The sequence below is a fragment of the Papilio machaon genome, chromosome 22, assembly GCF_912999745.1.
Source record: "Papilio machaon chromosome 22, ilPapMach1.1, whole genome shotgun sequence".
Lineage (NCBI taxonomy): Eukaryota > Metazoa > Arthropoda > Insecta > Lepidoptera > Papilionidae > Papilio > Papilio machaon.
This window is the reverse complement of record NC_060007.1, coordinates 323820-467998: the sequence shown is the minus strand read 5'-3', so window position 1 is coordinate 467998 and position 144179 is coordinate 323820. Positions and strand designations below refer to the sequence as shown.

General features: G+C 36.0%; 7 protein-coding genes and 1 non-coding gene across 9 annotated transcripts in view; 2 read left to right on the top strand and 6 right to left on the bottom strand.

Annotated features, from left to right (window-relative positions):
* The window catches only part of LOC106715122, a 16535-nt gene extending 4940 nt beyond the window's left edge, over positions 1–11595 (bottom strand). Inside the window, exons 1-2 of the mRNA XM_014508346.2 lie at positions 10047–11595; positions 1706–1773 (exon numbers count right to left, since the gene is read on the bottom strand). Coding sequence (XP_014363832.2) covers positions 1706–1773; positions 10047–11541 — 1563 coding nt within the window. The 5' untranslated portion in view covers positions 11542–11595. The remainder of the gene's footprint in view (positions 1–1705; positions 1774–10046) is intronic.
* Positions 11596–32292: 20697 nt separating this feature from the next.
* Positions 32293–62744, top strand: LOC106715120 (helicostatins). Its single transcript, XM_014508343.2, has 4 exons — positions 32293–32352; positions 61753–61998; positions 62083–62210; positions 62379–62744. Exons 2-4 carry the CDS (start codon positions 61754–61756, stop codon positions 62675–62677), a joined length of 672 nt encoding a protein of 223 aa, XP_014363829.2. The 5' UTR covers positions 32293–32352; position 61753; the 3' UTR covers positions 62678–62744.
* A 10067-nt stretch (positions 62745–72811) lies between these two features.
* Positions 72812–72883, top strand: Trnac-gca. Its single transcript has one exon. It is a non-coding gene; the product is annotated as a tRNA-Cys (tRNA).
* A 2641-nt stretch (positions 72884–75524) lies between these two features.
* Positions 75525–103284, bottom strand: LOC106715115 (dynein axonemal heavy chain 1). Its single transcript, XM_045683513.1, has 86 exons — positions 103117–103284; positions 102697–102807; positions 102387–102509; positions 101995–102140; positions 101566–101704; positions 101324–101409; positions 100935–101039; positions 100590–100734; positions 100268–100394; positions 99986–100107; positions 99712–99801; positions 99551–99630; positions 99344–99431; positions 99012–99230; positions 98697–98814; positions 98456–98597; positions 98232–98373; positions 97883–98110; positions 97694–97792; positions 97442–97585; positions 97111–97291; positions 96856–97016; positions 96436–96535; positions 96051–96242; positions 95693–95870; positions 95298–95430; positions 94962–95189; positions 94739–94877; positions 94449–94627; positions 92762–92925; positions 92389–92565; positions 92020–92143; positions 91685–91782; positions 91535–91607; positions 91268–91385; positions 90994–91172; positions 90554–90716; positions 90302–90412; positions 90100–90191; positions 89807–89961; positions 89590–89707; positions 88786–88989; positions 88479–88692; positions 88168–88330; positions 87910–88028; positions 87594–87799; positions 87310–87472; positions 87054–87214; positions 86760–86975; positions 86555–86649; positions 86312–86450; positions 86057–86219; positions 85769–85938; positions 85429–85650; positions 85123–85284; positions 84791–84968; positions 84466–84596; positions 84084–84189; positions 83858–84012; positions 83589–83777; positions 83335–83464; positions 83099–83246; positions 82894–82997; positions 82709–82785; positions 82572–82639; positions 82213–82342; positions 81991–82134; positions 81735–81901; positions 81208–81433; positions 80880–81075; positions 80490–80683; positions 80209–80363; positions 80026–80125; positions 79647–79779; positions 79294–79427; positions 79070–79211; positions 78599–78723; positions 78344–78508; positions 78110–78262; positions 77784–77919; positions 77385–77520; positions 77215–77310; positions 77001–77131; positions 76553–76734; positions 76133–76262; positions 75525–75758 (listed from the first exon to the last, which is right to left on the bottom strand). The coding sequence occupies exons 1-86, from the start codon at positions 103282–103284 to the stop codon at positions 75544–75546; spliced, it is 12558 nt and encodes a 4185-aa protein (XP_045539469.1). The 3' UTR covers positions 75525–75543.
* Positions 103285–103664: 380 nt separating this feature from the next.
* On the bottom strand, positions 103665–111508 carry LOC106715117 (apoptosis-inducing factor 1, mitochondrial). The gene is made up of 16 exons (XM_014508340.2): positions 111217–111508; positions 110705–110904; positions 108465–108608; positions 108223–108283; positions 107850–107986; positions 107579–107706; positions 107183–107370; positions 106710–106895; positions 106427–106582; positions 106272–106354; positions 105878–106003; positions 105532–105708; positions 105175–105299; positions 104766–104889; positions 104337–104461; positions 103665–103699 (listed from the first exon to the last, which is right to left on the bottom strand). Exons 1-16 carry the CDS (start codon positions 111308–111310, stop codon positions 103684–103686), a joined length of 2070 nt encoding a protein of 689 aa, XP_014363826.1. The 5' UTR covers positions 111311–111508; the 3' UTR covers positions 103665–103683.
* A 3376-nt stretch (positions 111509–114884) lies between these two features.
* Positions 114885–120896, bottom strand: LOC106715116 (RING finger protein 121). 2 transcript variants are annotated; one of them, XM_014508338.2, is made up of 8 exons: positions 120708–120896; positions 120485–120519; positions 118397–118538; positions 117762–117943; positions 116737–116965; positions 116083–116185; positions 115599–115731; positions 114885–115426 (listed from the first exon to the last, which is right to left on the bottom strand). In XM_014508338.2, the coding sequence occupies exons 1-8, from the start codon at positions 120738–120740 to the stop codon at positions 115306–115308; spliced, it is 978 nt and encodes a 325-aa protein (XP_014363824.2). In that variant the 5' UTR covers positions 120741–120896; the 3' UTR covers positions 114885–115305. The 2 variants fall into 2 exon arrangements, with proteins under 2 accessions (XP_014363824.2, XP_014363825.2); XM_014508339.2 differs by having other exon boundaries at positions 117762–117916.
* Positions 120897–124005: 3109 nt separating this feature from the next.
* Positions 124006–126744, bottom strand: LOC123722247 (lipase 1-like). Its single transcript, XM_045683421.1, has 6 exons — positions 126678–126744; positions 125224–125428; positions 124950–125061; positions 124541–124781; positions 124251–124409; positions 124006–124131 (listed from the first exon to the last, which is right to left on the bottom strand). The coding sequence occupies exons 2-6, from the start codon at positions 125243–125245 to the stop codon at positions 124006–124008; spliced, it is 660 nt and encodes a 219-aa protein (XP_045539377.1). The 5' UTR covers positions 125246–125428; positions 126678–126744.
* Positions 126745–127639: 895 nt separating this feature from the next.
* Positions 127640–141627, bottom strand: LOC106715130 (lipase 3-like). Its single transcript, XM_014508353.2, has 8 exons — positions 141466–141627; positions 130086–130293; positions 129659–129770; positions 129221–129461; positions 128795–128953; positions 128373–128454; positions 128038–128156; positions 127640–127822 (listed from the first exon to the last, which is right to left on the bottom strand). Exons 1-8 carry the CDS (start codon positions 141556–141558, stop codon positions 127640–127642), a joined length of 1197 nt encoding a protein of 398 aa, XP_014363839.2. The 5' UTR covers positions 141559–141627.
* Between the last annotated feature and the right edge of the window lie 2552 nt (positions 141628–144179).

Genomic DNA, 144179 nt, shown 5'->3' with positions numbered 1-144179 from the left:
AATAATATAAGAAAGTTTTAACACATAAAGTTAACATGTTGTATAGAATAGCGTATATTTGAAGTTAATATTAGTTACGGACAGTCAAACCTTACCAATATTGTAATATAAATACCAGTGAAGCAGATGTGAGAAATTTCCTCTCCGCAAGCCTGCACACTCGTGCGGAGTAACCACCTTTTTGAATATCCTCAGTTAATGTAATCGTTATTATATTTTACTTATAAAAATAATAGTGTTAGCTATAAATAAAACCTAAAATACAGATCAATATATATAACCATATTAGCATTTGCCTGCGACTCCGTCCGCGCGGAATTAAAAAATAAACTTAATAAGTAGCCTTTGTGTTCTTATAGGCTATGTTGTACATCTGTGACAAATTTCATTAAGATCCGTTGAGCCGTTCCGGAGATACCTTCAAACAAACATCCATCCATCTAAATATTTGCATTTATAATATTAGTAAGATTATATATGAGCAATCTCGTAAAACTATTGCTTAGTAAACGGCCTAATTTTGGGCCGTTAATTTAATATAATTCGTATCAGTTCCTAACGTTCTTTATATTTCTTATTAAATTAAAAAATGCTACTCATTCGAGAACAATACCAAGATCCAGTGACGTCACAACGTTCGCCAAACTATATTTGAATATTCGATAGGTAATTTTCGTGGAACACATTCTAGATTTTAAAATTGACTTTCATAGTAGATATATAAAACTGTGGGGGTGCTAGAGGTGACGAAGGAACGCGGGCGGTCGCTCATTTTGATTAAAGTAAAATGAACGTGTTATGGAAAGCTTTGAATAACGAAATTAATAGAGGCGGCACTTTTCACTTGAATCACATTGACCTATGAAACTGTCTATATTAATATCGTATCTTTATTATATATGTAGTTTGTATATTATATTTATGAACAATTAATCAAAATGCTTGATGAATTGGACTTTATACTATTGCTTAGAGGTCAAATACAATTTTGTTTTAAGTCGCAAATTAACTTGATGATATTAGAATATAAATTAGCTTAAAAACATTATTGTGTTCGGATTTCTATAGTAAGTTTAAATATATGCTTTGAATTATGAATTTCTTCTTAAAATATTATCCCAAAACTTTTAATATATTTATGCGCATTATGCCTCGTCTATTATTTCGTAGATCTTAAGCAACAGGCTGACACGCGGGAGCTATAACGAAAGGGTTAATGTATGAATTACGGCTTCAATTATGCATTTTAATATTTGTCTCTCGAACCGCGAGTCCTGATAAAAAAATTAACCTTATTAAAACTTTATTACAATAACTTTTTGAATTATGTTAACTTTCTATTTTTCCTTTTTTATTTTTTTAATTAGATGGTGAACGAGGTATGGATAGAATAATTTATTTTTCAATCAAATATTTATTTAAAACTAGCATTTACCCGCGACTCCGTCCGCGCGCATTTAAAAAAACTTAATAGCGGTATGAAAAATAGATGTTAGCCGATTCTCAAACCTTACTCAATATGCTCACAAAATTTCATGAGAATCGGTCAAGCCGTTTCGGAGGAGTACGGGAATGAACATTGTGACACGAGAATTTTATATATAAGATTATGTTGATCGTGTTTCGTTAATCCCTGTCTCTATTTAATTATTTTTATTTGTTTCATATTAATTAGAAATTAAAATATTATATTAAAAAATCTTACCTCGTATGCCTTTTTCCCATTCTCACCGTGTTCCTCTTCATGTGAGGAGTGATGTTCCCTGCCGCTACCTGTACATGCACAAGTTAATTATTACTATTAGAGTGGGTTTCTGTGGTGATATTTAAGATAATGGACATGGATGAAAATATGTTTTAATTGAAGATTTTGGTTTCAAAAACCAATGGTTAATCTACTTTAGTACTTTATGCTATTAATTAATAATTAGTCTTATTAATTTATAATCAGTTTTAAAGAGATTATTAATTTCTTTTAACTAACAATAAATTACTGTAGAATCAAACAAATATTAGAAAAGAAAATTTCTAAATGTGTTTATATTGTTACTTATATTAAAATCTAGTTCAGAACTATTAAATAATAATCTAGTTTTATTTGTTCGGCGTCTTCAAGACTGATAGGGGTAAGTTGTATCAATCGGTTACGCAATCACAAATACTGCATCCATGATTTGTGTACATTTGTTAAAAACAAATCGTGTGATTTGTTTGTAATATAGGTCAAACTTTATTATTAACAAATAAAGATCATGACTGAAATAAGGTGAGATTTAGATGGTGAAAAACTGGTGCGCTTACCCTAAAGGAGTATCACTAAAGATGATTATTAATTTTTTCTTTTTTCCCTTTTTCCATAACTTTCTATTCTATTTCATAATACATGTTTCAAAGACCATATAGAACCTTTAATTTAATTATGAGCCTAATAGTTATTAGAGGTCGAACATGTTTACAAACGGAATAAATAAACACTCTTTACTTGTTCGCAAAAGCAAAAGCATGGCTTTTCCCATAGGATTATGTAAAGGTAAATCTTTGACATTTAACATTGAAAATACTTCCTTTTTATATTAAGTTGGGAGCATGTTTGTGTGAGAGTTTGGGTTAGATTTATTGTTAATTTTTAAATGCATTTAATGGACATTTTATTCCTACAAATAATATGTTACATGCGGACTCTAACTTCCGTCTGCTAATCTCTTTCTATTTGCTGAGTTGAAAGGCATTGCATTTGAATTTGTTCAAGAAAAGAAATGCGTCTGTGATTTTATCCCATACTTGTCAACTCGTTTGCACACAAGTGTTTAGAGAAAGGAAAATTTGCAATGTTCTCTATTTTCTAATATAACAATAAACTTGGTCAGTTTACATTCAGCCTAGGCGTAATATAAATCTTAAGTAAGTTGTAATAGGAACGAATCATACACAATTGGATGCTAAGTAAACTAGTAGATTGTTAAATAAAAATGAAAACAAAAAAACATCTCACCTATTTCATCAATTTCATAATCAAACAAAAACAACTGCCAATAGGTCCCAGAGTTCAGGAACTTAAATTAGTGTCTATTTCCAATAAGAAGCTAGTCGACGGTATCCGTTACTTATAGCGGGAATGCATCCCATTTCCACTGGTGGCGTTGTGACTGCCTTACAAAATCCGCATGCGGTCAAAGTCGTGCGGATACCATCTCAGTGGAAATAGACTATAACCGTAACCAATAATTTATTTCGGCGTCAATGATCCATGACTATGAAGTATTTGTTTATGACAGTTGAACGAAATTCGATCTGAGTTGTTTGACTTTAACTATTTTTGTGAGAAAAAAATCAACAGTCTAACGCAGTGGTTGAGTGGTTGTGAAATAGGGATGCGAGGTTCGATTCTCAACGCTTTTATCATAAAAAATATCAAATTAAAGTCCAAATTCACAGTTACGGTATGTTATAGACAATTTTAGTTAAAATATTAAAATTTATCATCTTATATACAATATTATATTAATTCATCAATATTACATAGCTTTTGACCGCGACTTCGTCTGCACGGAATTAAAAAAAAAACTTTATGAGTAGCCTTTTTGTACTTCCAGGCTATATATCTATTTCATCGATAAAAAGCCGACATCCGTTGAGCCGTTTTGAAGATACCCTCAAAACAAACATATGTACATCCATCCATCTAAATATTCGCATTTATAATATTAGTAAGATTATTATTTTAATTCATTGAACATCTCTCGCTGAAAGTGGTTCACACAAGTTCGTTAACCTCTTGACAAATTCAATTGCATTTAAACCGCAAATTCCTTTACTTAGACAGTTCTGAATAAATATTATTAATGAATAGTAATTCGTTTAAAATCACGTAAAATATTAAATTTAAAGATTGCAAAAATATTTTGTGATATTTATCAATTCATTATGGGACAGAAAGTCGTAAATAATTTGATAGGCGGAAATCCAAAATGTTCCATGTGTCCAGGCTTTCTTCCTCAACTAAAAAAATAATTCTTGATTCTGTCTACCTTATTTGTATAGAAGTTGTGAGAGTGTCTGTATCGCATTTAAATTGCACCATCACTTTTGTGAAACATCCAAATCTCAGTTCCGTATTATCCGTGAAGGTTACTTAAAGCAATATCAATTTCCAGTTCTCACAAAAATTTTGTAATATGCAAAAATCCGTAACAAATCTATTTCAGTAGTCATTGACTGTTGTTATGGCAAGTTCTAACGTTTTTACGGTGAAGGAAAACATCGTGATGCTGCACATATCTGAGAAGAAATTCAAAGATATGTGTGAAGTCAACCCGCACTTGACCAGCGTTGACTATGGCCTAGTTACCCCTAAGGTAGGGTAGGTTCTGAGCCCCTCGGTCGGCAGCTGATGATGATGGCAAGTTTTTGTTTATCTCTTGCGACGAACCTGGAGATATATATGGAGAACTGACTACCAACTTTCGCTAGTCGGAGAGGCACCTTAAGAAGAAGAATGCAAGATTCTCATGAATTGGAGTTTCTCTTCTTTATATGTTATTAAAAAGATATGCAATATTGTTTTGGCATTCAGTTCAAAACAACTCAAACCCCCAACTTGAGGGGTAGACAGAGAATACAGTCTTCCATTTGCTTTAAATTTAATCATTTTATTAATATGTAAAGCGAATTTTTGTACTCCTTTGAAGGAACTGACGAACTTGATATTTGACACATTTAATGTGTGGAAGAACTCTAGTTATTTAAATTAAAAAAATAATTATTAATAATTTACTTTGATTATGAATTATGGTGCAATTTCGATTATTGTGTGACCACTGGTGCTAATAGTTATACCGAAAATAAATGCACGCGAAGCCGCAACAGATTATAAATATGAAAATATTTTTATAATATCTTTATATGTAAACTGTGCCAATCTATTTAATCTAGCCATAGATAAGACGGATGTAGGTTCCCACCTTTGTTTAGATGGTTTACTTATACAATTTCTGAGAAAATCAAACCATAAACTTCTATATTCTTTTAGAATGTTTTTAAAATACAGACGTATAAATACAACAATGATTATTAATAACATAGAAATCTAAACATCCCATAATTATGTTCATAATACTTGTTACATAGTGCACAATTGTTCTACTGGGAGTAAAATTAGCCCAACTTATAACGAAGATATTTTACAGTTGTATCAAACTGTTCCAGACAAGATGACAAATAAGATGGGATCTGGAAGTGTATTTGACAAAGGAGAGATATATAAGAAAGGGAAATGGATCCTGTTCATCCTTCCTTCTGCCCATTAATGATAGGCAACGGATCTGCTATTTATGGTCTACGGCAGGCTCAAATGATTTTGGCGCTTGATTGTTTACCACCTTCTGATATGAAAAGACATACTGAATTTACTAAAAAACTAGCTGTCGCCCGCAAGTCCGTCACCGCGCGAAATTAAAAAAAAAACATAATAAGTAGCCTATGTGTTCTTCCAGATTATGATCTACGAGGGCTGATTGATAAGTATCCGGAATGAAGAGGAGAAAAAAGAGATATTTGAATAAATTTAATTTATTTTTCTACATATGTTCCTCCTAGCTCAATACACTTAGACCAACGCTTCTCCAGGGCTATTATTCCATTTTTATAAAAAAAACTGTCAAGTCCTTCAAAATAGCCATTAACGGCGTCAATCACTTCAGTGTTGGACGAAAATTTCTGTCCTCCTAGCCATTTTTTCAAATTTGGGAACAGATGGAAGTCGCTGGGGGCCAAATCTGGCGAACATGGTGGGTGGGGCAGTAATTCAAGGCGTAACTCTTTAATTTTTGCCATCGCAACTTTTGCAGTGTGGACCGGTGCATTATCGTGGTGGAACAATATTTTTTTCCTATTCAAGTGGGGTCTTTCTTGTTTCACTGCGTTACTCAACTTTTGCAACAAGTTTGCATAGTAAGGGCCATTTATTGTTTTTCCCTTTTCAAGGTAATCCACATAGATGACACCTCTAGCACCCCAAAATACGGTTGCCATAACCTTGCCTGCCGATAATGTCGTTTTCGCCTTCTTTGGTGCGGGTTCGCCGCTTTTAGTCCACTGTTTAGACTGCTCTTTGGTCTCCGGCGTGTAGTGGTGGATCCAGGACTCATCAACTGTTATAAATCGACGAAGAAATTCATTGGGATTCCGTCTAAAAAGTTCCAAACACTCCTTTGAAACATTCACTCTTTGTTTCTTTTGCTCGTCGTTCAAAAGCCGCGGCACCCATCTCGCACAAAGCTTTTTCATAGATAAATGCTCATATAATATGTTCAAAACGCGTTCAGATGAGATGTTCACAATTTGGGCTATCTCCCTGAGTTTTAATCGACTGTCTTCTAATACGATATTTTTTATTTTACTGACCATTTATGGGGTAGTTACCTCATTTAGTCTTCCGCTACGGGGAGCGTCATTGCAGCTCGTTCGTCCTCGTTTGAATTCTGCCACCCAAGAGTGGATAGTGCTAAATGAAGGTGAAGAATCCCCTAACACACTATTCAACTTAGTTTGAATCTGGGTCGCCGATTTCCCTTTTAAAACATAGAACTTTATGACGGCACGAACCTCCGTTTTCTCCACTTTCATGAAAATGAAAACTGTCTCACTATAAAGCTGAATATTTTTTAAACAAATAATTATTATTTCCCAAAATTACATGTATTGAGATCGTAAAAGACTGCAAATTACGTTTCTAGTAAAAAAAAATGTTATTTCTTTTTTTTTAATTGTCGTTTCAGATTCTTTTCAACCAGCCCTAGTACATCTATGCCAAATTTCATTGAGATACATTGAGGCGTTCTGGAGATACCTTCAAAAATCCATCCATCTAAACATTCGCACTTATAATATTAGTAAGAAGTAAGATGAACAAAATAACGTCAAGTGTCTATCTAAATAATAGTGAATTATTGTCATTGTCTAGGCAGCTATAAAAGAATCAGATTATTTTCAATAGTCTTATTTCAATTCCTATATGAAGCAATCACGCATAGAAATGGAGCCGATCTTACGTTATTTTAAATATCTCAAAAGAAACGCATTTGGTAAATTATCATCATCTTCCTGGCCTCACTCACGTGGGGTCGGCGCACAAGGTTTTAAAAGCCTTAAAGTTTTGGCTTAATTTTTTACAGCCGGCCGCCTGCCTGTCACCAACCTTACTTGGGGAGACATTGTTAAAATTAATTAATAATAAACAAAATATTTATAGGTAAACCATTCAAAATCACTAATAATAAACATGACTAATTCAACATTATAAATACAACAAAATTTTAGGCTCTTTAGGCCACGCAGGTGGTAAATCTATATATGTAAAAGAAAGTCGTGTTAGTTACACTATTTATAACTCAAGATCGGTCGAACTGATTTAGCTGAAAATTGACGGGGAGGTAACTTAGAACTAGAAGACGGACATGGGAACTTTTTTATCTCGTGTGCATTTTTTTTCCGCGCGGACGGAGTCGCGGGTAAAAGCTAGTATCAACATAATTTATAGATAAGTTTATTATGATAGGAAAATATTTATATGGTAATAAAAACATTAGAAAAATAACAATTTAGTAAAACAACTAGTAACATACAATATAATATACACAGAACATAGAAATATATCTATTGATCTCATCAATTTACACAAAAAGTCAATGTAGTAGAAAATGAAGGACAAAGCTACCAGATCATAGGGGGATCAGATTGATAAAAATCTTAAAGAAATTTCAAGTAGAATCTTTTTAGCTTTATGTTATAGTTGTTCAAGTTCGAAACAAAGAAAAGTTTAATTAAAAACCTGCCTTTTTTAATTAATGAAAGACTTAAATGATTGTGTATTATAATAATTACTTAGGCTTGACCTCTTGTTGTGCTAGGATGTGGTTAACGATAATAGTCGAATATCGGGAATCGAACACACCACATCATATGTCCATTGTACTCTTAACCATTAAGCTATTGGATTGGATCTAATGTTAAGTGAAAAACACAACCAGTTATATTTTGGGATTCACGACTTTTTGTGAAATACGTACAGTTTGTCTTTTTTATATTAAAAAGTGGCAAAGTGGCTCCTTGAATTCGCCGAAATAGCGAATGACCGCTGCCCACAGACATCCGACACTTTAATCAATAGAGAAGGGCAACGCACAGAATGTGGAAATTTCTCCTTCCTACGCATCCCCTTCTTCGCTAAATTCACTTCCCCTTCCCATTATTTCTTTATGAGAATAGGTTAGGAAGGGTAAGAGTACTAAATTTGGGCCTCCGGCACCACTCTCATCAGACTGTATGCGGAATTGCTTCCATTTGCGACCTGTCTTCTGTATGGTCGTTGCATTTCAGGGAACGAGCCGATCAATTCGTGCAACCGATGTTGCTGGCGTCTACCACTATGAACATATCTATCAAGGATAATATCAAAAGTTTCGTAGCAACACTCGACACATTCGATAACATCGATTACAATATAACTACGTGATTTGTTAATGCATATTGGATGTTATATGTCAAGCTATCAACACTCGTAATGAATGATTTGATATTTGTAATACAAATGTATTCGATTATTCAGCAAATTTTACATAGAACTGTTTATATTTAATAATATATGGCATATTTTAACCAATCAACTTGTGTTCAAGGAGATTTTACATATTTTTTGTGAAATGGCATTAAGAAAAAGGAAGAATTTAAAATATAGAAAAAAGAACACATTCTTAATGACATTGTATTTTTAGTTGTCTTTTCTATTCATGTTTTTAATATACGCTTCTACAAAAAGTTAATTTTATTTTAAATGTATGTGATAAATGATAAATACCTTTAAAATAAAATTAACTTTTTGTAGAAGCGTATATTGAAAAACGTGAATAGAAAAGACAACTAATAAATGATGTTTCTAAAGAAAACAATGGTTATTGTGAGAAAACTATAACAGATAGATATATGCTATCGCGGACTTTTATTTAGCACATTTAAAGAGATGCATTTCGTCATTTTTATGTAGGTCCTATAGTTTAGCCTACGTAAGCGCTGAAAGCAAAAATGCCCCTATTTTTCGCGACGAATTTTGAAGCAAAATTCAAAATCTAATAGTCTTCTAGTTTAAAAACAAATGTGGCAACATCAATAGGACCTAAGAAGAGATAGATGGACTGCGCGAAATGTGACTTAATTAAAAAGAGAATGACGACGTAAATGATCAAAGATTGATCAATTTGGTGGACAGAAACTGGCGTACCGACCCCACATAGAGCTAATAAGAACAGAGAGATGGTAAATATGCAATGTAGACACAAACGTGTACAAAAAAAAATTGTACTGTCGACCGTCTCTTTAGAGGACTGTTAATTGTTCAAAATGATTCACCCAAACGTTTATCTGAGTGGCAAAATTGAATGCATGTTTTGATTATATAATCCGCGACGCCTTGTTCATTATAAACATGACATAATCTGTATCGTAATCATTACGTAGTCAAGGAATCAGAGTTACAGAATATTCAACGACAAATGTACACAAAAAGATTAGCTTTGTTTTTTTTACGGGAACATAGCCTAACCACGATCCCGCCTGATGTGGTGATGTGGTCGAAAGAGATTGATTCCAGGAAATCTTTATTTTCAGAATATTCATAGTTATTTAGAGTTCATAAACATTTAAAATCCTTTATATATGTATAATGGTATGTAAAATCTAGTATCTTAGAGATGTTGAACAGATTACAAAGTACAATTCAATAAAGACCTAGGATAACCCTATTGTTTTTTAAGCTAACTATAGTACTTGTATTATTTCTATTTCTCATCAATAAATAAACAAATTCCTTGTCTTTTTACTAAAAGAAGTATCCCTTTATCTATATTCAAGACCAAAAACAGTACACAAAAGTTACTTTGATTACTTAATACGTTGGCGCAGCGATCCAAAGTTCTTCGTGGCTACCGCACGAGAGATTATCAAATAGTTGAATATATACTACAATTATATTTAATAAAATCATAAACAGTTACCTCTTTCGATTTCGTAGTTTTCAGGTTGTTTCTTTTCTTTCGCGTCTGTAGCTGAAGGGACGGGGTCAGTAACCGTAATAGTGCTCTCCGGCACCAGAGAGGCGCTGTGGGTGCTGTCTGCAGCCGATGGCACGGAGTCAGCTGCCGTAGTGTCAGTTTCAAAGGCAGTTGTTTCTGCATCTAAAGTCGTAATCGTCGTTGGAGTTGTCATCGTTATATGTGAAGTTGTCTGAGCCTCAGTCTGTGTTGTCTCTGGTGTTATGTCCTCCTGAAACCGACGACCCAACCTCTTTTTTGGAAAGAATAAAGTCGGTTCACCCTCCTTTGAATCTTTCTCCTCCGGCACTAATGATATTCTTACGCGACCCTTATCCTTCAGATTTGATGCAAGGTATCGCGAGGAGAACTTTTGTGATGACTCATCTTTCGCATTTTTATTCCGCTTGGGTTTACCTGTGGTCGGTTTCTCTTCGCTCTCCTCGTAATCTCTTATCAGGAACGCATTAGGATTTGAAAACAAGGAGAGCTTATTTATTCGTGGCGGTTGTTCCACTGGTTTGGGTTTTGGAGTCGTTACAACAGATTTCTTTGCGACTATTTTGTACTTATCTCTTACATCTAACATTTTTTCGTCGTATTCGTCATACTCGGAACTTCCTTTCCTCCATTCGGGTTCCTTTAGGGCGTATTTGTCATATTCCCGACGTGGAAATCGTTCCAAGTTTCTTTCCTGTTCGTCTTTAAATAATTCTTCTTCTTTGATTTTTTCAGATATTTGTCTTTGTTCTTCCGCGTGACGTTCCTTTAATTCATCGACGCTGTCTAAAATTTTGGCTTTCTTTGCCTCGGATTCACTTTGATCCAATTTTTCTTTGCTCGTTTTTTCTTTTTCTTCATAATCATAGTCATCGTCCTTTTTGGTATCTGTATTTAACACTTTGCTATCACTTGCGACCTCATGTTTTTCTTCCTTCACGTTGTCTAGTTCTTTCAACTCTTCGCTTTCTTTTTTGTTTTCACTACTTTTATCTTCTACACTTTCAAAGTTTATTTTATCTTCAGCTTGTACAGGATTCACTGTCTGTTTAGTTATTATATTTACTATTCCATCGATATCTGCCAGCTTCGCGGGATTAGGGTCAGAGGTCCCAGTAGCGGACCATTCTTTTTTATCAAAATAATCGTCACCACCTTCCTCTTTATCGTGATATTCATCTACGTCTTGATCGCCTTGGGATTTCAGCACAAAATTAGTTGGTAACGCCAATCTCTTTTTGGGCTTTTTCTTTACGACGTCAACGAACTCACCTAATTCGGCGCCGTGTTTATTCTTGAACGGGACCCAATCCGGAAACAAATCCCCACTGGCTTGACGCTTATTCACAATTCGTTTATCACTCGTAGAGCCAATGCTAAAGGAAGATGAATAAGTGAAAAGTAAAAATAGAAGATATGTAATGACCATTTCAGTGCTGAAAGAGTTCGAACTCCTCATGATGAGAACATTACTTATTGGTAAAGACACAGCGCAAGGTATTGCCGAGACGGGTTCGCGACGCGGACTGTAGCCATTCTTTAACCACTATTATTTATATTGTTTGTAAAACGAATCTCTCCGGTAGCCACGGACGAAAGAATAGAGTGGATCAATTTTAATTATTATGATTGAAAAACAACTTCACATTAAAAAACGCTTTTTACTGCTTTCTTTAGTTTGTATTTCGTATACTGTAAAGCTTGTATACTCAGTGAGTGATAATAAAATAATTAGAAAGATAAACCATTATAAAATTCTAAGAAAAACAGCATAACTTACGCTCGTAAACTAAAGGGGTAGTCAGAAATTCTAAGATATTTTTTATAAACAAGATTAATCAATTACCCTGTGATGTGTGTACTTACTTTTACTTGGATGTAAAATATCATTAACTTTTTGCTTTGTATTTAAATTTACTGTCGTATCCATATTAAGCTTTAAAATTTGAATCGCCTTAAAATGAGACAATTCAGGCGGTAACTTGAGGTTTTAAAATTGTTTTGGAGCAAACATTCCAAGTATATTTCAAAGTTTAATGTTTCAACTCATCTTAAAGTTACATAGGTATCGTTAGTTAGTATCTTTGATGTTGAAAACATCGTGGTCAAACAATTTTGCGTAACAGTACCATCAATTTCTTAAGTTTATTTCTGCTGAATTTAATATTGTAAAGTCAAAAGAAGTAAGCCTAATAAATTAGCCTGCAAGTCTGCAGATCGCATTGTATTATTTGGGACGATGGGAAACAAAAGAAAAGCACTGGCCTCTATCTTGCCCCCATTGTTATTGCGTTTAGAAGCCATGGAGTAAATGTTGTGGAACCATACTGCGGTTTTGATTAGCTAACATCGTGTTTCTAAAGCTAAGTTTCCACTGTCGTTACACTTGTATAATAATAACACTGCCATCCTTCTAATTTTAGTTGAAACAAACAGAGTTAATATTATGTTTTTATACATATGGCATGCAGTTAAAATTTGTTTATTACATTTTATAAAAGACATCTCTATCTGCCTCGAAGATGACCGTTACAAAATACCCCGACCGTTGAGACGTTCAAACGTTCGATTCAAATAAATAAAAGAATCAAACTAGTATAAATACTAAATGTAGAATGGCTTTCGTATAATTTTATCTCAGTGGTAGATCCCGCAACAACAATGTTTGTTGGGTGCACGAATGGGTCGGGTCGACCGGTGCAATACCACGACCACGCAGAAGACAGGCGTCAAGTGGTAGCAATTGTGTATAACATCTGATGTGTGTGTGGCCCTATTTTAATACACTTTCCCTTCCCACCCTATTATTACAAGGAAATGATGGGAAGGGAAGTGGATTTGTCAAAGGAGGGAACTTCCACTTTCTGTGCGTGCCTTCCTCCGTCGATTAGTAGGCTGTAATCGCGGTCGCTTCATTTTCGGCGAATTCAGGTGACCGCTTACTCATTTGCCACCTTACGATGAAAAAAAATATATATTTACCAATTTAAAAAAATGCTCGGTTAAATCAATATTTGCAATTACACTTCACATTTCAACAAACGAATAAATTAAGTAACGATCATTTCGTAATCTTCTATTGTATAGAGATCAATAAAAATCTGCTAAGGTCATTGACCTATGTTAGTAATGAAACAGATCATGTTTTAAACAGCACAATTTTGGGTTCAGTATATTTGTGACGATGATTTAGAATAATATTACAAGTAGTCATTTCTGGACTCGACTGTGATTTCATTAATCGTTTACTCCATTTTCGTCAATTTCTCTTTCTAAACTGCGCAAGCGTAAAAAACATCCTATAAAACAGTTTAGAAAAAACGAAATAAAAAGAATCTAATAACTACTATAAATATATAACTAGTAGATAGCAATATCGCATGAAATTACGTATGGTAATTTAGCCAATAGTTTGCTTTTTAAATTCCTAAATACCTGATTTTACTTATAACAAAGTAAATAGTATCTTAGAAAAGATTATTGTTACTTACTGAAACAGTAACCTACTGTCACTCGTCTGAGTTTTATATCGTGCAAGTGCCACTTTATTGTCATTGTTGTCAAACGCTGTTGCAACTAGTTGCAACGGATGTTGCCACTCGATGCAACTGATGCAGTTGTAATTGATTTCTTATACTTATTGAGATGTTCTATAGAAAATTGTGTATTAGTATTTTTAACAAGTCATTTTATCAATGGATTTTATTTCAATTATATTTTTACCCGTGACTCCGTCCGCGCGGAAAAAAAAATAGAAAACGGGGTAAAAATTATCCTATGTCCGTTTCCTTGTTCTAAGCTACCTGCCCACCAATTTTCAGTCAAATCGATTCAGCCGTTCTTGAGTTATAGTGTAACTAACACGACTTTCTTTTTTATATATAGATGTATGGATTCAAAGGATATTTCCCTTCCTTTTTCGTCTCATCCTCTGATAATTTCCTCCAAATTCGTTTTCTAGTTAAAAAATGGGGTGCGAATACGAGTAGGGCAGTTGGAATGTAATTCAATACATTTTCTGCTATTTATTATTAGTTTAAATTTGTTTTTAATGTTGTGAAAAGATATTTATTTTAACTGTCGTCTAAACTTGTCCCAAAGTATTCTACGTCTTACGTAACATTTGCGAAGTAACAAACATAGATCTAAGCAGGAAATAATGTGAAAACTTAAATTACTTTCTGACAATTTATTCAACAATGACATTGTTGCGGCAGAATATTTGTCGTGGGCGTTCTATAGAATCCATCTTTAATCGTAGAAATTAAAAATGGTGGCAAACGCAGCTAAGCGACCGCTGTCCAGAGACATCCGCAATTGCAGTTGCCTATCTTTAAACGGCAGAGGAGGGGACGCTCAGAAAGAGTAAATATCCACTTCCTATACATCCTCTCCTCAGTCAAACCACTTCCCGTTCCCACCCCTTCCTTTTAAGAAAAGGGTGTGAAGGGATAAGGGACTAAAATTAAGCCTCCGGCATGCACACTCATCAGACGAAACGCGGAATTGTTTCCACTTCACGTCTGGCTTTTGTGTGGTCGTATTATTTCGTCGGGCGAGTCGGCAATTCGTGCAACAGATGTTGTTATTACTGGCATCCACCACTGTTAATTTTCACTTTAGATGACATACAATAAAAAGAGAGAGAAGTTACATTTAAAGCAATATCTAATTTGATATTTTCATCAGTTTATATCCCAACTATAAAGAGATTAAAAAAAAAGCTAGTAACATCAAACGGTTTAAGAAAGATATTAAGAAACATCGCAGGTCAATTGTTAATCAACTATTACATTAGCATTGCGTTTTTAGATGAATAGTCGAAAAATACTTGTCATATTGTCAACAACACAACACGTAACTATCAGACGTTACGCTCTGATACACAACAAATGTACACTAAATTATATAGAGTAAAAAAACAACCATCTAATTATGTAGTAAGTACTACGTATCCAAGAAATTGTCTGTAACTTGTGTTTTTACTGCCGATACACTTTTCAACAATATATTGCTGTCTCTATATCTACAAAGATAGTGATAGAGATGACGACATGTTTTTGTACTGGTATTTTAGCAGTGGAGTTGTACGGTAATCGTCAATGATCGGTCAACCGTAGAGGTTACGGTTTCATTATCAAAATAGGTTGTATAGTCTGTGGTGTATACTACAATTTTGGCCAAAAGTTTTTATTGGGAAAAGAAATTTGTTTTTCAAAAATTTACGAACGATATTTTTATACGTAAGCACTCGATTGAATTTGGTTATTTCTGTTATTTATTTATATAGAAAACTAGCTGTCGCCCGCGACTCCGTCCGCGCGCAGTTAAAAAAAAACTAAATGGGAGGGGGTTATGAAAAATAGATGTTGGCCGATTCTCAAACCTACTGAATATGCTCACAAAATTTCATGAGAATCGGTCAAGCCGTTTCGGAGGAGTTCAAGTTCGAACCCCGTGACACGAGAATTTTATATATAAAATTTACAATTTTATTTGTCATATTAATAAGTGTTTTATTTAGATAAAAATAATATTATAATTCTAGTAAAGTCGAAATAAAAGTGTTCAGTTATAAAATAATAAGATAATAAAACGAGAACAATACAATAATTTTGAATGTTTATTTATAAAAAATTTGAGAAACAAAGATATTGTTTTGACAAGGTAATGAAACAATCAATTGACGATTTGTCTCGCAAGCGTCGGACGAGTTTCGTTTGAATCAATTTTATTGCAATCTCATTTCTCACCTTCCCCTCTGCAAACTTTCATTTTATTTGAAATTCCTCAACACGTAAACACGAGTTTCCATTGCCGTAACACCTGTTTAAAACACTGTTATTTGTTATAGTAGAAAGAAGCAATCTAGCAATTGGCTCATAAGATTGCAGATTGTTTACTTTAAATAAAAAGAGTAGGTACAAAAAGATTCCTATACGTCCTCTCCCTTGCCAAATGCATCTTTCCATCTAATTTTTCCTTATGAGATATGTTTATAAAAACGACTCATATACATATGGGCATATAAAAACATTTGTGTGGTCGTAGTATTGCACCAGTCAGGCCATTAATGTCGTAGCTGCTGCTGCGAGTTCTAACATATTTTTACTCTATTTTTTCAAAGAGAACGTAAGGAATATCAACATCTATATATATAAAAGAAAGTCGTGTTAGTTACACTATTTATAACTCAAGATCGGTCGAACTGATTTAGCTGAAAATTGATGGGGAGGTAGCTTAGCACTAGGAGACGGACATAGGAACTTTTTTTTCTTGTGTGCATTCTTTTTATTCCGCGCGGACGAAGTCACGGGTAAAAGCTAGTGTTTGATTTAGTCTTTATTAGGCTAAAGTTAATACTCTTAAAAACGAAAAGCAACACCGTCTATTGTTTTTTCACGCCTCATTTGTTAAACAAATGAGGCGTAATGTTCCGATACCTAATAGATTTTCCTTTAAAATTTGTTTCTTAAACTGCAATCTTATTTGCGACTTCACTAAACTAAAAATTAAACTCCATTCATGATAGGTTTTCGACTAGTCTTCTCCTTTTTTTATAAGAGAAGGGGGCAAACGGGCAGCGAGAACACCAAGGTGTTCGTCGACGCCCATGGACATCTGCAATACCAGAGGAATCGCAGATGCATTGCCAGCCTTTTTAACTTTTAACAGCTTAACGGAACTCGTTGAAATTTGGCACAGATCTTGAACATAGTCTGAAAGATCACGTAGGATACTTCCTAAGTTTTTTTTTTAATTCAAGACAAAGACAAAGTCTTGGGCAAAAGCTACTTACTTAATATATTTTAACAATAAATAGTAATAATTTTAAATTTGGAACGTCAATTATCGTCATCAACATCTTACTGTCCTTATTTCGTCCTCCACATTGATCTATCTTCCATCATCTCGGTGGTCACTCCCTTCTTGATCATGTCACTTTTGTCGTAATCCATCTATCTCTTCTTTGACTTATCTCAATAGGTAAATGTCAACCATATTAATATTTAAAGTTTATATATACGTGTATTTGGTGAAATACTTAACAGTATGAAATTAACTTGTTTTTTATTTGAAATAAATATGCCATGATTTTTTTTTTGTAATAAATCTATTATTAAATAAATCGTTGGTTTGTTTGTTACGATATTATTTCCACTTATTCCGTTTCAGATGGTTACAATCGAAGGCCGTGACTAAACAACGACCCAGTCGACGACACTCTTGTGACGAAACTAGATATTTTTTTTGTTTATTAATGTTACCGTGAAATTGTTTAAATCGCCAATTTATAACGTTACTAGTGTTTTTGTTGAAAACACTTCGACTGAATCTTATATTTACTTCTTCGTTTTGTGTTATATACCTATATTGTAACAATGCAACGATTTGAAGATTTTTTTTTATTGTAAACTATCAAGAAAAAATACTTTAATTAAAATTCTAGTTTATAGTTTGTGTATTAACAGTCCAAGTTTATGAAAGACTATTGCTAGAGAGATGTTAATATAACGATATTCACAAGGTAACTGTGACGTAATAAAAACGATGTTATGATAGTACTTGTGAGCAATAGATGGAACTAATGTTATTGACAATGTAACCAGAGTTTAAGAACGGTTGAGATATTTAAACAAGGAACATATGAAGACACTTTCCTTTCTATATTGTAAATAAAAGCACTTTTAGAATACTTTGTAACATTTACGTTCTGAGTGAAAATGATACATCGAAAATGCATAGGATTTTAGACTCTTGGTTCGTTTTCCTTTTCGCACATATTCTTATGCTAAACTAGCTGTCACCCGCGATTCTGTCCGCGCGGAATTGGAAAAAAAACGTAATAAATAGCCTATGTGTTCTTCCAGACAATGTTCTGCATCTGTATTAATTATCAATAAAATCATGTAATCACGCCAGTTTATATACTAAAAACTTGATTACAATACATATCATTATGTACTTTTTAATTATATAAATGCTTTAAGTCATCACATCCGTAATAAAAATAAGAGAACGTGTTTTTATACAAGTTGGCAGATAACGCATGGATTTAGTTGACTGACATCAAACAATAATGAACCACTTGATACGGATTTAAAATTGTGACACACGATCATACAGAACTACTTTCCTATTTATCCATCTATTTTATAAGAAATAATTGATTTTTATTTTTGATTCAAATAAAAAAATTAAAATTTCTTGAATTGACATACAATATATTACTTTTTAGCCAACACATTGTAGAAAGAGCTACTGCCAGGTCATCTATTGACTATTAATTACTAATAATTACTATTAATTACCATTAATTACTATTAATTACCATTAATTACTATTAATTACCATTAATTACTATTAATTACCATTAATTATCATTAATTTTGATTTCTAACAACTAAAACCAAATCTCTCAAACAGCTAAATTTCTATGACAGTGTTCAATTTGAAAATATACATTGAAATATATATATTGACGTAATATTGGGTGATTTGCTAAAAGTTTGTCAGCTTAAACATCCGTGTGTGAGACGAAGGCAACAATAAGCGGTGTTTGTCGGAGCGTACACAGAGCGCAGCAAGTTGCGACCATTATAAGTAGACCGAACAATGTAGACAGAACAAGAGGGCTTTTTTTCAATGTACCTAAATGTGTAGACATATGTACAAACTCTATAAAGCGTTTGACAATAGTTGATGATTTTATTTTTATTGAATACGAATCATTTTACCTCACTCAGAGACGTTAAGTGATAATTAAGGGAGAGTTTAAGTAGTCATTTAATAAAAATCAATACTGCTCTGTATCAATTAAAATATAGTAAAAATATTACATTCACAGATTTTTTATTAGTCTAGTCTCTTGTATTTAAGTAGCAGATTTTAGTCAGGTCAGGTATATGATAATATTTTTCATCAAACTATCAATTTTAAAACTACTAAGAAGTTATCAGCCACCGGTAAGTTTAAAACTATGTTGGTTGACTATAACTTAACGGCATAATTTTACATCACATTAATACTGCATTTTATGTAGAGAGAAAGAAGTGCCAAGATCGTGCTCATAGCCTAGGTAGCATTTAACTAACTAACTAGGGTGACGCAGTGACCCGAGGAGGGCCTTGGTCTCCGACAACAAAAGTCTCCAGGTCCAGACCTGCAGGTCCCGAAGATCCCTATCCACCTCATCCATCCATCGATACCTGGGACGGCCAACTGTACGCCGACCACTCGGTCGTCCCATGTATGCGCATTTGTCACCACGAACATCATCCATTCTGTTTAAACTTTCGTGAGACATCATAATTAATTAATTAAGAAACGGCTTAACTCACGTTTTGAGTTAAGCCGTTTCTTAATTAATTAATCATCCATTCTTTCTAAGTGGCCGAGACAGCGGAGTCGTTGCGCTTTTATATCGCCAATGATGTTGGTCTCGGCCACCAGTTTCTCGATCTCAGTATTTTTTCTGATGCGCCAGGTTCCATCCTCTTTTTGCACTGGCCCTAAAATTAGGTAGCCTTTGTCTAAAGAAATATAAATCTAATCTAATCAAAAACCGAAATAAACCTTAACAAACATGATGAGTAAATTTATACACTCTTAATATTCTTAAAGTAAATTGAATATCACCAAAGAATGTTCAAAGTCAGGTGTGAACATAAACAATTCACAACACAACAACTCAATTAGCGGTATTGTGAGTATATCAAATTATTTCTATCAAATTTTATTACTCTGTAACACATGCCAGATGACAAGCTCACAAAGTTGCGAGAACTATTAGCCAACTATGTTATTAGTTGGCTAATTGAAATTTCAAATCAATGTACAGGAATATTAAGTTTTATTTATTAAAACTCGTTAGAATAAAGCTCATAATCGTAGCAACATTTGGTAAAATTATTTAGACACTAGATTAATTTTCAATCAAACTAAAATAAAACAAGCGTTGTGGTCTTTGATTTAAAAACTAGGAACCTAATTGACCCAACTCACTGTCTTTTAAGCAATAAAAAAATAGATGTTTTGCAGCATGTTACATAACCTTGTGTCTGTTCAAAGAGTACTTTTAAAAGTGTAAATCATGGCCTTTTATTTTAAACTAGCTTTTACCCGCGACTCCGTCCGCGCGGAATAAAAAAAATAGAAAACGGGGTAAAAATTATCCAATGTCCGTTTGTTTCCTGGTTCTAAGCTATATCAACATCAATTTTCAGCTAAATCAGTTCGACCGATCTTGAGTTATAAATAGTGTAAACAGGCAAAAGATATATTTTCAATTGAACTATTCGGTTAAAACTGAATTTCTGTAGCGATCTTTAAAGTCCACTTTTGGAGGAATATGATGAAAACGTTTAATCTTAATGAGAGTGTATTTGACATATTAGGTATAATAAAGTCAAGAAACGATTCAAGTTAAACATGCAGTAACTCAAATAACGCAGTCACAGTCACGGCAAATATTAGTCTAACACCCACGCCGCAGTATTTACATGCGCTACTAAAACGACGCATAACTTGAATACAACTTAATAACTTGCAAGTTACTAATTTCGAAATATATAGAAAACAGTTTTGCTAAAAATTTCGACAGAAGTTGAAAAAGTTTAATAAGAAAGTTTAATGTCAAATAATGTTACCGAAGCAAACTGTTTTAAGACATTTTGCGCCTTACCACAATATACTTAGTGTTTCAAATTCATTTTAGCTTAAACATACGTTAACCATTTTATACCGTGACTATAGTGCCCGGGCAAGATTTTTGACAAATCATGGTTATTGAAACATTATACGTAGGTTTGCGAAACGCTCTCTTTCCCAATAAATAATAAAGTACTTATACCGAAAGTATTGTGGTGATACATATTTGTGGTGAAACATATAACCACGTTGACGTCAATAATTACAGGCGATCAAAGGGTTAAAACACGTATTTTTTGGAGTAATAGAGTTTATTTTTAGTGTACAGGTTAAATCAACACGAGGTACCAATGCGTATTTCGATTAAACAATGTTATATGTATTATACTACATCTATTCGACAGTGAAGAAAAACGTTCGTGATGAAACTTGCACATATCTGCAAAGAAATTTAAAGACGAGTATGGTCAACCAACCCGCAGTGAGCCAGCGTGGTTGAATAAGGTTAACACAAACTTGGCTGTATCCAAGTCTCTCGGTGCGGACATCCAAAATTTTATCGAAATCTGGATCAAAGAAGACAAACTTCAATACAACATACAGAAAGGAAATTTTACTTATGGAAAAAAAAAACAAAAGGACACCTGTTCATGTCTTTTTATGTACAGTTAGTGTAATTAATTACCTCTTTTGTAGGTTTAATATGAGACATCTACATTTACCACTAAACAACTTTGAGTACGGCTTCTGACTTTATTTTTAAATCTAATACGTTGTCTTGAATAGCCTAGAAACTTAGGTAATAATGTCGGATACCGCGCGATATTACCACAAGAACAACTTGTCGTGTTTGTTTGTTTGTGTCGAGTACTTGTTCGCTCTAAAGCTTTTTAAGCTTACACTACGATGGAATTCTATATTACAGAGTATTATCAATTTTTATAACAACGTTGACGAGTTTACAATTCAAGACTTATGTTTCTTAATTTTCTTGAATATATCATACTGTTAGGTGTTAGGACTGTTGAGGGTAGTCTCACAAATGTTAGGTGTTAGGACTGTTGAGGGTAGCCACACAAAAGGTTTTATAAGGAAGCGTGCGCTGCTGCTCGAGGCAGACTCTTTCCATCCGTCATTGCGGAACGTCTGACATTTTTGTTTATTTACGTTCGGTTTGAGTTTATACTATTGCGAGGAATATTTAGAAGTAGAGTTAAGTTCACTATTTCGCTGTTAATTTATTTCTTTTAAAATACTTTTGCATCAAATATCTAACAATACAGTCTTAACTCAAATATATAGCCTTAATATAATATAAAGCCTTTAATACGATTCATTACATATTAAATAAGTGCATTTATTCATAAATGTACTTTTCATATATCAGTACAAGCTTTATTTAAGAGCTAAAATATGTAAAGTCAACAAAAACAATTGTAAATGCATTAATAATTTTCCAGTAGTACATTCCAAGTCGGGAACGTTTATTTCCTACCCAGTGATATGTTATTTGTTGCTCTTAGATAGCTTGCTTCTCATGTGGGAAGCAAATAAAATTCTCTGTCTAGACGTAATATCTTGTAACTAAATAGTTTGTAATTTCTATTAATAAATTAGTATAACGAATCGGAAAAACGTCAAATCCATTTCCATAGTAGCAATCATTGTATAATTAATTTTGTTATATTAAAATTATTGATGTCGTCAAATTATTAAAGATTTTAATTGTAACTCAATAATAAAGTCAAGTTAAGCTTTGATAAATCGTTAAGCGTTAAGCACCTTGTCATAAGCAAGAACAATTCCAAATTTAATGGAATTTTACAGGTCACGTGATTAATTTGAATATCGAAATAGCACCGTGATGTACAAGTGAAATTAAAATTAACAACCAGAAGTAAAATATTTTCTGATATTGACTGATACAGCAAAAACGAAATTTCTAGTCACAAATATTACCAACTGAATTTTATAATTTTAGGTGGTTTATTAATGGCCCCAAAGAAAATCTAGGGAATATTTTGTTGAGTTAATAATGGGGAGAAAATCTGTAAGTTCTAAGTAGATGCAGCAGAACTTCTTTTGTCATTTGTCAAATTTCATAATAGTACTGTCATGAAATATATAAAACCTATTTGACACAAAAAACGATAAAAGAAAAAGATACAAGACGACTTCACTTTTTTGACAGGCTATAAGACATGGTATTTTGTGCTTATTTGATTTTCGCAATTTTGATGCTGACGGTAATGGTTTGTAGCGCTAATGAGGATTCGAACTTATAATAGACATAGAATTAGCTGTCAGTAAAATCAACAGATGCGTTTAAATCGGAACGATATAATTGTGACTTTTTTTCTAAAATTTTATGGCAAGCAAATGAAACTAGTTCCTCTTTTGATGATAAAAATTGAATATATTTCATTTGATTAAAAATGTCTAACTACTTCTAGTTCATGTTTACTTGAAATTTGTCAATCACCTTTATCTGTTTGGATAATTTTCTTTAAACAGGGGTTCAGTTTTTATTAATATAGTAGTAAATACTTTCTCTTACTCTAAATATCTTACATGTAAAATTCTCGTGTCACAATATTAGTTACTTACATTAAATTTTATATGTACATTCAGTAGGTCTGTGAATCGCCTACTATCTATTTTTCATACCCCTAAGTGATAAGGTTTGTTTTGGCATATGTATAGAACATAGTCTGGGAAAACACATTGGCTACTTAATAAGTTTTTTTATCTCCGCGCGATCGGAGTCGCGGGCAACAGTTAGTTTCCTTATTATCCGGTAAATTTTAACAAAAACATGTAATGTTATGGAATAAAATAAGTCCAAGTTATTTATTACGTGGGAAAATTATTGGCGTTATATCCGCTCATAATAAGGGCGTTGTTTTATTTTTCAAATACGAGTAGAAGCAATTGACGTAACTAAAAGTAAACTTATTTAATAACTATTATTGTTTCAATTCAATAGTATAGGTCCCACATGAGTTGAATGTTTTATTGTTTTATTATTGGATTCCGGTTCAACGGAGAAACAGGTTTAACGCTAACATTGTGCCGTAACTTTTTAAATTATGTTCTGTGATATTACTTTTCAGAGTATTTGTGGCCAGTATTTTGTTAGCTACTTCGCCATTAGCTTTGCAACAGATGCTTAGATCTAATCTGATTTTTGTTTTTTTTTTTTGTTTAGTTATATTTTAAGTGAGAATTAATTATAAATTGCACTAGATTGTCAATAATTTTAACACGTGATGAATAAGTGGTGATTTTAAAAATGCTTCTCTCAACTGTAACTGTGATATAAATCGTCGACTTTTAAATTTTGCATTAGTTATCTGTTTTTAAAAAAATTAACAAAATATACAATACTTATAGCGAATGAACTTAACAGAGTGTCTATAACACAGGTTTTAAACACTTGCAATCTACAGATCAAGGGTTCGAATCCCGTCATGTATCACTGTGGTTTTCGATTTATATATGTACATTTATCTGACGTTCTTACGGTGGAGGAAAACATCGTGATGCAAACTGCACATATTTGAGAAGAAATTCGAAAGTATGTGTAAAGTCAACCCGCACTGGGCCTGCGTGGTTGACTATGGCCTAGTTACCCCTAACTCAGGGTAGGCTCCGAGCCCCTCAGTGGGGACGTATAGTGAGCTGATGATAACACGAAATTGTTATAAGTAAAGTACTTAGTTAAACTTGTATCTATTTTTAGATGTGTATTTTTGTATTTATATAATTTAATTTAATAAAAAGATTTTTAATACATGTAAACTAAATGTGTCGTATAATTTATGCTTAAGTTCTAATTTTCGTAATAGAGCTGTTAGTTTCATTGTTACGTTTGACCTTTAGTTAATATCAGATATTATAGAATGGTTCGTATTTAAGCCCAGTAATATTGAATAACGTATCCTTTCTTAGAATATGATGATGTAATTTCAGGAATTTGACTTTATATAAGATTTCATTGTATCTCTCTGCCTTTTATCACCATTTAAACCGTTTATCATTATATGAGTTACTATAGTAAAGTTAAAAACTGTAGTTATCTTGATATGTTAAAACACGTAAAGAATTTTAAAGAAATATGACATTTATTAACGTGAGTTTTCACTGGAGTAAAATATATCCATTTTGTCGACGAATAAAACGACGACTATAAAATGTTTTAGGGGTGCAAGCTCTCGCTATTGGAGTGTCGGTAGCTCAGGGGTTAAGCATTTGACTTGTAATCTGTAGGTTCTTAGTTCGAATCCCGCCATGAACCAATGTGTTTTTCGATTTTTTGACACATGTAAGTAAGTAAGTAAACATCGTGATGCAACCTGCGAAGAAATTCGAAGATAAATGTAAAGTCAAACAACAAGCACTTTTTTTTTTTTTTTTTTTTTTTTGAGAGGGGAATGCGGTTACGCATACCACGAGCCTTGGGGAAAGGCGCGTGGGTATGTGGGACTCCTCCCCGTTCCTGGCCCCGAGTGGGACAGGAAGAAAGGGAGCATACCCACTAAACCCCTCTGGTTCCCTCTACCTCACCATGCACCGGGACGAGGGGACACTAATGTATTCTTCAACACGTCCCGGTGGTGATTGGCTCAGCCTTCTCTTACTGTAAGCCTCTTTTTGCGCGCGGGAACCCGTACGCGCCCTCTTCTACTCATTCTGAGTGGCGGACTTCCCCTAACCCGCCACTCGAGTCATGCTAGGGGGGAAGGTTTTGGGCGTACGCCCGTCTTCTTCTCCCCATGCGACTTCTGCGGATGGGATTGCGGGAGTTTGTTTCCCTTATCCTCTCCGCTTCCTCTTTACGAGACATGGTCACTTCAGAAAATTTTTGTACTGCCTCCCATGCTTGGTCAGCTTCGACCATTCTGCTGACAATAGCCGGTAAAGATAAATCATTGCCCACATTGGCTATAAGATCCTGGCGCTCTACTGCCCACGCAGGACACTCCTCCAGCGTGTGCTGGGCGGAGTCCACTAGACAGCCGTCACAGTGGTGACACTCCGCGGACGGCTCCCTCCCGATCCGGTGCAGGTATTTGCCGAAGCATCCATGATCCGAGAGCACCTGTGTTAACCGGAAGGTGAGCACCCCGTGTATCCTGTCCATCCACTGCCTAAGAACAGGACGAACTGCCTCGATGGTCCTGATGCCGGAATTCGGCTGTAGAAGTTGGCGTTGCCATTTGGCAACAGCTGATTCCCGCTTTGCTTCCCTCACCATTTCAACTTCTTTCTTTAGGGGTGGAGAACCGTTTTCCGCGTGCCAAGTGCTCCGCCAGACGAAGACCGCCGCAAGAATCTCTGCTTCTAGTAGCCATGGCAGGGATCCCGCCAGGACGCAGGCCGCCTCATAGGACACCGTGCGATATCCTCGGATAACCCTGATGGCCATCACTCTCTGCGGCCGCTTTAACAGGGCGACCGTACGCCCGTTCAGGGCGCCGCTCCACACCGGTGCCCCATATAAAGCCATTGAGCGCACAACGCCCAAGTACAGGCGTCGACAGGCTGACTTAGGGCCATTAACGTTTGAAAGTAAGCTGCTAAGAGCAGCCGCCGTCCGCAACAACTTGGGCACCAACTCCTGAAAATGTGCCTCAAAGGTCCATCGTCCGTCGAGCGTGAGTCCCAAATACTTCATTTGGCGTTTAATGCCAATGCATACTCCGCCGACTGTTATGTTTAGCCCAGGAGGTGGCCTCTTTCGAGGTCCATGGAACCATAAAGCCTCGGATTTACTAAGGGCCACCTCTAGACCCAGCCTACGGATTCGGTTTACTACCTGAGCCACTCCAGCAGTGGCCAAGATTGTGCACTCCCGATGAGTTTTCCCCCTCGCCGTTACCAAGGTGTCATCAGCATAGCAGGTGACGTTTATTCCATTAAGGAAATCCCCACGCAACACCCAATCATATCCAACGTTCCATAGTAACGGTCCGAGGACCGACCCCTGAGGAACACCACAAGTCACCGTGTAATTGCACCACTCGTTTCGACTTCTATACGAGATCGATCTTCCCGATAGATAGTCAGCCACTATGCGTTGGAGGTATCCTGGCACTCGATGATAGCGGAGTGCTTCCCTAATGCAACTCCAGGGCAAGGTATTGAAGGCATTGGCGATATCCAAGGATACCGCCAAGATGATCTCACCTTGGACAGCTGCTTCCTCCGCTATCTTTTTTACCCTCACTATAGCGTCCACAGTGGACCTCCCCGCTCTAAAGCCAAACTGACTGTCATCAAGGTCTGGACCGCTTCCCGTCATATGATTGGTTAGACGTTTGGCTACGATGTGTTCAAACATCTTCGCCACCTCATCAAGTAAAACAATCGGGCGGTATCCTGAAGGAGCGTTCTCGGGTCGGCCTTCCTTCCTAAGAAGGACAAGCGTTCCATTTTTCCACAATTGGGGGAATCGTCCTTGGGAAAGGCAGGCATTCATAAGCTCGAGAACTCTTTCCTCATATGCGTCCGCGGCTAATACCCATGCACGACCAGGTATGCCATCCGGGCCTGGAGCCGTCTTCTTGGCGTTTAGCCTACGGATCGCAGCGCCAAACTCGCCCGAGGTTATCGGCGGAATGTCCTCAACAACCCCAGTCGTCTCGCTCCTTGCGGAGGTGGACATGGTAGGTGGATTGTGATGTTCCTTTTGGGGGAAGAGACCTCTCACAACTTCTGTAACCACTTGAGGGTGGAGAGACTGCGTCAGGGGGGATGTCCGTGATCGCAGTTTTCCTCTCACCATTCGATATGGGCGGCCCCATGGGTCACGATTCAGAGACTCGATCATCTCTTCCCGCGCACTCTCTTTTGCTTCGCTTATAGCGAGGCACAGGGTGCGTCTTGTGGCCGTATAGGCATTCCTCAGAAGTAACTCCGTCGCTTCGTCACGTCGTCTCCTTCGTCGTACTCTTTGATATTGGCGCCTGGCGGTGACGCACGCAGTGCGTAGTTCCGCGATTTCGACTGACCACCAGTATACCTGCTTTTTCGGCGGTTGGGGACCTTGCCTCGGCATTGACGCGTTACAGACGCGGGTTATTGATTGGCGTAGCGCATAAGCCCCCTCATCAACGCTTACTACGCTATCCAGAGGCATCCAGTTTTCAACCTGACTGGCCTCGGTGTGGATGTCCTTATTGATGCGCTTTACCACCCACCGTGGGCTACTATCGTTCATCAACCGGGATCCCGGGCGAACTGGAACCACAGATGACTCCGATATGTGGAAACGGATGTAAAGGTGATCTGACATCGTCTCCACATTTTCCAAGACTTTCCATCCGTATACCCGGCGAGCTATCGCAGGACTGGCGAACGAAAGGTCCACGATGGAGCTACCCTGCGGCCGGACGCAGGTCGGGCGCGAGCCCTGATTTAGTAAGCAGAGTCCCTCCGTTAAGGCCCATTCTTCGAGTACTGCCCCTCGTGCATCCGTTGTTGGGCATCCCCAGGCTACGTTTTTGGCGTTGAAGTCGCCAGCTATTAACACGAACCGAGAATTGCCACCGACTAGGGTCCCGATCTGGCTAAGAAGGTCCTCGAAGTCAGAAAGACTTTTCCTGGGGGGACAATACACACCAACCATCAGAATTCCTCCTACGCTGGCCACAACACATCCGCGGCCTTTTTTGACATTTCCGAATGTCAAGGATCCGGAGGTCCTAGATAATACCAAGGCCACCAACTCTTCCTCGTCACCTGTCCAATTGTCTCTGTTGGGAATTAAATATGGTTCCGCCACCACGGCCACGTGTGACGACCACTCAGCCATGCTCTGTAGAAGCAGGTCTTGAGCCCGTGCACAGTGATTAATATTGGCTTGAAGTACCTGCAGAGCCATATTTGTTTGAAGCCTGATCCGTCTCCATGGCAACTTCTGCTGGTGCTTGGTGAGCTGACTGTACCGGAGGTACAGTCTTTCGTCTAATGATTTTGGGGGCTGGTGTAGAGCAGGCCTTGCCGCCCAGTTGATGATCTGCTGGTTTCTTGGCTGCAGCACAGATGGAGCAGTGCGGCTTAGCCGAGCACTCCCTGTACTTATGGCCAACTGTTCCGCAGCGGAAGCACTCCTGGCTTCTGTCGACGTCTGCACAGCATTGTGCTCTGACGTGCCCCTTTTGTAAGCATCTATAGCAGCGTAGAGGTCTAGGCTCCAGAAGCTTTATCGAGGCCGACACCCACGAGAAAGAGAGGCGTCCTGCTGCAGCCACTCGTTTTGCGGCTGCTATCGGGCATTCCACCCAAGAGTGTCCCACGCCGAAGGTATCCTTGACCACACCACTGCTTTTCAGGCTGTCTTTGGGGCAGCCCCCTGCCTCTGCGACCGCGTCGAGTACTTCATCAACGGAAATTGAGTCGTCCAGACCGGAGATTTTAACTTCCGTCATCTTAACTGGTCTGGATACGCGGACTGTATCGCGGTTGAAAATCTGGGCCAGTTTTTCAGCAAGTGCATCGGCTTGAGTACCGCTGTCTACTCCCATGATTTCGAAGCGCCGAGCACCCGTAGCACAGACGCGGAAGCGAACCCCATTTGTTATGCCTATGTCCTGCAATCTTATTTTGGCCTTAGCCTCCGCAATAACGGCATTGTAAGTGATGCCTTTGTCAATAGCCTCTGGCGTCAGTGTGACCACAACTGCCGCTGACTTCGGAGGGTTGAGTTTAGCTACTCTCTCTGCAGCAGTGGGGGTCCTTAATAACAAGCACTGGGCCAGCGTAGTTGACTATGGCCTAGTCACCCCCAACTTAGAGTAGGCTCCGAGCCCTTCAGTGGGGATGTATAGTGAGCTTATATACCTATATAAATACATTACATAACAAAAACACGGTAGAATTTTTACGAAATTATATACTGGAAAATAGAACAGAACATAGGATATACTATATGCATACCATTAATAAGAAAATACAAAGATAGCGATGTGGGTGTTCTCCACAATAACCTCCTACACAGTGGCCAATGGACGAGACGTTAGTGGAAGAGTAGCTTTGCACTTTGCACTTTTATTAAAAAAACTGTCTTTAACTTGCGGTTCTATCTACATTTTAAAACTGGAACACATAGTATACATCTAAACATATTACTATAATGCCACAAACTTATCTGACCTGAGAGCCTAGCACGAATACTTGCGACACACACATTCGTAACGTATATGAGATTTGTTGGTGTACTTTACGCTCGGTACGCTGCACTTTTAATGCAAATAACGTTACGATAACGATCTCACTTATATTCGTGATAGGCCGCTCTGTTATCGCAGTTAGTAATATCTAAAACCTACTTAGGCAAAGAAAACGAGACAAGACATCTACAGTCCGACAAGGATCTTGTGACACATTTTTCACATTTCCTGAGGAGCGTTATTGAGCAATTGACATTTAGTTTCAGTTATGCCTAGCGTTTCAAATAAGTATGTCGGTCTATACTTGACTTAATTTTAAATGATAAAAACATACAACCTTCTTAGGTTTTTGTGAACGGAGGATAAAAAGTAGGTTTTATAATTTTACTCGTCGAAAAATGAGAAATTAAAAAGTTATAAAGAAACATGTAGTCTCATAAGAATCTTAATATTAATGCTTGAAACGAAAACTGTTGAAATAAAGAATATTACGAGCATGGATTGTTGATATTGTAATTTTTGGCATTCTTTGGTGTCTCTAAAGAAGCGGTGAAAGGAATTTTTTAAGGTAATATGAGTTACAAATAAGCATAAATAAAATAAAGCACCATTCACTAAAATTTAATAAAAACCAGTAAAGCTTTTTCGTCCTTAAATTAATAAGATCTATGTTTAAATTAAAGCTTATCTATTCGAACCTTATCCATTTAAATTCTATGACACTGACATCAAAATAGCTGTTGACTTCAAATAATATTAACACCAAACTGTATTTCAAGTCATGTTTTGGAATAAAAATAATGACTTTACTGTGAACGAAATCAAAACTTAAATAAAAATGTAAATTTCATTGGATTATCTTTTTAAAAAAACAACTTTAATAAATGGAACTGCAAAGGTTTATTTTGTCTCTATACTAAACTTATAGAGTAAAAATATTAGACGATTTCTGTGCTACACAACTTTGGGACCGATAAAATCTTTGTCCAAGAAATCTTTCTTGAATTATGTATTGAATTTGTTCTTTTTTTTAATGTTGATAAATACAGTAGAATTGTCTTATGAATAAAAACGATTACTACGTATTCAAGCTTAATGCGAAGTAACTTCGTTCGATCGTAGAACATTCGTAGCGTACGTAGCGGCTACGAGTATAAAATCTACGAAGTCATTTTAGGTAACAAATAATGAATGAAGCAATATCCAGTTATATTTTAAACATTTTGTTAAATGTTCTGAATCCAAGTTTTAAAAGTTGCATTTAAGAAATAAAAATGACATCTATAAATACGTAAAAACACCTAATATGTATGATGTTTAAATAAATATTAAATATATTTATTGAATAGGCCAAATGACATACGACACATTACATTAAATTTAATGAAAATTATATGGTATGTTATCTTTTTCTTTTTCAAGTCGGATAATAATGATAAAAATAAAGTATCAAAAATAAGGTCATGAATTCAAACATTAAAAAATTACAAACTGCAAATTTCTAGTCTTCTCATCATTTGATATTATTGATTTTATTCTAGATATAGATATAGGTTAACGAAACGATAAGAGACCTATTCCAGTTATCGATAACAGGTACAATTTCAAGTAAATGCCAAATTTATTATACATTAAATAATAAATTACACCACATTCAGAGCCGTTTAAATGTCACTAGGTTCTTCTTAAATTGAGCGATTAGGGGGGAGGGCCTTGATTGCCTTACTAAATGGTCTCGGGAAGACGGTAACAAAGTGTGGTCCTGAGTCACCGTAATCAAGTGAGGGCACGAGAGAGGTCGCTTTACCCTAGGTCGTGCAGAAGTCCTGTGCAGAGAGTCCCGGTGCGTTCCTTTGGAGATCCCGGGGCTCTTACCAGTTGCACTTGAGGCCACCGAGGAGGTTTTAATGAGTCAAATCTCAGATAACCCAGCCTTTCCCCCAGAAGGCTGGGTATCTTTTGAAGATTTCCCCCTCGAAAAAAAAAGGTACTTCTTAAATAATCTTAAAACATCTGTGACTGTGGCAGTCAGTCATTAAGTTCCATCTTTCAGCAACATTACCACTTTATATAAGGTGGTCAAAGTTTGATTCACTGTGGAAAATATTAAGAACAGTACACACATTTTAATCTCTGTCTACTATAATTTAGTTATTCTGAGTATCACAATACAGTCACAACTCATAGTTATCAATCTAGAAATTCCTCCAATGTATTGTTACCACAAAAGTAATCAATGACAAAAAAATCATATCGTCTTTCAACTTCACCTTAACACTCTTCCGCCTACGCTCACTTGGGCGGTTGTTCAAGTCAGCCGCCCGCCCAACGCCTATGGGAGGTGCTTATATAAGTGACGGCGAAGCTTGCTGGCGCACAGTACGACCGCCGGCGTGCACCGCATGCCACGTTTATACTAAGTGTGCAGTGACTGGACTACGACTCAGGTATGTTTAGTGAAATAAGCCTGTAAAGTTTATCAAAGCTTAGAAAAAAAAAGTAACTATATTTACGGAAAAATATTTCGAGAAAATATAAACTTTTATAACTTTTTAATGTAGAAAATTAATAACTAATATGTCTTAAATATGTTAGATATAATAATGTAAAATAAACCGAAATAGAACAAACACTATTAATACATTAAACGAAGTTTTTTACTTAATAAATTAAATAAAATAAAAAAAACAAACGAAATTTAGTCATAAGAAACAGCAGTATTTTGAAAAAATATTTAACATCAGATGGGATCGTGGTCAATCGCTGGTTTATAAATTATAAAGAAATATACCACAGTAAGAATATTTTAAACCATCACTGTTTCTGCTATTATAAATTTAATACTATTTTTTTATCACAAAACATTGCGTGTAAGATTCAATTGACTGCTAGTTACATGAAATTATTACAATTGTTGAATTACGTAATTGATAATACGTAACATGTAATTAATTATTTCAATTATATGTCTTGTTAGTTATATTACTTTTGTAACAAAATATCTGTTAAAAACATATCCAAGTACAATATCAGTTTTATTACATTATCTCATAGGAATATATATCCTCTCTAGTCTCTATAAAAAAAAAAAAAAAACTAAACTGAGATTTGAACCCCGCACTATTGCGTAGTCATATGCAAAACTAATAGTATAAAATCTTTAGCATATCGTGTTTATCTTTGAAAAGAAAAGTATTTTTTTTACAATTAAATTAGCATAATAATTCTTGCTTTAACTATGTATTAAAAAAACATTTTAAAAAGTTATTTTCGGTTACTGATCAAAATTGGTTCAATATAACTACAGTAAATCCTAACAGTCGTAAGCTAAATATGAATTAGACAGTAAAAATAATTGGATTTATTAATAAGAGTAATTTGTTTGTCACAAACTGACTAATTTAATTACAAAGTTAACTGGTGAAAATACTTTTTAATGGATGATTTAATTGCAAGAAAAAAATTGTCTGTTCAAGAAAACACTTATCTACTGTACTAAGTTAGCAAGCATCATTAAAATTCTTTAACTTACATAAAGCTTTTTCAATAAGTAACCTAGGTTTTATTTCTTAAAACTTACACGAAATTAAATAAAATGGAATCAAAAGAATTAGCAAATCATATCAGCCCTTTTCTTACAATTTTCCTATAACTTCCCCCGTTTCCATTTTTTTATAGTGTAAGTTGGCAAACGAACAAACAAAAGCCTAAATTCGCCAAAATAGCGAAGTGACCGCTGCCTATGACATTCCACATTTGCAGATGCTTTGCCTAACTTTAATCGTCATAGAAGGACGACAGAAGGGAATCACAGAAAGAGGGTATTTTTACTTGACGCCTGTCTTCTGGTGGTCGTGGTATTTCACCGGTCGAGCTGGCCAATTGCTGCAACATTTTTTTCTGGCGTCTACAACTTTTGAAAAAATTAAATTGTACCGATTTTACTTGCTATTGAAGTTATTGTGTAGTCGTTCATATACATTTTCTTGCATTTAAAATTTCCACGTCGAAAAATTCACTTCAATTTGAAAGTTATTCGCAGGCATAAAAATAAAAAGGAGAAAATGTAAATGTTTGTTTTAACGTCAAGTAAAATTGCAATTAAATTTAATTGACATTTTCGATTTCATGCTTGTGTTGTGACGGCAGTGTTTTTAATTATTAATTTGTTTGTTAGTTTTTTTTAATGGTCGCAGTTGTAAAAACTTGCACGATCAAAATTCTGGTCTGGAAATGTTTAATCGCCAGCATTTTTTGTAACATAGAGGTAAAGGTAAAGGAATTGGTTCTTCTGATATTAATACGTGAAGCGAAAACTTTTTACCTCTTTTCAATCAAAATTGCACCAACAGATGAATTTGAAATTTGACACAGTTTAAGTTAATCTGGATTAGAAGTGCTTTAAGCTATTTTAAGCCAAGATTTTTTTTAATTCTTAAGTTATGGTCAAATTTTATCCAATTGGCGAACACTAGGTTAATTTATTAGACAATACAAAGTCTACTTTCTAATCTTTAGGGAACTACGAAATCATTATACTTATATATACAACTTTGTGTACTTCTCATTTATTATCAAGTGGACAGAAAATGTGAAAATATCACCACAAGAAATGCAGCAAGTTCTTCGTGTTCATATTGTTAACGTAAAAATTTTAATCTAAAATCTTACTAAATGCAATGAACGACCTTTAAAGCAAGTCGTTTTATATTCAACAAAAACGTTTTTTACGATATTTAATAAGCAATGAAAATTAAAACACTTTAAGATACAATTCGAATTGTAAAATACGTTTTAAAACTTTATAATCAATAACTTCGTAACTTGAGACAATTAAGTTAAAATATAAGCCTAACTGATATATTGGCGGGTTAATTGTCGTTTTAACTGCATTTTAAATTAGATATTATGTCTCATACAAAATTGTCTCATTCATAACGTGGAATAAGCACTTACACTTCGCAGCACCTCTTTATTGTAGAGGTCCCAATTTCCGGCATTCGATAACGTTCAATGGGGACACGAGATAATTTCGAATACTTAAAATTCTTTCTTAGAGTTGATAGACAGATTAAATTGTGGGATCTTAGTCGATTTAGAATTTGACTTCGTGTCACGATTATTATCTAAATGAGATTCAGAACTAGATTAACTTATTTTTATAATTAACAATCGATAGAATTTAAGGTTATTTTATTTATTTCTACCTTAATTCTTATTTATATTCATACAAAAAGTACGTCACCTCTGGATAGGGTTTTGGTATTTATTAAGGAATTGATATCCAATCGTAAAATACAAGCATGAATGTTTTGTATAAATACTTCGCTTTGTAAACTATAAGTGCTTTCATCATCAGCTCACTATACGTCCCCACTGAGGTGCTCGGAGCCTACTCCAAGTTAGGGGTGACTAGACCATATTCAACCACGCTGGCCAAGTGCGGGTTGGTTGACGTCACACATATCATTGAATTTCTTCTCAGATATGTACGATGTTTTTCTTCGCCGTAAGAACGTCGGATAAACGTACATATGTAAATCGAAAAACACATTGGTACATGGTGGGATTCGAACCCAGGACCTGCAGATTGCAAGTCAAGTGCTTAACCCCTGAGCCACACGCTCTATATAAGTGCTTTATCAAAGGTCATTTCATTCAGTAACTTTAAAATATAACAACTGAGAGTTGAATTGAATAGAACAAAAAGAAATCTTTGTTAAACTGCTGGTAAACCGGAGGCTGAACTGTCTCGTAAATTGTTCATAATTAGACGCTATTTAGCATTAAAGAAATTAAATCCCATTTTATTCTAGGAAAAGCTCACAACTTTTTATAGTTTTATGTGATCTCTATTATCCAGCAAATTCTCATACTCGTATACTTATTTTTTTGAATACTAAATTTTTTCTACTTTTTAATACTTTCGTTACAAATATGACTCTTTTAAGATGGCAATAAAAATTATTAAATAAAAGTAAAGCATAATGTAATTATTAATGCCGTTCAGGGGTTCAAAACTTTCTAGAGCATTACCTTGTACAGATGTTTAAACTTTTACATACTTACGACTTAATTAATATATGTATTTAAGAACTGTTGGATTTTTGATTGAGTACTAATTTAAATTTGTATTTAAATGAACTGTCATCTTTCACACGATCCTACTGAAGGGCTTGATCCCACCTTATATTACAGGTGACTTAGTGCGGATTGGTTGACATCACACACATATTTGAATTTCTTTCTGATGTCACGATATTTTTTTCTATGTCGTAGTAATCCATCTTTACTTTTATTAAATATAGCTTTTACCCGCGACTCCGTCCGCGCGGAATAAAAAAAATGCACACAAGATAAAAAAAAAGTTCCTATGTCCGTCTCCTAGTTCTAAACTACCTCCCCATCAATTTTCAGCTAAATCAGTTCGACCGATCTTGAGTTATAAATAATGTAACTAACACGACTTTCTTTCATATATATAGATTTTTACCGACATTTAATAAAAGTATAATAATAAATTGAGTGAATTAAGTTAAAGAGCTCTTCAATTATAGATTAACTCATTTACCAGAGCGCGGGTTATTTCAGAGAGATAAGGCACGTAGTATTTGAGTAAGGAATGATATCACGGCTGCCTCTGACTCCTAAATACTCTATTGTTCTCGAAGAAATGCGATTTAATACCATCTTTATATTTGATCCAATGACTTAACACTTCATAGTTTATTGCGGATCTTCTAATATCAATTGAGCGAAGAAATTTATGTCTACTATAAGTTGAACTGTGAACTAGTTACATGTGAAATTTCTTTACTGAATGACGTAATAACAATAATAATCCTTTAAGAACATTGCTAAACGAATCAAGGCTGGGCTTTCAGCTTCGTAGAGGAGGTGAAGTCATATCTTTGTCTTTACAAAACAATGTTTGATGTAATCCCGGCCGATATCGGCCACGGCGACTGTCTTCAACTCCGGTTTTGAGGTTGGTGTGCTCGCATGTGGCTTATGTAGCCAATTTCGTTTGCAAAAATCCTCGCACATTGCGGATATGTGAGCACACCGTTCACGTAATTATAGCTGATAGCCGCAGGTGAACAGGCTTTCAGTTCGTATGGCATCTAGCTCAAGGAGCCGCCGGTCAAAAATAATGTAACCAATATTATAAAGCGGAATGATTTGATTGTTTTACATTGGCTCCGAAACAACTGAAGCGATTTTAAAAATTCTTTCACTGTTGGAAAGCTAAAACTTCGCCGGATGAGGTTATATTTTTTGCTAAGTCGAAGTTAACTGCTACTATAAAATATTTGTATTCATAATTTTAAAATATATTTATAACAGTTCTTTCCAAATGTTTGCACCAACTGACATAATATTGGTTACTTACTATTGCACCCTAAGGTTCCATAAATAGATTCGAAAAGATAAGTAATATCATAAAAGAAAAGAGATATTGTCCTCGTTCAATTTCAATGCCTCGAATATATATTACATACGCCTATTTGATATTCGATACTCGAGTCTGAACATGTCACTGTGTTGTTATATACTAGATGTCTAGTGTAACACTAGAAGCTTATGTATTCTTCAAGACTATGTTCTACATCTATGTCAAATTTCAACGAGACCCGTTGAGGCGTTGTGTAGATACTTTCAAACAAACATCCATCTAATCTAAACATTGCTATTTATAATATTAGTATGATTAAAATATTTAACAATATTTATCTTAAGTTCCATAGATTGCAAACAATGCTTTTATTCCTATTATTATAGGAATTTCACAAGAGACGCTCTAAGCGGAGTCAAAGGAGCCTTTTCAATTCCTATCTGCTAAGCCTATTTGCTGGATATTCTAATACCGTTAGAATCCTTTGGGAACGCGCACCTCTATTATTCAACGTTCGTTTTGACCATTGCTTTATTATTTATAGACGCTCCACTTTAGTTCTGTCTGTGAAATATTATAGCTCTATAGTAAAGATTGTCGTTTATTTTTCAATTTATTTATGACCTGAATGTAGACGTAGTTGTATTGACACAAGCAAGAGAGGCGTCAGAACTCGACGAAATGAAAATCAATGGTCTCTACCTACCGTTGTGGAATACGGGCGTGAGTTGTGTTGTTGTAACTACAACTGCAATGAGATTTGTATTTTTGTCCGTTAAACTCTCTTTAAGAAAAACAGAAACAACATGACTTAATATAATACATTGTTGTTATCGATCACGGCACGGTTAACATGGCGTGTCACGTGACACCGACACGGGCGACAACCTTATTAAAATATTACCGGTTAATTTAAACTCCAAGTTAATCACACGTGTGGGTGTAACTTAAGTGAGATTTAACATTTATAGATTTGTTACATTTCAAACATATTACGATTTTAAACACAATCTATTGTAGCAACAAACAACAAGAGTTGCTTTATATTACATAGTATTTTCATGGTTACTCAATTGTACCCTTAGTATGAGAAATATATGCTATGGGACTTTAAAAATTGCGTTATGTACTACAAGACCCATTCATCATCTATAGCTCACTATACGTCTCCGCTGTGGGGCTCGCAGCCTACCCTAAGTTAGGGGTGACTGGGCCATAGTCAACTGGCCCAGTGCTAGTTGACTTTACACATATCTTTGAATTTCTTCTCATATATGTGCAGGTTTCATCACGATATTTTTCTATACCGTAAGAAAGCCATATAAACGTACATATTTAATATTTAAAATCAAAAAACACATTGGTACATGGCGGTTTTCAAAGCCAGGTCCTGCAGATTACAAGTCAAGTGCTTAACCCCTGAGCCACCGAAGCTCTCCATTCCATACCCATTCACTGTAATTATACTAGAACTTTTAATTGTAAAAATAAAGTATAAAATAAGCATTATATAATTAATAGTAACGTACAGACATACAGTGTCGACAGACATATATGGTAAAAGGAAAATCTTAATGCAGTTCATAGTACGTCTCTTACGTACAGCTGTGACGTTTGTTGGTTGTCCAAATAGAATTCATTACATCCCTCTACATGTCATAAAGATGCAATGAAGTGGAGCATACTTATTATAGTGGATGGGAATAAACTATCATTTATTACCTTTTATTTTATAAACTTAAGGTCACAGCTATAAAGGTTAATATTGTTTATATTGAGTGCTCCGGAAGCTTTAAAAGTGAATATTTTTACAAACTTACTTTCTAACTTTCAGTACTTTTCATGTTTTAAATGTACAAGCGAGCTTTTGATTTGTGTGTAATGTCTTTGAACGGATTAAATGTCTTAGTATTTTTATTTTTATAATGATTTAAATCATGTTAACCTAAGACTCTACATTTTAAAGAAGCTTTTTTTTCTTTTGTTAGTTGTCTTCTTAATAAGTTACCAACAAATGATGTTCTTACCGCAATAGTCACAAAACCACTTTATCTAAGGCCCTTTATCCTCCTTTTTTTAAGTGAATTAATTTCAATATAGAAGAAAAAATATTTTCTTAAGCCATTCATTTTCCAAATAAATTAATAATTAAAATAATTGGAAACTGTGTTTCAAAAAAATGTGCGGTACTTTTACGAATAAAATCGTTAATATTCAAACAATTGTACATTAATTCCATTTTAATTGACATATCCATTATATATGTTAATTTGAGGCTAAAATTTTAATTATTTTTCAACAACTGTGACCATTTTTCGGTTGACCATATTCCAAACGTGCGGTGCGTTAAAATGCCGCTCTTGTTAAATTGCTTACATACGTATTTTTATTTTAACCATATTCAAAAATCGAATAAAAACAAAAGAAAACTAATTGGTAATTTTACAGTAATTAAATCTACCTTTAAACTAAATAGAGTGACTTAGATATAATAAATTCGGGTTATAGAAAGAAAACTACATAAGCGAGAGATATCGCAGTCCCTGGGATTCTCTGTTATACAGGTTCGACTGTATACTGATTCGATTTTGAAAACAATTAATTTGTTGTAACATTTAATTTAACTTAATTTAATATAAAGTTCAAAGAGAAGCAAAGATACAAAGTTAAATAAGAAAGTTCAAGATCCAAAATATTGTTAAGATAAAGAAATATTTTAATACAGTTATTTTATATTAAATAGAATAATAAAAATAATATTGCTATAGACTTACAATTTTTTTCACATAAAAAAAAACTACTGGCTCTAGTCCTATGACACTCCGAGAAGAATCGAATAACGCCGTGGTATAATGGGTTCAGTAGTTTAAAATCTAGGCAGTCACAAAGTTTACTTACATACAAAGCTACAAACATACGCTTGTGATACTCAAGTCTCACTTATCCTATTATTAGTCAGGTAAAAACATAATAACACACTATAATGTGTACACAGAGTACTTTGTCCAGTTAATAACATAATTTCAAGTATAACTTCTTTTATATAAAATTCTCGTGTCACGGGGTACGAACTTGAACTCCTCCGAAACGGCTCGACCGATTCTCATGAAATTTTGTGAGCATATTCAGTAGGTCTGAGAATCGGCCAACATCTATTTTTCATAACCTCCCCCATTTAGTTTTTTTTTTAACTGCGCTCGTACGGAGTCGCGGGCGACAGCTAGTAATTTTATAGAAATAAGGATACCCATATTTAAGTTGCTTTATTTAATAAAAATGCAAAATAAAATGAAACATTAAAAACACAATGAAAAATAAAATAATGAAATGAAAACGTCGAAACAAAAGCAAACGTATCTAATGATAACAGAAGAGAGGCGCGTTCGATCTGTCAGTGAAGCAATTAACAATTCAAATAATCGCGTATCGTATTTATTTGATCAATCAGTCAAATTGAACATTGACTTGTTATTACTTTGATGTAATTAAAACATGGTGTAGATGACTCATTAGTCGAGTCGTTGGCATCTCTGATTTCTGTTCCTATGCAAAGAGTAGTAACTCAGGATTGTTTAAAGAACTATGAAATTTTAACCTTAGGTATTAAAACGACGACATACGAATATTTATAGAGCGTCGGTGGCTCAGGGGTTAAGCACTTGACTTGCAATCTGCAGGTCTTGGGTTCGAATCCCGCAATGTACCAATGTGCTTTTCGACTCTCGATTTACATATGTACATTTATCCGACGTTCTTACGGTGAAGAAAAACATTGTGATGCAACCTGCACATATCTGAGAAGAAATTCAAAGATATGTGTGAAGTCAACCTGCACTGGGCCAGCGTAGTTGACTATGACCTAGTCACCCCTAACTTGGGGTAGGCTCCGAGCCCCTCATTGGAGACATATAGTTTGAAATACTCAACCTCTCAAATAATAATAACTGTCGCTAATAAATAACACAATATACCATATGCTTATGGATTAAATTTACCTTTGATTTTGTATTCAATGTAAAATCGAAGCGAGTTATATTGGAAGTTGAATACAAAGCGGCCGTTGCGGCTGACATGTCCGGGTGCGTTGCTACTGTACGCCGCAACCTTTACACATGCTACGTATCGAGCCTTTGAATATAACAAAGAGTTTATTTAAAATTACATTTGTATGGAACTTAGCCATATAAATGTATTTTAAAAATTTGTGTGACGTCAGTAGTTACTACAATATAGTTATGTTCAATTACCGCTAAAAGCAAACTGCAAAATTAATTGGCGATAACAATGTCGTACGTACGAAGATTACTTGAACCAGTCCTTGGTTGACGGCTTTTATTCTTTTTTTTTTCTGTCATTAAATAATGAAACATATGTACATACATTAGTGGGGACGTGTGAATATTTTTCGAATTAAATCGAATCGAATTTAAATACTCGATTCGAAATTCGATCGAGTAATTCAAATTTTTGTATTATTCTAAATTCAAAAAAATAACCGAATAATCGTGAAGTTTTTAATAATCCGAATAATTTGCGATTGCTGTAAACTTTCTCGAAACATTTATGACATTCGATTTACATATTCGATTCGAAACGAATAATTCGTAAGTTTAAATTATTCGCACACACCGATTTATAACCATTATTAAACAGTCTATCGGCGTCATACAAAATGGGAAACATAGTAAGTTTTCATTCCCCGGCGAGTGACTGGTCCACATGTATAATTGTAATTTGTTAATGGTTTTCAATTTTCCATTATATGTTATGTGGTTGCATGCAACGTTAACACATGTTTCGGCTATTATTATAATTGCATAAGTATTTTATAATTATTAAAATACGACGATCTTTATCTCCTATGAATTCCCGGTTGATAGGATTATAAAATATTTATGTAAATAATTGGATATTTGTTTTTTATTACATAAAAAGTTATAAGTTGTTAGTTTATAATCTGACTAGATATATCATAAGCGGTTTTAAACTATAAATAATATTAATAACTGTAAATAATTGAATATGGAATATTTTTACGTAAGTAACTAATATTGAGTATTATTTGAACTGAATATAGGGAAATTAGCAAGTTTTTCCTCTACAGTTACTACTAGTAACTTACTCGTATAACTATGATCTTAAGTGTTGCCAGCTTTTGTAAGAATGAGGAGAGGACATCCATAAAGATTTTGATGTTTATAATATATACATTTTATGTGCATATTCAGTAGGTCTGAGAATAGGCTACGGCCTATTTTTCATACCCACGTCCCACGTCCACCCCTAACGTTTTATTTTTATTATAAGATACAAATGTTAAATACAGATTCAGAAATACACCTAAAATATGCTATAAATCATCAGCTAAACACGTAGCGATAAAGCTACGACGTGATTTCATAGTGCAAATGGTTTCCCCGAACGTTTGTTTATTTAGGACTTTTACGATCTTTCAGCCGGTAAGTTACTGCAAGTTTAACTTCTTAACATAGTTTAAGGCGGTCCTGTATCAAGGAAGTTTCTCTTTCAATTTTAATATTTTTCCCTTTGACGTAACTGGTCATATTTATTAATATACTGTTGGTAAGAAACGGGAGTCTTATCATAATTAAGCTGTTTTGATTAAGTTAGTGAAGTTATAAACTGGTCATATTTATTAGTGTATTGAACAAAATGTTTTTAAAAATTAAATAAACTTATCTAAAGAACAAGTTTTAAACATTAGCTATAAGATAAGAGATTTGTTTTTAAAAAAGTTAGTAAAAAAAATAGTTTCGGTAATTTAAAAAAGTAATATTTAGAAAATGTAGAACGGATGAGCCTAACATCATAGTAGAGTAGAAGCGTAGCAGTGTAGAGTCGTAGAGGCGTAGAACAGTAAACGCGTAGTCGAAGCAATAAATGTATGCCAGGATTAAATTAAAAAAAATCTCATCTTTGACCATACTTCTTACAATAAAATAATTAAATTAAAAATAAGGTAGTTTAAAATTAATAAAAAATTAAAATAGTAAAAACCATTCGTTACTTTGCCGAATTGTGTTAAGTCACAGTTTACAAGCCTCCGCTATGAAAAAAGGGACCAAAATATTACAAAGTATTAAAAAAAGAAAATACTATAAAATTCCCAGACAATACAAAATAAAAACAAGAATTTATATTCTTCGAAATATCAGTGGCACAAAGAATGCGTTTTGTGTAGCCAGCCTACGTATAATGAAATAAGAAGACAGCGACGGCTTGGATACCGACAAACATATTTTTTAACATATCAGGTTTAATATCAGAAAATGTAGGATTAAAAGCATTATTCAAGCTATTACTTGTATGTCTGGTGTGCAAATGTGCATAATTAGGTAATTTGATAATATCTTAAAAGTCATAAAGAACCATAAATAACAAACAGTAAAACTCTTTATTTGTTCTGATATGAATTATCAATGTTTCATACAATTTTGTCATTTTTTATCTACAAAATGTTAAGCTATAATTCTTGTTATAATAAAGCACATTAAAATGACAGCTACGAACTCACAAATCCAGTTAATTGCTTCATTATAAATCATACTAATATTATAAATGCTAATGTTTAGATGGATGTTTTTTTAAATATATCTCCGGAACGACTGAACGGATCTTGATGAAACTTGGCACAGATGTAGAACATAGTCTGGAAAACACATAGTCTACTTATTAGATTTGTTTATAATTCCGCACGAACGGAGTCGCGGGCAAAAGCTAGTGCTTGATATGAGTTTGAGAAATGACCGTCATTTGTTCATGTTAAACCAGCGACCGTATGTGACTGATCTCGGCGAGCTCACACGTAGAAATGTGTAATTATATTAAGTAACCATTCATGTTATCTCGTATTTTCACAGTCCACTTTATGTTTAAATTCAAATTTTATTTTACGAATGGAATTTGAAGCGTTGTTAAGTTTATTGCGAGGAAAACCGTATCATGGAAATTCAAACAAGTGTATTGCGGATACTTTTTTAACCAATATAAAATCACTAGCTTTCGCCCGCGACTCCGTCCGCACTAAATTAAAAATAAACGTAATAAGTAGCATATGTCTTCTTCCAGACTGTTCTACATTTGTGTCAAATTTCACCAAGATCCGTTGAGCCGTTCTGGAGACACGTTCAAACAAATATCCATCCATCTATACATTCGCATTTATAATATTAGTAAGATTTCTAATATAGTTTTAAATTTTAATTCAAAATAGGTAGAACTATGTTTAGCAAATGATTAATTTAGGATGATTATGAAGATGAATAACCATATTTGATTTTACCATTCCTTTATTACAATATTATGCATAGAAATAACTAAGCAGCCAAGCGTTAGATTATTTTTAAAAAGCAAAAAGCAACGGAGGTGAGCGGAACTTTCACAAAGCGTACGTTATACAAGTTTTACGCTCAAAGCGAGTGAAAGAAAATAATAAATGTAGTCTTATATGAACTGTTATAAAAATGCTTTGAAATTCCTATATTTAAGACAAAATTATAATTGTTCGATATTAATATTAAAGTGAATATTTAAACACTTGACCACACAGTAAACAGGTGTGAAATGGAAACAATTCCACGTTTTATCTGAGGCATGTGGTGCCAGAAGACTAATTTTAGTTCTCTTTCCCTTTCCACGTTTTTTTTATAAGGAAAGGATGGGAAGGGGAAGTTATTTGACGGAAGATAGGATAGAAAGGGGAAATTTTTCTTTCTGTGCGTCATCTCCGTCGATTAAAAGTAAGCAATGCATCTGCAATTGCAGATGTACATGGGCAGCAGTTGCTTCGCTATTTCGGCAAATTCAGATGGCCACTTGTTCATTTGCCGCCTTATAATATAAAAATGTATACTAAAATCTTAATAAATAGAAAAATTAACTTTGTCCTAGATATTTCTGTATTAAATAATTATTTAGTAATTTTAAGTTTTTAAATTCTACTGTTTTGAATTGATATAAATAAAAGAATTGTTGACATTTCGTTGCCACGCTGGTCATATTTCATGTTACAACGCTAGTTTTATCTAAAGCCTTTTACACAACTGAATTTTATCAGGGGCACATTTTTCAACAAAAATCGCCATAAATTTGTTTTGTACCTTTTAAAATCAGACAGCGCACGTGCTCTATCTTGTTATTTTTGACAAAACATTACATATTGTGTTTTGTAAAACTTGTGTTTAGATATTTTTTTAAACTTCAAAAGTAACAAAGTAAACTTTGACCATATCTTGGAGGTTGTTGAAAAGAACATTTAATGCCTTGAACAGTCAAGAGCCAAATAAGATATTAAAGCTTCAATAATTCTATAATCTATATATTACCTTTGTAATCTCTCAGAAACGGTGTCCTGTGGGGAAAAAAATATGCAGATGTTTTTTCAATACCTTTATTGAACCGGAGTATTACTGAGATATCACCTGTAGCGGCGTGTGTATGTGTATACATATGGTTTGCAAAAAAACTAAAAGTGTTGAGGCGTTTGAGGATTTGGAACTTTGAAATCAAACCAACGTATAGTCTACCGTATTTTAAAATATATTCTGGTTTTTGATACAAAGATCTAGGATAGCGGGGTGGGGATAATTAGCCAATAGGCGACACGTACGTATATTGGTTTCACACTTTGATTGGATATGCACGATGTCACGGGAAACTAGCACTTAAGTCCTAAACACATCTTTATAATACTCGTCTCAAATTACTACTCGTTCACAAAAACATGACAACTAACTCTGGTGACGTAACCACAGAGTTTTTCATTTGTTCATTTCTAACATAGACGAGTTGAAGTTATCTAATAGAAGTAGATATGATAAATGTTCCAGCAATGCAAGATTTGTTCAAGATTTTTCTGAGACTAAAGTTATTTTTCAACTACACAAACAAAAAGGTGATAGGGATGTCCAATCCTAATTAAAAATTCAACAGAACTCGTAGAAAAAATATAATTATCTTTCAGTTTTAATAGACGCGTCGGATAACGAGCGTTTTGTTCAAGTATTAATTAAAATCACTTCAGCATTGCTCTTTTAACTCGAAACCCATTAAGATCGTAAAACATCTCGTAAACCAAACCACCTTTTAAAATAATTTAAGTGAAAGGCAGCTGTTTTATACATTAAACTATGAAATTGTATATTTTTACTATCGCCTTTCACAAGAAATCACTATGATTTTTTAATATAAAATCAGTTTTATATTTAAACTTGTTAAGAAAAAAATTAAATGATCAATCTTCTGTAGTAAGAGGTTCCCTTATCAACTAACATTACGTCTATCACAGGAAACACGTTTAATATTTTTTGAGTTTTATATTGACTACGATTGTTACAAGTTCACTGTAAGTAAATAAAAAGAACGAAAGTAAATAAAATTAAAATTAAAAACACACCCTTAATTAGCATATATGTATATATTACGAAGGACAATGACACCTTCGTAGATTGTTATACTTAAAAAACTTGGATAAATCTCTATGTACGAGTAAGAGCATTATGGTTGGAACGAGATTAGTGAACCGCCGTTAAGGTGTGTGGTTAGGCTTTTAACCTTAATTAATTGTTAGCAAGTCTTAAGTTAATTTATATATATGAGGAAACATAAAGGTTATATACATTATATGGTTATTAGGTTACATACATTTTATTTAAATTTTTATAGCTTAGGGTTTATCGAATATGTTATAAGCCAGTGTTAACTAAATTTTATAGCTTTTTATAATCTGTTTTAATACTTGTTTAGTGCAAAAACTAAACCCAAACTCGATGAGGTTGTGTCGTTTTATTGCGAAGTTCCTATGACCACCTTCTGACTCCAACATCAGATCAGTACCATATAATTATAAAAACTTGAGAGGTGTCAAGGGACACCCGGATGGAACGAAGTTCCTTTCGATTAATTAGTGAAGGAACTAATTTTTATTCTATGAATAAAAAACTTAAATCTTCACAAGAAGTACATTTTATTTCTATGAATTTTCGTTATATATTGTCACGTCGTTGCCATGGTCATATAGCAAAAAGTGTCATGACAACTTTTCGTAAGAAATTTTTCCATCTAGCCCCCTTTCACAACGCGCGATAAGGAACTTCGTTCCAAAAATAATCTTAGAATCTCAGTGTCTAAGATTATTTATAGGATCGTAAAATACAAATAACACAAAATTAATAAATGAAAAGTCTAGAAATGTTAAGTTTAATTCTGTTTTCCTGTCACGTTCAGTCGTATTAAAACAATAGTGACAAACGACGTCAAAATTGTAGAGGTCGCCACTTGGTTTCTGGTTCATAGCGCCCTCTACTGTAAATACAATGCTACCAATTGAAATTCAGCAGGCTTGTGTGCTAGTTTAACAACAAAAAAATCAACTATGGAAAATTAGTGCTCGATGTTTCTTTCAGTAAAACTTCGCTTTGTACAAGTCTTCGTACAAATCACGTCCGATACTTGTAGAAATATTTTTTACTGTTTTTTTTTTAATTTTTAAATCATCAAATATGAAGATTAATTCTCGTTAAGTAAGCGAAAAAGTTTTATAAAAAAGGGTTCGTCGTATAAATTTTGATTTCCCTTGTGCAATGGACAACTTCTTTTTTTGATGTAACTTAATTTTTTTCGTTTAGTTTAAACACGAAACTTTTATGGTAACGACGTGAAGTTTAATTAATTACATTTGTAATTACGCTAAACAAACCAATCAACACAACTAGTTCTATTAAAATTCCGGTCAAAATTCGGTAAAGCTGTTTTGGAGTTTACTTTTCCTGCTGCCGAGTTCTATCATCGGACGACCCGACAGACCGCCAAGTTCCATCCACACCATCTCGATGGCTGGCAGTCCACAACCGTGCGGTTTTCGCGTAGCTTTCTAACGCGTACCGCCGCGTTGTGGAATGGTCTGTTTTCGGCGGTATTTCCAAACTGCTACGACTTAGGGCCCTTCAAGAAGCGAGCGTAGCACCATCTCAAAGGCCGGCAACGCATTTGCGATTCCACTGGTATTGCAGGTGTCCATGGACGTCGATGAACACCTTGGTGTTCCCGCTGCTCGTTTGCCCCCTACTCTTATAAAAAAAAAAAACTTAGAACAAACGCCGATTTGCAGACAGACAGTCAAAATATGTGCTCGTAATATTACTGTTTTAATTTAAATAATAATTATCTTTCAAGCAAAAAAGGCCTACTTTGAATTTAATATATACAAGGAACATATTATAACATTAAAAAAAAGTAAGTTAATTCTTCACCAATTCGCTTCCATAAAAGTCAAATCTTTTCTTATTTATTTCTCACATATTCAGTTAAACGTTCTTTTTACTTAAAGTATATGTCCCCAGTTGAACTCAATTTCTAGTGAGTGAGGAGTGTCCACTTAGACATCGCTATTTGTATGCTAATGTATTTGCTTACGTCACCAGCTACGATTGGGTTAATCGATTCGCTTTGATGAATTAATATCGTTAGGTTAACCAGAGATTTGCTACGAAAACGATAACTTCACCTAAATACGGATAGTACAGTAATATGTAAGAAGGTCTGTCTGTCAGTTACACGTACATGAATTTCCCGATATTATTTAGTACGACCTATTACCACTTACTACGATCCAATACAGCTTTTTTATCACCCTATTTCTAATCCCATCATCTATATATTACTAATATTATATATATAAATACGAAAGTTTATATGGATGGATGTTTGTTTGAAGGTATCTCCGGTACTGTTCAAAAGATCTTGATGAAATTTGGTACAGATGTACATAAACATAATCTAGAAGAACACATAGGTTACTTATTAAGTTTTTTTTTAATTTCGTGCCGACGAAATCTCGGGCAAAAGCTAGTTATTCCATATTTTACTAGAAAAAACCATTCTCTTTGTGAAAACTGAAATAGGAGTAAAATGACAGCATTTTATATTTCAAATGTCATTACATGAACTTCTTTATTATTTCTTCCAAAAATGATGTACAATTTTCTTGGAAACATTTAAGAGGTCGAAAAAGTCAAAGCACCATTCATTAGAAGCGAATGAATGGACAAACTGACGGTCTCTTTTATTGTAATAGTATTTTCCTTACTTAATATTGTATTTGATTGATTGCTACTGAAGAGGGCTTAAGTAAGAATCTTACGAAACTTAAGGGCGTATTAAGTGACAAGATATTTTCTTTTATTTTTCTACTAGCTTTTACCCGTGACTTCGTCCGCGCGGAATACAAAAATAGAAAACGGGGTAAAAATTATCCTATGTCCGTTTCCTGGTTCTAAGCTACCTGTCCACCAATTTTCAGTCAAATCGATTCAGCCGTTCTTGAGTTATAAATAGTGTAACTAACACGACTTTCTTTTATATATATCAGATATAGATGTCAATATTTCGTACTTAAATTAAGGTAGTTTTTAATAATTTGGGCGTGTGAAATTTTTATTGAAAAATTTTAAGGATTTTGTTTTTTCAAGATTACATTATGTACAATCCATGCAATGACTTTAAAACTTCGAATGCTAAATTGCATTTCATTCCATATTCAAAATAGTTTTTTAAGAGTTTTTTTTTTTTTAATTTCCAAAATCAAGTCACTGACTGCAGTAATAAATATGAACAAAATGTAGAAAACAGACAAAAAGCGTAATGTTTTATTTTTTTCCGGACGTTCTTTGTAGCACGTTCCCTGTTAAATGTTATACAACCTTTTGTGTTGCAATGTTTGACTCGTTTAATGCCTTTTTTTCTACATTTTCTCGTAACTTAACGATTTTCGTATGCAAACTCTTCATATTGTTAATGCAGGGGAACTCGTTACTGCAAGATATTTTGCGTTTAAAAAATAAATAAGCATTAATAAATGTTTTAATTACTTTTCTATTTAGAAATTATTTTCTATTTATTTTATTTAAACGTCCATGATTGTACATTATCGAAGTCTTTATCGCACTCAGAGTTAAGTAGTCACTAAGGGAGACTCATAATATGGATTTAAACCATATATATTTAGTATCTTAAAATATAAGCGACATTTTATATATCCATTACTGAACTATGCGTGCGACATTACGTGTTAAAAGATAGACATAAAGGTGAGTACACATAAAACGGTCAAGAGTTCACAATGAGTTGAGTTTGATCGCTTTGCTTTACTGCTAATAGATACTTATTACTTTACGATGCGACTGTACTCGTTTACGGGACAGTCGGGAACAAATTAGATGAGTTACTGTTAACTTTTAGGAATATTTTCCCCCCCACTTTCGACGTGTCAATATGATCGATTGCGATTAAAATTGACAATGATGGAAGGTAACATATATTAAATGTCAACCGCAGTTTCCCACGCACTTAATTTGAAGTATAGCTTCCTATTGTCTTTGAGATTAGGTTATATTTTGGTTAAATATCTATCATGTCGAATGTACTAAATAAAACGAGATTCTCTCTTATCTATACAAAAGCTGGATATTACTAGATTTAAAAGCTATTTCGCGTTCACTTTAACGTGTCAGTGACATATCTGATAATCGGCCAACACTAAACATGATTTAGCACTTATGTTCCGAAATATAAGTTTAATCAAGTACTAAAATTGTTTGGTTACTGTATTTTTCCTAATCTGATCTTTGCATAAAAGTTCAAATATAGAATGAAAACAGCCAGTCTTTAGACATTTTAACCGATTTCAAAAAGGAGGAGGTTCTCAATTCGTCTATATGTTATTTACAACTATCGTAGATTCGTGTTACTTCTTTGATTTCATTTAGATTTGTACTTTGAATTATTAACGCTTAACATGCACAAACTTCTAAACTAACTTGTTAGACATTGGCGGTTGAAATATTCTGTTTATTAAGAGTCCTGTTGAACCACGTTCTTTTTATACATCTTTTATTTATTTTCCTGTTAACAAAACACCAAATGAATATTATCTGCATACAAACTTCTTATGACTTTAAATAATTCCTCAATTTGCTTGTACTTTTCCTCCATACAAAATATAATGGAATTTTAAATTAACTCTTGCACAATGTTTGTTCTAGTTTGTAAGAAAATGAGCATTTACTTTATTATATACATTGCATTTATAATAAAGAAACATGCGGTTTTAAAACCCGTGGGCAATAACAAACGACTGCATGAATGAAATAAAATGTCATTTGACAGAGATATAACAAAGTTTTATTTTACATATTCCACGCAATTATTGTGACATAATTGTTGTCTCTGGTTTTTTTAGTTTTAAAGTGTATGAGAATGATCCCAATCGACTCACAGTGAACGTGAAGTTTTTTATAGTAACAAAAACGTGGCATTTAAAAGTGTTACCTTTTAAACAGGGTTATTTTTTAATTTCCTGGAAAAAAAAGTATTAATTAACAATAGAAAAATGAGAAATAAAACAAAAGAGAAAATGCGCAAAAGAGCGTACGGACCAAAAATCTACAGAAGTCATTTATTCTAATAAAAAAAAGTTGATGTGGATAAGAAGTGCAGTCAGCTATTTGTATTAAAAAATCTTTGTTCATTAATTACTTAGTAGCCTCTGTGTTCTTTCAGACCATGTTCTATAACTGTGCCAAGTTTCAGCAAGATATGTTGAGCCGATCTGGAGATACCTTCAAATAAACATCCATCCATCTAAACTTTCGCATTTATAATATTAGTAAGATGTTCGAATTTAAACTTAGCTACTTGTATCCTTAAAAACAAAATCATTTATCAAGTTAACGTTGTGCCAAAGTTAATTTGCTCGTAACCTTTGACTTTGAGGTAGATATTTCGCCGGCAGAAAGCAGATAGTTTGTTTTGCGACCGAGGTGAACTTCCCCTCGATTAGTCAAAGGGGTCGTTTAATTTTATTAACCCTGTACGATACCTTATCGAAGATTACATGTTGCTAAATTGTTTTTGATTGACGATCACAGAACTTTATGTTAACTTACGAACTTCAAGATTTTGCATAAAATCGAGATATAGTCATGTTTATTGTTATTGCTTTTAGAAGTATTTTGAAGGAATTATTTTTTGATTTTTACTTAATTTAATTACCTGAATATTACATTTTAATTTATTTTTCTTAAGTAGGATTGGCGAAAAAATTAAGCCAAAACATTAAAGTTTAAAAAACCTTGTGGTCTGACCCCACGTGAGTGGGATAAAACCAACTAGATGATGATGATTAATTTGTTACTGTAACTAATAAACAACACTATTCTTTAAAATTTTAATTAATAACACATAAATGAAGACAGATAATTTAATAAAGACTTTTAAATAATTAAAACTTTTAATAAATAAAAGAAATTTAAATAATTATTGTATTCCATCTGACACACAAAGTTCATGAAAACTCAACAACGAAGTAATCCAGAGATCGGGTCCAATTACTTGGACAACAAAAGACACGGCGACGAACAACTTTCTAACTACATGTTAATTAACTTGAGTATAATTTAATTACTCAACAGTCAAGAGGAAGTTTTCAAATAGAATTTATACCAGGTTTATAAAGAATTTTTATATATTTTTCAATTGAATCTATTTTATAGAAATAAAAGTATCGATATAGTTAATATGTTGCTTGAATAATATTGTTAAATGTAGTCAAAAATATGAGATTCGTCGGAAAAATAAGTAAGCAGTTAATAGTTAAGTCTAATATTGATTTAAATCTAAACAGAAACCTTTATAACTTGGCAACATGCCTTTTAAATCTGAAATTTCTGACTTTAATTCCGAAAATTCGGTTTCGAAGATATTTTTAAAGTCATTTGTAATAACTTATCTTTGATACAGTTATAAATTGAATAGAAAACTTAGATCTAGATATTTTATTTTAATCTATATATATAAAAGAAGGTCGTGTTAGTTACACTATTTATAACTCAAGAACGGCTGAATCGATTTGACTGAAAATTGGTGGGCAGGTAGCTTAGAACCAGGAAACGGACATAGGATAATTTTTACCCCGTTTTCTATTTTTTTTTATTCCACGCGGACGGAGTCGCGGTAAAAGCTAGTTAAAAATATAAATAAACTGGAACGAATTTAACTTGAATGTACTATATTGATTTCCGAACATATTGTTTAGTACTAAGGGAGTTTTTCGTGTTTTCTGAAAAGAAGTTCACTTTCCAACTCTGCATTCGGTAGTATGTTATTTTTGTTTTTTCATAATGTTGCAAATGTTATTTAAGCTAAAATTTATAAAAACATCAAGTAATTTCCATTCAAATAATTCCAAAGAAAAGAGTAATCTTCTCTTGTCTCGCTTTCCAGTGCTACGATCTTTTACAAAGATTGATATTTCAATGTAGAATGAGATGCCACCTCATCGGAACTACAAAATACGAAATACAAAGATTTTGTTCTAGAATTTTCTATGAAAGTTAACAGAATACAGGTGACGTCACTCCGTAGTATTATTTATTACTTTTATCTAAAATATCCATCTCTATACAATTATTTCTTATAGATAGAACATTTTGTTGTCATTTTGAAAATTATAAATGTAATAGTAAATTTAATTTAAATCTTATTAATATTATAAATGCGAATGTTTAGATGGATGGATGTTTGAAGGTATCTCCGGAACGACTCAACGAATATTGATGAAATTTGGCACAGATGTAGAGGATAGTCTGAAAGAACACATAGGCTACTAATGAAGTTTATTTTTAATTCCGTGCAGATTGAGTCGCGGGTGACAGCTAGTTTAATACAAGCTTCGTAGAAAAATGCCCAGTACAAAAATTACAAAATGTGTCCGACGGTTTTCCTCATCTAACAATATTTTCTTATTTTGCAACTTCACTAAGCGTTATAATGTAATATTAAACATCATTTAATCTTAATTTGCATTTGCGATTCCCCTGGTATTGTAGATGTCTATGGTCGTCGATGAACACCTTGGTGTTCCCGCTGCTCGTTTGCCCCCTTCTCTTATAAAAATAAAAATAAAAAATTAACTGTCAAATACAAGAAAAAACTGAATTTTCTAGACAATAAAAAAAAATCGACATATTATATAACTGGCAGTATACATATTCCAATACAAATTAAAAATATAATCCATTTACTAAACTCGTAACGGTCAGTTTTGTACATTATAAAGATCAGATTAAAATAGTCCATTTTATTCCATGTAGTAAGAAAAGGGATTTATCTTTCCGCTCAAAGAGCAAAGGAAAATGTTTCAAAAGGTCAACTAATGGTTAGATAAACGTATTAAAATGTCCATTATAAAAGGCTCTATATCTTAATTTTTCCTTTTCATACTTACATGTATTAATAAAAAATATTTGCCTTCATTTACTATTGTTTTATCGTAATCTTCAATCTTTTAGATCCAATTACAAATAAAACAGACAAACATGTTCCAAATTAAACTGAACTTGTTGTTCGTAGAATCTTTTACGTAATAAAATTAGGAAGAAAACTTCGAACAAATTGGTTAATTCTTGCTTCTTGTAATGACAACTCTCTATAAGAGAGTATACAGAACGTGTACACACGTGACCGGACTTTATACCTTCATCTGCTTTAATAAGAACTAATGAAAACTTAATTAACTTTCCGCTCATTTTATTTATATTAAGCTTTTGTAATCTGCGTTAACTTTTTTAATCTTAGTACTTTGACCTTTGAGAATACTTTTTATACCATAGACTGTTCGTTTTAGTTTTTTGTTTATGTTTTAAAAACATGCTTTGACATTTCTGTTAGCTCAAATATGTAGGTGATGTTAAAGAGTGAGGTGTTAATAAAACACTGTAATTTTCCACCACTGTTACTTAAGAAAGATGTTGTTATCTTTGTTGTATTCGAGGAGAATAATAGAGACGTTATGTTTTTGTGTGACTGACTGACTGTCGTGGATGCACAGTAAAATGATTACAACCATATCTTTAAACTCAATGGCAGCTACAGTTTATTTATTGTTGATAGTTCTGAAATCTAATCACCTTGTTTTCCCTCTTGTATGAATATTAACGCGTGTTAGTTGTTTAAATAGAGGTAGGTAATTACGTTGTAATACCAAAGTTTCCTGCGCTGTAGAGTTGACACATTTTGTGACAATTTCACACAAACAAATAAATAATCATGTATGCAACACCTAGGCTTTTGTTGATGTTCGCCTTCGATAGACTATTATGTATTTTTATATGTATTAAAGAAATATAAATGCTTTTTGTTACAAGACTGATGTTTTTTTTTTTTTTTGTTTTCAATTTGAACGATACGCGATGATTAAATTTTCACTATGAACTGATACAAAAAGACAGGAATAAGATAAAGTTATATAAAATGTACAAGATGAAAATGCGAACAAGATGTATAAAGCAAAACGTCAAAAACGAAATATGTCAAATAAAAGAAAAATATTTCATAAAAATGTCCAAAAAGGCTGTATACAACCCCGAGGCCGTAATATATACTAATGTTATAAATGCGAATGTTTATATGGTTTGATGTTTATTTGAAGGAGGATGTTTGTTCTCGATGAAATGGCATGGCATTGGCATGATGATGATGAACACATAGGCTACTAATTAAGTTTTTTTTAAGCCGCGCGGACGAAGTCGCATATGACAGCTAGTGAATTCATAAAGGTATAGTCAGACGAGATTTCTAACGAATGAAAATTAACTTTTGTTACATTATATACTGTTGTTCATAGAAATGCTTAATACTCTTGTTTTTAACCATACGGGGATGGGTGGTAGGATAATCCCAAACATCTTAACCATTGGAAAAATTTCGTTTGCCTGCGACGAAGTCTCGTCAATATCTGTCCAGCCGTTTCGGTCAGTAACCGGAAGAAATTTTTGTCTTTTGTGTCAGACAAAAATTTCAAAAATTAGTTTTCCGTAAAATGCAATAAAAAACATCATGTCGTCGATTTTTTTTTTAAATATAACTTACGACACTTGTATAGATTATTGTATTAATTGTATAGATATATTGAAAATAAAATAGTATCTCGGCATCTTCCTTGTAAATTATTCAGAATAACATAACTATTATAATCGTTAGGATTGTAATAGTTTAATTTCTTTGATAGTCTGAGAGCCATGCTAAAATATACGCAGATAAGAATTCCTTGAAAAGAACAGGAACTAGTACAAATGGCTCTTAGACTATAATTACATCATTATACGGTAGGAGACCATTCCGCGCAAGGTTCGTAAATCAAGTGACGCCATTTGCTGACAGATTTACTGCAGGTTAGAGAACGATTTATTGCATTCGATAATTTGATATTAATTTACGTATTGACAGAGCGTCGGTGGCTCAGGGGTTAAGCACTTGCAATCTGCAGGTCCTGGGTTCGAATCCCGTCATGTACCAATGAGATTTTCGATTTACATATGTACATTTATCCGACGTTCTTAAGGTGAAGGAAAACATCGCATTGCTGCACATATCTGAGAAGTAATTCAATGATATGTGTGAACTCAATCCGCACTTGGCCAGCGTGGTTGACTATGGCCTAGTCACCCCTAACTTGAGGTAGGCTCCGAGCACCTCGACTCGGTGGGGACGTATAGTGAGCTGATGATGAACGTATTAACGTCAATTGTTAGATAGTTTAATTCAACGAAATATACAATATATTTCATAGTAAAATAAAATATAATTAAGTAGTATTTAGCACTAGTTTTTGACATAAGAATAAATATATATAAAAGGAATAGTACTAATGGGAATAAAAGAAATATACATAGGAAAATTCTACGTATTTTGAAAATTTAATTCGTGTATATAAAGATTTAATTTAACTCAGTAAAACACACCTATATTATATGCCCATAGTTTACGATGTGTTGACGCGTGCTCTATGCACGGGAAACTTTTTTCAATTTTACACAGCCGCAAATTCCAACAACCCACCGCTTATCACCATTTTAATACATCATACTAGCTTTTAATCTTATTCCAATCTTGTTAAAGTCTATTTTCGCTTGTAAGCCGGATCGACATTTTCCCCGTATGAATGGCAAGTAAAAAGAATGACAGCCTAGTTTAAAATTCAATCACGAAGTTTTGAAAACGGTTTCGCGTTGTACGAATCATGTACAAAATAGAATGAAAAGACTTTGTTCTTGCGTTATTCGAGATTATTACCCTTCATTTCACAGGATATAGCGTAAAAAAATCACAGTGGTCTTAGCATAAACATTTGCGATCATCGTCAATTATGTCAAATTTGGTTGACATTGTTAGTGTACTTTCCGCCCTGTAGGGGGCGCTGCACAAATTTTAATACAAATTTTGTTGATGTCGTTACGATGGCGACTGTAACAAATATTCAAGCTAATTCTTAAGCTTTAAATACACTGTGCAATTAACATAAGTCTTTTAAGTTTAGTGGATAAGAATGGAAGTTTAACTTGAGGCTAAAAATATAATTTCCGACAACATTTGTAACCAAAATTTGGTGTAACCTTTGTTAATAACAAAGTAAAATCATCATCATCATCATCAACAGCCTTTATATGCCCACTGCTGGGCATAGGCCTTTCCATATGCCTTCCACAATACGCGGTCCTCCGCCTTCCGTATCCAACAACTTCCTGCCGTGCGAACTATGTCGTCGGTCCACCTGGAAGGAGGACACCCCACGCTCCTGGTCCCCTGCCGTGGCCTCCATTCTAAGACCTTCCTTCCCCAACAAGTAAAATTACATAATTTAAATCAACACATTATGTGTATAAATACATCATAAGTATAAATAAATTACGGATTTAATTTACTGTGAAAAGATCTCGCTAAAGTTCTTATTTCACATGTCGTAAGAGGATTAGCTTCTTTCAATCTGAATAAAATGACGCCTCATTAAAATCAATGAATGTAACCTCATATGATATTAGAAATTCCTTATTGATACAAATCACTGACTTTAATGTCTATTTCAGAAGAAAAACTACCACTGTTTAAAAAACATAAGAAATATCAGCACATTCAGTGCACATAGACTAACTGTTGCCCGCGATTCCGCCCGCGCGGCGTTAAAAAGAACTTTCATTATTAGCCTATGTGTTTTTCCAGACTACGTTCTATATCTATGCCAAATCAGTGAGATCTGTTTAGCAGTACCATAGATGCAGTGTGTCATCAATCCTTCTGTGGGAGCAGAAAGCTGCCAGACGGCCGGAGTGAAGAGCGCTAGTTAAACATAGCGTCAAACAATTTGAAAACCGGCGGCTCCTTGAACTAGATGCCAGACGCGACGAGCTGACAGCTTGTTCACCTGCGGCTATCAGCTATAATTACGTGAAAGGTGTGCTCTCATATCCGCAATGTGCGAGGATTTTTCAAACAAAATTGGCTACATAAGTCACATGCGAGCACACCAACGTCAAAACCGGAGCTGAAGACAGTCGCCGTGGCCGATACCGGCCGGGATAACATAAGGATTAGATTAGATACCTTCTAACCATTCCACAACGGTGCGATTCTCGCGCAACTTCCTGACTCGTACACCCGCGTTGTGGAACAGTCTGTCTATACATTATCTGTCTACCTATATCTAATACGACTTAGGGACCTTCAAGAAGTTAGCATACCATTTCCTTAAAGGTCGGCAACGTATCTGCAGTTCCTCTGATGTTGCGGATGTCCATGGATTTCGGTGATCACCTCAGTGTTCCCGCCGCACGTTTGCTCCCTTCTCTTATAAATAAAAAAAACTTGAGAGGTGTCAAGGGACACCCGGATGGAACGAAGTTCCTTTCTATTAATTAGTGAAGGAACCAATGTTTATTCTATGAATAAAAAACTTAAGTCTTCACAAGAAGTACATTTTATTTCTATGAATTTTCGTTACATATTGTCACGTCGTTGCCATGGTGAAGTAGCGCTCATTCGGCAAAAAGTGTCGTGACAACTTTTCGTAAGAATTTTTTCCATCTAGCCCCCTTTCACAACGCGCGATAAGGAACTTCGTTCCAAAAAAACAATCAATCCATCTAAACATTGAGTTAACTAACGATTTTGAGTGTAACAAACTGTTTCAACTAGGATAATCAAATTAGGAAGAATGCTTAGGTATTTATATACGAGTACAATCATTTTATTTTCAGTATGCATAAACTGTGCATGGATATGCTGATAAAAGTTATTGTACAATGAAATTTTACGAAGTGCAAATACTTAAATCTCACGGTCAAGTGTTCCGTTTCATTAATTTGTCATTGAATTTTATCTCTACCTTTACTGCTAATAGGTTCTTCAGGTTTACGATCTCGCCCACAAACTTCCTATTTAGAATGCTTTACTTAAAATTATGATTGGAGATACGACATTTCGAAATACTTGAAAGTGTAATTTAAATTAAAGATTTTTAAAATCAGGTAAAACTATACTTAATTAACTAAATTGATCACATTTAATATTATTACATTACTCCTATCTTTTTTTTTCGTTTTGTGAATAAAAAATCCATTTGTATTTATGACCTTAGTGTGATTTAAATTACCAAAAGCTTATGTCAATATGATCATCCATATGACATTAAAATCAACATCATATGCTCACTATACGTTCCCACTAAGGGACTCGGAGTCTACCCCAAGTTAGGTGTGACTAGGCCATAATCAACCACGCTGGAGCAGTGCAGTTTGATTGACTTCACACATATAATTGAATTACTTTTCAGATATGTGCGTTTGCGTCAGATAAATATAGATTTATGTAAAATGGAAAAACACATTTGTACATGGCGACATTTGAACCCTGGACCTGCAGATAAAAAAATCGGGGTAGGAAAAGTCGAAATTATACAATAACATTATTACGATTCACGTATTTCTTTATTTATTCAATGAAAAAACTAATAAATTTAGTAGTATAGCAAATTACACATTATTTATTCAACACCTTCGCGGGCCTCTCCTTTCCGGAATAGTGGCGTTTTAATTAATTGTTCGAATACACACAAGAACATGGCTAGACCCTTTTAACCCTATAGTGTAATAGTATATCTATCTATATATATAAAAGAAAGTTGTGTTAGTTACACTATTTATAACTCAAGATCGGTCGAACTGATTTAGCTGAAAATTGATGGGAGGTAGCTTAGAACTAGAACTAGGAGACGGACATAGGATTTTTTTTACTTTGTGTGCATTTTTTTTATTCCGCGCGGACGGAGTAGCGGGTAAAAGCTAGCATATAAATAAAAGAAAGTCGTTTTAATTACACTACTTATAACTCAAGTTCGGTCGAACTGATTTAGCTGAAAATTGATGGGAGGTAGCTTAGAACTAGAACTAGGAGACGGACATAGGATTTTTTTTACTTTGTGTGCATTTTTTTTATTCCGCGGACGGAGTCGCGTGTAAAAGCTAGTTTAATATGAACATTTATCTATATTAAAACAAAAGCAAAAATTCTATTTTTATCTTCTTGTACTTTGGAAGGCAGCTGCAAAAAAATGTGCAATACACGATATTGTAACCTTTTCATTTAATACCAATACACAAGTTCCTCGAATAACTCGTGTCTCTGAGATTGAATTTAAAACTACCACTTACATTCCAACTGACAATTTGTTACCATATACAGAAGACCTCTTCCACAAATAGAAATAAAAAATACTAGAGGTCTTCGTACAATGGATATTACCACACGAGTGTCAATAAAGTTAGTACAATAAACCGATTGTTAATATACAAACTATTTTCCAACAAATAAAGTATGTTCTGGAAAATTCCACAGTTTTAAAAAGCATACATTGGCAGTATTTACAGTTTGTAAGTTTTATTGATATTAACATGGAAAATGTTGCATTGGATTTTATTAGAAACTAGCTTTTACCCGCGACTCCGTCCGCGCGGAATAAAAAATAGAAAACGGGGTAAAAATTACCCTATGTCCGTTTCCTGGTTCTAAGCTACCTGCCTACCAATTTTCAGTCAAATCGATTCAGCCGTTCTTGAGTTATAAATGGTGTAACTAACACGACTTTCTTTTATATATATAGATTACATGGAAACTGGCATAATTAAGTGTCCTTTTACACCATTTCATTTTGTTATATTTTAAAGAAAAGTTACTGCTTTAGTAACTGTATTAATATCAGTATTAGAAAACATAAATCTTTATATCAATACATAGTATAAAACAAAGTCGCTTTCGCTGTATGTCCGTATGTATGCTTAGATCTTTAAAACTACGCAACGGATTTTGACGCGGTTTTTTTTAATAGATAGAGTGATTCTTAAGGAAGGTTTGTATGTATAATAAATGCATAATATAGTAGAGAAACACTGATAAATTTAAAGGTTTCTAATGTGAACGCTGTGAACGTTGTGTATAAGGACATTCTGTAGTAGGTGTATTTTGCATTGCACCCGTGCAAAGCCGGGGCGGGTCGCTAGTCATCTATAAAGGAGAAGTCCTAAATTCTTTTCTCATTTTGTTACAGAATGATGTACAACACCATTATTCTTATCATTTGCTTGGGAGCAGTATTCTGCACCCCGGAAAGCGTACGTAACGACGAGACCCATGGGACGCAGGACTCGCAAGACATGCAGATTGCCCACACCGACCACTCCGCCCCGCTAGAGAAGAGATCTCCGCGGTATGACTTCGGCTTGGGTAAACGGGCTTACAGTTACGTGTCCGAATACAAGAGATTGCCTGTTTACAACTTCGGATTGGGGAAAAGGTAGGATATAGGAAATGTTATAATCCTGTTTTCAAAAGTCATCTGTAGTTCTCCGTGGTTTAAAAAAAATAATTTGATCTTTAGGTCACGACTCTACTCATTCGGTCTCGGCAAGCGCTCCGTGGACGAGGATCAGAGCAGCGAGGAATTTGTATCAGATATGGACCAGGCTCAAGTTCCAGAAATCTTTGAACAATACGATGACCCTGCAGGTAAATATTTTCTATCTTAACCATAACAACATGTACCAACATTAATATATAACAAATGTCTTCAAAAAAAAAATTCTTCGAATTGATTCCTATAAACTTCTTGTTGTTTCAATTATTTTACTTGAATTTATACAGCGCCAGTATTTAAAGTCACAATTACATTTACAGTTTACGAGATCAAGCGCGCAAGACCATACAGTTTCGGTCTCGGAAAACGGCTGGCTGAAGATGAGGAAAATGAAGAGAAACGCGCTCGCATGTACGACTTCGGTTTGGGGAAAAGACCACAGCTCTACAGCTTCGGTCTCGGGAAGCGGGCCAGGAACTACAACTTCGGTCTGGGGAAACGACTCAGCAAGTACAACTTCGGTCTGGGGAAGAGAGAGCGTGACATTCACCGGTTCAGCTTCGGTCTCGGTAAACGATCTGACGTCATTGATGACAGCGATAACTATATGGAAGTGTAAATTTTAACATCGTTTTACTTTTAGATGAAATTCACGTGAAATGCTGTTCGTAAATTAAAAAAAAATAGTCATATCAATATTTTTTTCTTCGCTTTCCAGTTTAATTTCAATATTTTAGAACATTTTCAGAAATTATGTAATCTTAATGTTTCTTTGAGCACTAATTCGACAAAAATATTAGTCTTTCTTACACAATTTAGTTTTAACTGTAACGGATTTTGTTGTGTACTTACCAGCCAAGGTTCACAATAAAATCTTTTACAAAAATACAGCTTAAAATTATTGTTTTTTTTTTCGTAATTCATAAAAATAATTTTATAATAATTGGTTTACTTTTTCTCTTTTGGTTTTAAAATGTTCATTAAATTCAAAAATTGTACATACATTTCAACATATAAGGGAAGTCATTGGCTCCTTTAATACAGGGAAACCTAGTAAAGGAGTCAAGGTTATAATGAAATAGATATGTAAAATGTACAATAAAGATTTATTATTATTATTCCACATATTTAATTTTAATAAAGTTCACGTGAATGTTCATCTTTATTGATAGAATTAAATGTTTCTATTTAAGCTCTCAATTGACTGGATTCCATAGAGTATGCCAAATGTTATACCTTGCATATATTGTATAGGTGGAAGTTAAATATTTTAATATCTTCAACTCTACGATGTTCTCAAAGTTAAGAGCCTCGATGTTTCTCCAACTCTTTGTAATTTGGAATTGGACATCATTTTGTATATTATTGTTGATGTGATGTAGATTTTTGTATAGTTTGTTAACATTGTTACTTGTTTCATCTTAAAAATTGTGTATCACGGAGCTATATTTTATGGATAACTTATTTGTAGTCTTACTTTCTTTGGTGTCTTTACAGAAGTCTATGTCAGAAAATATAGTAGTAACTTAATTGTTTATCTTGTCTTAGGATTGTTTTTATGTTTCATTGCTAGTCATTTATGATCTTATAATAGCTCTGTGAATTTAATTTAAGATTCTATAAGTATCTTAAAGATTTATGATGTGTTGTTTATAATCATTATTATACAAAAATGCAATTAAAGTATACAAATCATAGAATGTGGCATCATTATTTGTATTTATTTCAACATCTCCTTCCTTATTATTTGTATATTTCTACGCAAAGTCGACTTAAAACTATAGTAGATTCACTTGTAAAAGAAACTCTGAACACATATAAATAACTGTTTAAACGCGATTTAATGTAAATCTTCGAAATAAAACAATATCATAGAGGTTCGTACGCAAGTCGTCAAAGCCAGTTACTCGCGAACTGTTTATTTAGACTCTAGACTCTAGACAGGGATCCCCAAACTATTTTGAACAAGTGACCCCCTTTTCCAAAATGAACCGTTTCCACAGACTCCCATGGCCAAATTATCTACTTTTAAGATCAATTATTGTTATTATTATTATTTTTCATTCTGACTTAGGTCAATAGAAGAAGACAGAGTGAGAATTAGCAATGCTATAAGTTCAATATCGATATCGACCCCTTTGGGAATCCCTGGTCTAGACTTTACACTATCCATCGTTAGAAAAGTCGCTGCGATTAGCAAGATGGCGGAGCAAATCTGTACAGTTGCCATAAAGTTGCTATGCTAGTACTGACCGAATAGACGAATTGCGACGACAATTCAACGTTGTACGGAGCGCGCGCTACGTCATACTCTCGATGCAAGGATACAATTATAGTTGCGAAGGTTTATATTGCCTTGTGTACTAGGGCCTAAGAAGTAAGACAAGGTGCCAAGACACTATTTACCTTGTTGACACGAATTTAGTCAGTACTAAATATTAATTAATAATGCTAAATGCCAAACTAGAAAAACAATGAGGGATTTCAAATATGTAATTTGTTAATTCTAAGAGACGATATTCTTTCAAATATATCTTATATCTTTTGAAACTTAAGTAAACACTTCTTATTCATTGCATTTATAGAACTAGGTTAGAACAAAATAAAAAATTAAATTATTGCTATTACTATGCCAAATTTAATCAAGATCCATTGAGCCATTCTGGAGATACATTTAAACAAATATCTATCTAAACTTTCGCCTTTATTATATTAGTAAGGTAGTCATACGGAGCGTCGGTGGCTCAGGGGTTTTATTGAATTGCAATCTGCAAGTCCTGGGTTCGAATCCCGCCATGTACCAACGTGTTTTTCGATTTTCGCTTTACATATGTACATTTATCTGACGTTCTTACAATGAAGGAAAACATCGTGATACAACCTACACATATATGAGAAGAAATTCAATGATATGTGTGAAGTCAACCCGCACTTGGCCAGCGTGGTTGACTATGGCCTAGTCACCCCTAACTTGGGGTAGACTCCGAGCACCTCAGTGGGGACGTACAGTGAGCTGATTATGAGTGATCATACAAATCAGTAAGTAGATTCTCTATGATTTGACATCTACGAAATATTTCCATCCAGACGGAATAAGGTGAAATGTAATAAGAAGAGGGGGGGGGGATGTGATTAGAATACGATAGTAAAAAATATTTTGAAACACACGACTGCGTATAATATTTACTATGTTATGAATCCTAAAATAAGTTTACAACTCACGACTGAAGATGACAACCTAAACAAAAAGTTATTGCCCCATTCACATAAAAGTTCAAACATGTCATTTTATTCTTTATTTATTCCCTACGACAAATATTTTATATTCCTTTATACAGGAATATCAAAGACATTTATTGACATGGAAAAAGATCATAAATTGAGTTGTTCTTGGTTTTCCAAATGCTCTTACTTACCTAAATGATAACTTTTTTTTTATATCATAAGGTGGCAAGCGATCACCTGTATCCGCCTAAAAATCGAAGCGACCGCTGCCCATAGACATCCGCAATAGCAGATGCATTGCCTACTTTTAATCGACAGAGAAGGGAATGCACAAGAAGAGGATATATCCTCTTCCTATGCGTCCGCTTCGTCAAATCCACTTCCCCTTCCCATCTTTTCCTTGTAAGAAGAGGGTGGGAAGGGATCGTGGACTAAAATTAGGCCTCCGGTACCACACTCATCAGAAGAAACGCGGAATTGCTTCCACTTCGCACCTATTTTCTGTGTGGTCGTGGTATTTCACCGGTCGATCCGGCCCATTCGTGCACCCAACAAATATTGTTGTTGCGGAATCTACCACTGTTAAAAGCTATGGAGCTTCGAAAGCTACGGAGTTTACAAATGAGTTATCAACTCTTGATTTTTATAAAATCCAACCAACATAGACTTATACAGGTATTAAAACTTAGAAAGGACTAGAAAATTATATTTTCAATTTCATCCTCAGGTTCATAGACCTTCACAAAATATAGCATTAACTTGATAATCATTTAAACATCAAAATTCCAGAGTATTAAAGTTATTGTTTATAAATTAATATGTACACATAAGCTGACAACTATGCCCTAAACTTAAGACGTAGTTGCGACTGTTACAATACCCTTTAGCTTAACAAACTTTACTTAAGTACATCTAAGCTCCAATTCTAAGACAGGTTTAACAAAATGTTTATGCTCATATGAATTTGGCGATAATCTATAGGGTAAATTAATATTAATAAATAAGTAATAAGTAATAATTAATAACATATAATAATTAAATAATATTAATTATTGAAACAGCAAAAAGGTTAGTCGACATCACAGGAGACCGAAGAGCTGGCAGCTACCTCGGACAAAGAATTAGTCTAGCCATTCAAAGGGGAAACGCTGCCAGTATCTTCGGAACCTTGCCTAAAGGGACACCTTTTAATGATATATTTTAGTTTTTATGTATTATATTTAATCTAATATTTTAATTTATTGTATATAAATCTTGTTAATTAAATATTACCGACCATATTAATAAATTGATATACATATGGACATTTCAAAAAATAGCTGTCGCCCGTTAGTCTATGTGTTCTTCCAGACTATGTTCTTCGGCCATGCCAAATTTGATCCAAATCCGTTGAGCCGTTCTGGAGATACCTTGTTACATCCATCCATATAAACATTCGCATTTATAATATTAGTAAGATTATAAATTCTACAATGTGGAGTTCGCACATATACTTTTTACTACATATGAGTGAATCCGGGTAGAGTAACTAGTGTCAAAATATTCATCAGCATGATGTCCAGTTGGTCGGTCACACGACTGCGCTTAATTTGACTAATCTAGTTGTCGGCGTCGCGTGACGCGCGCTCCGGTGATTTTGTCACTATTTTAGGGAGTATTGACTGAAATGACGACGTAACTTAATGGCTGGTATGTAAATATTTTGTATATTCAGAGCAACTACGCAGCTAGTTTAGTAATAATTAAGTTAATATCGAAGTACATATTATTTCTGTGACATTTTCTATATATTACTAATATTATAAATGCGAATGTTTATATGGAAGTTTAATTGAGGTTATCTCCAAAACGGCTAAATGGATCTCGACCAAATTTGGTATAGAGGTAAAGTATAGTCTGGAAGAACACATAGGCTACATAATTAATTTTCTTAATTCCGCGCACGGATTCGCGGGCGTCAGCTAGTCAACAATAAAGTAAAAGTTTTCAAGGTTATAAACAGCTTCTGAAATTTTGATATATATATTTGTTTTTTTATTTTTGTTTGGTCGTGTGTGTATTGTGTAAATGTAAGGTTGAAGCTTGTGCTAGAATATGGTTGATGATAATAATCGGATTCGATCTTACGACGGTTTGGTTGGTAGTCTGTACTTACATTTAATTCAACCATTATGCAGTTAGCGCTTCAAAAATATTTTTATTAAGAATATTATTTGTAAACTTAGAAAATTATCAATCACATTGAGCTGCTCATAACTTTCTTAGTATTAGTGTAAAACAATTGAAATACATTTTCATAGTTTCCTCTATGAGCATTGAAAACTATAAAACAGTTTCAAAGTTAAAACAATCGTAGTGTTTGAAGCGAGGTCGCGAGGGACACACGTCGCTTTAATGTTTAGAATTAACTAGCTGTCCCCCGCGACTCCGTCCGCGCGGAATTAAAAAAATAAACTTAATTAATAATATATGTATTTTTCCAGACTATGCTGTACATCTATGTCAAATATGACCAGTTAAACGATTAAAAGTACTATTTCAATATAGTTAAACTATTAAAAGTCAATGAAAAATAAAGACATAAAATGTATAGTTGATGTCTTCACAGTATCGAGCGTGGCGCAAGGGATTTCCCGCTGTGTAATTTACATAATGACCAACAAATTGCTCGTTAGCGACTATTTAATTGGATTAAAGTTACGTGTATACGATTGTCTAGACCCATTTTAAAATGAATAACAGTGTTGATAGTGGTGAAAATATTCCATACTTAAAAGTCGTAATCAATTCGATCCTTGTATAATCTTACTAATATTATAAATGCGAATGTTTAGATGTATGGATGGATGGATGTTTAAAGGTATTTCAAGAACGGCTCAACAGATCTTGATGAAATTTGGCATAGATGTAAAACATAGTCCGGAAGAACACATACATAGGAACATATAAAGTTTTTTATAACCGCGGGCAAAAGCTAGTAATAAAATAAAAATAAAAATTTCTGTAAACAAGAGCTGTAAAATTATTGATATCAACAAGTTTGCAGCGAAGCGTTAAAAACTGCATTTTCCTTGGCCAGGTGCAAGATTAATATTTGTAAAAGGTTATCCTCAATGCATACGAAGCTGTTACGTTGTCGACATAAATTTTAATGTATTGAAATAGAAAAAAAATTGTGTTTTTGATATATTATAAGCTTTTGCCCTATCACTTCAGTATATATAGCTTAGTAAAAACTTAATAAAAAATTTACATCATAAAAATTTCTGGCCTTTCTCATTTCTATAAAATATATTTACAACTATCTGTCGTCTGCGACTCCGTCTACGAGCAATAAAAAAAAATAGTAGCCTATGTATTCTTCCAGACTATGTTCTACTTCTATGCCTTTCATCAAGATCCATTCAACCATTCCAGAGATACCTTTAAACATCCATCCATCTAAACTTTTGCATTTATAATATTAGTAAGATAAAGGACAGGACTTTTTTTAAACATCTATATATATAAAAGAAAGTCGTGTTAGTTACACTATTTATAACTCAAGAACGGCTGAATCGATTTGACTGAAAATTGGTGGGCAGGTAGCTTAGAACCAGGAAACGGACATAGGATAATTTTTATCCCGTTTTTTATTTTTATTCCGCGCGGACGGAGTCGCGGGTAAAAGCTAGTCTTTAAATAAAACTTTGCAGATGTATGATGCTAAACACAAATTCGTACAAAATAACAAATGACGCACTCTACTTTTAGCAACGTTCTGCCATCTAGCGGAGACAGTTTTGCTTTTATGTTAATGCAAGTAATGCCCACTTTATATGTATTCCATAATATAAATTGTTACCAAGAATACATAACATAGGTTTACACTGCTGAAAAACATGTAAGATAACATATTTCTTTATAACTTTTTTTTAAAGCAAATGAGAAATATACACTGTTATTTTCTTATTAGAAGAAAAATACGTTACTTATTGCCAATACTGAACATATTTTAAATATAAAAAAATCTTTATTGTGTCTCATTTCTCTGCAATTATTGATAATTTTGTTCACTGCAATAGAACCTTAGAGATGTGTCAATCTTTTACTGGACTATAAATTGAGAATAAGATTTTTGTAATCTATCTATATATCTATATATATAAAAGAAAGTCGTGTTAGTTACACCATTTATAACTCAAGAACGGCTGAATCGATTTGACTGAAAATTGGTGGGCAGCTTAGAACCAGGAAACGGACATAGGATAATTTTTACCCCGTTTTCTATTTTTTATTCCGCGCGAACGGAGTCGCGGGTAAAAACAAGTTATTAATAAAAATCAGTTCATCTTAATAAGATTCAGTCAAATAAACAACATTTTTAATTTGAAATTATAATGTAAATAATATTATTAAACTAAAATATTTTCATCAAAGTTGCTGTAAAATGTTAAATTTCTTGATAAAATTAAAGCATTTAGAGTTAAGTTGGAGTTTAATTTATGAGCCAACTCCGTGCACTGCTCAGTCAGTTTACTATCAAAGTTGACACCAAAAGAGAAAAGTTTTAGCCAAAGAAGTTTTAAGACGAGCAAAGGAATCTATTCTCTAGTGAGAACTTGAATAACAAGATTCAATTAACTTGGAAAAAGTACACAATGAAAATTAACACTGCATAATATTTTACAGCTACAAGTTTAACAGCGCTAAAGTACGCATGGGCCGGCTCGTCCGATGCAATACCACGACCATACAGAAGACAACCGTCAAGTGGAAGACATTTCGCACTTTGTCTGATGAGTGTGAATAGCAAAGGCCTAATTTTATTCGTCTTTCCCTTTCCACCCTTTTCATACGTTCATGGATTTGACGGAGGAGAGGGCACATAGGAATGGGTAATATCCTCTTTCTGTCCGCTACTCTGTTAAAGCGGCCAGCGGTCGCTTCATTTTAAAGAATTCAGGTGGTTACTCATTTCCTGCCTTATACTAAAAAAAAGAAAAAAAAAATTATACACAAACTGTCTCTTACCTTGGTATTCAAATACCGTAACACATATCTAAATCATATCCTAGTTTTTTTTTAATATAAAGGGTGAAATGACAGAGTGGTTTAATAAAAGCAGCATTTTATTAGCAACTGCAAACTGCGGTCCGTTTACAGCAAACTTTAACTTGATACTCCGTCTTTTAAACCCTTAGTTTTCATGTAACTGTAAGCAAGATCACTTGGGAATACTTATTTTCACTAAAATCAACTTACAAGACAAGGTAAGTTCAGTCGCTTTGTCAACGCAAATGGAAGTTGGTATGCACTTGACGTAACATAAATCTTCACATAATTTAAGATACCGCAGAGGTCTTATAACAATGGATATGTACTGCCAGAATTAATTATTGTTAAATTTATCACCAATTTGGTGAAGCTGTTATCAAAACAAAAGAATGGTCTTAATAATGGTTTGATCTTACTTCTTACTAATATTATAAATGGGAATGTTTATATGGATGGATGGATGTTTGATTGAAGGTATCTCCAGAAAGTCTGAACAGATCTTGATGAAATTTGGCATAGATGTAGATCATAGTCTGGAAGAATACATAGGCTCCTTTTATTTTTAATTCCGCTCGGACAGAGTCGTGGGCGACAGCTAGTATTTAGATATATAAAACAATAGAATATAGCAATGCTGTAACTTTTAATACGATTTTCCAATTTCGTAAAACAGATTTTTCATCTACACTTCATGGTACTATTTCTTTCAAAACACTTTTAAATAAAAGTTTAACATATAATATTATAACTAAGTTCAGTTTAGGCCTCCCACGAGATGGACTGATAATCTGGTCAAGGCTGCGGGAGTATCCTGGATGCAGATAGCACAGGACCGATCATCGTTGCAATTGGGGGAGATCTATGCCAATAATTCGGGTTATGTGACAGAAAAGAAGAAGTACTTGTTATGTTTATTATTTTAAAAAAAAGTCTCAACTAGTAGAAGAAGGAAAAAGTAAAAATCATATAATAATCTTTCTTAATAAATAAAAAAAGAAATTTATAATATTGTTGACTTACTTACATAGTAATTTATCTTACTTCTAGTTTAAGGGCGTTTTATCTTTTACTAGTTTTAGTCATTGAATAGCAAATCGGATAGAGGGAAAACATTAGCGTCTGTCTATTTGTGTATAGGTAACAATAACCATTAGGCGTGACAACAACTGTGGCAAAACAGACGATGCTCCCTGAGGAGATCTTAAAGGAAGATGAATTGAACTGCACCATTATGGTGACGTCGTGTGACGTCATTGTCCTCTCAGAAGAGAGCAAATTCCATAGAAATGGAATTTGCTTTTCCTGTTTCTTAGAGCACAGTTTTTTTTTTCTTAGTAACATTAGTAAATACAGTAGTCATTTATTGCATTAGTTACATAAATATTTTCTTAAGTTGGAAAATATAGTTATTAATCTGATGTAATAACTATTGGCTGTCGCCCGTGACTCCATTCGCGCGGAATTTAAAAAAAACTTAATTAGTAGTATACCTGTTCTTCCAAATTATGTTCTACATCCATGCCAAATTTCATCAAGATTCGTTGAACTGTTCCAGAGATACCTTTTAGCAAACATCCATTCAAACTTTCGCATTTATAATATAAGTTAGATGATTAGTTACTAGAGTTATAACAAATAGAAATTATTAAATTTCTATCATTTAGTTCCTTAAACCTTATACTACTAAAGAGATTTATATTTTTGAGTTAACCAACGAGATAATTTTAACATATAATTTTTTTAAACAATCCCTCTTTTCCTGTGTGTCCCAAACAGACTATCATAAATAACTTCATAGTATAAATTCATAGTCGTGTTTCACGTAAGCAATCGATAGCTGTCTGTTTCGATAAATTACACATAACATTAACAAGAGAACATGATAGTTCTTCATTCATTAATTAACATGATATTGATTGAACTGTAAAATTGAGTAGCGAAATTAAATTTTCCTTCATATATAAAAAATTGCATCTTTTCGACAAAATAGAGATCCCTTTTTTCCTAACGTTTTCACAAAGTGAATTGCTATATTAAGTCGACATTTTATAAAGTAAAATAAATATCATTAAGACAGTTAAAATAAGGCAATTAGAGTCTGATGAAGACGTACTTTAGTATCGGAATAAATGCAAAGGGCATTTTAATCAGAAGGACATTTCAAGCTTTTAAAACTAAGTAACGATAAACTCGACGGCCATTGAAAAAATATAAAAATATAAAAAAAAGTTATACAAAAAGGGTCTTTCTTTTACGCAATTTGGTAAAGACGTGATGAAAATGTTAACATTTTATTGATGTTTAATAAATACATTAAGGCGTTAACTACGACTTCGAAATACAGTCTGCAATAATCGAATGTCATATAGAAGTTTACAGTTTCAACTATTTAGAGGTCACATTTATCTTAAGGTTCTTCCACTATTTTTAATAACATTTTTACATCCATTTTTATTTCTTACTAAGCTAGTTATAACATACAAAAGTAACTGGGGATATAGCTCAGTGGTAGAGCATTCGACTGCAGATCGAGAGGTCCCCGGTTCAAACCCGGGTGTCCCCTAATAACTTTTTGTTATTATTTTTCATCTATAAATAAAATTTACGTCCTACCTCAATTAGAAATATTTCGACAGCTGTGGAAATGAATTCAAATATTAGTTAATTCAACGTAACTTTTATAACAGTACTAGCTTTTACCCGCGACTCCGTCTGCGCGGAATAAAAAAAATGCAGACAAGATAAAAAAGTTCCTATGTCCGTCTCCTAGTTCTAAGCTACCTCCCGACCCAGTTCGACCGATCTTGAGTTATAAATAGTGTAACTAACACGACTTTCTTTTATAATATAGATGTCAAAGTATAAAAATAGCTACAAAATTAAATTGCGAAATAGTAAATACAATAGAATTTCAAAGTTAAATAACAACTCCTTTAAATTCCTCGTTTACTTGCACTTCGAGCATTCAAGTTAGAGATTTTATTTGTTTTCTAAGATTTCACAATCAAGTATTACATGTTATGCTTACGATCTTTTCTAACAATCCGTGAGATAAAATGCATTTGTTGATTATAAAGAGGAAAAGGGATTAAAAGTAAGTTGAGTTATATTTAACGCGACTTTTATATATATAGATTCGAATATTGTAATTACTGTAGTAATATACAGTATATACTTACACAATTAATTAATTAAGAAACGGCTTAACTCACGTTTGATCGTCCGGTGACGGCACCGACTAGTTTCGGACCCATCGGGGGTCCATCTTCAACTTCTTCTACCGCGAAGTCTTCGGATTAAACACTCGCCCTGAAGATGGACCCCCGATGGGTCCGAAACTAGTCGGTGCCGTCACCGGACGATCAAACGTGAGTTAAGCCGTTTCTTAATTAATTAATTATGATGTCTCACGAAAGTTTAAATAATTTAATACTTACACAAGTTAAGAATTGTTACATTAACAATCTCCATTACTTACGTAGATTACAAAACATATTACTTCCAGTCTCTAGTGTATTACGGCGACTTGATACATACATATATGTATGCATATAAGTATCGTTAGAGATGTGATTAAAAGATCATCATCATCTCCTTGATCTTGTCTAAGTATTCGTCTTCTAAATCAATCTTTGTGCCGTCATCTTCATTGTCACTCCTTCTTGATCATGTCACCTATCATGCAATCCATCCATCTCTTCCTAGGCATACCTATACCGTTGAGACATACATCTAATATATAAAATTCTCGTGTCACAGTTTTCGTTCCTGTACTTCTCCGAAACGGCTTGACCGATTCTCATGAAATTTTGTGAGCATATTCAGTAGGTCTGAGAATCGGCCAACATCTATTTATCATAACCCATTTAACCCCCATTTATTTACTTTTTTAACTGCGCGCGGACGGAGTCCCGGGCGACAGCTAGTGTAAGTATGTGTATCATCTTTCGTCCTTACTTGGGATCGATCCGAAAGAAAATTTAATTATACTTTGAAAATGGAATACAAAAATTTTATCGCCCTCTGGATTAGATCATGTTTTTCTATTGGTCCTGCAATCTTAAGATCACTAACGTTTGAACCAAACAGATGATAAAATGTTAAATTTGAAAAAAACACCGCGGATAGTAAAAACAGTTCAAGATCGAATATTGACTTTAGGCGTTAGCCTGGTATCAGTTTGTTCTCTGTTACAAAAAAATCTACACTTGTATTCATCAACAGTTTCTTCAAATATAACAGTTAATATTGTGTCTAAAAATAGCTAACTAATATTTAGCCAAGATGGAATAAAACAGCATGGCTGGCTATTAGTTAATATGGCCAGTAGCACTGGTCATATTAACAGCGGGAGGTAAACAGAATTTAATACTTTTTCTTTATTATTAATATATGCCCTGTATGTATCTAAATGTCGAAAAGTTATACTAGCTGTCGCCCTCCACTCCGTCTGCGCGGAATTAAAAAAAAACTTAATTAGTAGTCTTGTGTTCTTCCAGGTTATTTTCTATATTTATATATATGCCAAATTTGAAAGATTCATGTGCAGCAGAAAGCATTCTGGAGATACTTTCTAACATCATTCGCATTTATAATATTAGTAAGATAGATGGTTAATTAATAAAGTTTTTGGACAACAATTACGTATATTTTATATTTTTAAACCATGGAAAGAACGTTTAATTAATTTCATAATAGAAATTAATTAGCGACCCAAACAAATGTACACAAAAGGCAGAAGAAGTGACCACTCAATTTGAATGTGGTCCCATTAACATTATTACTATAAATGTGACGTGTAATTTGCATCATGAATTAAATTTCGTATTGCTTTTGACATTTTATATAATAAACAATGAAACAAGCCTAAAACAACCTCTGTTTTTTCATTGAACTATAAGTAATTAACTAATTTATAACTTTGATAAAAAAAAAACTCATTTATAGAAAACTACCTTTATTAATAACTATTACAATCGACTTATTAAAATCTTGGTAAATATTTTAAAATGACAAAGTAATATAACATGTCATCATATACTCGAACGATGCACCAAAATGAACTATGTCTATGTCTACTATATATATACATATATATCTAAATGAGAGAGAGATATCTCATTATCTTATTTGACTTCAGACAAAAGTAAGACGCGCTAAATTGAGTTGAACTATCTATGCCTATCTCTTGCTTTCATGTCATTACTTTCGTCGTCTGCTGTCCTAATAGTCGAGAGCGCAGAATAGCGCAACTCCCCGCTTGATCCAGTGAGCCTGGGGCTTGTGTGTCGCCAGTTCGATGGTCATCACGTAGTTGGTGGAATGGCCCGTGGTGGACAGCGTGCCGGCTCGCAGCAGCGTCTTGTACGTGGGGCACTCGTACAGTCCCTGCTGAAGCTTGTGACCCTGCTCCGGCTTCATGTAGATTATTGCCATCTCTACAACAGAAGTTGAATAAATATATAAGACGACATCCTAGATGGAGTGAATAGATGAAGTCAGTTTTTGATGTTCTCTTACTTATTGTGCATCGAGATATTATATAAATAAAGTATGAGACTCAATCGTACCAGAGCGGTTGATACCAGATTATTCAATGTCTGTATTAATGTCGATAAAACATTTTAACATTTTGCATCCTTTTCCTTTGTAATGCTTTCAAGAGTAGAATGAATATGCTAGGAATAGGAATAGCTAGCGCGTACCATCTTTCGACCACATCACCACTTATAATCAGGTGACATCGTGGTCAACAGCTGGCTTTATCATCGTAAAAAAATCGCAATAATAATACAGCAAAAGAAATCATTACCAGTATACAATTCTTTGGCCCTGCTCTCTTCCAGTGACATGTCGCCCATATTCCAGCGCGCACCTTCCAGGTACAAGCCACGTACACAGCATCCGTCCTCCGGTTTCTTCGGTGGTGGCCCCGCTAATGGCTACGAAACATGAAAATATACCAGCTTTAGGCATTTCCTTAACAGCAAATTTGTAGATTATTGCCTAAGAATACTCTTGGTTGTTCTTGGAAATTAAATCTTCACACCATCCTGCGCTGTACCTTACTATCACACTCACATTCGTTAAGTGGTCACTAATGTGGACTACTTGGTATGGATTTAGTATCAGAAAATTACAGTAAGGGACTGCCAACCTTATAAAATTTCCTTTAGGCTTTAGTTTTCGTCCTGATAGTGTATAAATTATCATAAAGAGAAACAAAACCAACCTCAAAAGCATATGATACAGTGTCGATGGCGATGACGTGCTTCCTAGCGTAATTTTGCAGCGCGCCGGTGAGGAATGCCTGTGGAAAGTAGAAGCCCGAGATCCAGAACACCTTAGGGATGCCGCCGTCCGCCCATTGCTGCATGAATTGCACGCGCTGGCATAGATCCTTTACCCAAGCACCTGCATGATAGTTTCAAGTTAACAGATTTAACCACAAGGTATTGGAATCTGCTAATAAATGTGTCAATATCAGACAACCTAAGGTTGTCTACTGGTTGATAAAGGCATTTCCCAAAGGTCCTCCCTCACAATGGATTCTTTCAATTCCTTTACCATCCTTATCTATTAAATTTCCGCAACCGTAATAACCTCGTTAGTTATCTTATAAGGACCTACTTATGCTCAAACGGTACAACTAAAATGTGATAAAAACTAATAATCTATACCCAAAGGTTTAAGCGAGGGGTAAGCCTTGGAACTCCACATGGTGGGCACAACTTGCCGCGTCAGGCTACCAGCCATGCTTTCCAGGGCCTCCGACATTACCACAAGCCCTTTTAGGGCTTTTAACAGATCCCTACGAAGGAAATTGATTCGTTTAATATCATTGACGGGCGCTATAAATTATGTTAACATCCAAAATTGTCAATGTAAACTTACTTCAAAGAGTTACCAATGACAACCAACAATTTGTTATATCGAATAGCCTCTTGTATCAGCACAGTGTTCAAGGATTCCTTGTACGACACAGGATAGCTAAAAAAATAAACATATATAAATATCTCAACTCTTCTCTGTTTCGTTCTTTTCCTAAACATTAAATCAATTACTTTGTCGCAATATACTGCTGATCGAGCAATTGTGGCAGCACTTCTAAAATATCTTTGGCCGCTCGCTCCGTCATCTCTTCAGCTGACATTCCTTCACCGCTGCTCACCTCCTTTGGTTGTAAATCGCGTAAAGTATCTGGGGCAAATAAATACATTAAAACCTCTACAGGTGAGTACAGTACAGAGTTACAAAATAAAAGTAAAGAAGTTTGAATTTCCTCCAAATTCAAAATTTTTCTTTTTTTAATTCAGCCACAACAACTCTACTATTATTGATGCAGATGAACATTGCGTTATAAAATGTTATTAATTAGGGAATATACATTGTTGTTTACTAAATGGTAGACCATACTAAGACTACCTTCTGTAACATCAAATTGTAATTTATTATGCACTAACTGAGGTTCTGATTGGTTTCAGAGACAGCGTAACTGATGTTAGCGTTGCTGTGCAGACCGAAGAGCGCGGGATCGTCGTTCAGCGGCAGCGTCCGGATGTACTTCGTGTAGTCATCAATGCTCGCCGCTGGCGATTGCTATATACCATTGTAATTAATAATTGGTGTACCAATAAACTTGAGATGAATTCAAATGCATGTTAAAGTAAAAGTTTTGCAATCATTATATAGATGCCACACTGATTTCGACGCTTAGCGCACATCGTTCATTTGAGATGTAGGAAGACCGAATGCTATTGTTCCTAACTATTATTTTCATATTTGTAACCTGTTTGTAAGCGCCACTCTCGTCGAAGTAGTACCGGTCGCTGAGCACGGCGATGTTGTAATAGTCAGCCAGCAGGTACAGCAAGCAGCGCCTATCCCAGTCGTCCGTCACGCGCCCGCCGTAATTGATGTGCCCCGCAGTGTACGTCAGCATCTAGATTACACGGTAATTAAATATTATCAGAGAATTACAGCGAACTATGCGTTCGAAGACCAATAATCCTTAAGCGATTACCCTAAGTGGCACTTCGGTGTACTCGGTAAGGAACATATGCAGCTGCGAGATGCAGATGCGGAGGTCACCGTCTGTAAACTCATAGGGAATGTTGAAACCGAGTGGGCCAAACTTGCGCCGCTCCAACACCACGCCGTGGAACAAACATAGAGAGAACAGCAGCCACTGTAACACAAGTTCCAACACATTCATTTAATACACCATTCAAGGAAATATAACTAAAGTAATATATAGAAGTAAATACGGAGATGGAACCTTGAAATTTGTGACTTTGCTGTCACCAGAATTGATGTAATCATTGAAATCTGGAACTTGATTCATATAAGCCTTCAGTAAGTTTGCTTTGATCCCGCGAGGGGGCTCCACCGTCATTTTATAACCTGAAACAGAAAACGAGAACTTTAAAAAAAATATCTTTTATAGCGACGAATTACAAAATCACCATGCAAATATACAACAAAACCAATTAAGAAACGGCTTAACTCACGTTTTGATCGTCCGGTGGCGGCACCGACTAGTTTCGGACCCATCGGGGGTCCATCGGGGGCGAGTGTTTAATCCGAGGACTTCGCGGTCGCGTCGCGTCTCGCACGCTCAGTGGGGGTCATCGGGGGTCCGAAACTAGTCGGTGCCGCCACCGGACGATCAAAACGTGAGTTAAGCCGTTTCTTAATTAGTTAATTATGTCTCACGAAAGTTTAAACAATTTAACAACAAAACCAATACCATTTTGCAGTAAAGCTACAGGGAAGAAAGGCGACGGTGTAGAGGTAAGCCACAATCGGAAATCCTTATGCACGGCCTCTGGCTGAATGTTCTCTACGTTCACTTCCAGAACTGGCATCCAAGATGGTGATAAATGACAATTCTGTAAAGTGCAATAATAATTAATTCAAATCAAACTTGACTTAGTATATGCTTAATGTGTTTCGTGTAACACGTGACGATACCTGAAAGAAGACCCAGTTGCCAAAATCACATCCGTTCCGCATCATGCTCTCAGCGAGCGGACCCTGGCCCTGCCCCAGCGATATGCTCTCGAAACGTTTGCCCATCTTCATTTTGTCGGCAAATTTCAACAAATCTAGGAACCAAAAAACAAATAAATGCTCAATATCAATTTTACGAGGTCATCATCTTTGCGCCATCAACATTTGGTCAGCTTATTTACTTTAATTTTTTTTATGCACAAAATTTTATAAGATTGTGAAGGTGATTTTGGAAGTGAAAACACTAGAAACTTCTATATTTTGGTTGCTGCTATAGTTGATATAAATTGGTACAAGTCGTTGTATATAGGTACCGGCAGCGGGGTCTGTGCCGGTGGAGAGGACGAATATGATGGGCGCGAGGGGGTCAGACTCGCCGTACAGCGCGGCCAGGTCTGCCGGCTGCGGCTCCACAAACCGCGCTCCCAGGCTCACCACCACGTAATCCTGCACATCATAACATACCACGATGAGCTACAAAACCTTGACAATTTATTCAATAAAAGATCATTAGTCAAATCTCATTATCGTTTGACGAAGGACTTTTCTTAAAGCCAACTTAGGTGAAATCTACAATAACAGTAAAGATCAAGGTGCGGCAACAGATCTTTGATTCAAACATAAATCTTTCACACATTACAAAAAATATTGAATAACTATCCGCCGTATATCTGGAAGTCATTAATTAAGTACCTGGAAGCCGGGTATGACCTTGTCGGGACGCAGGCACTTTAGCACCAGCAACTTCTGGAACGAATCTAACTGACTGTCTAGCGGCTTCGGGTATGGCATTCTGCAAACAACGAACATTGTATCGTTTTCTCTATTTGTAACCATACGTTTCTATAAAATCAAATATAAGCTTATTGTGTTTACTTATGTGGGTTCCAAGCCTCATAGTAAGTGCGGAAGAACTTGGTGTGCTCAGGGAAGTCTTTTACGAATTGGTTCATGCTGGGCACCGACGCCAGCTGCTGCATGTCCAGCCACATGCGCTCCGATATCCACTTCGGCTCCGGATTTTCCATTTCCTAAAGAGAATGATACTTTAACCACCAAATTAATACTTCATAGTAAAAAGTAAATATTACATTATCAATAACAGAGTGAAAGAAGTAAATTGGAGAAAAATTTAAATAGAAAAATCCCGTAGTTACTTCTTCAATCTTGCCTCCGATGAGCAGGAAGTTGTACTCGTTCATCTTGATAATGCCTTTGTCGAGATTGATGCGCGCGGCAAGCAGGAAGGCAAAAAGCAGCTTGTGTCGCTCAAACAGGCTGCGGCACACGTTCTGGTACAGCAGGAACGTGAAGTGCTCGATTATTATATCCACGCGCTCCATTATGTCCTCTGAGCAAAAACGAGAGGTGGAGTATTAGTCACAGCGAATTGCCAACGTTTACTTATATCTACTACTAATGGAGTCAATTTCAGAAGATCTGCATCGTACAATACGGTAATTCGTAAAGGGCCAACCGCCCAGCCAACGTAAGTATTAAGTTCAACGGTCTGTTCGAGTTTACACTATTATATATGAAGTACTTACCAACAATTTCAGTCTCAGCCATGCTTCTTATAAAGAGCTTGACGAACCACTCGAGCGAGTACTGGTACATGGGGTCCACGTTAGCCATGCCCGACAGGCAGAAGAACAGGATCTGTCCCCTATTGGCAACTGGCACGTAATCGAGACGGGCCTCGTCGATCTCTTTTGAAGTCCGCTCGATGTCTTCTACTTTAATCTGATAAAAGTATGGGTCAAGATCACAAATTAATAGACGAAACACAGTTAGGTACCCGCACTAACTCTTTGACGGCCTAGAAGTGTAATGAAGAAACTTTCATCTATTACTAGCGAGTGTAAAATCACTAACAATAATCTCAGCGCTTTTTATCTTGATCGCCTCCAGAGTCAGAATGAGCGGTAGGTCGTCGACCGGCGAACCCTCGCTGTTGGACAACCCGTACAGGATGTCTGACTGCATGTCGGCCAGCTGTACCGCCATCTGCGCTCGCGTCACAATCAACTGCCCACGTAGCTCTTCTAAATCTGGTCTCTCCTGTGCTACCACTATAGACAGTAGCTGTTCAGCTAGACCACTGTGAATCAATAGACGCTAACATTGCATCGGTGATTACAAAAATCGTATTTAAAGAAATAACAGCTGTGTATTTCTTGTTTCACTTCTGTTGTTTACATTTTATGCTCAACTTATGCTATAGTAAGCCTGGCACGAATATTTGTGACAATCGCCATTATATCGTCAATGTCAAAATTTGTCGGGCGTAAATTACACTAAAATCTCATACTAATTTTGACATAATTGATAATGACGATACGAAGGTGATTGACAAAAATATTCCTGCTAAGTTCACGCTATACATAATAAAAATATCGTACCTTGGCACAAGCGCAAAATTAACAATCTGTACTTTTACTGAGGTTTCTGGCGTGTACTTAGGGTTGGGCAGCTTGGTCGTAATGTACAGACGAAAACCAGCCGCAAACGGAATCAGAGAGTCCCCCAGCTTCAGTACCAGTTGTCCCGCTTGACGAAAGTATTGACGCTAAAATATAGTAAATAGTAAAAAGAGTCAACAGTTATCTAAAAAAAGACGTGAATATTAACACGACTCGGAATATTTAAAGCATTCACCTTCAACACGGGGTCTAGCGCTGGGTCGAGCTCCTGTGCGACGTTCTCCAGCAGTAGCGGCTTACCGAACCTAAGAGCGGACTCAAAGCTCCTCAGCAAGTCCCTATCGTTAGGCTTGCACACAATCAGCCCTTCTATTTTACCCTGAATACGGCAATAAGAAAATAGAGATGAAATGACCACCTAGGAGTAAAATCGAATGATAAGTAAAATTCGACGTACCATAGATCTGATCCACTTGTTGGCCTGTGTCTGGGGGTCAATGATGAGCGGCCACCGGCGCGAGTTGGACATCAGCACCGCAGACTCCACTGACAATGGGTCGCGCGGTAGACCATACATCTGCCACGTCCTGCCTCATGTCAGATAAATCTTAACTTCCCATAAACCTTCATATTACTAGGTCTGAATACTAAGTCACTTGTGACCCCGTATCCTAAGCATACATATAATTTTAACGCTACGCAAAAATCAAGTAAGCGTAGTCTATATTTTTGGTGTATATGTCCACTGATGATGCACCCTTTTTCAGTAAATTAATTTATATTAATTACATTTCTCTAGTGGTATAATTTGCTTGCCTTATCTGTACAGCATCGCCCAAAACTGAAAGTGGCGTAGCGCCATCTGTATGTGGTACCGCTACTTCCTAAATAAAAGAAAGTGTTAGTTTTATGTTAGTTCCTTACTTATTAATCAAACTCTAGTAATATCTTACTATCATATGTTCGATCCATTCAATCATCAGTTCTTTACGAAACTCCTCGGTGAATGGTGTAATGTAACCAACAGCGCCTGCAAACCCAAAAAAGCAAGCATTGAATAAATTGACTAAATTTTGTATATCTAGAATTTCTAGGTATTTCATACCTAGATTATGGGTACTATAGTAACTATACTTACATGCGCTAAGTAGAATATCTCCTATCAAGTTGACGATAGCGACATCCAAGTCCTTGATAGTTTGTATCCAACGAACTCGTTCGCTGGACAAGCCGTTGAGTAACCTACGAGTAGAAACCATAGTATTGATATAGTCCACATTAAAAAAATAAGACACGTATAGAGGCTAACCCAAATAATAACACTGGTATAATTTCATCCTGACCTGTTCGCTCGATCCATCCTCGCCAGACACTGGTTGATGTCTTCTTCCATTCTCTTTTTCTCTTCCTCTTTTTCTTGTAAATAAGCGTTGAGTTTGGCTATACCCATAAGCAGAGCTTGCATTTTAGCCTTGGCGTTTGCAAGTACGGCTGAAATACGATTAGATTTCTTTGCAAATTTCATTCACTATTATAGCCAAGTATACCAACACCTATACTTCTTCGTAGATAGGTTTACCTTCGACCGCCGCAAGTTCTTGCGTAGCTCTAGCAAGAGCTTCTTTCTTGGGCGCGACAGCTTTGTTCACGTGGTAGTACTTATACATGGCGTGCACCCACATGCAGAGCGACATGCAAGCTTTGGATACCTGACACCAAGAGAATAAAGAAATAAATCTCTTTATTCATAGCAAAGCAAGCATTCCAAGCAGTATTGTGTTTGGAATAGCATTGTCAGACAACATAGCTCTAGCATAATTTTCGACATATTACCTTTTGAATTTTAACCGGTTGGTAGTCTGGGTTGTTGACGTAGCGAGTCAACTTTTTAATCATATCCTCAGTGATACTCTCCTTGTCATACTTCATCAGCGAGTCCAGGAAGCCACCAGGGTCTGCCAGCATCTGGGACCCTGGCTTCCAGTAATTTAGAACCTTTTCACCAAATTTAGCTCCAGGCTCCTAAATCAATAAATAAAAGTTTTAGTTAGAGCAAACTTCAACACATATTTTACACAATAGTTTTACTTCATCCTACTCACTTTTATAGGCTTAATATCAAAGACTACGCAGAGTGTTTCAACAACAAGCATGACTCCTGCCGGTGGCTTCTTTAACGCCTTGACTTCAACAATGTCGTTCTTATTTAGTTCTTTCAAAGCTTTCTCTGCGGCTAGTAAAGCCGGCATTGCCTCATCTGTGTACAAATAAACATTTTATTCAGGAAATGTCATTAAGAAATTAATTTACAAATGAACACAATCTAACCTAAGTCTTTTTGCGCCTCCTCAGCCATCGCAGAAGTTTCGGCCGCCATTTTCTCCGCAACAGCTTGTTCTTTTTCTACTTTGATTCTGGCTTCCTCAGCTATAGCCTATATAGTACCAGTTTGATTAAGAAATTCAGAAAACTAATACTCTAGTTGCATGTGTGTAATGAGTTCATAAAAGTTATCATTTGATTAATTTTATGTTCTTTAACTAATCACATTTTCTATAGATTTTAGTAGGCCTATTTCTTCAACTATCCATTTGTTTGTTCTAAATCCGCGCTAAAATGTTGTACACCGTTGGACGGAAAAGTAGAATTATATAACTGTTCTAGGTAAAATGTGATATGCTGTGTAAAAATGCAAAAAATAAATATTAACAGTGTCTGTTGCGATCTGTTCGATGACTTTTTTGGTTTCCTCTGCCGCTCGCTCCATCATCGGCTTAAGCTCCGCCAACTCGATCTGCAGCTGCTTCACCTCCACTTCTGTTTGGTTAAGTTTGTTTAACCCTGTAAAATTGTACTTAGTCATCATCTTAAAGCCAAGTATGTAAGTCTACCAATGTGATCCTATGAAAATATTTGTTTGTTAACATAACAATAACTTTTAAGCTCAGAAAAAGTGCAAAATAGAATATCGGTTCTTCAAAATCTTCTACGAATGTTTTTTCTTCACGATAAAGACGGAAGAAGGAATACTTTACCAGTCTTCAAAGCATTAGATTCCTTTAGAATAGCAGCTTGCTTCTTCTTGAACATCTCAGCATATGCAGCGAGCATCTCCATGTAGGACATGGGCGTGACGTAGTTGAGCCGGTTGAGTTGCGCCAAGAAGCGCGTGCTAGCATCCACCACGCTCTGGTGCGCGAAGCAGCATACCGACTGATACAAACATTTAACTGCTAAATTTCATACACTACTTTATACTGGTTACTTTAACAAGGCATTTAGAAGTACTTTGAGTAAGAACCAAAAAACAGTCTACTGTTTACGCTTCGGACTTTTGAGGAAAAACTGTATTTTACGTTATACTCACAACCATGGAAAGGATAACGGTTTCATTTGTCTGCAGTTCGGGCATATTTTCAAAAAAGTGTTTGGCGACGGACTCGAGTGCCGTCTTGGGCCATTCACTAAACCAGTCGATGGTGCAGCAATTCACCAGTGAGGGAAACTGGCGCAATCGAGCTCGGAATATCTAACAAAGAAAATAAATAAGAAAATTTAAACAGAAACTTCAGGTTTCTATACTGATTAATTTCAAGTGAAAGTAATGGATTAAAATTTCCTTGAATTTTTAGAAAGATCTATTATCTACCAACAGATCTAAGCAGATATTGACCTCTCCAACGGGGCTCATGACGATGACGATATGCAGGTTTGTGCGCACGCGACGCTGGTAGCAGCCGAACAGGTTAGTTTTAGTGGGCGCGAGGTTCTGTTCCATAGCCGCCTGCCGCACCAGCACGAAAACGCGGTCCAGATCCTCCGGCTCGTAGATGTTCGGCACGTCGCCAGAGCTCAGCACGTTGTTCAAGTCTTCGAGGAACGATTCCATTTTTATCTAAAACATTTAAAAACTAAACGGTATAGATTTTTTCAGTTTCATTTTGTTGTAAATTAAAACAGAGATACTGAAATTCTTTAACTATGATGAAGAGTAACCCTAGTAGAGCTCAGACCTGTGCGTCGGAGAAAAGGAAGACAATGCCCCTATTCTCGCCTCCTGCCTTGATCATTGTCTGCTTAATGTCGTCACGCCACTCCGTCATCCCGTACGATTTGGTGATCTCGATCTGGATGCATATCAGCTCTGCCATATGCGCCGCCAGACGCGATAAGCTCTGACGACCTGGATATAAAGGGACCTGTGTTATTTTCCACTTGAAGTACAAAATTCTTAAATACGCTATTATGCTAGCTATGGCCTCATGAGCCGTCATAAAGCCAGGATATTCTTGTTGACGTACCCGAGCCGCCCATTCCAAGGAGTAGCGCGTTGGCCATGGGCTGGCGTACGATGCGCGCGATGCGACATAGGTGCGACACTGCGTCTTCGAACAACACCAGATCGATAGGTACGGTCGACGACAAGTTGTAGTCCTCCATGTAGTGCTGCAGAATCTCGTGCATCTATATCAATTGACAGATATCTTACAGTAAACGAAATCAGGTGGCCTTTCAATTTTTTTATTTTGTTTTAAAAATTACTCAGCATCCTTTACCTCTTCCCAGTCAAGAATCTCCACGTACTTGCGATCGTCGGCACCGATGTCCATGAAGTCTCCGAACAGCATGAGCCTCCCTCCGATGATGTCATTCGGCTTCTTCCCGAAACGTGTCTCAATTTTCTTATTCATCAATCTACAAAATATAAGAAATAATAACCAATTCACTGGAACCACTAAATTGATTTTTGGATGAATCCCTCGTAAACCAAATGTTAGTTTAACAAAAGTATAACGTACTTCGTAAACCATTGCCTGTCTTCATTGTTCACTAGACGATCCTGATACACGCGAAGATGCTCATGATACCACAGCCTTATCACCTGGTCTTCGTCCTAAATCAAAACAAATGTATCATCATCATTGTCATCAGGTCATCAACCAGTATTAGTACTCTGTTAAGCAGGTTAGCACCCATGTAAATTGGTTAAAACGTATGTTTTACCTGTATGGAGGCTGGATCCATCATCAGGATGCCCTGGAAAACCTTGCTTAAATCCCGCAAGTTGAAGGTGTAGTGAGATTTGGTTGGTGTCGGCAGCAGCTCCTCCACCAGCGATGTGAACACTTCAATGGAACTCTTCAGGAAAGGCTCCTCTCGAATCTTTACGTTGTCGAAATTCTTCGTCCAGGAATTGAGAATTACGCTAAATATTGCATACTGTAATAGAAATCAAATGAAGTAAATCCCCGGCATAGTTCACTACATTTATCTACTCTTCCAACAAGGACTACCGACCTTACTGCTATACTCCATCTCAGTAAAGGAGATGTAGTGGAAGTGCCGCATGAGGCGCATGGTGACGGGATTGCGGCCGCCGCCGGGCGGGCCCATCGCCGCCACGATACCCACGTCCACCAGCGTCTTGAAGTCCCCAATACTGGTGCGATCGTACCAACCTGGAATAAAAGAAAATGTCAGCCTCATATATGCACTTTTTTGTACGGTGGCTGTGGCCTCTAATAGTGAGCATAATGGGAAGGTCTTATAATACCAGAAAAGTCCATAAACTGTCTGAGCAGTTCAATGGGCGGTTGCGCGCCGTAAACCTCTAGCGCAGGCATGTTGAGATCGTCGATGAAAAACACCTGCCGCTTTGTGGGGGGCGGTCCGAACACGCCGCGTCGGCGTCGCTCCAGCTTGCTGTCGATTACGTCCTGTCACAACATTAAATAGGCACTTAAAGTAACAGTAAAACAAAATACTAAGGTGAAAATATCATGTCAGGGATGAAAAATTGTTTATTGGTAACATTGTTGTACATATGTTGCGCCTGACCTGTGTCTGATTAGCGGATGTCCTCGCAGAGAAAACGATGAACTCGCAGATGAACTTTTTGTGCAGGCCGCGTGACAGCTTGGAGGAGACGGTGACCGTCTTGCCGGTGCCGGTGGGGCCAGCACACAGCGCGTGGTTGTAGTTCGTCACCTTATAACCCAGCAGTGCTGCGCTGCGCACGTTGTCCATCGTCGGCACCTCGATATCTGTCAAAATAAAACTTCTTTGCTTGAATCTGTTAATGTAGTCTGCCAATGACTGCACACAAAATAAGTTACACTATGTATTGATTTTCTGGTGCCTTCACTACTCATACCTGAGTAAGGTCGCTCTGGATCCACTTCATACTCTTCAATATTGGCCATCCAACTATACCAGTAAGGATTGGCAGGCTCACCATCTTCCGTTAGGTCTGTGAAGCCGCCATCATGTAGTCTGTAACGTGCAATAAATTCTATTGCATATTACATATTGCAATACTGCTCTATTGGTCTTCAAGGCCGTACACATTACATTATACAATTCTCCTTCCCAAGGATAATAGCATGCCAAAAAAATTAATTTCAACACTTACGTGTAGTCGTAGACTCTGCCTTCCTTTGGAAACTGAGGCTTCATTTCGGCTTCCCTCATCAAATCGCGCATGAAGTCAGAGAATATTGCGCGGCTAGTGTGGTCGCAAGTAGCGCCCACCGACCAGATTACAGACCACACCACCCAGCACGGCGCCAACTTAGCTAACAACAGTCACAGTTAAACCATAAAAACGTAAGCAATAAAAATGTACGATGGTAAAGCCAGTGTAAGTACCAAGTCTATCTTAATTCTGATTGCTTTGGTTATTTTATAACACCAAAAAAATCGTTAAGTATGTGTATGTCTCACGCATTAGTGCGAGGAAGGGGGGCGAGGGTGGCGGGCGGTCGTCTTTCCCGGTGAGGGGCCGCAGCCGAAAGTCTAGCAGCTCGAGGAACTTGAGCATGAGCGCGCTGTCGATAGAGGGCACGATCTCTGTGAGCCGCGCGCGCAGAAGCTGCAGCGAAGGGTACACATACGTCTCGATCAGTCCCGGCAACAGCTTGCGGATACTGTCACCAATCTGAAAATAGAAAAAAAACAGAATAAACAGAAATAAAGAGAAAAAGAGACTTAAGGAAACTTTAAGGATAATAGAAGATAATAAAAATCTTACAGGTGGCAAATTACTCTTCAGCCAGGCATTGACCAGCGGCGGCAGGCCAACCACCTTCGTGTCCAGGTAGACCATGCCGCAGCGCGACACGGTTGCAGGGGAAGCCACCGCCAGATCCGCCACCTCGAAAATCATACGCTGGCGGTCCGTCATCTTCATGATCTCACCGCTGGAGAGGCACAGCTTCTTATTGTCGTCCAGTACCTGATACAGGTTTTTTTTTGAATTTATGCTTCCTTCCCCCTGACATTTTATCAGAGACTTTGTTGTTCAGTTTGATATTTACTTAATTTCTACTTTGTTTTTACATTTATAGTTTAATATGTTTTTTATTTCTACTATATTGGTGCCAGCGATATGCAAGCTGCTAGGTGGCGCTTCTCCCCATGTATGCAATCATACATATAGGGAAGCGCCAAAGTTTCTATTTGCTTTACTAAATACCCATCATTTCTTCCCTATCGCTAACACCAATTATGTTTTATTTAGTTTTGCTACTTGTTTTACAATTTTTTCGCAATATTCTAAGAAAATTAGTCTTGTTATTTTATTTTTTACTATTTCTCCTAATGTCTCTTTCCTAATATCTTTATCTATTTTATTTTCTGTATCTATTTTTTCCTTCATGAACATGTGGCAATTTGTTATTAAATGCAATACTGTCTGGTTTTCGTTTGCCCCACAGTGGCACCTGATACAGGTTTATATCATGGCACATTTAAAAATATGCTACATTGTAATAGAGTTAGTAACCGGTTTAAATAATTAAAGTGTTAGACTCTGGTACAAAGCATTTTCCACAACCGTATTCATATTCTCGATCCACACAGCGTCAACGGGCCCATCGAAGATGTACCAGCGTTTATCCATGTCCTCAACTGCGATCCCGGCGCGCACCAGACTCGACAGAATACCGTCTGTCCTGATGACCAAATAATCAAATCAGTTTATGTCATAAAAATAATGTGACTGAAACGAAATCTTTTTTTGAATCGGAATAAACAGTTGGAGTATAGATTACCACTCGTGAGTCTGCAGATCAAACTCGCCGTAGAGCTGTCCCATGGTAATAGACTTAGGGTTAACGACGTACGTATGCACCGGGGTGAAGGGAAACCCGTCTGGTGCTAGTTTTCCCTTGATCGCCGTCAACGCGTCGCGGAGCACCTCGTAACACTGCGAACCACAAACGTAGTTGTGGCAAAAACATATGGCCTACACGCTCGAAACACGAAAATTATTAATAGTCCTGGCTCGTATAGATACATCAATTTTGAAATAAAAAACCTTACGGTACTGATTGTATGAACTAACCTTAGTCTTTCCAGAGCCCGCCGGCCCCACCAGCATGAGACCATGTCGGACTACCGTGGTCTCGTACAACTGAATAATCTTGAAGATAAACGCTAAAATAAAGAAAAGAATAAAATAAATTAATAGACAAAGCGAAAGTTATCTGTATAAATGAGTTAAAATAACTTATTTGAAAATGTGACAGACTGTTGTTGCTACTTACTGTACAATTCGTCGTAACCTCTCTTAACTAGTATGTTCCTGATAGACTGCTCCATAATACCGTAATCAACCACAGGAATTTCAACACGAGGGAACAGATCAGATATTATACCTAAGAAACAATAGAAATCTCAAGTACATAAATAAGTAAAAGTATTTTTTTAACAAAACGTAAAATTTGGTGAATATTAATTTACTCGAGGATTCTTAAATTTTTTTCCGGTGATTATAATAAAATTGCAAACAACGTTACCATTAAACAGCAGCAAATCATCAGCGAGAAACTTGGGCACGTTGACATCTCTCAACGCGCGCAGCACGATCTGACGCTCGTCGCCATCCGGCATCTGACGAATGAGGTTGCCCGCTACCAGGATCACAGTTTTCACCGCGCGCATGCCAAAGTCGTAATGGTCCTAATAGAAATCAATGAGAATGAGAGTCAATATCTAGCAATCTTACTATCTTAATAATACTATAAATGCGAATGTTAAGATGGATGTTTGTTTGAAGGTTACTCCGTAACGGCTCAACGGATCTTGATGAAACTTGGCACAGATGTAGAACATAGTCTGGAAAAACTTGTCTGAAAAAAGACTACTTGTAATTTTTTTAATGCCGCGCGGACAGTGTCACAGGTAACAGCTAGTGTACAAATATATCTGATCATTATCATCAAAAAAAATTTTTGACCTGTGACGACAGTTGTTCAGAGCTAAGTCTGAATGTGGTGGTGATCTTTCCCGCCAAGACCTTGGCCTCGTAGAAGCCGTACGAGAACAGCGAGATCTCCGCGATGAGGGCGTAGTCAGGTACCATCATAGCGATCGGTCGGAACAGAGCTTTTAAATTATCCGGCAGTTCTGTTCGACCTGATGAAAGGAGAAACAAAGGATGGTATTTGAAAAAACTCAAATTTTGTAAAAACAAGTTGTGTAAGGGTAGTACAATATTGTTTTTTCCTCACCAGCATATCCCGGATTCATGGTGATGAAGACGGAGCAGGACATCTTCAGCGGCAACTCGCAACCCTCAAAGATAAACCTTTCCTGTCTCGCGATTTGAGCTTTTTGGATTGTAACCACCTTGGAAATTAAGATACATATGAAGATGAAATAATGACAATAACTGTGATTTAAATAACTTTTTAATTGCTACACCCTTTTGTATCGGATAAAACATTTGTTTAGAATTTAAGAGCTCGCAAGACATTTTGGATACATAATATTATTACCTGCTGAGCAACCACCGACAGAACTTCAATATCGATACGATTGAACTCGTCAAAGCAAGCCCACGCGCCGGACCTGACCGAAAATAAAAGAAATGAAAACATCTCCGACTTCATATTAGTAAGTTATATACATAAGTTAATATCACTCACGCCGCCAGACCCTTGAAGAACTTCCCCATGGCCATGAAGTCGAGCTGGTCAGAGCAATTGAATACCACGCATTGTACCGCCAACGCTTTTGCCAAGTCCTAACAATAAATAATAACTATAACATTATAGAATATAGAAACAGTTTCTGGTGTGCCACGGCCTTTTTTATGCCATCATTCCTCTGCATTAATGCTATTGATTTCCTCTAGTAAAGTTTTCACTAGATACAGCTGATATACGACCAAATCTTTAGTCTATTTTGCGGAAACTTAGATATACTATTAAGATATACAAATATGTACACTTAATTAGCTATCCTGCATACTGCGTAGTACCTTGGTAGTCTCAGTCTTGCCGGTGCCGGCTGGGCCAGCAGGTGCACCGCCGAAGCGCAGGTGCATGGCGCACATAAGCGTCAGGTAGCAGCGATCCGTCAGCGGCGTGATCACCAGTCGTCCGCTGACAAATATAATACCAGAATAATTAATAACAATCACTTTAAACATACTAATATACTTACTAGCATGAGGGCAACACAGACATTGTACGTAAAATAACAATTTATCAGAATTCGAAATTTTAACTATAACGGAACACATCATTTTTTCAACAGATTTTCCAAAGTCGCAATTTTCTACAATCTAAACTTAAGCGGCAAGAGAACTATTATAAGACTGGTGAATCTGAAAAAGACTGAGTGCTACCTGTTACCCAAGTATTCGTTCTGGTATGTAAATACGGAGTTGAGAGCGCGCACGTCACACGTGTTCTGGCTGAACTGGCGGTAGTAGGCGGACGTATCCAAGTGGTCCTCGTCCTGGTAGATCTCCGTCGACTCCCCCTCCTCTAACGGGATCATCTCGCGGACCATTTGGTAATACCTTCATATTTACAAAGTTTTTATTATTTCATACTATCTGCTGCACAAATCATCATTTTCATCGAATAACACGTCCGATAAGTTGAAATCTTTAGTCTAGGGTGCTACGAACAGCTTATGAATTTAGCTACATATAACAATATGTCAATTTAGTAACTTTATTCTGTTTGTTGCCCAAAGAAGTCATGTGTTCATACCTCAGTTGACAGGTCCATTGGAAGTCGTTAACGTTCCTGACATTCTCGTCGACGAGCGTGTTGGTGACGTCACGCGCGTGCACTTCTATCACAATGAGCGCGCACAGCACCTCGCGCTGGAAGAACGTCAGCTCGCCCTTCACTAACGCGCGCAGGCTGTCCAACTGGGAGAGATTGTCACAATTTTACTACGGTAAAAGATAACCAGAAGATCCTTAAATTACGAAATTTGTTGATAATCTGTATTAAAATCCACATATAATAATAGGTCCTTACATATGAAATTGGCGTTTTTCGTACTGGCCACTTTAATCACGAATTTCTCCTCTTTGGTAAGGAATTCCAAATTCAAATTTGTACAGCTATAGACTCATGTATTTGTGGTTCGATGACCGTCATTCATTTGTTTTTTTTCTTCTGTTTTTTTCTGTTTGCGTCACTCATTTTACAAAATGGAAAACTTAAAATATCGCATTATTTACGAGTACGAGTTCCGCCGTGGCACTAGTGCTGAGGAAACGACTCGAAGGGTGAATGATGTGTATGGCGGTCGTATTGCAAAAGAAAACACAGTTCGTTTTTGGTTCCAACGTTTTCGTTCTGGAAATTTCGATCTGCAGAACAAGCCCCGTGGACGGCCTGAGACTCAAGTTGATAATGAAGAGTTGAAGGCTATTGTGGAAGCGGATCCATCGCAAACCACGTCCGAGTTAGCTGCAGGCTGCGATGTTAGTGATAAAACTGTTTTAATTCACTTGAAGCAAATTGGGAAGATTAAAAAGCTTGAAAGGTGGGTACCTCACGAATTGACTGAAGCAAACCGGCAAACGCGCGTCGACTGTTGCGTTACATTACTAAACCGGCACAATAATGAAGGTATTTTAAACCGAATCATTACCTGTGATGAAAAATGGGTTCTTTACGATAATCGAAAGCGCTCAGCGCAATGGTTGGATCCTGGCCAGCCAGCCAAATCCTGCCCCAAGCGAAAATTAACCCCAAAAAAGTTACTTGTAAGCGTTTGGTGGACTAGTGCCGGTATTGTTCATTACAGTTTTCTCAAATCTGACCAGACTATTACGGCTGATGTCTATTGTCAGCAATTGCAAACCATGATGGAAAAGCTAGCGGCTAAACAACCTAGGCTGGTCAATAGCTCCACGCCACTGCTGCTTCACGACAACGCTAGACCACACACTGCGCAACAGACGGCTACTAAATTAGAAGAGCTTCAATTGAAAAGTCTAAGACATCCTCCGTACTCCCCGGACCTTGCTCCAACAGATTACCATTTTTTTCGAAATTTGGATAACTTCTTGCAAGGGAAAAAATTCAACTCCGATGGGGCAGTCCAAATCGCCTTCAAAGATTTTATTGATTCCCGTCCGACTGGTTTTTTTAGTTAAGGGATCAATGAACTACCTATGAGATGGCAAAAGTACATAGAAAATAATGGTTCATACTTTGATTAATTAAATATATTATATTAAAAAATATTCGACTTTTTGTTCCTCCCATACAAAACGCCAATTTCATATGTAAGGACCTAATATAAACACAGTTGTCTAGTTTAACCGCTAGATGAATGATTTAAAAAACCAGATAACCGACGTTTTTTTTGTTGCATAATGTCTTTATCGCTTATAAGGGCTTAACAGCCTTTCTAGAGTCTAATCATCAGATGTACCTGTTGCAACATCTGTTCAAAGAACTCATCCATGCGATATTCTGTGATGGCTTCCTCGACGCCAGCCGTCCAGGCGAGCTGCGAGCCCGCTATCACCACTTGACCCGGCCACCGCAGCACCCACTGGTTGCGCGGCAGCTGGTACAGCTCTTCAAGACCCGCCACCAAAGTAAGACGGACTGCAATATGCAAATACTTCAGTATACGCTACTCTCTACTATACAATATTTACCTTCATGCTATATAAATGTGTTAAAGCAATATCTTGTATTGTCAATTCTAAAGCTTACTTGTATGCCTCATAGTATCTTCCAGCAATAAAAGCCATTGTTCCACGTTTGCTGTTGGATAGAATTTGTATTTCAATTCTACGATTTCGCCTTCACTCGAATGCATTTCCGTTATCTTCAAATCGGGTTCGAAAGTAACCTGCATTTAAAATATAACTTATTACAGTCTTGGCACTTAAAATATTATTCTTATCACATAGCAAAAGATAAACGTTAAAGCAACCTTAGCGATGTTCTCAAAGCACTTCCTGAGATGTGGCTGCACGGCGCGCGGGTTGCGCGACTGAGAGAGGATCTCAAGCAGCTCGTCGTCGCTAAGAAAGAAGAGACGCGGGAACCGAATCCTCTTCACCTCCATGTACTCACTAAGACCTCGAGCCACGATCTCCAGCAGGTGTATCGCTTCCACCAGACTGTCGAGTAAGCGACTGTCGGGACACGTCACCATTATCTGAAATAGTATAATGATTACAAAATCTCAAAGATTTCTTGTTTATTAGGAAGTTGTATTTGATATGAATGTGACGTTATAATCTTCATAAATGAACCGATACGATACCTTGGGGCAAGCAGCAGCAGTGCCCATGATCCTGCGCCATATCCTTTCCATGGTGCCGTACTTTTTGGCTTCGAAGGGCAGCTGACGCGAGATATCTTCAGAGTTGAAAATCGGCTCCAAGTACATCCATTGCCTAACATAATGTATACTTCAATATAAAAAAAACTTAGACAATAAAAAGCTATAAATAAATACTAAGTAAATATGTAGTTTTAATCAGAATTTATGGAAAACCTTTTCTCATTTTGGGTTGCATGCCAAAAGACAGATAGATCTGAAGATATATTTGTCTATTGGCATGCAATTGTTCATACTAGCAGTTCTTAATGTTAAGACAGCGACAACAATCTTCGACTTCCAAATTAGATTTCCAGCAACAAGAGGTGTTCACATACTTTTGGCATTCGATCCATTCGTCGACGACGCGCTGCGTGAGGCGCAACTTGTCGTCCCACTCCTGAATGCGCAGCTCGAAAGCAGCTTTGAAGGGGCTAAAGCCGAGCTGCTGCGTGTTCAGAAGGTGCTCGTCAAGCAACTGCAGCGTTTCATCCGCTATCTTCATTATGTACGTGCCTAACCAATTATTATATAATTAGCAAAAGAAAAGCGACAAAGCTTGATTAATACAGGAGATGGATTGAGCAAATTCTTAATTTATTTTTTACACACGGTCAAACTATCAACATAGATTCATCGTTCACAATAGTTTTAATCAGAAAAGAGGAAAGGAATTAATCAAAGTCATGGACTTGCCTGTGGTCTTGTAAGGCGACACCTCCATGACCTTGTTAGCCCACTCATTGAGCATCTTGTCGAGCGACTGCTCGATGACGTACTCTTTGGAGGCGAGTTCGCCGATCTCTGCGATGAGCGAGCCGTGCGCCGCCACGCCCTGTTTCAGGCACATTTGGAACGTTTGCTTCTCATTCATTGTTACCGTGATACCTGAAGTAACAAAAAATGCCAATGATAACTTCCGCAGAGAGTAACTATCGCTCAAAACGTAGTTCGACAATGAATTTCACTGAATAGTGCGTGAGCAAAAGTCCGTACCGAGCCACCGAACCATCATATTAGGATAAGGTATTTGACGCATTTTGTATTGTGAATTTAATGTTTTTATTAAAAGACAACTGACCAGCTTTATCCATAAACTCCTTCCAGTGCCTTTCTTTCATCCCGGGATTCTTGACAGCTTGCAAGATCGGTATCAGTGGTCTGAATTCATCGATATCGTCCTGTTACATTCAGAGATAACTATTATTATTTTATATTAACTGTAGCCGTCGACTCCGTCCGCGCGGCATTAAAAACGTAATAAGTAGCCTATGTGTTCTTTCAGACTATGTTTTACATCTGTGCCAAATTTCATCAAGATCCGCTCTGCCGTTCCGAAGATACCTTCAAACAAACATCCATTCATCCAACCATCCATCCATCCATCTAATCCATTTATAATATTAGTATGATTCATTTTCTCAATTATATTTCTGCGACATTCACTTATTATAAGTATATTTCAGTGTCTCCAAATGTTAAAAATGTTACGATAGTTTACCCTGATATCTAAAGCTACTTTCTGTATTTTGGGCAGATCGGCGAAAGTTCGGATGCACTTAAGTAAGGTCTTATAATACTCGCTGACGAGAGGCTCGATGGTGTCGGCGTCCACATACATCAACGGGTTGTCGAACCACACCTCACGAGACTTTAGGAAATCTAAAATATGAATAAAAATTAAAAATTATTTATTTGATACAAAAACAATTTGCCTTCATTTCAATTATACTGTATACTATATTTTATTACACACCAGAAGCTGTAACCCAGAGGTTTCTATATGGCTCAAACTCTTTGACGAGTCTGTTGAGATCCGCAAATGGTGTGACGGGCTGTCCGAATAGCTTCTGCCGCTGGTTGAGCACGCGGCCCCAGTCCTGTGACTCCTTCATCGCTTTCCATGCCTTTTTGATATCGTTCGCTATTTCGTGCACCTACATCAAATCATGGATCTCATAAACATGTTTCTATACTAATTTCTCACTCCTTTCTCTCTCTGCAAGTTAGTTCACCTACGCTTTTTCCACCATGCGCTACTTCATTTTAAACAAAAAACACTATATAGTTGTTAAAGTCGTCAGCACCTTGGACATGTCGTTCTGCAGCGTGAGCGCCATGCACTGCGAGGTGAACATGTCGATCCTGTCGAACAGCGTCTGCTCATCCTGTTGGTGCAGCTTCCAGAACTTCTCCTGCTCTTCCTCCAGGAAATCCGTCGTAGCGTCCACCTGGATATAATCATACCATTCTTAGAAAAAAATCGCGTTCGTGGAGGTGAATAAAAAAAAGAAGGAATTTAGTTCATTAAAATCGGCGGCTTTAATATTGAAACCAACCTGCTTCGTTATAATAAGAGGCCATCCTATAGCCTCCCACAGCGCTTTGAAGTCTTCATTTTCTAGCGGTGTAAAGAATACGTCTAACACTTCGTAATCCTGAAAAAATAAAAGGAGTGCTGAATAACATTTCCTGTACTTTAAAGCGTAGAACTTTTGGGCAGCTGTGTAAAAACGTTGGTTATTTACCGTGAAAATTTTCTTCATGTTGTCGTCCTGTGTCTTTAATGCGAAAGGTATGCTCTCCATCCACTCTCTGATCTCGAAGACCTGCTCGATGGTATTGGGTTTCTCGCCCAACTTACGCATGACGGACTTGTACGTCATGATGACGTCATCTACTGCGATGCGTACTTCCTCGGCCCACATTGTGAGTAACGCCTTCATTATGTCTGATCGCTTCGTCACCAGCAGTTGCTGGAAGTGATGCCAACACTGGTTATGGTCTGGCAATGCTTTGCTTACTGTAAACCTTCTCATCAATATCTAAATATTGAGACTCGGTGATGTTACGTTAAAATTGACAAAAAATATATACCTTTAGGGTGTCGACATTGAGAGAAAAGGGTCCGATTGTGATGTACTGCGGTAGACGCAGAATGAGCGCCTCTTTGGCGTTATAATGGATCTGTACTTCCTCCCGCGTTTCTGACGCCGAGTGCTTCTCTTGTCGGAAATTTCTATATCAATTATTATTTATTTAATAGCAGTTAGTGCTTATTAACAACTTTTAGAATGGGAGGAAGTGATGGAGGAACTCACTCGACATATTCCTCGATACTGAGAAGGAATATGTCCCTGTATTCCTCATACTGCCGCATGTACGCCTTGAGCGGGATAATCGCCTTACGGTACGCCTTCAGCAGCCTCTCACGGTAGTCTACCACGTTGGGCTCCATTAAACCTTGAGAAGTAAAGCGATAATCACGACATAAAGTATTTCCAAGTCAATTAAATGACATAATAGTATCGAGAAATTATTAAATTGTGTAGTTAGCATTACCTATAGAGGTAAGAACGAGCTCATTATCGAAGACCAAACCAGTGAGTATCATAGGGTGCACTTGTGGGATGAAGTGGCATCGGTACAGCATCTCACGGAATAGACGCTGAATTACAATCTAGGTAAAGAAAAGATTTCAGTTAGCTTAATAGAATATGTTTATATGTAGTAATATTCTACAGCCATAGCACCATATGAAATAAACAATAAATAATTAAATACAATTCAATGAGATGCCACAACCCTCTAGCCTCCAAACTCTGTAATATTGATTTTAGGTATATTAAAAAAATAGCAATGGTTCATATAAGTTACCTCAAATTGCTCTGGCGGTGTAGTATAGTATGGTCCTTCCTCATTCATCATGAGGTGGAAGTAGAAGAGGGGCGGGGTGTGCGAGGTGAAGGGAGAGTTGATGAGGTCGCTCGAGTCCCACTCGTAGTCATCCTCGCAGCTGTATGTCACCAAGCAGGGCGTCTCGCAGAGTGTCACGAACATCAACATCGATTGCTCGATGCAGTACCGAAGTGCATACTAACAAAAAAACTTTGAGTTCACATTACCGAAACGCTCACATGGCTTTCTTATTTCTACTCTTCCATACTCACATTTCTATCTGAAACACTTTTAATATGTTTGTGTATTACCTGCATCCGAAATCGTACTAGCTGCATGAACCTGCACAGTTTGCTAACAGAGTAGAACTGCCACTGCTTCTCATAAATGTTGAACCATCTGCAAGATCAATATCATTACTACCAAATTTAACATATCTCATAAATGTAATAGTGGTAGAGCCAGTGACCATTCCTCCATACACTAAAATCGAATCTTAAAGAAACGGTCTTGTTTACCCTTTCCCGACATCTCTGAATGACATCCTGATAGCATGTGCTGTGTTATTCAGCCAGGTTATAGTCAGATACTTGAGCATCTGTAAACAACAATAGTTATCACATTTGTAAACTGTGTTTAATAAATTATTTAAAACAAATTACACTAATAAAATCAGTACCATTTGCGTGCAATGCTGTTGCGCTGCATCAAACTCAGGCAGTCCGACATTCCTGCCGTAGTTTAGTGTGAAAAACAACATCCCTTCCACCTAAAAATAATTTAATAATCTAGTATTTAAAGGTATCGCTTTAAGCAATGTCCATTCGCCGTCTCTTTGTATCTATTCTTTCCAGTTAATGTCCTTAAATATATTTAGAAATCATTCGGATTGCAATTATCTGCAAACCTTCTGGTTCACACATTCATTGAGAAAGAAGTATTCTACTCCTCACCTTTAAGCACTCTTCTACAACCAAATGTATACAGGAGACGGACTCTGTAAGGACGTACAGCGAGTACCACTGGTTATACTTCATACGTCCAGCGAAATCCTCCATTACACATTTCTTACGACCTAAAATGAAAATAGAATTCTTAAAGATGAAGATAATTTAAGCAATAGTTACTAGACAAAGACGAATAGTCCATTCTAGTCTTTTTAATATCATCAATATATTTAAAGATAGACAAAGAGCTAAAAATAATTATAAATTACAAGTATTATAAAATCTTACCATATTTAGGTACAGGAGGTACGTATTCTTTGGTCGGTGGTCGAACAAAGTTGTACATTCCGGGATATTTTTGTATCATATATATCATTTTCATCTTTCCTTCCATCTTCGTGTACAGGAGCTCTGCCTAGAAATTATTACAAATACATTTCCATTGTATTTGTAATAAGTTTCTTCTACATCACCAGTAAAAAGAACTTTGTCATATATTTTACGTGTTAGAAAGACAAAGTAGTGATGAAATAAATCAGGTGATCAATTCATTGACACTACTTATGAATCATACTACTCTATGACTACGTATCTGACTCGAAGGACCAACCTCCTGTCTAAGTTTGAGCAGGTGTTCCTCGTCCAGGTCTTTGGCTTGCTTGTGTATTCGCACCATGCTTAGTATGCCTGGCATGTACTGTAGCGGCATCAACGGCAGCCCATGCAGGATCAGGCAGTCCAGGTATAGGTAGAACCTAACAAACGATACAATCGTAATATGTATTAGGAACTTGAACTGTCTCTTATATAAAAAAATGCTTTTTTTATATTAACCTATCACTGCTGTAAGGTTAAAGATGAATTTTGGTAGTTTATTTGTTCATGTCGTACGCCTAACCAACTTAAAGTTTTCTACACAAGGTTTATTTAATAAAAATAATACTGTTTTAACAACCTTATATTATTCTCTACTTCATTGCGGAAGTCAATAGCGAATTTAACTCGTTGCGCAAACGTCTCGGGGTCGTCCGCTTTAAACATCAGACGAATACGGGGGATGCTGGAAATTATCAACAACTTTGTAATGTGGTTCAAGGAGCAAAATGGTTGACTTCTTTTCTAGATGATAATGTGGTGAAAGAGACTACGCTATATTTCCGTGGATATAATCTTATGAGAAGAACATTATCATCAATCCTCGTACATTTGGTTCATTGATTGAGAGTAGCCTTGATTCCACATGTCGTTTTCCAGTCGATAATGATTTCTGGCATTTTCCCTACTCTCTAAAACTTGCTATTTTAATTACATATATAAATTCATTTTTACTTCATCATCACTCACTTGAACCGTCGTTTGGAGCCGTCCAACGCCATCACTTCCCATTTATCAGTGAGGTTATCAAAGCTATATATAGCTACATTGGTCCACTGGAATAAAACTTTACTGCTGTATTGAATCAAATACAAATCAATTTTGTAATTTTAAAAAACTATCACATTTAATTAGGTTTAAGCGCAAAACTTAGTAATAGCAACAGTATCTTACCTAAAAAATTTTTAAAGAATAATTGTTCTACATAATACCTCATATAAGTTGTTGAGCATCTGTATGATATCTCCTGGTCCCCTATTAGCGCCTTCTTCCTTCGGCAAGAATGCGAGTCCGGGACAAGGGTAGAGTTCCCCTTCGATGTTACCCAGCGCCAGCCATTCCTCTGGCACCCTACGTGTTTTTTGGACAAATTGTACATCGAACGATTTCATTCACAAATTAACGTGTTATATTAGACACTTTGTAAAGATTGAGTGCCGATTGCTCAAGACACTTTTTTGTCTATAGGTACGGATGACAGCTTATGAAGTGTCTATGGGCCTCAATTTAAACTGATTGACACAAAGATGAGCATGCACGGGAGCAAATGTTTGGATGAAAAAACGAAAAATGTGAACCAAGAGTGTAGCACAACGTAACCAACTAGCGTTATCCTTATTACATTAGTTCCGAATACTAACCTGCAATCAAAGTCGGTATTATCGAAGACCTCCAGGTCCAGCTTGGGGTATGTGCTATAAAGGGCGTAGCGCACGTCGTTCTTTATGGGGTACTCCGATGGCGGGATCAGCCAGTACGGTTGAATGCCCAGCTCACGGAGCATTTTCTGGTACAAAAATGTGGTATAACTACTACCCGTGCACGAATAATAGAGACAAATGTTATGACGTCACAGTATACCTACATCGTGGAATTATCTAAAGATTAAGATACGATACGCTTTTATTTATTGGCCAAGTTCACATGACAACATAAACTGCAATAGTATCTGTCGTTCACACTCGTGCTTTTGTGCGATTGTCAACTTGCGCTTATAATTCATTTAAAAAATTACGCCAATCTAAATGTATACCTTGATATTAGAAGCTAGGAACTTCCTCCTTAAACGTTCGATCTTCACCAGCCTCGGCAATTCCTTCGGCAACACAACGCTCAGGAACTGCAGTTTCGGGACGAATGTTTCGAACGGGAATTGCTGAAATCAATCCTTTCAATAATTTAACACTTTTAGAGCCATCGACTAGCGGTTTAGTTTCATCGAAAATAATCGTTGTTACATATGTGATAATGTGTAATGCTTACATTGTGTCAATTAACTTTAAATAGACCCGGCAATTTGTTGACACGTTGACACAAACGAAACTAGAACGTAATAGACTTACGACACTCTCGTCTTCTCTATACGTAGTCCAGCGGCCCGGCGGCAGCAGAACCTTCGGCTTTTGCGGCTTGGGCAAGGAAATCAGCATCGGTGCCAACTTATCCGTTTTTGCCTACAAGAAATTAATTAAAACATTTATGATACTATAACCAGTAGTTATTTATAATATTTGTTGTAAAATTTTGAAATGGATAAAACATTTTTTTATTCGATCCTTTCTAATATACGAAGAATAGATCGAAGCGCCAAGAACGTTATCGTATTCTTTAAGTGTACAGACATCCCCAAAACAGTCAGATCATTATAAACACCCTCTGCCAATCTACAGTTGGGCAGAGGCCTTCTGCGATTCCTCCGCTTTCCACATCCAGCAGCTTCCTACTAGATATATTTACCTTTATCCAAAGCATGAAAGACTGACCTGTAGTATTAGCTTCATTCTTTTCTTAGCGCACTGTTCTTTCGATGGTTCTTCTTTGAGCATATTCGCTACGAGCTCGGAGTAATATCCTCGCTTGGGGATGGCATCCCTTGTGGTGTTATCAAATACCACATCGTGGTATTTTATCTTCTTCTTCTTACTATACATGGCTTAAATTAATTTAAACCTATCTTTTTAAATTAAATTAAGGAAATATTTAAAAATATTATTTAAATCAAATCTTAATATGTCAATTTTTTGACATATTTATTTCTTTTATATTTTCCAAGTTTTATTTACGGACAGTTGAAATTAAATATTATTTAATGACATGAACAAAAGAGGTTCATACAAGATTTTAAACCATATCTAAAATCTTAATTTGGTGTTACTCTGCCTACCCCTCTTGGTTATTTTTATATAACACATACTGCAGGACAAGCAATAAAATAAAACTAGTAAATAAATAATACATTACACTTTATTGTATAACAAAATTAATCCAAACATTATTCGCAGAAATATAAAAATATTTGCCATGCCAAATATTCTTCCCTTTTCTGTTTTCTAGAATGTTCTCCAACTGTAAAAGCGTAAACTTTAATTAGTTAACTATTAAAAGTTTCTAGTATACTTACTTATCAGAGACCAAAATCTCTGTTTAAAACATATTGTTATCTCTATTTTGTCAAAGATAATGACAGGGATGACGATATATTTTATACAGAGATTTCTGGTCTCAGAAACCTACGATTGGTCATTACTTTAAATTTTTCCTTTTATTCCCTTAGAAGTAACCACGTAATAAAGTAACGTAAGTGAGCTCACACTATGAACGTACAGTTCCAAAAATAATTTTTCTATCCTCCTCCATCCATTAAACAGTCGGAAGAAAACAAAGACAACAATAGTGTTTTTATTCGTGTACTAGCAGGCCCGGAATTTCTAGTGCAGAAATATTTTGTCCAAAAAAATTTTTAAAATGTTAATGGTGAACAACCCTAAGCACTTAGGGGTATGAAAAATAGATAGTAGCTGATTCTCAGACCTACTGAATATGCTTATAAAATTTCATAAAAATCGGTCAAGCCGTTTCAGAGGAGTATGGTACCTAACATTGTGATACGAGAATTTTATATATAAATTAAAGAAATATTTGACATTAGACATTAGCTAATAACGATAGGCATTTAGACCCCAATTTCGTAGTGTCCACTTACTTCTTAATGCAAGGACCCTTCTCAATCAACTCCTCCTGCTTCTTGTAAATGCACTTGGTGTCGACGAAGCCGAGCAGATCTGCGATCAGGTCGATGTCTTTGTACGACGGTTTCGCGCGCAATATCTGACACAAAAATAAACAAAAACATTAAAAAAATATATTTAAATTCATGACAAATACTTCGATAGTGTTGTTGAATTTGAATTCTTTACGACATTTTAGACTTTTACAGCTATCTCTATTACTCATCATCATTTACCAGTTCTTATCAGACTCCTGCTAATAAATCAATATCAAGTAAATATATCAAAATATTCCCTGCCGGAGCTATACGGAAGCATTGTCATTTTTGTTATTTTAAAGATAATGAGAGAGATGTCAACATATTTGGATGGTCAGTATTATTATTGAGCATTTGATGCATTACCTCAGTGGCGACGGCGGCGCGGTCGTCTATTGGCGGCATGTTCCAGAAGACGAAGCCGACCACAGTCTCGTCGCGCATGTACATGAGTAGCCCGCGCAGGTACCGGCTCTGGTACTCGTTGGTCCTGTACAGTAAAACATATATTGGAGACTAGTTGACTTAACAGGTTAGTCTTTACTAAAGTTTCCAACGCTCGTAATGCTCAGAATTTTTAATTAAAAAAAAACACTCATTTTTTGGATCCCTGAAGTCCTGAGAACATACTTAACATATCATTACAATAGAATTCGGAGCGCATCGCGAACAAATACATTTTTTATTGAACGACATGTACTCGAGTATCCTATATCTCTTCCATAGAAAACATTAAAAATAACTGTTACGGCATTTATTTTAAAAAAAGTATTACTTTTTATAACAGGGTCTGTCCCCGCCGCCACCGCCCGCTGGCGCCTGCGTCGTCTTGGCCGCCTCCTCCGCGCACTGCTTGAAGATGGCAATGGTGGGCATGCACGCGCCCACCTCGCCTACAACCTGTGACATTTATTATATTTAAATTCAAATATATGTTATTCGAAGACTTATCATTACTATTTTTTACAATGTGTTCTCGTAAGCTTCATATTTTACTAGAATAAGTGACTCATTAGCACTGGAATAAAACTGATTTGAAATAAGCTAGTCATCATTTCAGTGTTGATGCAATTAGAAAACAGATTGATTTTATGAGATGATATACACGTTCTTTATGTATTAAAGTCTGTACCTCCATCTGCAGCTCCTCCTCAAACCTTAACCAGTAGTGTGGCTCCATGTTGCTAGGTGTCCAGTAGCCGGTCATGTTGGCGCCCGCCACGTAGCCCTGCTCCTGTGCGTTGAGATAGTGATCCAGGCGCAGCCGCGTGTCCTTCCACTGCGAGTAGAAACTAGCCGCGTCACCAGCCTATGTGATGTAGTACGAATAATTACCATAAAAACAGTACCACTTTAGAAACACCTATTTAAGACATATTGTAACTCTTGACAAAAAGAGATATGTTTTGCCAGTAGAAACTAATCACAAGTTTGAATATACTTAGAGAGCCAATAAATTAATATTAACAAATCCTTACAACGTATAAATGAGTCCTCGCCATCAATTCCGTATTGACAACGAAGCCGCCATTGACGTCGTCAACCTCGAGGTACGAAGGCTCTGCCAGGTCCATACGCGGTTGTGAGCCCACCGCCACAAATGCCTAGTATCACAAAATAAATCCACACTAATGGGGAAAAAATTATAAGTTTGTAGCAAATAAACTCCCAAACTACTGGACCTATTTTAAAAATTCTACAACCATTAAAATGCTTCATTATTCCTGAGTAAAATAGGCTATATTTAATGTTGTTATAAAATATAGCCTTAATTGTATATTCTCTTGACTTGTCTTGGCACTATCTACTTTTCTAAACACAAGAAATAAATCCAAAAGTCTACATCGTAATATCTTTGAAAACAAATCTTACATAATCTGTGACGAGTGACGTTCCATCAGACAACGTCAATTCCAGACGACCGTCCTCAGACTGGAAGGCGTCGTATACTTGAGCTGTAAGAAATACCACAGATAAGCATACAGTGTAAACGGATGACAGTGCAGTTAGTTGGTCAATCTTCATACTTTTAGGTCTAATGGTGACGCCTTCCTTCCTGATCTTCTCAGCTGCCCACTCGCCCAGGTACTCTGGGATCACGCTGGCCATGATGCCCTTGTCTTTGTAAATGTGTACTATCTTTACTGGCTCATGATCCGGATCTAACTCCTTGTCCAGTTTATCTGCAATAAATAATATTTTTAAAGTGTTAATAGTAAAATTGAGACACTTCTGCTTGTAATTTTAAACTAGTACTTAAAATAGAAACGTAGATTTTATACAATATAATGGAATATTAGAAAAACTCACTCATCCTGCCGAGGTACCAGGCGAGCTCGCAGCCGAGCGGGCCGCCGCCGATCACCACCACGTGCTTTGATTTCTTGACGCTACGGTATGCGATCTCCAGGTCGCGGATAGTGCGCAGATTGCACACGCGGTCACGAACCGCCTTGGGAGCGGATTTAAACATCGACAGCTGCTTCGGTTTGGAACCTGTCACATCAACGGATAGAAACGATAGAAAAGATAGAACAAAGGATAGACAACGAGAAGACAAAAGGTGCCCTTTGATTACTATTTATCCGTTCTAAGATCAACGATGTATTGAAAAAAATAAAAGTAGTGTTATTTAGAAACATTTTTTCCATTTCAACTGTTTCATAAATGCAAAAATCATATTCAAGTCCTTCAAGCTTATGGACTCACTCCAATATACAATACTCCAAGCCTCGCCGTGTTTGGTTTAGTTTCTAATCTAGTCTACTCGTGCTCAGACTGACCTGGTGCTATCAGACATCGCTCGTAGTATATGGGCTGCTCGCCGCAGAGAGTCTTGATCCAGGCGACATGGCTATCGGCGTCGACGCGCAGCACGCACCACCCTGTCGCTATGGACACCGCCGGGCCCTTCTTCTTGCGGTAGAACTTCACAGGGTCCAGAAAGTTGTGGCACTCAGATTGGTACATCCTGAAATATATCTATCTAGAGCAGTGAATCCCTAATTGGTCTAGGTGGGGTCTAGGAAAGACTTGGGGTGACGAGGGGAAGTAAAGTTAAGGATTCATACCGAAACCAGGTGAAATTAAAAAATACCGGAATCTCTGAACTGTCATCAGTGACTGACGACAAAAAAAACTAGAGTAACGACAAGTAAGGTTTATAGACAAGAGCATACGTTTTCTTCTTCCAGTCCTGAACATAGTAAAGGTTCTTGATATCGGGCGGCTCGGGGTTCCACCACATATACTTAGACATCGGGGGTCGTTTGTACGGCAAGCAGTCTTCTTTCGCTATGAAAAACACCTACAAGAAATTGTAAAGACTAAATTTCAGTTTTGCGGAAAAGATTGCTCAAAAACCGTGTCAGAAATTACACGGATCTGGGCGACGAAAACCCCTTGTACTCCTCGGTTAAGACGGCCCTGCTTAAATAAAAACAAACGCACCTTCGCGGTTTTGTCGTGTTCTATAATAGAGTTGTAGGCCGCCCAGCCGGCCGCGCCCGCGCCGATTATCAAATACTGGACACAAGCCGGTAGATCCTTCTCGTGGAATGGCCGCTTTATAACACGCCTTGGACGCCCTGCGATACCATAAAATAGTTATGTACAAATTTATTAGTACATTCACATTCATATTTTGAAGAATAACATTGTAAATTCAAAGATTTGAAGTGAACGAATCCGCATTGGGCCAGCGTGTTTTACTAAACCCTTGGTCTCGAGTCCCGAGTGTATATGAGCTGACAACAATTACAATTTTTAAATTAAAAGACCGATTGATCCCTTTAAAAGATCAATTAGTGTAAAAAATACTTACAAATTGGTATATTTTCTCCAAGTTTATCCTGCTCTTCTTTCCATAAATATAATTTGTAAATCTGCGAATTATTTTAAATGATTACTTTGAGGTTATTAGTTGATACTATGATATGTCTAGAGAAGTGTGCCAGGATCGCAGGAAATGGAAGTTCGTAAACTCTGCCTACTCTTTTCAGCTACGGGTGTGAGTTCTGTTATTGTGGTTGACACTTTGTTGTTGTAAATACAAAATATCCTTACCAAGCCCACAGTCCCGAGGAAGGTGGTGAGACCCCACACGTACACCCAGGGAAAGGGCGGAGGCGGCGGAGGCGGGCAAGGCGGCGGATCGGGAACCGGCTTCAACGAGCACGGACCCTTCGTGCGCTGGCACTCCAACATGGGCTGGAGTAGGTCAATACATAGCTTGGTAGTTTTAATGGTTACGTTATCAAGATTTAGTAATAGTCCTCTAAGAAAAGTATTAGTCCTCTTTACCTTCCTACCTTTTTCTGATTAGAAAGGATGGGAAGGGAAAGTGAATTTAGCGCAAGAGGAGAGGCATAGGGCAGGAAATATTCTCTTTCTGTGCGTCTTCTTCTCCGTTGATTAAAGGTAGGCAACGCATCTACATTTGAGAATGTCAATGGGCAAGGGTCCTTCACGAATTCAAGTAATTCGCCTAAATATCGAGGCGACCCTTGGCCGTTTGCTCGTTTGCCACCTTTTGATACAAAAAGAAAAAGCTCCGAACTTCTCTAAATAGTCAATAGACTTAGCTATTTTACTAGCACCTTAAACAGAGTCCCTTTATTTTACTGCCAGACTCAGAGAACCCTGGGTTACGTGTTAGTTTATAGATTTAGTATATGAAATGTACATTGATTGACTTAGTAGAATTCTAAATAATCCAGTCCAGCCAGTGGATCTGACTACTAAATTAATACAACAGTCGATGCAATTTTTCACATATAACCATCATCTTCCTGATCATTAAATGTGCTGTTATTTTAACCTTTATAATTACTTTTATGTTTGTAAGTAGACGACAGTAAATAGTAACGTAAAATTTAAATTTTCCATAAAAATTTCGTTTATGATTCTCGGTATAGATTTTTAGTTGTTTAATTTGTATTTGAAACAATGCTGAGACAGTGACTTTATTTTATTTTCATTTTTTTCAGATTTTCATTTAAGGTGTTTAATTTTGTACAAAAATAAACTTTGAACGTTGTCGACTAAGTGGACCCGTTCATGTAATAGACGTGAAATATTTATGAACGTGAATTTGAGAAATAGTCTATACATTTTTAACTAATGCTGGACGGATGTAGGACAAAATTAATACTATACTGGTGCTAATAAATAAAAATAAGTGATTTTTCTTTGTTTATTTCATTACATGTTTTATATTTACGAAATCAGAACCCTTATGCTACGTCAATTGATTGTTATTGGCATCGGCGGACTGTTGCAGTTCTGGATTTTCGTCCTTCTCTGCCTGCGCTAGCAGAGTCAATCGGTCCAGGGGGTTCCAGGGCTCGTGGAACGCGTACTTGTACTTAGTCTTGCCGTTATAACCCAACCGAGGCGTCACCTCCGACCCCACTTCGTTCTCCAGCCTTTGCATTTTATTCATCGACTTTCGCTTCCAATTGTCCGGATGAACGATCGGAGTCTGTTGGAACCAACTCCTAATAGGACTCGATTGCCTAACATTTAAACTGTCGGCCGACTTAGTCGAGCCCTGTGTCCGTACGTCTCCACTTGGAGCTTCCTGCCAAAGAAATTAACTTTTGAAATGATAACGATATCGTTTTTAGTGCGTTGGACGAAATTCTCATAGATTGAAACTGAATTACATTGCCAAATTTCGAGGTGTTAATAGTTTTCTTTCGTGTTCCGTAACTACGGCCGCCTACAGTATCCTTTTGGCGATCATGGAATCTCTGCCGGATGTGTCTTTCTTCTTCCATCCGAGCAACTCTTTCAGAGTTGTAAAGAAGCCCTTCGGCTCCTGCTCTTTCTCGACGTCTTGCTCCATGTCGCCATGCGGTATGCCTGTCTGCATGTGCGGCGGCTGATGGTGGTGTTGCTGCTGCGGATAGCCCGGGTAGCCATGCGTGGGGTCCTGGTGGTGGCCTGACGTCACGAACACGAATCCAGTCCGCTGACAAACAAAGCACAAGCTGGATTTCATTAGATCTCTAATTCGACGCTCAAAAGGGCTCTGATTTCGTCTAACGCACTAACATATGGTACTTAAACTGTAAGGTAAACAATTATTGTAAAGTCACCGGAAAACGACGAAGCATCGATGCAAAATAATTAAATTAAGATGATGTTAATACAACGAAACAATTGCATGTACCTTATTCAAACCATAGCAACAGCATGATTGATGAATTCAACATTTAAATGAACGTTCAAACATTTTAATACTATTATTCTAAAGCTAAAACAAAATTGTGGAATCGTAGAATAGGCTAAGTGTTAATTACCTTGGCATTACTGGGCGGGAGAGGTGGCACGACGACATCCGGTGATTTAATCTTGTAAGGATCGTAGTTGGGGGGCTGCGGCTCCTCGGGGAAGTTGCATGGCCACATGGGCGTGCGAGGCCACGGCACCACCGTTTTGCCCTCCGTCTGCGGAACGTCCCGGCAGCAATCCTTGTCCTTCGAGTAACTCTTGTAACGACCTGCAATAACAAAGTCTTTAAACCGAAATGCCGATTTTTAAATTGAAAGTGACGAGATGAGAATCCACCACTTTTCTATTAAAATAGAAACACCTGCTAAATGCTGTTTAATGATATACACGCTTCAAAAGTACGAAGACATTAAAGTTCGTGATACGTTAAATCTATCAGTACATGTATGGAAAGGTCGTGAGTTCAGATATGACGGCCGATAGAGGAATATGACAGATTTGTTCGTACTGTGCCGACCCCACTTAAATAGAAAAGAGTAAGGATAATCTGACTAATAATATAGATGTAAGACAACGTTACCTGTTACAACAATGCCTTGTCCGATATTGTGGTTGCTCACGGCCAAAATGTGATTCAAACTTTTGATTTGGCTGCAATATCTTATTGTACCCATTTTGAATTTAAACAGAAATTTATCTTTTGTTTGCTTTGCGAAAATTATCTACATTATTTTTGAGTTAGTTTTTGAAGAATAACTTTTGATTTTTATTCGGAAAAATGCTATGTGACGTATTTGAAAGTTGAATATGGAAATATGTTTTCTTTTATCATAATTGGCTGCTAAGTATCCAGAAGAATTATTTTAGTGCAACGAGGTTAGTTGCGATATAATTGTGAATGGATGATAACCAAAGCTGGGCATGGCAGGTTAATTTACGAAGTTAATATTTGCTTAACGGATTAACTTTTAAGTTAACTTTAAATAGTGTTAACGCTTCTGTTAACTTCCGTTAATTAAGTCCGTTAATCGTTACATTAGAAACTTGGAGACATGCTGTCATTTGGTTTAAATTACGCGCCACGCCACACTCGTAAGTTCAGTTATGTTGGGCGACTGTCGGCGACTCGAATGGTGAACGAACGAGTTGATAATTGATATATGTGAAGTTCGCGTGCAACTCTGATGCACAGAGCGTCCGGAAAAGACGCGAACAACAGGACAAAATCAATAGAAGGTTCGAAATAGTATATTTCATTACGAGTGCGGAAAGCCTATCATTGCAAAGAGTTCCGACAAATGTCTGCCCGAGCCGAAGCGCAGCAGTGAAGGTTGACAGTAGGAACAAGTTGCAATGACAGGCTTTACGCACGTGTACTGAACAACTATTTTAATACAGTTGCGAAAAAATTAAGCAATTTAATAGAATAATGAAAATACAATAACCTTAACTAACACTTTTTTTAAATGGCGCCAAACCTGAAATAATATAAGCAGAGATTTTTATTTGTTTTCTTCACCCATTCTGGGTAGGCAAAAGATATGTCTATACAGCCAAGTCTTCAGTAGATTTTTCTATTGATATGAAATGAAAATGATAACTATGACAGATCCGCGTGGAACTAAAAAAAAACTTTATGAGTAGTCTATGTGTTCTTCTAGACTATGTTCTATATTTGTGCCAAATTTCATCAAGATCCGTTGAGCCGTTCCGGAGATACCTTCAAACAAACATCCATCCCTCTAACATTTGCATTTATAATATTAGTAGGATTAATAAAAGACATTTTAAATATTAAAACTAATTTATTTACTGTACAAAACATTCTATAAATCTTCGTACATCTTACATTTTATATGACTATTTTATCATTGTCTCAATATATATTGCGTCATATTTATTATTACAAAATTCAGTGCACATTACATACAACACGACCACGATAACACATGACAAGATTTAAGTCGGTATAAAAACGAACTAGTTATGAACATAATATAGCTTTCGTGAGGTGCAATTTAAGAAGTAAACTTTGTCTTCATGTTCTACAGTCAAAGAAAAGTATATTTAATAAGTAGAAAAACTGCCTTTAACTAACTATAGATGTCAGAATGATCAAGAGTGGCTGTACCACTAAATATACCACAGATAATAAATACTACTTTGTATGCAAATTATAAAATACTCTGTGGACTGTAGTCATAGCAACGACTTCTGTCGAATTTCACTCAAAATATTAAAAATAAATAATTTGTAGCTAATTCATAAATTATTCGTAACAAAAAAAAATGATTTTTTTTTTTTCAGGCAGTCAATAAAGAATTCTTTTTTTTTATATCACTAGAATGACGTATCAATCTTTGACAGCTGACAGCTGACTCTTGGCGCTGGCGCCAACTACTTAGGGCTTTTAGTTTTTCTACCCATTCTATTGTCAGCATCAAATGACATTTCACGAAATTGGATAGAAAAGGAACTTCTTCAACTGTACACCTCTAGGAAATATAAAAAATGCAAAATACATATTACTCTTACATTTGAGTATTGTATATTAGACTTTATTCTGTATACAAAGTCACATATAAGAGGGTGTATGATAAAAATTAATTTCTCACTTATTTGAATTTCAAACTTTGATTACATAATAAACTGAAAAGATAAAACAATATAATAAATATGTAGGAAAATTTAATTTAAAACCATCTTCTACTCAAAGACCATTCACATTTACACAAAATACAGACATAATAATTCCTATACCATTTATAAGGCTTTTATTTTAATTTAATTTATTTAATTGTGCACGAATTGGTCGGGTCGACCGGTGCAATACCACGACCACACAGAAGACAGGCGTGAAGTGGAAACAATTCCGTGTTTCGTCTGATGAGTGTGGTACCGGAGGCCTAATTTTAGTCCTCTTTCCCTTCCCATCCTTTTCTTATTAGTAAAAGCACGCGTAGGAAGGAGAAATATTCTCTTACGTCCTCTTCTCCGTTGATTAAAGGTAGGCAACGCATCTGCATTTGCGGATGCCTATGGGCAACGGTCACCTCGCTATTGCGGCGAATCCAGGTGGCCGGTTGCTCGTTTGCAACCTTATGATATAAAAAAGAATTAATCAACTTTTAGCATTTTTTTCTAAAGTTTAAAAACATTTATAAAAATGTTTTTGTACTAAAATATCTTAAAGATAATTGCAATCGAATCCAAGAGTTAAATTATCAATAAATATTTTTATTTACAAAGGTATATATAATTTTTACAATACTGTAACAGTTTGGTAAATTATTTAAATAATTGTGGCATATCAAAGTAAAAAACATTTTAGTACATGAAGAAATTGTTATAAAGAATTGGTACGAGAAAAATATCGTTTTTCATCTTACTTTGATAACTTTCACTGAAATAAATTTAAATACGTTAAATAAATAACAGATAAGAAAATTTAAAAATAAAAGATGAGGAGATGAAAAAATACTAAATAGAAATAAATGCTTTTGCTCTAATTTTATGTGAATAGTGTTAAAAAACAGAAGAGACTAAAAAATGCGATTTCATAATTAATGCTCTCAAATACTATAAAAATGAGATCTACTTTAACCATTATTTCGATGGCTCCGACAAGTAAAGGCCAATGTGCAAATTGACAACTTTGAACCATATAGGAAAATAGGCACCATAGGCCGTTTTACTATGGCAAAAAATAACATTTTTGCCTGTAAATGTGTATTTCGTCTATTGCATATTAACTAAACTAAGAGTTAGCTTTTAACACAAAAAAAGTTAAAATCACCAATTTGTTACTTTGGCCCTTATACATAGGACCCATCGATTTGTAGAAAAACTTATTTTCTAACATAACAAGGCATCAATTTGGTTAAAATGTCTAGTAAAAACTGTATATGTATGAAAATTATAAACTAAACTCACTTTCTGAAGGTTAAAATAACCCTATCTTATTGAATGTAAATGGTTTTTATGTACAATGTTTAACTGTGTATTCCGACTTCTACACCATCTTAAGCAGAGACAACATCGGTCTCTGCTTTTTTCAAAATAGTGTAAGGGATGACAATATGTATCAATACAAGCTATTTCATTTGAAATTTAAAGTAAAAAGTTAGTTAAATTTAATGGTAGCGTGCATTTCCACCACTGAAATAAATATAATTATAAATTTTTATCTCTCATTCTATTCCACAAAAAAAAGCTTTTGTAAAAGGTCAGTGGAATTTTTTTTTTTGACAAAAACCTCAACATATTTAGTTTGTAAGTTATTTTAAATACCTTTAAATAAACTATGCCACTGGCTGTAGCTAGTTCACACAAACACTTAGCCACAATCAGAGATATTAATTGGCTACTAAACACCCTTAGTGCAGTTTAAGTTATAGAAATGTACACAATCATTTCTCTGTAATTATCTACTCTAGATTGGACTCACCAGGTTCATGTTCTTTTGATCAATGTACATGGTGTCAGTTCTGTTAGCTTTGTCTTCAATCTTGTCATCTTCATGCATTTCATTTCTTCAGAATATTGAAAATTCGTCACTAATATTGTGTAACCAATTAACGGTTCTGATTGCTTCTGAACACTTCACATCGCACACTGTCACTAAAACACAAATATCACTGTCACTACGATGTCTTCCGATGTAGGGGACTCATTCAAGTCCGAATATCCAATTGATGCCCTGCGCCAGGAACAAGATGAGCGGCTGCCACGCAACCAGCCACCTGATCCAGTCCAGCAGCTGCCCATACAAGATGTGGGGCCGATCCCAGCTGAATGCTTGTTAAGGTTAATATTATCAGTTATCTAAAATCTAAAATTTTCAGGTAAGATATATTCAAAGTTATATTGTTTAAATTAGATGGTGCTGTACTGGATCTAAACTTTGTGTGAAGTAATGAGAAATTTTCGTTGAAAAGATTTGTTATTTGTGTAAAAGGATACGGGTTGGTGAACATGCGGCGTAGATCCACCTTCTCCTTGCAGTAGGGGCAGGTCTGCTTCTTGCCCACGATGCACCAGCCTCTGATGCAGAACTCGTGGAACACATGCCCGCACGGCAGCTTGTATGTGTTCTCTACAACATTATGTAAATTAAATTTCATTAATATACTAGAATAGGAAAACGAAGTGTGGGGAGACAAAAAAAAAAAGATGGGTCGATGATATCATAATGACTACTGAAACAAGTTGGATGCATTTGGCCAAGGACAGAGAAAGATGGAAGAGAATGGAGGAGGCTTTCACCCAATAAGGGGCCACATTACAAAGAAAAGATGAAAACTAATTTATATAATCTGTATTGTATGAACTATAATATTTATTGCATTGATAAGTGGAAAATAATATATATTTTTAGAATATAATGAAATTATTAAAAAAATTATAAATTATTTGTACAATGCAAAAACATAGAAACATTACTGACCGAGGATACCCTCCTCGTTGACATCCACCAGCAGTTGGTTACCACACACCGCACAAACATTGCTTTCCAACTGTCTTGTTGGAATGCCCTCCTTTGTATAGTACTGTAATGAACAAAGTAAAATAGTTACAAATGCTAATATTTATATTTCACATAAACAACCTACTTCCTCTCGTTTTACCTACAATATTTTAATATAGTAATGTCTGGGAGGTATGAGAGAAACTGCGACTGGTTTTGACCTGATTTATTAACCACACAAGCGGACGGTACATTTTAGAACTACTCACATTTGGGCCATACACTACGAATACCAACATCAACTCCCTAACCATGGGTTTCTGAGACTACAATCTCAGTTTAAAACATTGTTGTTATCTCTGTTTTGTCAAAGATAATGTCAGGGATGACGATATGTTTTATACAGAGATTTTGGTTGCAAAAACCCACGGCTTGTCATTCAAAATTTAATTAACCAGTCCCAACATATCTTCATTAAGCGACAACTATAGCTACTAATTAACTGTGGCAGGATTTTTATTTTTTAGTAATCTCTTAGTCTTAATAATAAAAAAATTCCTTGATTTAATCCAATGTTAAGACAATATTCTAAACTACTTGAAGCTAAAAAATAAAAACAATAATTCCACTCACCCCAATAGAGGCAGCCATTTTATCCGTACAGTATTCAGCAACGTCCCGGCCTAACACACCAAAGTACAGCCCATAGAACAGCAACACCAGAGCTACATCCATCCACTGCTGCGGCTTGTGCCCGAAGAACGTATTTATACCAGCGAACGTCGACATCATTAAGATATAGCCAACAATACCCAGGAAACAACTAGCTTTGTATATTAGGTAGAACCATTTGTATACCAATCTGTGGACATTAAACATTGGCCTTGGGTTTCTGAGCTCAAAATCTCCATTTAAAATATATTGTTATCTCTTGTCAAAGATAATGATAGAGATCACGATATGTTTCACTCTTTGGTCTCAGAAACCAATGATGAGAGATTAAATTTAACAGTATTTAAAAAGAAAAACTTGACCAACTATATTTATATGGCATTAAAGGGAAAGCTACGAATAATTAAGTATCACTAGACAGAATCAGTACAGCAGTGGTAACAATGGAATTGATATACATGTAAGAGTCAGGTAATTAAGGTCTGTTTAGTGCAGAGATGGCAAACCAATGGCACGGGTACAATTTGTCGCAGTGACGTGATAAAATATTTTGGTCACAACATAGATCACAAAATAAATTATGCACTACAAAAAAATTGTGTAGTAGGTATAATCAATATAAGGGGAGAACACGAGTGTTCCCTACACTACGAAATGTTCACAAAGTCAAAATTATTTGATGGCAAGTTTATGGCTTCATTAAACACTAGCTTTTACCCGCGACTCCGTCCGCGCGGAATAAAAAATAGAAAACGGGGTAAAAATTATCCTATGTCCGTTTCCTGGTTCTAAGCTACCTGCCCACCAATTTTCAGTCAAATCGATTCAGCCGTTCTTGAGTTATAAATAGTGTAACTAACACGACTTTCTTTTATATATATAGATTTTTAGGAAAAAGTTACTTTGATATGTTAAGATTTGTATAACCACTGGTTTAGTATTTCAAATATATTTTCACTAGTTTAACATAAAATGAATGCAGTTACCTTGGCGTAGTATTAGACATGGGCCTTTCCGTGGACTTCCTTATAACGATTCCCGTGAGCAGTGTAAAGATAGTCCATATTGTGATGAACCTCCACCAGCCTTTGTTGAAACTCAGCGCCAGCGGTATCGACCACATCGACACCATTGTAAAGAACTGAACAATTTTATTATTAAAAAACAACTGGAAAGCAAAGAAACTCACAATTTTGCTAGTTTAATATTTGAGATCAGCGATTAGTAACGACTTCAATATAATTTAAATTTAACGTTACTCAGAGATGATGTAGTAATCTAACGATGAAATAATTATTGAAATCAGTCCAGTAGTTTTTGAGTTTATTTATTACAAACATATTAAATTTTACCATCACCTTTATCCAAATGTCAATCTTACTAATATTATAAATGCGAATATTTGGATGGATGGATGTTTGTTTGGAGGTATCTCAGGAACGGCTCAACGGATCATGATAAAATTTGACATAGCTTTAATAGTATGTAATATAAAGATTTTTTTTAATTCCCCGCGGACGGAGTCACAGACAAAAGCTAGTAAAAAATAAAGCGTAAATTAATAAATATTCAAGGTAATATCTAGCACTAATTTTAATAAAATATAAATCTTATATCTTACAGCATAAGATCGATAATGGCGCCTTTTCCATTCGACGACAACAAACTGTGCCACCACAAGTGTGACGATGAGGATCATCACCATTGTCGTGTGCATGGATTCATGACCGCGGTGCAACTCGTGCATCTTTTGGTGGTCATATCTGAAGATAAAGCAACATCGGTTACACAAAAATGCCATCTAAGAACATTGAATTACAGTTTAAAGGTGACACCAACTATGCAATCTTCACATATCTGTGGCAATATTAAAAAATATGTTTGTCAAACAATCCTCTGAGCCAGCATAGTTAACTAAGGCTTATTAACGGCTACCTTAGGGTAAGCACAGCACAGCCCGGCGTAAGGGTGCGTAAATGCATTTCCAGACATAAAAAAAAAAAAAAAAAAAAAGGGTAAGGTGTAGCCCCGCAATGGAGACATAGAATGAAGAGCAAAGAAACATACAGTTGAGCAAAGGCCCTATCTGTTCTGCATTGCAACACTTACAATTTGTTTTTTTTATGTACATTACTTTTCGTGTCCTTAGTTTTAATTATATAAGTGTTTTTTTTTTCTTTTTTTATGTTTTTAATTGCATAAGTGTTGTAATGTCTTTGAAACTGTTTTATATAATTTTATATTTCATAACACTAGTAAGGGATATGCAATATCATAGTTATTCTTTCACATGAGAAAGAACACTCAGAGGTTAGAGCAATTGTTGAAGATTATTGGATATTGTTACATTACAGGTTTCATGCTTGCCTACTTAATTTTACAGTACAAAATTACTAAAGACTTGAACTTAAAACTATGTATAGGATAAAGAATAAGACAACCTTATTCTTATGTAACACTAAGTTAATCCTATATATAAAATTCTTGTGTCACAATGTTTGTTACCATACTCCTCCAAAACGAATTGACTGATTTTTATGAAATTGCGGGCAACATCTAGTATTATGTATGTTTGTAAATGAGAAATTTTTAATAAATCAACAATTCAAGCTACCTAAAATTACAAATATCATAAAATGTTTTCCTTATATTGAATTGTTCGGAAAATCATTTCGTTTTTATTTCTATTTTTTATACTTATTTCAATATTTAATAATGCCTTCATCAGCTCTAACTGAACTTCCAGAATGTGGTGCATCTTTTTCGACAATACACGAATCTTAAGTCGAGAAAAAATGAAATGACTTTCCGAACAATCTATTTGATAAAGTTGTCCAAAGATAAATTTGAATACAATAGACATTTGAATACATATCTAACAGATATTACATAAATACTTACATAATACATAAACAGATATTACATAGATAAGGCTAATAAGCTATATCTGAATCAGTCAATACGTTCCAAACTCAAATAATTAAAGATATTTAGCATATTATCAATAACAAAAGAATTACAAGCAGGTTTTTGTAATGGGTATTGATAGGCAAATTAGTTTTGATAATGTATATATATTTATTTACATATCATAATTACTTTAATATGTACACACACACACAAACTTGTGAGCATAGATATTGTAAATTATAAATCTCAAATATATAGCAAAAAATTAATTTAGCTTAGGATCTTTTGTAGTATTATCTTACTTCTTACTATCTGTTACTTATAAATGCGAAAGTTTATTTGGACAGATGGATGTTTGTCAGCATTTATCTCTAGGCTCAACGGATCTCTATGAAATTTGTCATGGATGTAAAACATAGTCTGAAAGTACACTTAGGCAACTTACTATGTTTTTTAAAATACCCCGTGGACGGAGTCGCGGTGCGAACTTACGTCAGCGGTCACCCACGACTTCGTTCGCGCGGAATTAAAAAAAAAACTTCATTAGTACATATAGACTATACTTCCATATTTTCTACATTTGTGCCAAATTTCACCGTGATCCATTGAACGGTTATAGAGATATCCTCTAAAAACATGCATCCATACATATATACATCCAAACTTTCGCATTTATAATATTAGTAAGATATACTAAGTGGAATATACACATTGATTGTTGTTATTGTTTATAACATTTGGACTATGTGGAGTAATTTTTTTTTGTCAGATTTAGAGTTCAATTATCTGTAGCACTCACCGTAATTTTTCTTCTGCGGTCATCTCTTCATATGTCTGCAAAGATTTATACCAATTACTTAAGTACTCTAAAGTTAAAAACATGCTAGCAACTAGTTTTAATTCTTAACCTTGGACTATCCCTATTAAGACAAAAACCAGTAGTTCGTCAAAATCAATAAAAGAAATAAAGGATTAATTCACCAGTCAAATTAAAATTCTATAAAACATTTCGGGAAACTTACCTTATTGGAATCGACAGGCCGGTGAAGATCCATGGTTGTTTTAAAATTATATTTACTTACAACGATTAGATAATACCTTGCTTATATTTAGCTAGTATTTACATAATTTAATTATTGGTAAATCTAGAATTCCGGTATCTTTAACGTACTCAGGCTCTCAATAAGTATAACCTGCATTGACAATGACAATTGCCATTTTGCCACTTTATGTCAAATTGACAATCAAAGAGTATGAAACAAAGAAAATAATTAGTTTTGTTTATTGGTCTGATCTTAAAGCTTCCACACCACGATGAGAGTGATTGAATGAAAATCATCTGCAGCTTATTTCAACATGTCACAGTTACGTCTAACGCTTAAAAATTTTCATTACATTTAATTTTATATGATCGAGGAGATCTGTGTAAATTTCAAAGATTTTTTATTTTGAATCGAAGCGAAAATGTCAGTTGTCAATGTCATTTGCTTCTGTTTATTTTTCAGCTGATTTATAAAATAATGGAAGTTTAAGAAAATATCTGATGCGAATATATTTGAACTTGTTGATTTTATACTATCAGTTGATCGAAACGATATTTTAACAAATATGCCAAACAAAGGTATCCAATTCTTTTTGGATTTATTAATTATCTTGACGGAATTAGGTCATACAGTCTAGATTGAGCTTTAATGAGAATAAATCATTCTCGCAAACTTTATTTTATCGCTCTATAATGCTCCACAATGGATACAAAATATAAGCTAAACTTAATAATAACTTGAATAAGCATAAATTAAACTATATCGAAAAGAAAAATAGCTGTATTAATGTACATAAATAGTAAATCTGTATACTGAAAGTTAAAATAATTATACAAATCATAGCATTGTGTTCTTACAAACTTTAGCAGAAAGTCATGTCTATTATATTTTGTGAATACTTAGATGTTAAATTATTAACATCATCAGCACATATATGTCCTCACAATTTAGGGCAAAAACCAAAATTGGTACATGTAAGGGATCAATCCTAGTCATGTAAACTATGGGTAGGACTGGTTAGTTGCTTTACAACTGTACCACTGATACTTTAAGAAGTTAATTAATTAATATAAATCTAGCTGTACTCACCTTCTAATGCAATTACTTATTATATGATATTACTTATTATATGATATTACTTATTATATGCTATCAACAGACATATTTTGCGGTCCCTATTATAGGATATTTATCATTTATTTCAGAATTGGGAAGCAGTCCTGTCCAGCATGGAGGGACTAAAGTACCAGTGGCAACTCCAAAGGCATCTGTCAGCAAGGTAAGTTTAGTTCATTATTTTTGTACTGCAATTTTTGAGAGCTTAATACAGATGAACCTGGATAAGCAAGAGTCCAAGTGTCTATGATATTTTTCTCACCAATAGAGTTTTCTTTCTAACCCAAGGTTCTTGCTTATATAGGTTCACCTGTACAAAGAAGCCTCCCTATTAATGACATATTAGGGGATTTGAAAATAAATGCAAACAATAAATGTAACTATAAAATAAATTTATTTTTAATTCTTATTAATAATAGTAATTACAATACTCTAATAAGATAATTGTTTAGTATCTCAATACAGTGCTATAAAACAGTCATTGACCAGACCAGGGATCCCCAAACTATTTTGAACAAGTGACCCCCATTTACAAAATGAACCGTTTCCACAGACCCCAATAGCCAAATTATCTACTTGTAAGATCAATTATTGTTATTGTTATTATTTTTCATTCTGACTTAGGTCAATAGAAGACAGAGTGAGAACTAGCAATGCTTTAAGTTCCTTTGGGTAAATATTGACCCCTTTGGGAATCCCTGGACCAGACCAGTCTAATATTTAAAACATAATTTTATTCAAAAACATGTTTAAATTAGGTCAATATTAACTTTGCTTACAGCATCTTATACATTCACAAAAGACAATGATCTGCTCATTTGCCATCTTTTGATATACAACAAAAATATGACAAACATTGTATCAAAAATGTTCATCAAATGTTTGTAAAATAGTAGTCACAACATTGAACTGTATAAACCTCATTATAAATATGGTCGTCTTCATTTAACTTCATACATAATTCACAGCCTTGGAATAGACACACTATAAACACTTTTTATATACTTATCGGTATGAATATTTGTTGAAAAGCTGCTGGACTTGTTGCACAAGTGGCTTGTTGAATAACGGAGCAATATCTTTTGCAAATAGGAAATCCACATGATTGAACTTAGGCAAAGGACATGCTGGTTCCACCTGCTCCAACATACCAGTGTTATTTAGCTCACGAGCTAGACGCATTACTTGCTGGAATAGAAATTAAATCTATATATATATAAAAGAAAGTCGTGTTAGTTACACTATTTATAACTCAAGAACGGCTGATTCGAAAATTGGTGGGTAGGTAGCTTAGAACCAGGAAACGGACATAGGATTATTTTTACCCCGTTTTCTATTTTTTTATTCCGCGCGGACGGAGTCGCGGGTAAAAGCTAGTATGTTATAAAACAAAGCTTTGAGCCAGTAGTCATACATAATATCTGCAGATTTTTATTTCCGCGCGGACGGAGTCGCGGGCAACTAGTGTAGTAATAATTATGGAAAATACACATCCTTGTAATCTTTCTAGTTTTAGAAGTATGGTTACTTCTTACAAGTGGTTGATAGTATTGATTATCATTATATTATGAGCGTCGGTGGCGCAGGGGTTAAGCACTTGACTTGCAATCTGCAGGTCCTGGGTTCGAATCCCGCCATGTACCAATGTGTTTTTCGATTTTCGATATACATATGTACATTTATCCGACGTTCTCGCGGTGGAGAAAAACATCGTGATGCAACCTGATCATATTTGAGAAGAAAAAAAGTTTAATGATATGTGTGAACTCGATCAACCCGCACTGGGCCAGCTTGGTTGTCTATGGCCTAGTTACCATACTAACTTGGGGTAGGCTCCGAGCACCACGGTGGGGACGTATAGTGAGCTAATGATGATGATGATATTATGAACAACTCATGGCGAATGCTTAAGATTATGTTAAGATACTTACAGACTTCTCAGCAATCTGATCATTTTCTCCATACAATAGTACTACTGGTACCCTAATACTGGATAAGTTGTATGGTTTTGCCTCACCGAGTACGCCGTCATCCAACGACGTAAATACACCTGGAAAATTGAACATTTCAACATTCCAAAATATCGCCGCACGATTTTTTTTTCTCAAAAAAAAACTTTTATTCATCCAAGAAATTGACGAACTCTTTACAATATGCCTAGTCAACTTACAAGCGAGTGATCTTCTTGATTAGAACTATACTTACTAGTGAGTGCGATCTTGCCATAATGTTCAAATTGCCGCCAAGAGGCCGGCTGTACTCGAGTCATCATTTGTGTTGTTACATTCTATTAAAAGAAAAATAATAGTTCATAGTTAGCAGTTATTCTTACTTAAGAAACTCTAAGCTTTTCTGAAATGTCTGGCGTTGACGACATCTTAGTCTATATAATTTATGGTGTCATACCGGATCTACTTGATCGAAGTTCTCGCCGACGAGATTCTGCATCATGAAGACGCAGAAGTTGTCGCGCGGACTCTTGTTCGAGCACAGACTACGTATGAACAGTTCCATGAGAATGGGCGGCAATCCTAACGCCATGAAGCCACGTTCACGTAGCCAGTTCTGGAAGATGTGTAACATAATGTGAAAACAAACGTTGTGTTTACGTTTTTATTTAGGAGATGTAATGTACAATTCAGTTCAAAACAATTAGTAGATTTTTTATTTCAACGTGGAAAGAAAGATAAACTTACAACAATTTTAAGACTTTTCAAAAGGAAGTCAGCGAGCCACTTCATATGGTCGAAGTATACGGCCGGTGCCAGACCGACGAACGCCACCACTTTATCGTTGTATTCTGGCCTGAGTGAGGCCGTGATGAAGAAGCTGGTGGTGCCCATGGAGTGGCCGATATACAGCAGACTGGACTGCCCAGAGACGGCCAGCACTTTGTCTATCAGAACTGGTACGTCGTACTTGCCGTGCTCATGGAAGCTACAACAAAGAGTTAAAGTTTAAAATGTTTTTAGTTATTTGAAACTGACATTAACGAACATTATAATCTTGATAGCTTTCTTTGCGAATTTCGTGAGGGTTGAAATGACATCGGATTTCATCAATACTCTTTAAGAGAACGCAGTTTTTTTTACTTTAAAGTCTTACCTGTATTCCCAAAACTTAGGATTAGCTCTGGTTAGATTCAGATGTGCTGTGTGTCGATTCCCTCGCAAGTTGCCCAGCCATACATCATATCCTGCGTCTGCAAGCATGAAACCTGAAAAATAATTTTATCAGGCTATAAATCAAGCAATAGTTAATTTAAAGAAAAACCTCTATCATTCCAAAGATGAATACGAATTGAATAATAACTGAAGAGTACAAACGAAAATACTTCGAAAAACACTATAAGCAATAAAAAGACATGGTCCAAGATTACCTAAACTTTTTTCTGGTCCCATCAAAATAAAGTTGCTACTACATCCGAAGACACCATGTACTATGAGTACTGCTTTCTTCTTGACACCAGAGGACCTAGGCAGCCCTCTTCCTGTGGGTATCCTGTGCAGTTGCAGGACGTAGCCGTCAGGCGTTAGTGCCCGATGCTCTTCTGCTGGATAACCCGCTCTCCGGATTAAGTTAGGCTGAAAGTGATTTTCAATAGTCTAAATACCGTACTCGGAATTCTTTTCTCCCTTAGTGCAGATTTAGTATGAGAAATGTTTGGCAGTTCTTTCAGATCGAGTCGGATTCGGATTCCTAGAAAAAGTTGTTGACCTAAGAACTGCTCAATTCGGAACTCCTTGGCGCCTATTCGTTATAATCCAATCTCTAGTGCTATTTTTGTTTATTTTCATAATTAATTTGTTTAAAACCTCGTGTTCCTATTCCTCACCGAAGTACACGTATTCTTTGTTATTGAATAAAACAGATGGACGTAATTTGAATTTATTGGTAATTTATTCAAATCAGATGCAAAAATAAACATGTTATTATATCGTTTGAACTCTTATTATGAATCAAGACCTTGTCAGATTAGTTTCTTCTTCAATGGCCATGATGTATTTTTAAAAATTATAACTAAGTTTTATATTTTGGTTACAACCATTGCTTAAGGCCTTTTTAAGACATTTAAGGTTAAAATTTTCATGAACTCTATACTGTTGTGAATGACCGAGAAAAAACCCGTTTGAATTAACAGTTTCAAATATCCTTGGACTGATTATAAACTGTCCAAGTTCACAAGCAATCGGTGACATAACTAAAAATAGGGTCATTGTCATCTAGTGTCGATCTTGATGCTTCATTTTGGTTGTAGTACGACATACCTCACAGTTTACGAGAGAACCTTATCTGATAATATTCTAATTAATGTTTTTGATTTCATAGACTTGGTAACAAGTTGGCAATGACATGCATTATTCAATGCCTCTTATGTATTCAAATTACTTAAATTATATAATAAACTACTATATAAAAATAAACTGGAAGTAAATACAATATGACCTTCTAGAATAAAACCTTTATCGTAACTATTATGTACATCCGAACTCCAATGGAATGTACATAATTATTATAATCAATGCTATTATTTAAAAGTAAATTAAATATACAATGAACTTTATTCAGGGTTGTGATGATCAACTGTTTAATTATAAATTGTAAGGTCTTCTTTTGGGACTAACATTTAATAGAGTTTATTTAAGCTTTCTAGCACGGTTATATTATAAAGAGAGAAAGAGGTGCCAGTATCACGATGAATTTGAATGCATCTCGCCGTCTACAATTTTTTTGGCCAAGCCACTATATAAGCTTTTGCCAAATAATTAGTTTCATTAAGCTTTATCCAGTAAACATTTTTTTTAATTGTCCAACATTCGTTTCTGAACTTACCACAGATTTATATGATTCGGGTAGACGAAATTGGCTTTCACTTTCAAAAAAATTATTCAAACATAATAAAATTATACACCACGGACGCACACTCATTTTCTAATTTAGTATCAAATAAAATAACCACAATTACACTACACTAAAATGATTAAAAACTTTTTATTATAAATGTTAACTTTTTAAACTTTTACAATATTTTTTAATGTGGCAATAAGTCAATCGTTTGACGTTTAAAAGCGCGCGAGAACCGAGGAAATGTATTGACTGTTTTAAATATTTTGATCGACTGGCGGGAAACGATACCGTATCAATGCCATCGTAATTTTATTCATCCTTGTTTATTCTATTTAATTCTGACAGATATTATAACAAATAAAAAAAACAGGTTTTTAACTTCAACTGTGATTAATTCTATTGGTGATAATGTTTGATTAGTTTTAAAATCACATCTTACTAATATTATAAATGAAAAAGTGGAGATGGATGTTTGTTAGAAGGTTCTAGAACGGTTTTACGGATTTTGATGAAATTTGAAATAGAATAGAACATAGCCTGAAAGACCAAATAGCCTACTTATTAAGTTTTTTTTTAATTTCACGCGGACAGAGTCGCGGGTGACAGTTAGTCTAATGTAAAACATTTTGTGTTAACGTCAGTGATCTTTTTATATTTTCATGATATTTTCTGCCAAATTTAATTTTTATCAATATTTTCGATTGAACTTAAACCACGCGTTATATCATTGAAGGCGAGCAAATAATCGTAAAAGGATTTTCATAACTTGTTACATAATAATGTCAAGGTAACAAAAGGACAGACAGGTGTTTCCGACCTTATTATTTACCGTTTTGTACACTGGTTATATAATGTTTTTAATTTTTTTATATTGCTCCAATGACAGATTTGAATGAATGTGTGAATTTTTTAAAGGTATAAAAGGGGTAATAATACGTATATGGGTATTATGAAAATCCATATTTATTGTACATATAGTCTATGTGCTTGACTAACGGTCGGTTTAACAGTTTGCCCAGGTCCTTGGCGAATACAAAATCCAAATGGTTGAACTTGGGCCAATCACAACCCGGCCGGACCTCTTCGAGCACACCACTGTTGTTTAACTCTTTGGCTAGCTTCATAATTTGCTGGAAAAAAAATTGAACAAACAACTCATAAGTATTTTTGTTTGAAAGAATAAAATGGTATTTCTATGTCTAGTGAATCTGCAGTAGAATTAACAATATAAGAAGTTTTAGGTAACAGAAAAGATAGAAAGAAGAGTAGAGAAAATAACAAGGTATCTAATTAAAAAATAAAGGTTTTACTCCCTCTGGAATTGGTCTTGAAATAAAATACTTACAGATTTCTCAGTCAGCTGATCATTCTCTCCGTACAGGAGTGAAACAGGAACCTTCACGTTGGAGAGGTTGTACGGCTTCACTTCGCCCTTTAAGCCGTCTTCCCATGATGTGAAAACACCTGAGGATATTATGTCAATAAAAGGTTAGATCCAGTTAGTTCGTAAAACTGATTAGTTCCTAAGAATAATGACACGGTAGATGTCAGTCTAGGAATAACTCTGGTTATATGAAGTCCTACGGTTGAAATGCATTGTAACCTATAACAATATTAAATGTATTCTAGCTTTGGTAGGAATTAATGAACTCTACTTGAATAATGATGTCCTTAACTTACCAGTTATGGCAATTTTGCCGAAATGTTCAAGCTGTCTCCATGATGCCGGCTGGAATCTCGCCAGTATCACAGACATCATGTCCTGTGTTGGGGTAATTAAGTATTAAAATATCTGTAGCTCAAAGCGGCGAATTAAACAAAACCAAAAAGTATTCATATGTTTTCGACAAATATTCCCAAAAATTTTTCTGATTAATTCCAGTATTTTACTATTTACGCCGAACCGCACTTGCTTCATTTCTTTGGCAAATTGTAAACTTTAACTTTAATTGTTTCTATTGTCCACCCCCAACGGGTACCTGGACCACCTTGGGAGTCATAAAATGACAACCTATGCAGTCATGGTAATGCAACCATCTCTCGTTAGTTTTTGAGTCACTTTAGGCTGTTCAATTATTCGTTTGTCACAAAAAGATCATTACCCAGTCGTTCTGCTCGTAGTCCTCGCCGACGATCGCGTAAACGAGACGCATGCACATGTCGTCCTCGGGTGATCGCACGCGGCACACGCTGCTTAACACTAACTCGCGGAGCTCTTGGCGGAATGTCATCGATACCATGCCCTGATTCCGCATTGATTGCTGGCAAAAAGTTACACCTTTATAACTACCGAATACAAATTAAACTGCTATACATACAATAGTTGTATGATCATAGAAGTAATATAAAAAAATATTTTACTGCCGCAGATTGAATCGTCAATGGTCTATTGTAGATTACTCTTACTAATTCTACACTTAGTGACCAAAGCTTTAAGTATTATTATGCCTATGAATACAATATTTAACCAGTATATCGTTCAGTTGACTTAACATTTATCCATCCATAAGACATTAAAATCAACCAACCGGGAGGTTCCAAGTCTTGAGCAGTAGTTCAGCAAGCGGACGCATGTTATCCAAGAAAACGGCGGGAGCGAGTGCGACGAAAGCAATAACTTTGTCGTTGTACTCCGGCCGCTGGGACATCATGGTAAAGAAGCTGGTTGTGCCCATGGAGTACCCGACGTACAGCAGCTTGGGTAGACCGGTGACCGCCAGCACCTTGTCTATCTGTGCCGGTATGTCGTACTTGCCGTGCTCATGGAAACTAAAAGTCCCAACGATTAATTATATTATTTGGTCTGTTATAAAGAATTTGTTGGGATTTTTAGATATTTGATGCAAGAGTTCTATTTTGTTTCTAATTTCTAGCGTTGTAGTATTCACTACTATATTGAGTATCTGGTCAAAAATTCGTTAGAATAATTTTAACTTTTTGGTCTTGAAGATACTATGTAATTTTACCTGAACTCCCAAAATTTTGGGTCATCCCTGGTAAGGTTAAGATGTGTACTATATGTGGTGCCTCTCAGGTTTCCCAGCCACACGTCATAGCCCGCGTCTGCTAGGATATAACCTAAAGAAATATAATTGTACATAATCACATGTTTATAAAACATCTTTTCCTAGTTCTTTTTTTGTTAACAAGGTTACCATACGAATTAAAATATTTTAGACATTAAACAAAACCTTCACCTTGTGTTATTAATGGAAGTAAAACAATTTAAATTAGAGGTTATATTTCAGTGAACGATAAAAAATTAAACAAAACTAAAGCTCGTGAAAATGATTCCCTGTGTTTGTCGCGATTGGTTCATTTTATTTTATTCCAACAATTCAACTGGCTCATTTTCATTCTTTTAAAATTTGTATACGATTGTCTTTGTTTTACCGATGCTCCTCTCGGGGCCCATGATGACGAAGTCCCCACTGTGTCCGAGAAGGCCATGCATTATAAGCACAGCGCGCTTGCCCTTGCCTCCACTACGCCGAGCGCTGCGCCTGCCCGCTGGGATGCGATGGAGCTGTAGGACGTACCCGTCGGCTGTGGTCGTGCGATGTCGCTCCACAGGGTAGCCCGCTGAGCTGATCAGTTGAGGCTGTGAAGCAAGACAGATATACAACTCTTGTCTTCTTGCATCTACCATCATTCCTTATATCTACGTGTTCCTAGCCACACTATTGTTTATTAGAGCGAAAATTTTGCACGTGTTAGTAATATGGTATTAACGCCTACAAGTAAATTAACACTATATTTAACAACTGTACATTTGCTAAACTTTTTAAAAAGGCGCATGGTTCGTCGTCTGTATTCTGTGTACAATTTTATTGTCACTAAGAAATCTTTGGCGAGGAGCAGGATAATTTAATTTAAATTGGTGTAAAAATAATATAACCTGTACCTCTATGATTAAAGGTTTTTTTCAAATCGATAGTTTTTAATCTCAACTTTTCCTTGGATTCCAAGAATCAAAACATCAAATTAAATTATTATCTCAGTAAGAGAATTGGAAAGATGAAAAAATGTTGTCGGAATGTTTAGTCAGTGTAAGCGCAAGATAATAAAAAAACAAATCAGATTTAATATATACGGAGCAATCGAACGCCCTTGATCTTAACAAAGCCACAAAAACTTTAGTACCTTATTAGGGATACAATTAATGTGTCGACCGACACTTGTAACTTCGGAAGAAATGCTTCTGTTTCCTCAACATTGGGACGATAATGCCCTGAAGTATCGTTAAAGTGTCAAAAGGTTAAAATTAAGTTAACCTTTTTGTATTAAGTGTATCATATAACCACTTTACCACTTTTAGAATTGGTTCAGTAATTTTTATTTATAACAAATCTTTTCTCTACAATATTAATACTCAGTGACCTAAGGTCGTCGCTTAGGGTAGTTTTAGTAGACATACGTTAAGAGAACTATGTAAACATTTATCTAATCTGTATAAGGCATTAAGTGTAATTAAAAAAAAATGAATATTCAATTGTTTATGGGCTGATTACAACTGTGTTAATTGATTTGAAATAGATCGACGAGAGTCATGCATCTTGTACTTCCCGATATAGAATGTAGTTTCAACATGTTTTCGTACTTTGTTAATGCATTGTTAATAAAGTTTATTCTATGGTATTTCATGAACTCGCTTCTATTTATCCGTTGGTCTATGGATGATGTACTGTTGGATTCCGTTTTGGTTGAATTTTATTATAGCGTCGAAAATATTACGGCTTAAGTCTTTACGTCGTGAAAATTGTCTCTTTATGGTTATTTTTGTTATCTTTTTTAAAAAGAATGAAAAAGATGTGAATGTTAAAGGCACAGTTTCTTAAGTACCTAGCATCTAGCAAACTATCACAATGTATCAATTACAGTCGCTTGATATGTAAAATATAGCAATGTATTTTCTGTATTTAGGGTTGCCAGGTCGCCAAACCTATTAGCCGGACAGACCAGCCAGTTTGGCCGGACATTTGGGTAGAAAGGTCAAACATCCTATATTATTTAGGATTTTGTCTCAGTATTAATAGGTACACTCTCGTTTGGGAAATGTAAAAAGCCTAACAAAAGCCGGGAAACCCGTTTAATTTGGCCGGACACTTAATCAAAAAGCCTACCTATGTCCGGTTTTATCCGGACGCCTGGCAATGCTATCTGTATTGTATATTAGTATTCCTTAAGTTGAGTGAATCCCCAAAGGGATGAACTATTCGCATTTGTTTTGTAATATTACGTTGGCTGAAGATACCAAATGTGAGCAGACTATGTTGTAATTGGGTCTTTAGGGAGTTATGTTTGTTGGCGGTCAGCTCTGGTTTGTTCAATACTCCTGCAACGCCGGCGGAGGAACTGCTCACTTCTTCAGTCTCAACAATTCGCGTCAAACTTCCGCACATACCTTCATTTTGACTCTTTTATAATATGAGTTTTATTAAGCATACGGCTTTTTATGCCTCCAAAGTATTTTAGTCTGTATTTTATTTAATTAATTAGACAAGGTTTGTCTTAAATAAAACTGAAATAACAATATATTTATCTTCCTCTCATTTTCTACTAGTGACAAGTATGAAGATTCGTTTTTTACTTTTTGACTTCCTTCACACCAAATCATCTAATAAGGGTTCCGTACCACGAAAGGAAAAAAACGGAAACCATATGGGATCAGTTTATTGTCTGTCCGTCTGTCTGTTTGTCAAACCTTTTTTCTCAGGAACATGTGTTATGTATGCGCATGCACAATGCGTATATTGGAACGGTCGGCTGCGCCCGACCGCTATGTCGAAGTGACGTCAATAAAGCAGTCTGCACTAAGCAAGCGTTGTTTTAGTTACTCCTACACATACTTATCATTGGCGACGAGATACCAAAGTACCCGCGTAGTGAATATTTTTTTTTTTCAAAATGTCTGTTGGACAGTTTGGCGTTTTGTCTTGTTTCGATCACTGTGAACAGACGTGGAAAACGTACAAGAGTCGCATAACGCAATGGTTTATTGCTAATGACATAAACCATTTAACCGATGCGACGGGAGTAAAGCGACGCGCGATATTGCTAAGTGCATTCTCAGAGGGTACCTATAAATTAGCATCGGACTTAGCGTTGCCGAAAGAGCTGCAGCAGGTTCCCTACCCGGACATCCTCGAATTATTAGACGCCCACTTCACTCCGAAGCGCGTCGGCTTCGGGGAAAGGCACAACTTCTACGCGGCACTACAGCAGCCCACCGAAACGTTTACTCAATGGGCGGCTCGGCTGCGGGGGCTCTCCGCACACTGCGGGTTCAGCAACCTCGAGGAAGCTCTTCGCGACCGCTTCATTATGGGCATGCAGCACGGAATCGAGAAGGAGAAGATCTACGCCAAGGATCTGAGCGGCCTGACTCTGGCAAAGGCCGTTGAGTTGGCGGAGAATATTAGATGCGCGCGGGCGGGCGCCGCCAGCGCAGCCGCCGCGTCTTGCAGCAGCGCCGACGTCGCCGCGCCTTCGGATGCGCTGTATAAAATCGGACATTCCAGTGCTAGTGTACAAAGTGCTACTGAAAGTCGGTCGAAAAAGGTGAAGTGTTCCGTGTGCGGTTATAACCACAGGTCGGTAGACTGTCGTTTCTCCAACTACACCTGCAAAAAATGCAATAGGAAGGGTCATCTCCAGCGAATGTGCAAAAGAGTGAACCAGGTGACGTCAGCGGTGACGAATGAGTCAGACGAGAACGACGACGACGGTGAGTGTTTTCATATCCGATCTTTTAAAGGGGAGCCTATGGTGGAGAGTATAGAGTTGAATGGGGTTAAATTAAAATTTGAAATAGATAGCGGGTCCGCAGTAACCGTTATTTCAGTAAACACCTATAGACGGCATTACAGTAAAACACAATTGTTGCCAACTAGGAAAAGGTTACTGGGTTACTCGGGGGAAACAATTCATTGCCTTGGGGTTATGACCCGATCGCATATTTCGTATGGAGGGCAAACCCGTAGTTTAGACGTATACGTGGTACGTGGCGGGGGCCCGGCGCTCCTCGGTAGGGACTTTATTTCGAAATTTAATTTACAGTTGGCTCCTGTTAACTATTGCGACTCATCTCTGTCATTAGAAAAGCTCCAAGCTCGGTTTTCAAAAACGTTTTCGGATACGTTAGGTAAATTTAATAAATATAAAATCAGGTTACTTTTAAAAGAACAGTCGAGACCACTATTTTTCAAAGCCCGTCCGATAGCGTTCGCTTTGAAAGAGAAGGTTACTAAAGAAATCGACAGATTGGTCGATCTAGGGGTATTAAAGCCAGTAGATCATTCGGAGTATGCGTCGCCTATAGTGCCCGTGCTAAAGAGAAATGGCTCCGTGAGGATATGTGCCGACTACGCTGTGAGTATAAATAAACAGTTAGTAGTTGACCAGTATCCTCTGCCTACGGTGAACGAACTGTTTTCCAAATTACATAGTGGCGAACAGTTCACAAAATTAGATTTATCGAGTGCGTATAATCAGCTTTGCCTCGACGAAGAGTCGCAAAAGTTAACGTGTATCAATACACACCGGGGACTGTATCAATATACGCGGCTCGTGTTCGGTCTGTCCTCCGCCCCGGCTATCTTTCAGCGCGCCATGGAGACCGTACTGTCGGGGCTAGAAGGCGTGTTGTGTTTACTCGACGATATATTGGTTACGGGCAGAAATAGGGAAGAACACTTGGCGCGATTAGATTCGGTGTTGCAGAGACTCGAGGAGGCTGGATTGACGTTGCAGAAGGATAAATGCGAATTTTTCAAAGACGAGATTAGTTACTTGGGCTACGTGATAAATAAAAATGGGTTGAAAAAATCGCCCGAAAAGGTGAAGGCGATTGTGGAGGCACCTGTGCCGACTAACGTCAGCCAGTTGCAATCATTTTTAGGGCTGGCCAACTACTACAGGAATTTTGTGCCCGGCGCATCATCTATACTTAAGCCCTTATATGATTTATTAAAAAAAAAATAATAAATGGGAATGGTCTCAGGAGCACGCGAAAGCGTTTGTTTTAATAAAAAACAAACTGGCGTCGGATTTAGTGTTAGCGCATTTTAATCAAAACGCTAAACTTATCTTAACGGTGGACGCTTCTCCCACTGGTCTCGGGGCGATATTGTCGCAGGTGGGGGACGACGGCGCTGAGCGGCCGGTCTCGTTTGCGTCGCGCACGCTCACGCCCGCCGAGAAACGGTATTCGCAGATACAAAAAGAAGCGACAGCGATAATATTCGGCGTCCGTAGGTTTCATCAATATTTATACGGCCGTACGGAACCCTTCGTTTTACGAACGGACCATAAGCCATTATTATCTATATTCGGTCCGCATAAAGGAATACCGGAAGTATCTGCGAATAGGTTACAAAGATACGCAATGTTTTTAGGCGCGTACAATTACAACATAGAATATGTTCGTAGCGCTGATAACAGCGCAGATTATCTGTCGCGCGCGAGCTTGGCGGGTGTGAGCGAGAACGGCGCGGGGTCCGCGGAAGTGGGGCGCGCGTCTTGCGCAGACGCCGCCGCGGCGCTGTGTGATAGGGCCGCTTATGTTTGTTTTGTCGTCGACGGCTCGTTACCGATTACGATTGGCGAATTAAAAAATGCAACATCGCGCGATGTAATTTTTCGGCGTGTTATAAATTATATTCTTAACGGCTGGCCTAGTAAAGAAGCTGATTCCAATATTAAGCCATATTTTTTGTGTAGGAACCAGCTGTCATTAGAAAATGGATGCTTGATGAGAGGTCATAAGGTCGTAATTCCGGAATCTTTACGTCCAAAAATTTTGAACGAGTTGCATTCGTCACACTTAGGCATCGTTAAAACCAAAGCTGAGGCTAGATCCAGGTTTTGGTTCCCGGGCGTTGATGACGCAATTGAACGGCTGATAGGGTCGTGTGAGATATGCAACCGGTTAAGACCTTCGCCACCGCGGACTAAGTTGGCACCGTGGAAGTTCCCACCACAACCATTTCACCGTTTGCATATTGACTTCCTAGGTCCGCTGAATGGGCACACCTATCTGGTTGTCGTCGACGCGTATACTAAATGGGTCGAAGTGTACGACATGAACGCTAATTCAAATTCGAATGCAGTAATAGAACGTTTACACGATTTCATGGCACGTTTCGGTCTTCCGAAAACTATCGTTAGTGACAACGGTACATCATTTTGTTCCCAACAATTTTTAAATTTTTGCGCGGGAAATGGTATCACTCACTTAACGACGCCGACATATCATCCTGCTAGCAACGGTCAAGCGGAAAGTTCAGTAAAAGTTGTAAAAAAGGGCATAAAGAGCAGCCTTTTAGCTAGCCGATCGGCGAAAGAATGCAAATTACGACTCTTAAAATTTTTACTTGATTATAGAAACTCTGTTCACTCCACCACAGGCCTTTCTCCCGCCGAGTTAGTTTACGGGCGAAAACTGAGGACCCGATTAGATTTGATTAACCCTAGTTCACCGTCGTCTTCGTGCGTTCCCCTTGCTGAATTTGTAAACAAAAAGCAGTGTTCACAAATTGAAGCGCACCGAGGCTGTAATAAACAATTTTTTAAACCGGGTGACCAGGTGTTATATAAAAAGTTTGCAGGAAATAACAAATTCACCTGGCATCAAGCAACTGTGTTAAAGAGACTCGGAAAAGTTTTATACGTGGTGCAAGACAACACTTCGTCTATTAAAATAAAAAAGCATAAAAATCAATTATGGCTATACAAAGGAGACGTCAAGATAGACTCGTGGGACTATGACGATATAGGCTCAGAGAGTCCCACATCGTCGGTGTCGTCTGAACAACCAGGGTTGGCAGACGCGGTTCAGGACTCCGCGGTCGTTGGCTCATCGCGGGGGGAGGATGAAGAGGCAAGATTGCCTCCGGCCACGCCACCGGTCAACCACCCCAACGTGACGATTACTAGAGGGGTTAGACGCCCCATGCTCTCAGACGAAGAAGTATAGGGTTATCTTAACTATGTGTTGTGTCCTATTACTGTATCTATCTTTTTATGTCTCTATGTATTGGGGTTACATTCATTATCTAAAAGGGGAGGGGTGTTATGTATGCGCATGCACAATGCGTATATTGGAACGGTCGGCTGCGCCCGACCGCTATGTCGAAGTGACGTCAATAAAGCAGTCTGCACTAAGCAAGCGTTGTTTTAGTTACTCCTACACATACTTATCAGGTATTAAGCTAAAATTTCGCTCAAATACTCAGGTCTACTGTCCCTTGGAGCTGTGGAGAAATCAAACTTCTAAGCCATCAAAAGATACAGGCGTTTTTGTCGCAAATTAACGACACTCGCAAGAAAATCAAAACCTACAGGTGTTTTCCGTGAACTGAGTATCTTGAAAATTGAGATACAGATAAAGGAAAAATTGCGAAAACCATAAATTTTACTTATTTATGTACCTACAGGTTTGTACTGAACACTCGGTGCTCGAGACCGACTCGCGCTTGGCCGGTTTTTTTTAATAATATGTACATATTTTTTAATAATCCAAATGCCACTAACTGTTTTTTATTAAAATAAAATCATATAATAATAAGCTAAACTCGTCTTAGCGATTTCTGCACTCGTGACTTTTTATTTAGATTTTATTTTCTCGAATGTTATGCATATTAACCTTGGATGGTATCATTCAACTGCGACATATTCGCTGCTTTTAAGTAGGTACCATCATTTGTGCACTATTTTTTAAACCTGTGCTATTCTATATTTGTAAAAGTCGTAGGGATTTTTTATACCACCGCGTAGGTTATAAATTTAGCAGAACGTATGTGAAAAATAAAAATTAAATTTTGTACATTGAATAAAATTAAAAATATCATGGAGGGGGAGACTGGTTCAATTAAATTAAATCTAATATATAAAATTCTCGTGTCACAGTTTTCGTCACCGTACTCCTCCGAAACGGCTTGACCGATTCTCATGAAATTTTGTGAGCATATTCAGTAGGTCTGAGAATCGGCTAACATCTAGTTTTCATAACCCCCCCCCCATTTTTTTTTTAACTGCGCGCGGACGGTGTCGCGGGCGACAGCTAGTAATTTATAAATCTTTCATCATTACAGTTTTAATTTAATTGATTACTTTAATAAATCCATGATTTAAAGAAGAAAGAAAGAAATTTGATTGTTTTTATTTTGCAACTACTAAACCGATTAGAAATAAAGAATATTAGGAAGCTGTTAGGAAGCTACACTGTTCTCAGGTTTTATAAGCTATAATTATTACTAGCTTTTTTTAAATTGATTGACGAGCGTCGGTGGCTCAGGGGATAAGCACTTGACGTGCAATCTGCATGTCTTGGGTTCGAATCCCGACATGTACCAATGTGTTTTTCTTTTTACGATTTACATTTATCCGACGTTCGTACGGCGAAGGAAAACATCGTGATGCAAACCGCACATATGTATGAATTCCCGTCAGAAAAAGACGGCGACGCGGCTCGCCACCAGGAACGTTCAGTCTCTCGAATTGGCGAAAAGAGGATTGCGGAAGTTCATTTGCCCACACCACATGGAGGTCCGTGATCTCGGCCTACCCCTCTGGGTTTGCAGGTGTCAGTTGTTTGTATTTTTTTTTAATTCCGCACGTAGGGTTTTGTGGTCAACTGCTTGTAAACAAAAACGTACTAACGATTCTCATTATGCGAATGTACTGACAGACATCAACTTATGTGGGGTCGGCGCACAAGGTTTTAAACCTTAAAGTTTTGGCTTTTTTACTGACAGTCGCCAACCCTACTTGGAAGGAATATGTTAACATTAAAATATAATATAAACTAAATAATTATATCTAAATAATTCAAAAGTACTTCTAAAAATACAAAAAAAAAACACAAGTAATTAAACATTATAAATAGAAAATTGTAAACAAAATGTTATGCTCTTGTCGCTAGGTATATAATGATCATCATATACTTCAGTTGTGCTCTCATTACCCATACCACCTCTATACCACCTTCATACCACCTCTATATATTACTAAAATTATAAATGCGCAAATGCGATGGATGGATGGATGTTTAAATGTATCTCTCAAACGGCTCAACGCGTGAAATTTGACACAGATGTTAAACATAGTCTGGAAGAACACATAGGCTGTTTAATTTTTTTTTTATTCTGTGCAGACGGAGTCGCGGGTGACAGCTAGTTTTTGATATTGGTCTTGTTCTGACAGGCAAGTGTATGTAAAAATGTTACTGAAAATGTCAACTAAAGTCATGTTTATGTTAAAGGCATGTTGCAAGTGAAGACAATGACCTACAAGTTCGAAGACCAAAGTCATCTGTGCATTCAAATTATTCAAACTTTTCTGTGACATTATAAACCTTATATATATAAAAGAAAGTCGTGTTAGTTACACTATTTATAACTCAAGAACGGCTGAATCGATTTGACTGAAAATTGGTGGGCAGGTAGCTTAGAACCAGGAAAAGGACATAGGATAATTTTTACCCCGTTTTCTATTTTTTATTCCGCGCGGACGGAGTCGCGGGTAAAAGCTAGTTAAATATAATTGGCTTTGTCTAAGGCTAGTGCCGACACAGGATACATGTGTCAATGTACTTTTATATTTTGTTAATCTGCAATTTTTTTATTAATTTAAAAATATGTTAATATTTTTTATCATTACTTGTGTATTCAGAGATTAATTTTATTTATTCTTGGTCTCTTCGTATTCTTTTTAAACTAAGAATTAATTTTAGTGCTCTTACCACCCTTTCCTTATTAGGAAAGGATGGGAAGGTGAAGTGGATTTGGCGGAGGAGGGGACGCATAGGAAAGAGAAATATCCTCTTTCTGTGCGTCCTTTTCACCGTTGATTAAAGGTAGGCAGCGCATCTGCATTTGCGGATGTCTATGGGCAACGGTCGCCTCGCTATTGCTGCGAATCCAGGTGGCCTTTTGCTCGTTTGCCACCTTATGATATAGAAAACAAACTAAACAAAAGAAAACTCCAATAATTTAATAGTTAACTGTTCCGACATTCGATCATGTAGTACTAGGTTCGAATCTTACTATTCGACTATTTTCATTATTAAAATTTAAATCATATCATATGTGTAATGAGTTTTTAGAAATAATCATCGTAAATTTAAAATAATAAGTATTAAAAAAATGTATATTGACCTAACTTAGGCTAAAATGAAAATTATGTTGTTATAAAATTATAATAATATTTGTTCACGGTCATGAACTTCAGATAAATATCTGATCTGATATCTGTTGATTACTAGTTGATTTGACTGTGCATTGCATACTCTACGTCGACTTTTATCCATACAAAGTAATAATACAACGAGGATAGTCGGTTTTAACGAGTTCACAGCAGCTGAGCAGACAATAAAGAAAAATAAATTCTCAACCCCGATACTTAATACAATTACAGAAATTCCAGAAAATTCTTCATCAAATTAAAAATGTTTTCCTCCACATTGATGACAGTTCAATGTATATTTACACAAACATGAAGTACAAAGAGTTGCGGAAATGTATACGAGCACAAAAATCAATTTGTGTTAGCGCGTGACGGACATGTGAATGGATACGCACATGGTACGAACGTGCGCGGAATGCTAGCGTGTGTTGTTGGCATTATAATAACCATAAACAAGCATTTAATAAACATAATGTTATGTCGCTTTGTATAACTATAGCTGGGCCATTTTAATACACCACATTTGATTCTTTAAAATCTAACAACGTAACCTTGTAACGGCGGGCGTAAGATATTTGTTTCCAAGTTACAACTACACAATTGCTTATGTTTATTCAAATTTCGATTACATCTTTATAGTAATCATGTCAATCGAAATATTACAATGATGCGTCAGTGAACTCTTAACGCCAAGACCCGAGCGCCCGCGCCCGCCACCGCACCCGCTAGTGCAGTCTGAATAGGTCGTTATCTTTTTAAACACTAAGGAGGTTACAAAAAAATCGACCAAATGAGCAGCGGTCGCTTTGCTATATCGGCAAACTCGGGTGGCCGCTAGCTCGTTTGCCACCTTATTTTATAAAAAAAAAATGAATTCGACTCACATATGTTTGAAGTTCGAATCGATGTTTTTAAGCAGATCAACACACGTCGAAAAGATGGAGAGGTGATCATCGACCCCCATGAATGTGTTGCCGGGATATTTTTTAATCCGTTTTCCATAAGTTGACAAGGTTCTAAGTTCTCGATTATTACTTGAAATTTTGTACAATGGGCACGAAAATTATTTATAAAAAAAGTCTGAATACGTTTTCAGAGTGTTATTACACTTAAATTATCGCATCAACAATATTTGTTAGGTGCACAAATGGGCCGGATCGACTGGTGCAATTCGACCACACAGAAGACAGGCGTCAAGTGGAAGCAATTCCGCGTACAGTCTGACGAGCGTGCGTGCCGGAGGCCTAATTTTAGTCCTCTTCCCCTTCCCACCCTTTTCTTAAAGTATATCAAAAATATATAAATAAAATATATATAATAAAAAATCTTATTTAATAGCCTATTTATTCTTACAGACTATATTCTACATCGATGTCGAATTTCAACGAGATCCGTTTAGCCATTCTGGACATGTACATAATATGAAACATCGATCCATACGTACATCTTAACTTTCGTATTTATAATATTAGTAAAATAATTAAACCCCCATTTGTTAACTTAAGAAAATTTCTAAATTGAACCTCGTATATAATATCACTTGACGTTTATTTATGTATACATCAAAAGTTTATATGAATCCACTTACCACAGTTTCGTAAGCTTCTTTTCTTAACAACTGCGCATCTCCGACGATAATCAATACGCTGCACAACGTAACAATATAACGCATTGCACTCATATCGATAATATCACAGTCCTATTTTTTCTAAAAAAAAAAAACTGACTCAAAAAATGTTTTTTTTTAATTTGTCGCCGGTCCGAGAGCGCTCGCTTCCGCGCCGCTGTCAGAGTGTGGCTGTACATCCCGACCGCCATTTTTATCGTTTCGTATCTTCAATGACGCGTCTCGATACTGTGGCGAATTGTTTACTTTTTTTACCTGATAAGAATCGATTGTTTATTGTTGTTCAGTGGCGAGAGGCTGTACGAGTGTAGGTTCGAATCCGTTTGGTACAAAATCTATTACTTAAATAGTATTAGATCGAAAAATTAAATTTACTCCAAACTACTATATAGAAAAGTCATATTTTGTTGTAATAAATCTTACTAATACTGTAAATGCGAATGTTTGGATAGATGGATGGATGTTTGTTTGAAAGTATCTCCGGAACGGATCAACGGATCTTGATGAAATTTGACATAAATGTAGATCACAGTCTGGAAGAACACATGGGCTACTTATTATGTTTTTTTTTAATTCCGCGCGGACGGTGTCGCGGGCGACAGCTAGTAAAGAATATAACTAAGATGGTGTAGGTTCTTTGTAATTATGAATGAACCACTAAAGTTGACGAACCTTGGATGTATTAGAAAAATATTACTCTACAAATGACGCCTGAATTTTTTTTTTGCTTTATAATTTCACAACCGTACCACTTTTCTATAGTTAGTTAACAATAAACCAACTAATAGTAAACCAAACGCTTATAATAGAAAATGTTGAGGTAATAATCTTAAACTTGCCATCTTATTGCCAACATTTGACAGAACTGAGAATTATATATATTATAACAGTATTTCCTGATATATAAATAGTCTTTATTAAAACATCTATGAATAATTAAGACGTGTCTTTGTTACTTGTGTCCGATAACTTGTAAAAGCTGTCACTAGACATATTTCAATTCTGTTGTTTATTTCCATTTTATGTACATTAGCATAGTTGCAATTCTTACGTAGATCCCTAAGAATATATCTACAGATTATATAATAATGTTTTTTTTAAGGTTTAACCCTAATTACAGGGGCTGTGGTCACCATTTGTATTGAGTCGTGGGCTCCATTTCCACTAGCGTCTATTGTCTGTTAACTTTGTACATGATATAAACTAATATTTAGTTAATGTAACTATGTAACCAGCCAGTTAAGATGATAGCTTCGTATTCCTTATGTACAATCTGTCGCTTACTTCATCTGCGCGGAATTAAAAAAACTTAATAATAAAGTAATCTATGTGTTCTTCTAGTCTATGTTCTACATCTGTGCAAAAATTCCATCAAGATTGGTTGAGCCGTTCCAGAGATACCTACAAACAAACATCCATCCGTCCATCCATCCATCTATACTTTCGCATTTATAATATTAGTAAGATTAAGTATAATTTAACAATAATTACTACTAATGTGCAGATACCATGGTTTAATAACAAGTGATGAATTTAATTCACATGTTATTTAATGGTAGTATCATTTCAATGTAATAATAATAAATATATAATCCATAATAATAATAATATTGTTTAGCACGTGGCTGATAGATGACATTGTATGACTTTTATCTGAAAAAAGTTAGAAAAATGTTTAGCACTTCATCTAAATCAGATCTTATGTAAGCAACATCGTCTACTACAGAGATGGTAAACCTTTTTCTAAGAAATGTTTAATGGGGTTCTACATGTGCCATCAAATAATGTTCACTTTATGATTGGGTATGTTCTGTAGCGTAGAATTAACTCGCGTTCGCTTGTCATATAGTACCAAACTCACACTTTAGGTACTGCATTGTCAATTTTGTGATCAATGACGTGAGCAAAATGTAGTGTGCCATTGCTTCGCTGCCCCTGGTCGTATTCTAGACGTAGCTTTTAAAATACTATATTCAAATTTGAAAGGCGTGTATTTTGCTGTACGTTTACCAGATACATATGTCGTTGTAATATCATATCATTTCAAAATAAATGCAGTTAGTTCTTTGCTGGGTCATCACAATGAATTAGCAAGGATATAATGAGAAGTGCTTTGGTAATCAGCAGTTAGAGATATTTGATTGATGTTATGTTGTATTGAAACATTATATAAACAGTGAACTTTCTCGAAGGAATATCTCGTTGTCCTAACATTTATCTATTGACATCACTTCAGTAATATTTCCATAGGACCACTGACTGCGCGGGTGTGTTTCTGTATGTAGTTGCATGTCCTTTTAGTCGACTTCAAAAAAGAAGGAGGTTATTAATTCGACTGTATGTTTTTCTATGTTACCGCGATGCTCCGCACCTGGTGCTCCGATTTTGATAAAAAATATTTTAATCGAAAGTTAGTGCTTGCCTATTTTTTTGATTATTTTTTTTAAATAACTAGAAGACTAGTAAATTTTGTTACAATAATTATACAATATAGACATGACAAAAAAGAAGAGAGCTGTCTTACTTTCGAGGGTTTTCATGACATTATTTTGTTACTTTTTAGTACATTTTGTTTTCGTTGATAAAGCTATGGCCAAGTGAATTCATATAGATTGTCAACTGCCAATCATTTAACTACCAGTACTTTTTTCTTCAGATCTTTATATGAGTACCAT

Coding starts and splice junctions, on each gene's coding strand:
- LOC106715115 (XM_045683513.1), bottom strand. CDS start 103,284: ATGTATAGTAAGAAGAAGAAGATAAAATACCACGATGTGGTATTTGAT. Junction 77,521..77,783: donor TGAAACCAATCAGAACCTCA/GTTAGTGCATAA, acceptor TATTTGCCCCAG/ATACTTTACGCGATTTACAA. Junction 75,759..76,132: donor GGCCAAAGAATTGTATACTG/GTAATGATTTCT, acceptor CTTCTGTTGTAG/AGATGGCAATAATCTACATG.
- LOC106715116 (XM_014508338.2), bottom strand. CDS start 120,740: ATGGATCTTCACCGGCCTGTCGATTCCAATAAG. Junction 116,186..116,736: donor AAATGGCTGCCTCTATTGGG/GTGAGTGGAATT, acceptor TGTTCATTACAG/TACTATACAAAGGAGGGCAT. Junction 115,427..115,598: donor CGCCGCATGTTCACCAACCC/GTATCCTTTTAC, acceptor ACAAGCATTCAG/CTGGGATCGGCCCCACATCT.
- LOC123722247 (XM_045683421.1), bottom strand. CDS start 125,245: ATGGGACCAGAAAAAAGTTTAG. Junction 125,062..125,223: donor GGGACCAGAAAAAAGTTTAG/GTAATCTTGGAC, acceptor ATTATTTTTCAG/GTTTCATGCTTGCAGACGCA. Junction 124,782..124,949: donor CCTAAGTTTTGGGAATACAG/GTAAGACTTTAA, acceptor TCTTTGTTGTAG/CTTCCATGAGCACGGCAAGT.
- LOC106715130 (XM_014508353.2), bottom strand. CDS start 141,558: ATGAGTGCAATGCGTTATATTGTTACGTTGTGCAGCGTATTGATTATC. Junction 129,771..130,085: donor GGGCCCCGAGAGGAGCATCG/GTAAAACAAAGA, acceptor ATATTTCTTTAG/GTTATATCCTAGCAGACGCG. Junction 128,455..128,794: donor ACTACGAGCAGAACGACTGG/GTAATGATCTTT, acceptor ACCCCAACACAG/GACATGATGTCTGTGATACT.
- LOC106715120 (XM_014508343.2), top strand. CDS start 61,754: ATGATGTACAACACCATTATTCTTATCATTTGCTTGGGAGCAGTATTC. Junction 61,999..62,082: donor AACTTCGGATTGGGGAAAAG/GTAGGATATAGG, acceptor TTTGATCTTTAG/GTCACGACTCTACTCATTCG. Junction 62,211..62,378: donor ACAATACGATGACCCTGCAG/GTAAATATTTTC, acceptor TTACATTTACAG/TTTACGAGATCAAGCGCGCA.
- LOC106715117 (XM_014508340.2), bottom strand. CDS start 111,310: ATGGGTACAATAAGATATTGCAGCCAAATCAAAAGTTTGAATCACATT. Junction 110,905..111,216: donor ACAAGGCATTGTTGTAACAG/GTAACGTTGTCT, acceptor TTGTTATTGCAG/GTCGTTACAAGAGTTACTCG. Junction 108,284..108,464: donor TCCTCGGGACTGTGGGCTTG/GTAAGGATATTT, acceptor AATAATTCGCAG/ATTTACAAATTATATTTATG.